At 41.8% G+C, this 144,179-nt stretch overlaps 1 protein-coding gene across 2 annotated transcripts; it reads left to right on the forward strand.

Moving 5' to 3' along the window:
* The first annotated feature begins 3,240 nt into the window (after positions 1-3,240).
* LOC140734824 (solute carrier family 13 member 4-like) lies at positions 3,241-89,067 on the forward strand. Of its 2 annotated transcripts, XM_073059398.1 has the most exons (16): positions 3,241-3,853; positions 22,587-22,718; positions 50,123-50,259; positions 52,669-52,874; positions 54,089-54,137; positions 60,274-60,328; positions 68,883-69,049; positions 71,336-71,455; positions 76,663-76,764; positions 76,867-76,968; positions 77,202-77,308; positions 77,469-77,623; positions 78,188-78,349; positions 79,372-79,509; positions 85,874-86,032; positions 88,866-89,067. In XM_073059398.1, exons 1-15 carry the CDS (start codon positions 3,755-3,757, stop codon positions 86,009-86,011), a joined length of 1,869 nt encoding a protein of 622 aa, XP_072915499.1. In that variant the 5' UTR covers positions 3,241-3,754; the 3' UTR covers positions 86,012-86,032; positions 88,866-89,067. The 2 variants fall into 2 exon arrangements, with proteins under 2 accessions (XP_072915499.1, XP_072915498.1); XM_073059397.1 differs by having other exon boundaries at positions 85,874-89,067.
* Positions 89,068-144,179: the final 55,112 nt, after the last annotated feature.

A 144,179-nucleotide genomic window follows, 5' to 3' on the forward strand; every position in this document is an offset into this window, starting at 1 on the left:
GAAATAATTTTTTAAATTTTTCCTTTTTGAATTAAAGTTTCTATTTCATTAGGTTTCGGCAGTAACATTGTTTGACCCAATTTATCTCTTAAATAAGCCTTCAATTGGAAATAACAAAAAAGAGTGTTGTTTGATATTTCCAACATTATTTTTACTAGGCGATATTGAAGGGATAAAACCGAAATCCAAACTGAATAAATATCAGAAAGAATTCATAAAAATTGCATTGGCAGTAGCCAAAAAGGCTATTGTAGTTACTTGGAAATCGGATTCATACTTAAGTACAGATCATTGGAAGAATGAAATTTTCAGCTGCATTCCACTTGAAAAAATTACTTATAATTTAAGAGATAAATATGAAATATTTCTGAAAATTTGGCGCCCTTATTTACAAAAGATAGGATTAAATATATAGGTGCTCCGAAGATAAAATTATTGGTTATTTGGGGAAAGAAATAAATATATATACTAAAGTTATTACGAACTCCGTGGAGCATGTGGGGATCTTCCGATATCCAGGCACTCTTTCTTTCTTTCTTTTTTCTTCTCTCATTTTTTTCTCTTTCTACAGGGATATGTTGGGGGAGGGGTCAAGGGGAGGGGGGAAGGGTTGATAATTTTTTTCCCCTTTTGTAACCATTTGAAAATTCAATTAAAAAAATAATCTTTAAATTTAAGCAATCTTAAACAATCTTGAAGTTCCTAATGCAGCATTGAGCACCAGACTTTGAGATGAGACGGAGATCTGGAATGACCCGGAGGTGAGAGATTTCACTATGCTCAGCAATCGAATGTGTGGGTTTGTCCTTAAGATCACAAAGAGGTCAAAGATTTCAGTGAGGTCACAGAGTGCAGCCTGAGTGGTGTCCCTTTACAAAACATGTTTTTGTTTTAAGAAATGGGGTGACTGAAGTATTGTTGTCCATTAAATAATTGTTTCTCAAAGCAGAAAATCTTAAAGCAGCAAGGATGGTGCATTAGACCACATTAGCATCATGTGGGGGAGTTTTACCAAGAAAAATAAAAAGCGCTGGTGTTAACAAAGATCAAAGATCAACCTTCTTCACCACTTACGTTCACATGTATGAGGAATTTGTTGTGGTGTGTTGGCATGACATGCATCAAAAACAACATTCAACAATGGTAAAGAATAAAGAATTATATAAAGTTTGAGGTTGAAAATGTGCATAAATCCACACTGTAAATAGCAGCATGTATTTACAATGTCAACAGCATAACAAGAGGTTTGAAGTGCAGTAACTGAGATAACAGATAGAGGGAGGTGGGGTGGGGGCTAACTGGAATGGTTGATCCATTTTCAATTTTGAACATTCAACACATCCAATTTTCAAGAGCACAGCAGCAACTTTTTCTGGAGTCGCATGAATGGGCATATTGAATTGCAGTGAAGCTCCGAAGCGTGTTGCATTTTCCAGATGTGCCTCCTCCACCCCGTCCATATTTGCTCCATCCTCCTTTGAAACTTTTATCTGCATCTGTGCTTCCTTTTGCTACCAGTGTGCTATATGATTTAGCTCAAAGTAGGCACCTTCCTCAGTAGATATCAGCAAGGTGTCAGCCTTGGCACAGTGGATAGGGTGTTGGTTGACGTGAAGGAGGCTGCTGGCCTCCCATCTGATAATGTTTCAGAGACAAGTACAGAACATTGGGTGGAGGCACAAGAGGCTGTCGGTACTGGCAGGTGTTGGTTGTTGCAGGAAATCTAAGCAGATACCCTAGTGCAGTACTAACTGGGTGCTTTCATGCAAATGTGCAGAATTCTAGATGTGATATTAAACCAAAGCTTACCATTACTCATTTAGTCATAAAAATAATCATAATATTCTTTCAAAACACAACAGGAGAGCTAGCTCTGGTGTCCTCATCAATTTAATCATCATTACTAAATAGATTAACTATCATTATTAAAGCACACACAAAAGACTGGAGGAACTCAGCAGAGCAGACAGCTTCTGTGAAGGGAAATGAACAGGAGGCTATTTATTCCCCTCCATAGATGCTGTCCAACCCGCTCCAGGATTCCATTTGTTGCTCAAGATCTTCAGCCTTTGCAGAATCTCTTGTGTCTATCATTATTTCAATGCTATTTGTGTGATCTTGCTGTACAGAAATGGACACCATGTTTCCCATATTACAGCAGAAGCTCACATGAACAGTTTAATCCTTAGCCATTAAGTGTCTTGGGATGTTAAGAATGGGATACAAAACGTGTTCTTTAAACCAAGACTTTATTTTTCTTTCAAGAATCATTTTCACCAAGGTCCTTGTGCTGTCCTCCATACTGAGCATGGAGGGGAACTGTGTGCATTAGAAACAATTTTATTCCTTTTCCTGAAAGGCGCTGACAGCGGGAGCGGGCTGAATGTTGAATGGGCAGACAATGAGCTTCACGCTTCAACTTCTGAAGCTTTCTTGGCTGCCGGTGAACATCCTTTTAAGCAATATCCAATGGCCTTGTTAAGCAAGATACAAACAGAAACTCTACATGTTTTTGTAAAGAAATTGGGAAGATTGATCTGACATATGTTCTCCGTAGCTCACCTGAAAAGAGGAGCCCCGACTTTAAATATTACGTCCTCATGTCTACATTATATGTAATTTCAGGACATATTTCCATTTTCAGATAACCCCAGTTTGTTTTTGCATGTGAAAACTGAAGTTAGTTGACTTGGACATCTATTCAGAATTCACGGTATATGATTTAATTAGTTATACCCACGGAGTTGTCGACCTTCGTAGTATGATCGCCGTTCTAGGTGGAACACCCGATGCGACATCATCCTGCCTACAAATTCCCAATAGCTTCAAGTTGTATTACTAAATACAGCAAACTTTAAGTAATATTTCCATCCATATCTGCAGAATAATTAGTTCATAAGATTTGCAGTCAATTCTTACCACTCGTTATCTCTAGTATCTCTTTAAGCTATCCAGGACAGCAAGCAAATAAACAAGCGATCCAGGTTCTCCAGCAGGTTTTGGTCTGGGCACACACTAGGGTTAAAGGGCAGGGGTATTAACTCTGCACTGTGTCTGAGCGCAAATCCCTGTGGGTCACCTGAGCAACTCGGACATTACACAAACCTTTGGGCGGAGACCTGCAAACAAGGGCCACGGTCTGATTGGAAGCAAGAGGAGTTTGTCATGCACTGATTGGCGGGGATTCCCCGCTAGTGGGCGGTGTCTTACCAAGGCTGAAATTAACTTTTGATAAAAAGAAAAGTTTGTAGAAGTTTTAAGGGTAGAGTTAGGAATAGGGTCAGGGTAAAGGACAGACAGAGGAAAAAAGAAGTTGCAGTTTCCTACTACATCACCATCTAGCTGAAGAAAGTTGCCGGCGGAATCCCAACTGATCGCAGCGAAAGAGCTACGAGAGAGAAAACCCGGTACCCGCTCTGAAACTTCACGGAGGAAACCCAAGCACTGGAGCACGTTGTTTTCGGGCTTGAGTGACACAGCGTAAACCAGGGTAAAAATCTGGCAAGAAGACATTGAGGAATTTTCCCCAGACCAGAGACACTGGGTATCTGTGGACAATTAGAGTGGAACTACTAATAACAAACATCTTTAGACGACTGAGAGAAGAATCGGATATCATCACTTTTCCTAACTCGAAGCAAACATTGTCAAGTTCAGAAGGTTCGCATCCACCTCAGGGACCAGGTTTCATCACGTGCTTCCAATGAGAAGTTCCTTCACTCAGTAAAGCCTGAAGATTTGCTACTTGAACACTATGGGGATGTTGAGGAACATCTGGAGAGCCCGGAAATTGTTGTTGGTCATCTTGATCCCTCTTCTGACATTACCTCTGCCTGTCCTCTACCCTGACAGCGTAAGTGCACCATTTCATTCAGCCTTCGGACGCAAAGCACCGCTGTTTCACGTGATTCCCGCCGTGGCTGCAAAATAGCTAACTGAGTGCAAGCACGGTGGTAATCAAGTGTTACTTAAGTATCATTTCGCGTTGTATTGCGAAAAACAAACCGCTTCATTGTTGAGGTAATATAACGGATGCATTTAGAAAATAGCGAAAATTAGATCGTTAGCTGATGGCTAATTTATAATTCCCCCGATGTTGCATTTGGTATACTGTATATTTCCTCAAGATATATGAGCTGCTCGGGTTCTGAATATCACGATACCACTTTGCTTTTCCAAAGGGTCTTTATGTGGAGTTATTCCTAAGGGAAAAGGTGGCACTAGAGCGGTCTCCAAGATGTCCTCTTCTAATGGTAACCATTCCATGGGTCTATGTAGGGTACTTTCAAGTTCAGGAAGAATGAAGTAGATGCAATCATAAAATGAGAGATTAGAGGGGTGGACAAGATGTGGGTTCAAATCCTAGATTTAGAATGAGGAGTCAGGGTGGGGTGGCAAAGGAGAGACAGCTGGATCATGGCCAGACGACTGGAGTTAGGAATGGTGAGTGGGAAAAGAGTACAGAAGAAGGTTATAAACGTATTGGAGGTTGAGGCTGAGAAGAATATAAGGGAGAGAACTTTTAGTTTGAAGAAAGTTTGGAAGAGAGTTTATAAGAAACTGAGATGCATTACTGAATGTCTTCTGCACCCTCTCTATGTATAGTGCCTAGGTGGAAGGAATTAAATATTAATTCCTTCATTTGGCTCAGGGACAGGATGAGTGAAGTTAAAGATGAAGTATTATAATCAGTAGGCTTTGGTTTTTGCCTCTAATCCAGGGAATGATGAACCATGTAAATAATATCTCTAACAGCCCACTAGTACCCTTTCATGACTTGCCCATGGTGTGTATTACAGTGTTGGCTATTCTACTCTTGATGTACCACAACTATGACCAAGTTTCTTCCCCAAACTATCTACAAACATTTCTAATCACTTTGGGAAGAAACTCTACCATCCTTGACATAAAGATTTTGTGGTGAATTGTAGTATCCTGACTGTGGACATAGAAAACGGTACAGCGATACTTCAATCAGCTTTTGTCCTTCAAAGATATCCCAAAATACTTTATGCAGAGCAGATTAATCTGATGTCTGTTTAATGCAGTTACATTATCTGGAAAATTACAATGTGATAAAAGATCTATTTTTGATGTAATAATAGAGAGAGAACATATTAAAATATATCAGGCATGGTTCCTTAAGGCCTTTAACAACACATCTGTCATAGAAACACTTTTTTGAATTAGTGGCAAAAGTACTATTTCCAAACAAGTTTTTGTTTGTTCATAATTACTGTGTGTATCTATCTACTGATTAGAAAAAAACTCAAATCATCGATTGTCTCTAATTTTGAACACTTCCAAAAGAAAAAAAAAAATTCTGACTGTGCCCTGCCTGTGTTGTCAGAGGTAGCTTCAGTCACAACTATATTTGTGTTCTGCTTCAGAAATCAGCGTGATGTTACTTGGTATGGTGAACCCATCCTGTGGTGATTTATCTTGATTCTTCCCAATCCTTTGGTGTTTAGGGAATGGCCACAACACTGTGCATTATGGCTCAGGTGTACAATTCAGTGATTTTAATCAAAGGGATATAGTGCAAAGAGCACAATAGCCATTCAGCGATTTCATTAAGAGCATGGTACCTCTCAGTAAGTTTGAAAAGACGACCAATCTTGTGGTTAAATGCAAGGTCTGATCATAAGCACCTAAGCCACAACTTTTAAATGCACTTTAGTGGCCTGAGCTTTTGTCTGGCAGGACCTATTGAAATTAAACAATTCACAAATAAATCATGATGAACTTTAGAATCAGTAAGATACAATTCCACAGAAAAAAATGTAATTAAAACCAATAAATCACATCAAGGGGACCATGTATCTGATCTTGCTACACAGTGCTAATGGGGTCATGTCTCAGTGCACCTTACATGCAGTAATCTGTATCAGGTTTTTTTCAGGATTACATTCAAAAACAAAGATAACAGGAGATAAGTTTCTTCAAGGTAGACTCCACCTCTAATAATGAGGTAAATAGGTAAATAAGATAAAGTAAAGGTTTAGAATGCAGTGAAGCAGCTCTCTGTCCATCATATCCCATACCTGTTAGAATCCCTGTATTCTGCATAAAAATAATTGAGTGGCAGAGAGCTAACAGGCAGATGAATAGTGGAAGGAATTTCTGTATTCTATGGGGGATTTTTTTTTCCAGCATCCTCTTCCAGTCTGTTGGCAGTACATTAATGATAAGTGTGATTTTTAAGAGTATGATTTGCATTGAAATTTTTTAGTATGGACATCTTGGGGAATATAAAGTGCCAGAAATTTTAAATGTGCTGGTATTATTGGGATTTAATGAAGTCCATCAGCTTCATGCAAATGAAACTACCATATTCTTCGCAGGAAGTGTCAAAATTAATTTTTGTGCATTTTGCTCTTTGCTTTTTCATATACACAGAAGTACTGTATGTCACAAGATGTGCATCCTGAAGAGCTGCTTGTGACAAGCGAGCTATGTACTTATTTATACATCTTCAAGTTGGCATTCTCCAATATTTTTGATGGGCTGAGTTGTTTGTGTTATTGCTGCTGTTTTTTCAATATTTGGAGCATAATCCGACTCCATGTTTCCCATTATAATCTTAGTGGGGGTATCTACAAAGAGCACCTATTTAAATGTTCCTAGCATCAGACCATCCAAAGGGTTTTCCCTGAACATTATTAAAGGGAGCAGATTCCAGTATTTTTTTGTCATCTGGTATGCATTGTGAGATTCCATCTGATGTGTTACTTTAGACTGAAAAAGAATATGGCACTAAAATTTAGAAAGTAAAAAAAAAACATTTTTTATTTTATTTCTGTCAGCCTACTTTCCAATTCAACCTTTAAGTTACCTACCTATTTTATATCGGAGGAGCTACAACGGCGGCCAGGATTACATGAACCAAAAAGGCAGTTAGGATCAGTATGAAGAAATGAAAGAATGTTAGCTTGGGTCAGGTCAGCTTTTTCAGATGAAGTTTCAAGTCCTAGTCAAGCATTTGTCACCATCTCTTTTGAATGTGCAGTGCCATTTGTGGAGTCCGAATCTGTTCTGATTTTCACATTGCTCTGGATAATCTGGGTGGTACGGAAGATACGCTTCAGATTTATGCAGGTGATTAAATTGATACTGGGCTGGAGTTGGCATCTATACCAGAGGTGAAAATCAACAGTAATCCTTTCTTTTTCCATCTTTTTATTATCATTATTAATAACAACAAAATAAAATTGGTACATAGATAATGGGATTACAAACGTACATATTTCAACTAACTATAAAAGATTACAAGAACAATGATTACAGTATAAATGAGTATTCCCACATCGTAAATGATACAATATACAAATAGACAAGGCAAACCTAGGTGTATCATAATATAAAATAAAAAGAAAAAAGAAAAAGGAAAAAAGAAAAAATCATTATGCAAAAAAAACTAATCTAAAAATCTAATAACTAATAGAAGAGAAAAAAAAAACAAAAAAGAGAAAAAAGAAAAAAGAGAAAAAAGGGGCTGTTTATAATATCTCACAAAAATACAAAATCATCAGTGTCGTCAACTCCGATCCTCTTGACATATATGAAATCAAAACTGGAAAATCAAATAGGCCTGGAACAGGGTCCTATTACATCATGTGAAAATATTGAATAAATGGTCTCCATATCTTTTCAAATTTAGTAGAAGTGTCAAATACACCACTTATAATTTTTTCTAAATTTAAACATAACATAGTTTGAGAAAACCAATGAAATACAGTAGGAGGATTAATTTCCTTCCAATTCAACAAAATAGATCTTTTAGCCATTAGTGTAAGAAATGCAATCATTCGACAAGCGGAAGAAGATAAATGAAGTGAGTCCATCATTAGTAAACCAAAAATTGCAGTAATAGGATGGGGTTGTAAATCAATGTTCAATACCGCAGAGATAATATCAAAAATATTTTTCCAATATTTTTTTAAAAGCGGACACGACCAGAACATATGAGTTAAAGACGCTATTTCAGATTGACATCTATCACAAATAGGATTTATATAGGAATAAAAATGAGCCAATTTATCCTTGGACATATGAGCCCTGTGTACAATCTTAAACTGTATTAATGAATGTTTAGCACATATAGATGATGTATTAACTAATTGAAGAATTTTATCCCAATTCTCAATAGGAATAATAAGGTTGAGCTCTCTTTCCCAATCATTTTTTGTCTTATAAAGGGGCTCTGAACGTATCTTCATAATTATATTATAAAGTTTTGATATAAGCCCTTTCTGAAAGGGGTTTAATTCAAACAAATTCTTCAAAATGCCTGAAGACACAAAGTTTGGAAAAGTAGGAAGTACAGTATTTAAAAAATTCCTAATCTGTAAATATCTAAAAAAATGAAATCTAGGCAAATTATATTTATTAGATAATTGCTCAAAAGACATAAAACAGTTATCCAAAAATAAATCAGAAAATCGTAGTAATCCTGTAGTCTTCCAAGCCAAATAAGCTTGGTCTATAATTGAAGGGTGGAAAAAACAATTGGATACAATAGGAATATTTAAAACAAACTGAGTCAACCCAAAAAATTTCCAAAATTGAAACCATATATGTAAAGTATGTTTAACTATCGGGTTGTCAATTCGTTTCGGCAATTTAGAAAGAGCAAAAGGGAGAGAAGTCCCCAAAATAGAACCCAGTGCAAAACCTGGTACCGATTTAATTTCCAGACTCACCCAATGAGGGCTAAAAGATCCATCCCAATCTTTCAACCAACATATCAAATATCTGATATTAACTGCCCAATAATAAAATCTAAAATTAGGCAATGCTAATCCACCTTCCTTCTTTGCCTTCTGTAAGTATATTTTACCTAACCTAGGATTTTTATTCTGCCAAATATGAGGAAATTTTTGAATCAACATTAGTAAAAAAAGATTTCGGAATAAAAATTGGTACCGCTTGAAAAATATATAAGAACTTGGGTAAAATAACCATCTTAATAGTGTTAATCCGACCTATCAGAGATAAAGATAATGGTGACCACTTAGTAAACAAGCATTTAATCTGATCAATTAAGGGTACAAAATTAACCTTAAATAAGTCTTTATGGTTTTTTGTGATTTTAATCCCTAAGTAAATAAAAGAGTCATTAACTAATTTAAAAGGTAAGTTTCCATAAATTGAGACCTGTCTATTTAAAGGAAACAATTCACTCTTATTAAGATTTAACTTATACCCAGAGAAATCACTAAATTGAGCCAACAATGATAAAACTACAGGAATGGATTTCTCAGGATTGGAAATAAATAATAATAAATCATCTGCATACAAAGATAACATGAATATCTGTCCCACAATTAATACCAAGAATATCCTGTGATTCTCTGATAGCAATTGCCAAGGGTTCTAAAGCAATATCAAATAATAGTGGACTAAGAGGACAGCCTTGTCTAGTGCCCCGAAATAAACGAAAAAAGGGAGATCTTTGATTATTAGTAAACACCGAGGCTACTGGGGTATGATAAATCAGTTTAATCCAGGAAATGAATGTCAGATCAACAGTAATCCTGATACAAATGATGCGAAGTTGGAAGCTCAACTCAGGATTTTGTAAAGACTCATTCAGTGTTGGACAGCTGCCAGAGAGATGCAGTCAGTGGTAAGGGAATAAAATTTGTGACTGGGATGGAAGACAGTGGCCCAGCCAGTACCAGGTGTTGGACAAGGAGTGCAACAATTTAGCAGTTTCAGAAGAGTCCGGGAAGATGATGATGAGGTAGAGTTGAATGTTCTAAATGTACACAGGAAAACTGCAATTGTGTTTGGTGCTGGCAAGAAACAACGTGGAGATAGGAAAATGGAAGGGGACAAGGAAAGATCTCTGATGTCCTTCCACAACTGCTGTAAACTAACCATTATAGTGTCTAATCACAACTGGATAGAAAACATGGCAAGTTAAGCAGCTGATCAGAACAAATGTCCATAAGTGCCCCCTTGAAATCACTAATCTTTTCATTACATTCTATGCCCTTCACCTAGTTCTGAGTGGGGTGGTCCGACTCCCTTGAATCAACTCCCCAGTATGGTCAGGATGTGGGGCCTCTTGGCGACAGTTGTGAAGGAACGTGGCCTTGCCTTTTTGTGATTGACCCTGGCACCTGCGCCAACTTGAAATGCTCATAGATGCTCATCCATTCACAGTTTGATTGTGGATTTGAGCAAAGTATGGTGCTATGCTCCATTGAGAGGCTTTGACCTGAGTATCTTCAGTTTCTGGGATTATCTTCTCTCCGGTGGTACCTGTGGGGTGAGGTAAAAGACGTGCACAAACTAAGCAGAATCTGCCCTAAATTATTTGGGTGGCATGTAACGCTTCTCACCTGAGCATCCCAGTGTTCAATCCATTCTCATTCCTTCCCTTCAGTTTAAGACCTACTGGTAGGCTGAGGCTGACTGAAATTCCAGGGGTTTTCAGGGATTCCAGTAGGATTGCCATAAACAAGACCCGATATGTAACTCACAAATCAGATGCCTCTGTAGCCATGTGTAGTTGGGGTGCTAATGAACTGGTTTAAATGTTATTTTTGTCACTGACTTTGGATAATGTGTAATTAATTAGTCAGTGTCAGCAAATGATAACTCATAGTTGCTCATTGTGCTGGAGAGCTCTTCATTTCAAACACTGGCTTCACTTACTTTTAGTGAAAAGTGAGGGTAAAAAGAAAAGGGATGAAGTCTTTCTGAGCAGGACCCTGTGTGGGTAGGGCACACACAATGCTGCAGGAACTCAGCAGGCCAGGAAGCATCTATGGAAAAGAGTGCAGTTGCCGTTTCGGGTCGAGACCCTTCATCTGGACTGGCAGGTCTTTTAAGATAAATTGACAGGCCTCTATGTGCTATGTAAGAGCTATGAAGTTGGATAGATGCTTTCTTCTGTAAACAGGTTGAAGAGAGATGGGCTTATTTTATATAGGGAGATGATAGTTCTTTGCACAATTGAATTAAGTGATGCCAATCATAATTCAATTTATTGTATCATGATTTGTATCTTATCCTGTCTCATCAAATGATGGATTTGACCAGCTTTAGAAAGTATTCAAAAGATCGTTAACTGCTGGTTTACATCACTGTGCAAGCAGTTAAGTGGTAGTCTGGGTGTGATTGACATGAGTTTAAGATAATAAAACTTCTACAATGACTTTAACACCATGGTGCTGCTCTGTGGAAACACTGAAAATACTGTAATCTGGAGCGGAAAAAAAAACTGCTGGAAAAAACTCAGCAGGTCAGGCAGCATCTGTAGAGGCAGAAGGATGGTTGATGCTACAGGCTGAGATCCTGTATCAAAATTGGTATAGGCTAGTATTTTATGGATCTATGTAGTAAATTTCTACAAAATTATAATAATACATGCATAAATTGTATGGCCATATATTAGAGATGATGTAAATCAAATCTTCCCATGATGTGCAAAATTTAATTAAAACTACCTTTCAATTAATATGACAACAGTGTACAAAAGTCTTCGGGGTGTGTGTGTATTTTGCACAGTACTGTATATATGTAACATTAATTCAAAATGCATGTAATGGCTTTAATATATTTCTGTAATTTCCCTTCTAGAAGTTGATTTGAAACAAATATCAATATAATATATTTTCAGCGGTCCTTTGAATATAGTAAGGAGAGTTTTTCTTTGTTTTAACTTTGTACACCACTGGATGTTGGTGCTAAGAATGAAGTACCATTTTTCTCATCAGAATCAATGTTATGGTGCAAGTTATTTGGTTTAGGTAAGATGCAGAGTAAGGGCTTCCTCCACAGAATGCCTTAGTACAACCATTATCATTTCCTTTTCATAACTTGGCCTTTATGTTCAGTTAAAGTGGCACTATGGGATCATCATCATTATGCGCCATGCCATATGACGTGGGCAATCATGGTCTTTCCATAATCATGATTGTTCTTGGCAAGTTTTTCTACAGAAATGGTTTGCTATTTCTGCCTTCTGGGCAATGTCTTTGCAAGATGCGTGACCCCAACCATAATGAGTACTCTTCGGAGATTGTCTGCCTGGCTTCAGTGGTTGCATAGCCAGAACTTGTGATATGCATCAGCTGCTCATATGGCCATCCACCACCTGCTCCCACTGCTTCACGTGAAGCGAATTGAATTGACTTTATTTCTTGGATCCTTCACATACATGAGGAGTAAAAATCTTTACATTATGTCTCTGTCTGAATGTGCAATGAGCAATCATAATTTATTATAAATAGAACAGTCAATGTAACATAGAAATACACTCAAATCAGTGTGAATTAATCAGTCTGATGGCCTGGTGGAAGAAACTGTCCCGGAACCTGTTGGTCCTGGCTTTTATGCTGCGGTACCTTTCCAGGATCAATGAATTAAACAGTGCTACACCTTGCCCAAGGGTGACCCATAGGCTAGCGGAGGGAAGGAGCACCTTACATCTTCTTTGGTAGAGATGCATCTCCACTCCACCACTATGGGGCAAGTCATAGTAAATCATTGTATTCCTTGAAGGCTGCACATGATGATGGAGCTAGAAGCTGTCAATATGGAGATGCTTAGCTGAATCCCCTCTCAACCAAACTGGTGACTGAACTGGTATAATTGAGCTATTGCACATTAGTTATTTGGAACCATCTTTTACTAGGAACATTTAGCAGGAGGCTGTGTTCACCATGGGTCTATTGGGAGAGATCCTCCTATATACACCAAGAGATGTCTGCAGGAGAGTGGAGCTTGATATCATAGTATGTAATGTATTCCATCCAGACCTGCAGGTACAAGGCAACACAGGGACTGTTTTGCCCATTCTTTAAATGCCAGATGCAACCCACTATCAGGCACTACTGAATGTGCTGTATCCCCAGTGGTCTAAAATCCTCATTTACTGGGACACATCCCAAGCATATCCTTCATAACTTTGTGTAAGGGAAGCCACAAATGATCTCAATTCCTAGATTGCTTCAGAATGCCTATAACATGGCCTGTCGTTGGGTCTTGATTTGCAGTTTAGATATCTTTGCAAAATCATCCTGAGCATCTCTGGCTCCGTGCCATCTTGGCAGGACTTCCTTCTCTTCCTGCCATAGCAGCAGACCTTTGGTAACTCCTTATGTACAGTTCCATCCTTTAGTTAATGTCCAGTGACTATCCTTCCAGTTGGCCGGTCACATTAGATTGTCTTCAGCTTTGGTCTCTTCTAGCTCTTGTTTCACTGCCTGTCCAGCTTGCGATCCTTCACGAACTGAAAAGAGAAGGCTGTAAGACTGGAGTTAATGACAGTGGGATGGAATGTAACAGTCAACTGTGTACATCCGCAGCTTGCAAATGAGAGACTGCAAAATGAAGGGGCAATAAGATGTCCGATGGAGGATTAGGGATGTGAGGATATTGTTATCTGTGAGGATATTGTTATATTGTTGAGGTATTGGTAAATAACCAACCACACAGAATGGTCTAGGGGGCCTATAGTGCACTTGCCCAAAATGGCATGCAGTGCCACTCCTCGGTTATTTAAAACTCACTCATAATAAAAAGATGCATAATGATCATCATTACTGCCAAATGAAGTGGTGAATGATTTTTTTTTACATCTCGAGAGCAGTAAGATACAGTATTTTCATGGGAAAAGTTTCACACCGACTTGGTGCCAGAACACATAATGTTGGATGAGACCTTTTGAAGTCCTCAATAGCCTGGTATACACTACATGTTAGTACTTGTTGGTAAGTGGTTACAATAACAATATTATTTTGTCATTGTTATTATTCAATTGTCTTACAAAAGATTAAGAATAATTTCTGAATATGTTTTAAAATGCTTCATTTATTTCAATCTCTGTTGTAATTTATTAATAATAAAACAGTGAAAACACATAAACAACAGGATTAATCTATTCCTTAAATATGATAAATATTGTTACTAATTCATTAATCAGTGATAATCTCTGCTCAAAATTTACTCTGGTATGCAAAAGAATTATTAGAAGATTTATGGCCAATCTAGGTGCATGCTCTCAAAAACATTTTGCCACCCTGGAGGACATTACCGAATTAGCACTTCGTCCCCTGTTTAGTCTCATCTATTTAGCAGCACAGTTAGAATTAGATGGCATAATCATGTCAATAAACTATCAGCAGAAGCCTGCCCCAGGGTGAATAGGGCTGGGCTAATTACTCATCTTGATTGCTTGCCCTTTTGCTCGTAACCTCAAAAGGTTTTGTGATATGAATTGTCATAGATTTCAGCCTAGAAATTGAAATTTGCTTCATTTTGGTGCAGTAAATGGGTGCTGTATTAGAGTTCTTGCCAAATGTCTTGATATACATAAAAAAAACAAAATTGGGCAATGAGCGAAAAAGCTCACTCCCCTGATTCATGTATGTAACATTTATGTACGTAAGACTCTGGAGAGTACGTTCTGTAGTCTAAATGGAAAAGCTTTTAAAGATGTGAAGCACACTTGAACACACGTGAAGCACACCCAAGGGAAAGACAGGAAGGGAAAACATAGTGCAGGTTGGAGTTCTATCAGAAAGCTTGAATGCACAAAGCTACCTCCGGAACATCAATATCAATGGGAGGAGGGTATGCTTCATTTGAACAAGTTCTTGGCAAGCTCCCGCTGGAGTGTTCAGCACTGTTGTGCAGGAATATTATCGGCTTTAAAGGCAGATGCCCTGTAGTTTTACCAAAATGCTGTGGATCTTAGAGGGTCGTTTCTGAGGAGAGGTTGCATGAACTTGGTTTATATTCCCTTGAGATTAGAATGTTGAAAGGCAGTTTCACTGAGGACTTCAAAATGATTTCGTAGTTGGGATAGAATTTCTACCAGTGGAAGAAATACAAAATAAAATAACTTAAAATTAAATTTGCATAATTTAAGTGTAATTATGGAGAGTTTTTAACCTAAAGGGTCACAGAAATGTGGTATGTGCTTACCATAAAGATGATCTTATATTTCCTTAGGAAACAGAAGGGGTTCATAAAACTCCTTGAATCTTTGGTAGTTCTCAGTGCAATCACATCACCACCATTTTACTAACTCTTGCGTGCTGCCAATTCTCACCTAATTCACTTATCTCCCACCTGCACAAGGAAATTAATGGGGCAATTAACCTACCAACTTGCATTTCTATTGGAATTTGTAAGGACCCAGGGCAAACCCACACAGACAGTACCCAAAGTAGGAGTGAACCCTGGCTAGTGGAGGGTTTTGGGTGTTGGATTATTTGAGATATTCAAGAATGAGGATGATCACTTTTTTATGATGTGTATCAAGACACAAGGCACAATATGGTAGTTGATTCAAATGCAGATCAGTTGTAGTCTAATTAGATGGTTGCATAGACTGAAGGGGTTCCATATACATGAGCACCTAAGAGAATAGGTGCAGCAGTAGGCTTTCAGACCCCAAACCTACCCCAGTATTCAATATCATTGTGGCTGATAATGCTCCTCAGTCGAGTTCAACATAGCCCTCAGAGACCTGTACCTTTCCCTGTTCACATGTGAAATTATTCCAAAGGCAGAATTCATATAGAAATCTTTAACACAAAGTAAATATGAGCCATCGAAGGAGATCTGAAAAGCTGGTTGTTTTGATTGCTTCCCAGATCAATATATTGCTGGTTGTGAGAGGCTGTAGGGAACAAAGTGTTGGCGCATGGCCCAGTGGTTAAGGCGTTCGTCTAGTGATCTGAAGGTTGCCAGTTGGCTGAGGCTGCGTGTGTGTCCTTGAGCAAGGCACTTAACCACACATTGCTCTGCGACGACACCAGTGCCAAGCTGTATGGGTCCTAATGCCCTTCCCTTGGACAACATCGGTGGCATGGAGAGGGGAGACTTCCAGCATGGGCAACTGCTGGTCTTCCATGCAACCTTGCCCAGGCTTGCGCCCTGGAAACTTTCCACGGCACAAATCCATCGTCTATCAAGACTAACGGAGGCCTACACACACACACACACACACACACACACACACACACACACACACACACACACACACACACACACACACACACACACACACACACACACACACACACACACACACACAACAAAATGCTAATGTGGAAAACAGCAATTGGGCCCAATGTGGCAATGAAGAGTTAAAAGATAATAGAGCTGGGCTGGTGAAAGGCAAAGTTCAATTAGCAGAGAGGTTAGCAAACAGGACAATGGTAAAATTGGAGAAGGAGCCAGAGGTTCAGACTTCTGAGATTTACATTTCAGTCTGATATCAGCACATTCCTCTTGACTTAAGATTGTAGAGACAGCGGACTTCTGTTTGGAGGTAAAAATTCTGGATCCCACAGCAAATTTTAATGGGGACATGAGAGTCCATCTTGATGGATGAACTTAGACAAGAAAATGGTTTAAATTTCTGTAATATGACAACAGGAAGGAAAACTTGAGATTAGTCAGATATTTTTGATCATTTGCATAATTTGCCAATTCATGATGGACATCATTTACAGCCCATCCATAATTATTGCAGAGTAACACAGCCGGGAAAGAGAACTTCAGCCCTCCAGCCCTGCTGACCACCAAGCTCCCAAATGCATTATTTCAACACTAATCCATTTTAAATTTCTACTTTTTTCCATTTTTTTTTCTCTTCACATTCTCATTAATTGTCCCCTGATTCTACCTCTCACCTATACACCAGGGACAATTTACAATATTTAATTAACCTCCCAGGCTGCAGGTCCTTGTGACCTGAGAAGAAGCTGGAGCACCTGGGGGAAACCTGTGTGGTTACACAGATAGCATGCAAACTCCCACGCAGTCCGCACTGGAGGTTAGGATCAAACCTGGCTTAGGCAGTACCTCAACTAGCTGTGCCACTGCAGTCTATGAGAAAGAAGAAGAGCTTTTGTTTTTCAATAGCTGCTGGTCATGCTGAAATTACTTCAAAAGTATTGGTGGGAATGAAGCTGTAGATCTTAGCCACTGACAATGAAGAATAACAACACATTTCCAAGAATAGATGGGATGTGGCCTGTAAGAAAACTTGGGAATTTTTCCCTTATTCCTACTATCCTTGTCCATTCAGTTGGGATGAGAAATGCTGTAGAGTAATTTTGGGGAGTTGGAGATTATACACAATGTGCAGATACTGCAGGGAGTGAATTCAAGCAAGCAGCTTTGTGATGGGTCGTTTGATATATATAATTATATATTTTCTTTTGCTCAAGCAGATGGGTGATATTCCATTACATTTTTGTCTTGTAGATGTTAGAAAGGCTTCAGGAAATGAAGTGGTGTCACTTGATTGCAGGAAACACAATGTCACTCAACCAACATCACCAAAACAGCTGAACCAATTATTTAGCTCACTGATGCTTGAAGGATCTTGCTTAGGGCAAATCAAATTAATACTTGCATTTCCAACTAAGCAAGTATGTGTGCTCTGTTTTTTAAAAAAAATTGGTCGTAAAGTGCTTCAAGATGTTCTGTAACCGTAAGAGACAATGAAATTTCCCTCTTTGCTTTTGAATAAACTATTCTCCAAATAAATAAAATGGAGAATAGATATTGTATCCTAGAACAAAAGTATGATTTTTTGGAGACATTTTGTCATTAATTATTCATTATTTTTGTAACTGTGGAGATATTGTGTGAGTAAGAAAAATGAAGTCATTCTATTTCACTCCGTTTTTCAAGCAGGTAATCTCACTTCCTGAGGTTTGTACTCTCATCCCTTGGCTATGCAGCTAAAGATTCTCTTATCTCTTTACTAGTGTGGAATGCAATTAGTGATCCATTCATGCTTTGCCCAGAGCTTTCAATCTATCCTCCTATCTGCCTACGGGCAGAGGTTAAAGAGCAAGACTTCAGAGATTAGGACAATAGAGCTGGCCACGGGAGGCAGAGGTTGTGGCTATGGTAATACTTTGAGTTGGACTGAACTGTGTTCAAGGACTTGTCTGAGGATCTGAATGAATACACCACAGTTGTCACAGAGTTTATAAAGTCAGTTAGAGACAAATGTGACCCCACAAAATTATTCAGGGTCTTCCTCATCCAGAAGCCCTGGATGAACCAAGAGATCTGCAGTCTGCTGAGGCTCAGATCAGTGGCATTTCGGTCCATCAACCAAGTTAATACAAGAGGTGCAGATACAACCTCTGGAATGCCAAGTCACATGTGAAGTGGCAATTCCGGACCAAGCTTGAATCACTGAGGGATGCTTAACAGCTGTGGCAGGGCTTAAATGCTATCCCTTCCTACAACGTGAAACCAAAGTGAAAGGTGACTACAAGGTTTTACTCCCAGATGAGCTCGATACTTTTAATGCGAGCTTTGGTCATCAAAGCATGAAGGTACCTTCACAAATGTTCACATGCCCCAACAACCTTGTGGTTTCGGTCTCTTTTGTGACATGAGAACATCCTTCAGGACAGTAAACCATGGAAAGCATCCAGCCCAAATGAGGTATCTCACTGAGTATTGAAACCCTGTGCTGAACAACGGGCTGGAGTGTTCACTGATATTTTTAACCTCTTGCTTCAGGAGTCTGAGGTATCCAACTGCTTCAATTATACCAGTGCCTAAGCAGAATGTGATAACCTGCCTCAATGACTATCACCCAGTAGCACTTGCATCCACTGTGATGAATTGCTTTGAGAGGTTGGTAATGAAATGTATCAGCTTACTCCAATATGCCTACTGCCACAACAGGTGAACAGCAGATACCATTTCATTGGCTCTTCACTCAACCCTGGAATATCTGGACAGTGAAGATGAATACATCAGGATGCTCTTCATTGACTACAGCTCAGCATTCAATCGTACCACCACCTCAAAACTAATCCATAAGTGCAAAGACCTTGGCCTTGATACCTCTTTGTGCAACTGGATCCTCTGTTTCCTCACTTACACACCCCAGTCAGTGCAGTTTGACTACAACATCTCCCCACAATTGCCACCAGCACAGGTGCACCACAAGGCTGTGTGCTTAGCCCCCTGCTCTACTCGCTTTACACTTGTGACTGAAAGGCTAAGCACAGCTCCAATGCCATATTTAAGATTGTCAATAACACCACTGTTTCAAATATGATGACAGAGGGAGACTGAAAATCTCGTTGAGTGGTGCCAGAACAACGTCTCATTCAGTGTCATAACAGGAGGAGGTTCATGAGCCAGTCCTCATTGGGTGATCATAGATGGAGAGGGTCATCACCTTTAAATTCCTGGGTGTTATTTCAGAGGATCTGCCCTGGGCCCAGCACATAAGTGACATTTCAAAGAAAGCATGGCAGTATCTCTACTCTTAGATGTTTCTGAAGGATCAACATGTCATCTAAAATTTTGGCAAAATTCTGTGGATGTGTGGTGGAGTGTTTATTGACTGTCTACATCATGGCCTGATATGGAAGTACCATTGCCTCTAACAGAAGAACCTACAAAATGTAGTGGATACAGCCCAGTCCATCATGGGTAAAGCCCTCCCCACCACTGAGCACATCTACATGGAGTGCTGTCACAGAAAAGCAGCATCCATCATCGAGGACCCCCACCATCTAGGTCATCTTCTCGCTGTTGTCATCAGGAAGGAGGCACAGGAAATGCAGGACCTACACCAATAGGTTCAGGAACAGTTATTACACCTCAACTATCAGGCTTCTGAACTGGGGGTAACTTCACTCACCCCAACACTGAATTGTTCCCACAACCTATGGACTCATTTTCAAGGACTCTTCATCTCATGCTCTTGATATTTATTGCTTATTTATTTATGGTTATCATTTTCTTTTTTTTGTACTTACACAGTTGTTGTTTGCATATTGGTTGTTCGTCTGTCTTTTTGTGTAGTCTTTCATTGATTCTATTGAGTTTCTTTGTACTTTCTGTGAATGCCTGCAAGAAAATGAATCTCAGGGTTGTGTCTGCCTTCATATGTACTTTGATAATAAAATTACTTTGAACGGTTGACTACATGAACAGTTGTGGGATGGAGGGACCCATCACTATTATCAACATCATCATTATTGCAGAGTTGTATGATGTGGGCGATCATGGCCTTGAGCGTGATTGTTCTTGGCTAATTATGGCCTTGGAATATAAAATAGCTCTGTGAGATTGGCATCTATCTATCCCCATAACCCACCCATGTAATAGCCTAATCACAGGACAACTTCCAGTGAACAATGAACCTACTAAACAGTGATACTTTGGACTGTGGAAGGAAGTGAAGCACCTGGAGGAAACCCAGGCCGTCACGGGGAGAACGTACAAACTCCTTACAGACGGCGCTGGATTTGAACTCTGAACTCCAGTGCCCGGAGCTGTCATAGTGTTGTGCTGACTGCTATGTTACCACTGCACCCCGAAGCTGCTGTAAACTAGAAAATGATTTGGTAGTTATGAATAACAATGCAGTAACTGTAGTTGTGTATTGTGCCAACAGGGTAGTGCACAGTGCTGTGGTTGTGTCTTGTACTACCCAAATACATTACGCTGTTGCTGTGGGAATGGGTTGTATTGCCTGAACACAGAGTGCTGTTGCTATGGTAACATGCCTATGGTGTTTTCCAGCACTTGATTTTTTTTTTGCCTTAATGCTGTATTTATTCATTGCATTATTCAGGAATTTTGTGGAGTTTCTGTTTTTTTTAAAAAAAAACTTGGATTGTTGTTCCTTTCTGAGCCTGTGGTGCATCGGGCGGCAGCCTTGCTGTTGCATTAGCATTTTTTTTGGTTTACAAGTTGCTAACTCAACACTCAACCCAGCAAGGATGAAAAGCATGCAAGGAGCTGGCCAGATTCGAACCCAGGACCACTCTCCTCAAAGTTCAGTGCGGATGCCACTTCACCGTTGGCTGGCTTTTTAACTTGGATGGCCAGGCCATAGTGTTCACCTGTTGTGATTGGCTATTGGACTGCCCAGTTAAGCGTGTGGTTGCTAAAGGGGTGTGCACTGCAGTTGCTGTGGATATTAGGCTGGGTTATCCAGGCACTGTAGTCTGATGATGAGGTTACGTTGTGGTTTTTCATTCACTGTGATTGAAATTGGATTGCCCACACTCAGTGATCAATTGTGAATAAATTGGTTTGATGTTGTGGACTCGTGGCATGTACCTGTTGTGATTAAATGAAGGGTTGTCTGGGGGAAGAGTGGGACTTTGCTGTGGTGATACATTGGACTGCATGGGACTGTGTGCGGTTTCTGTGGTGCTGTGCCAGGTTGTTGAGGCACAGTACAAGTGTTGGACTGCCTTGCAGTGGAGTACAGCCACTGTGATTATGTATTGCATCGCCCAGACACTTTGTGCCATTGCTCTTGCTAAACTTAGGGTTGCTATGGTTATTAGCTGGACTCCCTAAACAGAGCTTTTAGTAGCTGTTTGATTGCTCCACACAGTGAGCAACTGTTTTGGTTATAAGTTAGATTGCTGACACAGAAATCAGTTACATTTTACAGTACGGTATTTGAGATGAGTGCATATGGTGTGATTATGTGCAAGATTCTCAGGGCCCAGTCTGCACTTTTTCCATTTGTATATTTCATTCCCTGGGTACCATGTTGTTCCTGTGGTTTGGATTGTCTTGGCATTGTGCTGCTGCCTCTGCTGTAGTTAAATGTATGTCAAACAGTCATAGTCTGCTTTGAAAATGCTCAAATTTTCACACTGCAGCACTCACACTCACACCAATATTCCAGCTGATACACTCACTGTCTCTGATACAGGACTTTGTGATATGGTGCAACTCAAACTACCTGCGTCTCAATATCACCAAGACCAAGGAGATGGTGGTGGACTTTAGGAGATCTAGGACTCATATGGAGCCAGTGATCATTAATGGAGAATGTGTGGAGCAAGTTAGGACCTACAAGTATCTGGGAGTACAGTTAGACGAGAAGCTAGACTGGACTGCCAACACAGATGCCTTGTGCAGGAAGGCACAGAGTCGACTGTACTTCCTTAGAAGGTTGGCGTCATTCAATGTCTGTAGTGAGATGCTGAAGATGTTCTATAGGTCAGTTGTGGAGAGCACCCTCTTCTTTGTGGTGGCGTGTTGGGGAGGCAGCATTAAGAAGAGGGACGCCTCACGTCTTAATAAGCTGGTAAGGAAGGCGGGCTCTGTCGTGGGCAAAGTACTGGAGAGTATAACATCGGTAGCTGAGCGAAGGGCGCTGAGTAGGCTACGGTCAATTATGGAAAACCCTGAACATCCTCTACATAGCACCATCCAGAGACAGAGAAGCAGTTTCAGCGACAGGTTGCTATCGATGCAATGCTCCTCAGACAGGATGAAGAGGTCAATACTCCTCAATGCCATTAGGCTTTACAATTCAACCGCCAGGAGTAAGATATGTTAAAGCGCCGGGGTTGATTGTATTTAATGTATTTAAGTAAACTACTTAAGAACTTTTTAAAAGCTATTATTAATGCTTTTTGAGAGAGTGATTTAGAGGCATATCATATTTTTACTGAGTTAAGTATTGTATGAAATTAGTTTTGCTACAACAAGTGTATGGGACATTGGAAAAAATGTTGAATTTCCCCATGGGGATGAATAAAGTATCTATCTATCTATCTATCTATCTAAGTAAATGTTCTCTTTTTGTTTTCCAGCCAGAAGCTCAGTGTGCGTATGTCCTTATAGTCACCGCTGTGTATTGGGTGTCCGAGGCAGTCCCACTTGGAGCAGCAGCAATGGTTCCTGCTTTCCTCTTTCCATTGTTTGGGGTGTTAAAGGCCAGTGAAGTAAGAAAATATTCATTCCATGTTTTATGCATTTATGTGTGTGCCTGTTTGTACTGTTGTAGGAACAACTGCTCATGGAAGGGGGGAAAAAGTGTTTTGTGGAACGATTTTTCTAACGATCATCTCAGAATAGCATCTGAGTTCTGTATTGTGCTTCCAACAATTACCACAAATATATTACCCATTTAAAAAAAAATAAAACTATGCAGGACTATTTAAAGTCCTAAACTGTGATAATGGCTGGAACAAAAGAGACAACTATATGCGATAAGAGAAATGATCACTTTGCATTTGTTGTAGAATCAGAAACGTCATTGACTGAGAACCCAATGAACAAGATGCATGCAAAATTTTATGTGGTAGATTATACTTTCTAACAATGAAAACAAGGCCAGTCAGGGAATAATGCAGCATTGTGATGTGCACCAGACAGAATTATGTCGTTACTCTGTGAACTTTGACAGCAACATTTTCATTTGTATAACAAGGAGCGAGATGTGTCAGAGGGCGTTATGGCAGGATATAACAGAAAGTTTTTCAGCTAAAAACATTTCAAAAATTGTTCAAATCAACACTGGTGCTGCATTAGAAATGGCCCCAGTGAATGGAACGAGATACAGTACATGATCATTGTAGTATGCTGTTGGATATGCCAGCAATGCGATCTAATTATGATGTTAATAGAAGTGTACCTTTTGGGGATGCAGTTGAGGTTAATTAACAAATGGTGTCTCTGCTATAAGTTTATATAAATTGTATGTTATAATGATAAGCACAAAGTATTTAAGAAAATATGACTCTAGGAGATTTAGAATATAGTGGGTACTGGTACAAACCTACATTAAGGCACAAGAAATGGAAAAGAGATGTAAAGGTTGCTGAGAGTTGTCCAGTAACAATGGTTCAAAAGTGATTGATGATTCTCCTAAAATTCTCCCTTCTGGTTGAAGGTAAGGCACAGTTACTGTATGTTATTTTTCAGCTTACATTTTGCATGTTACAGAGCATATTTTTGAATAGACATTGATGCATTAGTGATCTTGAAGAAGAATGATCATAGATGATTATGACTCAGTGCACCTGAATAACAAAGGTAAAGTTACAAACCTGACTCCTTTCCAAGCAGTCAGCAGTTAAAATCGTTACTTTCAGAAGGGAAGTGACACATGATCTTTTAAATGCTGATTTTTATGAATGGCGATGCTGGTAGGAATGGATATTTCCACAAAGGCAAGATTTCAGCAAGTGGCAACGGTGGATGGAATTAATAATATTCTAGAGTGATAGGAACTGCAGAAGAAATTGATGTGTGCTCAGCTAAAGTTCAGATTAGGGATTGGGTGCAGTTTTATAGAGTTACAGACTGATCAAATTATTATTCCTGTTATTGGAAGGCATAGGACAAAAGCCCAAGCTGTAGAGTGGATTCTGGTTAATTGGGCAATCGGTCAATCGGGGGCAGCCATTTATTTGGGACACTACGCCACTTAACTGGGGCAGGAGCATGTTGCTGAACAGTTTCTAACTATCATCAGTCACGTGCGCTTGTGTGGCCATTAGGCGATAGAGCAAATAGTTATTAAATAGTCAGTTGCATTTGTCTGTGTTCAAAAAGCAGTGATTTTTGTCACTGACGGTTGGCGACAAATAAGCAGTAAAGCAATTCTGAATTGTTTTGCTTGCTGTGGTTCCATGCATTCAGGCTTGGAGATGCCAGAAACAGCCAGGCATGAAAATGCAACAATTTCACTACTACAAGTTACGAATTACGAAGATTTGAAGGTATTGACAATGTTACAATGAAATTGAAGATCTGGAGAGCGCGATCATTTAAAGCATTGTATGAATGCAGTCCATTCTCTGCACCAGGTGTCTATGCTGATTTTGTTTATTTACAGTCAATCAAAAGAACGTGACGTAGATGAATTCCTCTCTCGATAAGTACTAGGAACTAATATCCAGTCTCATAGTACAGTAGTAGTGTTCTAATTTGTTCTGTATTTCATTTAAGTACATAATTTGTTACTCAGTTAAATACTAGTTTGTTATTTTTGTTCCTTTTTAACTACTTACATGAAACTTTGGCTAATTGAGGCAACTGCTTATTATTTACCAAAACGTACTGGTCCTGGCGTGCCCTCATTAATAAGAATCCACTGTACTTGTTGTTGGGGAGCATTAAAAATTTAGTAGACTCTGTGTTGGAGATGGAACATATTATATGTGGAACCAAATGACTGACTAACCAAAATTTCTCCCACTGCAAAAACAAATAACTTCACATTTTGAAGATGGCATCAAGTAGGTTATGTTCCCTATCATGCATTCACCTCATATTGAACACCAAAGATAGTTCACTTAGAGCTTCCAATTCCACAACACGTGCTTTCTGGGAAGTATACCTTTGCTGTGATCCATTTCTATTGATCTACAATACAGTCTTGCACCTTCCTTACTCAGAAATTCTAGTGCACCATAATGCACAAGGGTAAATTGTGATGGGAATGGCATGGACAAATGTCTAGAGGATTGCAAAATAACCTGGAAATGGTCATTATCAAGTTGCAGTCCAGACAAAGTTGTTTTTTTTTTAAATGAACATTGAAAATGTTTTATTGTGCAATTGCATTCTGAAGCCACAATTGTCTACTCTATGATAGTGTGCAACTGATGGGATGTAGAATCTGATCTCTCTCTGTTTTTTTGTATTCATTTATAGAAATGCACAAGGTGACTTGGGTCTCCATAAGTTAGGGCCTCAAGTAGCTCAGCTTCCAATTTGACCAGTTTCAGAATACTAGCTTTGTCAACGTTCTCACAGTTTGCTCAATAGCTTCTGCTTTGTCACCTGAAAGCTGCATCACTCGTGCCTACATCAGATCTGCTTCTGATACTGACCACAATCTCAATGTTACCTTGGATCTGTGTGGCAGAGTAACCAACAGCAAAAGAGGGCTGATTTTACTCTCGGCTGACTGCAGTCCATCTGCCTTTGGTAAATGTGAGCTGGGAGAATGTGAATCTCTTGAACAGAAGTATTCAAAGTAAATTTATTATCAAAGTACATATGTCACCACATACAACCCTGAGATTCATTTCTTGAGGGCATACTAAATAAATTAGTAGAATAATAACCATAACCGAATTAATGAAAGACCACCCAATTTGGGTGTTCAACTAGAGTGCAGATACAAAAGGAAATTAATAATAATAAATAAACAATACATACTCTTTGTTCTTTTCAAAGCTTGTGCCCCGAGGTCTGAATCTTGTTTGACAAGGTTTGCATCTCCTTCAGATAAATGGGCCTATTTTTATCTACTCCTGCCATCAACCGTAACTGTATCAGCTATTACACTTTCTTCAAGCCCACTGACCAAGTCTCCTGGGATCGACGTGCCATTCAGATTTGTGTCTCGGGACTTTTGTTTTCTGACTGCTCCTGTGGTCACTCTTGAGCAAGTGACCAGGAACATTTGAATTCATGACATGGAATTCTCCTTCTGTCTGTGGCACAATGCCTAATCTGGACTTGTCTTATTTATATCCTTTTGTTTTTTTAACCTTCTTTGCTGTACCAAATTTTCAAGCTTCATGCATATCATTCTGCCGATGTCTCCTGCCTTGGCGTCTCCTACCCTGGCATCACCTACAATAGTGTTTCTTGATATCTTGTGGAACCATAAGCATTTCTGTCAGCTGGTTCACTTGCAATAACATTGTAGGATACCTCCAGGCAACATCTAAGATGGCTCAACATCTATGAGGGTGGAAAGAACAATATGATTGAAGTGTGGCAGATAATGCTCAGAACATCTGGATCTCAATCTACTACAACAGTCCAGATGTTGGAAACTCCTGCTCTTTTCGCAAGTAGTATTTCATGTGGATGATCACTGTCCGTTTTCCTCTTATAATAAGTAATACTAATTTATAGAGCATTTTTCATACAAATGATGTAGTTCAAAGTGCTTTGCAAAGGGATAAACAACTATCCTGAAAATAAAGGACAGAGATATGTGAGTTAAAGGCACGGTTAAATAGGTTTTGAGCTGGTGTTTAAAGGTGTCAGCTGAGTCTGCACCCCTTGTACTTTCGGGTATGGAGTCCAACAGTTTAGGAGCTGAGTTTAAAAAAATATATGCTGATCTGCCAACAATCTTTTGAGGGAACTTGTAAACAATTTAGGAGACTAGCAGGAGAAGCCCTGAGGCTCAAGCAGGATTTTAGAAAAGAGAGCAATTCTGTTATGTACTCCCATCCCACCATTTGGTGCTTTGAAAGCAGGTACGAGAACTTTTGAAATCAATTCTAAAAGATACAGGAAGCCAATTCAGAGTAGCTGGGACAGGAGTGATATGCTCCTTTATCCTGCTTTTGGTTAAAAGCCTAGCACCTGTGCTCTGAATAGGTTGAAGTTTGTCAATAGATTGCTTTGGAAGGCCAGTAAAAAGTACATAGCAGTAAGCAAGTCTATTCAATATAACGGTGATACAGTACTCAACAGTCTTTCCAATTTTAGTGATTCTGTTAAATTTTTTAAAAAAAATCAGCACCATGCAATATTGCACCCAGTAACTGGTAAACCTCTACACAATGCAAATGTTGCTGACTCCAGAAGCAGACAGCGTTATGCAATGGCACTCAGCTGTGTGGGTGGGCACACTATTTCAGTTTTGCTCCAGCATTCATACCTCATCATAATCGGGGCTAATCTGAATCTGTTAGTTACTACTTCCAAAGCAGCTTGTGGTTCTATAATGAATTATTCTCACTTCTCACTCCAACCAATTTAAATTGGTTCATTCATTCCTGATATTTATGTTGCAAGGACAAAGAAATAATTAGGTTTTTTTTGTACAATAAGCAGCTTGTGGGTTTAGAATGTTAGGAGCGTGTGTCGAAGTTGTAGTGAATTTTGTCTTAGCAGGAGTGAGACACAGATTGTGACATATGGAAAATCCATTTCATTGAGAACAACATTAAATTAGCTGTCTTTTAGAATCTGTCACACTCAGTAGTCTTCTGCAACCTGTACCACCTTCCTCCTACAAAAATATTATTGTAAAAAAAAAATTTCCTTTTTTCTTTAAATTATAATAGTAATAATAGGCATCTGTTAGTCTCATGAGACCATGGATTTGCACCTTGGTAAGTTTCCAGGGCACAGCCCTGGGCAGGGTTGTATGAGAAACCGGCAGTTGCCCAAGCTGCAGGCCTTCCCCTCTCCACACCACCGATGTTGTCCAAGGGAAGGGCACTAGGACCCAAGCAGCTTGGCACCGGTGACGTCGCAGAGCAATGTGTGGTTAAGTGCCTTGCTCAAGGACACAACACATTGCCTCAGCTGAGGCTCAAACCAGTGACCTTCAGATCACTAGACTGATGCCTTATCCACTAGGCCACGTGCCAACAACCTTTAAATCAAGGTACAATGATTCCAGAGATGAGACAGAATTACCATAAGCAGAATTGGGCAATTTGGCCCATCAAGTCTGCCCCAGTATCTCATCATACCTGATCCATTCTTCCTTTCAGCCCCAATCTTTTGCCTTTTCCCCATATCCTTTTATGCTCTAACCAATCAAGAATATACCAACCTTAAATATACATAAAGACTTGGCTTTCAGAGCTTCCTGTGGTAAAGAATTCCACAGATTCACCACTCTCTGGCTAAAGAAATTCCTCCTCATCTCCATTCTAAAAGAACACCCCTCTATTCTGAGGCTGTGTTCTCTGGTTTTAGACTCTCCCACCATAGGAAACATCCTTTCCACAACCACTCTATCAAGGTCTTTCACCATTCGATTGGTTTCAAAAGGTCACCTTTATTTTTTCTGAATTCCAGTGAAAATAGGCCTAGAACCATCAAACACTCTTTATATCATATGCTGTTCAAGCGTGGAATAATTTTTGGGAATCTCTTTTGAATTCTCTCCAGCTTCAGCACATCCTTCCTAAGATGAGGGGCCCAAAATTGCTCACAGCACTTCAAATGAGGTCTCACCAGTGCTTTATAAAGTCTCAACATAACATCCGTGCTTTTATATTCTAGTCCTCCTGAAATGAATGCTAACGTTGCATTTGTCTTCCTTACCACAGACTCTACCTGCAAATTAACCTTTAGAGAATCCTGCATAAGGTCTCCTAAGTCCCTCTGCATCTTAGATTTTTGTATTTTTCACTCAATTTAGAGAATACTCAGCCCTTTCATTTCTTCTACCAAAGTGCATGACCATACACTTCCCGACATTGTACTCCATCTATCACTTCTTTGCCCATTGTCCTCATCTGTCCAAGTCCTTCTGTATCCTTTCTACCTCCTCAACTACCTGCCCCCTGTACCTGTTTTCGTATCGTCTCCAAACTTTGCAACCAAGCCATCAGTTCCATCATCCAAATCATTGACAATAATGTAAAAAGAATTGGTCTCAACATAGACCCCTGTGGAACACCAGTCACCGGCAGCCAGACAGAATAGGCTCCCTTTATTCTCACTCTTTGCCTCCTGCCAGAATCGTTATATATGCTAGAATCTTTCTGGTAATACCATGGGCTTGTAGCTTATTAAGCAGCATCATGTGTGGCTCCTTGTCAAAGGCCTTCTGCAAATCCAAGTACACAACATCAACTGATTCTCCATTGTCTTTCCTGCTTGTTATTTCTTCAAAGAATTCCAACAGATTTATCAAGCAAGATTTTCCCTTGAGGAAACCATGATGACTATGGCCTATAGTATCTTATTATGTGCCTCCAAGTACCCCAAAACCCCATCCTTAAAAATAGACTCCACCATCTTCCCAACTACCTAGGTCAAACTAACCAGCCTATAACTTCTTCTGTCTTCTCCCTCCTTGAGGAGTGGAGCCACATTTGCAATTTTCCAGTCTTCTGGAACCATTGCAGAATCTAGTGATCCTTGAAAGGTTTTTACTAATGCCTCCACACTCTCTTCGGTCACCTCTTTAAGAACACTGGGGTGAAAGGTCCAGGCCTTTCAGTTTTCCAAGAACCTTCTCCACAGTAATGGTAACTTCACACATGTCATGACCCCTGATATGTGGAACTTCCACCATACTGCTGGTGTCTTCCACAAGGAAAATACTTATTCAGTCCTTCCGCCATTTTCTTGCCTCCAATTACTACCTCGGCAGCATAGTTTTCCAGCGGTCTGATATCCTGTCTTGTATCTCTTTTACACTTTATGTATCTGAAGAAACTTCCGGTAACCTTTTTAATATTATTGGCTAGCTTACTTTCGTTTTCCCTCTTTACCTTCTTAAAGACTTTTTAATTGCCTTCTGTTGGTATTTGAAAGTTTCCCAACCCTCCAACTTCCCACTAATTTTTTCTCTATTATGTACCCTTGCTTTGACTTCTCTTGTTGGCCACAGTTGTGCCATCTTGCCTTTTTAAAATACTACTTCCACTTTGGGATGTATGTATCCAGTGCCTTCCAAATTGCTTCCAGAAATTACCGCCATTGCTGCTTTGCCAGTGTTATTTTCCAATCAATTTCGGCCATCTTCTCTCTCATGCCCCTGCAACTTCCTTTACTCCACTATAATACTGGTACATCTGACTTTAGCTTCTCCTTCTCAAATTTCAGGGTGAATTCAATCATATTATGATCATTTTCACCCTAAGGGTACTTTTACCTTAAGCTCTCTCATCAATTTTGGTCCATTGCACGACACCCAATCCAGAATAGCTGATCCTCTAGTGGGCTCAATCATGAGCTGCTCTAAAAAGCTATCTCGTGGACATTCTAGAAATTCCCCCTCTCGGGATCCAGAACCAACTTGGATATTCTCAATCTATCTGCATATTGAAATGCCCCATGGCTATTGTAACATTGCCCTTTGGGCATCCATTTTGTATCTATATGTAATTTGTAGACCACATCCTTACTGCTATCTGTGGGTCTGTATATAATACAGTGTCTTTTTACCCTTGCAGTTCCTTAGCTGTATCCACCTATAATTCAACACCTTCTGACCCTATGTCACCTCTTCATCATGATTTGATTTCATTTTTTACCATCAGAGTAATGCCACCCCCTCTGCTTTCCTGTCTGTTCTTACAATACAATGTGTATCCTTGGACATTAAGCTCCCAGCTACAATTCTTCAGCCATGATTCAGTGATGCCTACAATCTCTTCATGCCCATCTGTAACTGTGCTACAAGTTCATTTGCCTTATTTTGTATGCTGTGCACATTCAAATATAACACCTTCAATCCTGTATTCACCCTTTTCGATTTTTGTCCACCTTTTCACATGGCAACTCGTCCTGTTGACGGCAAATTTGCCTTATCATTGGCCTCTCCTTACTAGGAGTCTCACTACATGTGGCCCCTGTTTATAAACTAACTACCTCAGCACTATCACTCCTGTTCCCATCCCCATGCCAGATTAGTTTAAACCCACCCGAACAACTCTAGCCAAATTGTCCACAAGGATAGTGAACACCCTCGGGTTCAGGTATAACCCATAACTTTTGTGCAGGTCATACCTTCCTCAGAAGAGATGCCAGTGATCCATAAATCTGAACCCCTGCACCCTACACCAGTTCCTCAGCCACGCATTTCATCTGCCAAATCACCCTCACTGGCATGTGGCACAGGCAGCAATCCAGAGATTACTTCCCTGGAGGTCCTGTTTCTTAGCTTTCTACCTAGCTCCCCAAAATCTCTCTTAAGGACCTCCTCAACCTTGTCTACCCATGTCATTGGTGCAAAGATGGGCCAAGACTTGTGGCTGCTGTTTTAAGGAGTGCCTGTTTTCATTGCGTAATGCTCTGAGTATTTTTGAAGTGCTAACCTAAGATGCTTCAAATTCATTGCTTCTGTTCAGATGACTTGTGTAATGGCAATAATGATCCACTATTTTGCACAACATGTAGGATCCCCTTTGGGTTGCATGGCTCTGCAGAGGCTCATTTTAATCTAGTGTACAGTGTTCAGAGTGTAGTTATTATGGCTGGTGGACTTTGAGTGAGGACTATGATGTAAGATTATATTTAAACAATTAAATCAATAACTTGACTTATGAAGACAGATGATATATTGCAGCTGATTAATGCGGGAGCTGGTGCTAAGTTTTGTGATTCAGAGCAACTGTGACTGCAGTATGTATATGATGAACTGGCTTCTGATGATAGTCGAGAAGGGTTGGACAATATTGCTAATACTTAAATTTTGTGAAAACTAGGAACCAATTATTTGTTGTACTTTAAAGCACATAACCAAATAGCATGATTAACTAACTAATTTGAATATAGTATTAGATCAAGGGTAAAGACTTCTGCCAAAATGATCAGCTGTCTTGTGGATTGGAAACATTTCAAAATTCATCAGAGGAGGAAAGGAAAGCTGATAAAAAGATAGTCAAGCAGAATATGAGTAATTCTGAAAGAGACTGAAAACATGCACTGTAAAGGACTGTGGCTGTGCCTATAAAAACATAAAAAGAAAATGATTAGCATGTGTTGCTAAGGGCTCTTACAGACTAAGAGAGGAGAAATAGTAATTTGGAACGGGGAATTGGCAAAGAAATTCCAGTATTTTGTGTCTGTTTTGCAGACAAGTCACAGAAAATCTCTTAGAGTATTAGAGATTAATGGGTCTGGAGTGAATGAGGAGCTGAGAAAGATTGGCATTAGAATAGACAAAGGAGACACTTAAAGGACCGGAAGGTGGTAATTCCCCAGGATCAGAAGAACTATGTTGTAAGGTTTTGAAGAGGTGAAATTGAAGGAGCCAATTTGGGGTGAATGGTATGTGGAGATCACTTGCCTTGTTAGAAAAATCAAAATAGTGAGAGATAGAGAAACATTAATGTTCAGAGGGACCTCTGTGCCCTTGTACATAAATCAGGCACAGCAAGGAGTTCAAATGGCAAATTGTCGTGTATTTAGTGTTTCAGTAATGTATTGTTTGATTAAGCATTTGTTTGCATAATTCAATATGTTCTGTGTAAGAAGCACTGTAGGTGAATGGTGTACCTCGTTATACACTACAATGTACGTGAGCGTGTCACTAAAAGAAAAACTAATCACCTGAGTATTCCAGGCTCCTGTCTTTGTCTTTCAATTAATTTTTCAGTTGCGAAACATAACAGTGATGACGAGGAAGTTTTAAAATGAACCTGAGCCAAACTATTACAGACAAAACTTGCAGAAAATGCAACACGGTAGGACACATACCAAGAGCATCTTGGGCAGACAAAAATATGAGGTCTGCACAGGGGAGAGAAAAAGATGAAAAAACAAATATCAGGTTGTAGCTTCAAAAAGAGAATTAATCTGCATGCTCTTGATAAATTTGATAATGCTGAGTATGACATAGAACTTCAGATTTATAAGGTGAAAACTAACAATACACAAGTAATATGGCTTACACCAGAAGTGAACAGTAAGTTAATTAAAATGGAACTGGACACCAGCTTGGCTGTTTCAGTCATTCCACAAAATGAGCTTGAATGATATTTCAAAGATACTGAACTAAAGCCTGGAGTACAACTAAGAGCTTGTACTGGAGAAAAGATAACTCCTGTGGGAATGATATACACAACAGTGAAATACAACAACCAACAAGCCCCAGCGAACTTGTATGTGGTAAAAACAGGAGTGCTAACATTGTGGGGCTGTAATTTGCTGGGACAATTGAAGATCCACCCACCATTTGCAGGCCACATCCCTTGCAATAGGGTCAACCAGAAGTGAATTAAGGAAGGTACTGGATGATGCTACAGATGTGGTCAAGGATGGCATTGGAAAACTCAAACATGTCAAGGGTAAAATAATGTTAAATGAAAAGGCCACTCCCAAGTTTTATAACACCCATTTGGTTCCTTATCCCATCCATGATGAAGTAGCCAGCGAGCTGATTGCATGGAGACTGAAGGAATTCTTTCCAAGGTTGAGTGGAGCCCCTGACAACGCCAGTGGTCCCAGTAGCCAAGGAAAATGGGATCTGTGATCACCACCAATCCAGAACTGAAATTAGACCAATACCCTCAGTGCAGGATAGAGGATATCTTGCAAACCCTTCTGGAGGTAGACATTTCAGCAAAGTAGACGTAGCTCAGGCCTACACATAGAGATGGAAGAAGAGTCCAAAGTGTTTCTTGCCTTAAGCATGCACACAAAGGGTTTTATGATGATAATAGGTTTATTTTTGGAGTAGCACCTGTACTGGCACTCTGCCAGAAAGCTGTGGACTAGGGGCTGCAAGGCTGCCCAGGCACCCAGGATGACAACATTGTTACTGGTAAGAATGACAAGGAACATCTCCAAAATCTCAAGACCATGTTAAAAAGATTAGAAGACTACAGGCTCAAAGCACAAAGCAACAAGTTGTAAATTCTTTAAACCAAGCATCAATTACTGTGGTCACTCTATTGATGCACAAGGATTACACAAGTGTGCTGAGAAAATTCAAGCAGTGGTGGATGTCCCAAGGCCAAAGGACTTGTCACAGTTGTTTTCCTTTTTGGAATTTGTCAATTACTATAACAGTTGCCAAACGTGGCTTCTGTGCGCCACCGTTTGAACTCATTACTACAGATTGGGAAGAAAAGGCAATGGACAAAGCAGTGTGAGGTGGCTTTCCAAAAGACAGGAGATGGTGACATCAGACAATGTACTCAAACATTATAATCCACTTTGTCCAGTGACGGTTGCCTGTAATGCCTCACCGTGTGGTCTAGGTGCTGTCATGTCACATGTTATGAGTGATGGATGTGAATGGTCCGTAGCTTCTGCATCATGTTCCCTTCCTGCTACAGAGTAAAAATATGCACAGATTAACAGGGAAGCTTTGAGTCTGGTTTGGGGTGTGACACTTATAAACCAGTACATGTATGGGAGAGACTTTCCCCTCATTACTGGTAATCAACCACTGGTGTCCATTTTCAATCCCTAGAAGGGTGTTCCATTAACAGTAACAGCATGAATGCAGAGATGTGCCCTGTACCTTGGAAGACACAATTGCAAGACGAAATTCAAGAGGACAACTGAGGCAGTGTCCTGTTTACCCTTGGAAAAGGAAATACTTGGAAAAATTTACAAAAGAGGACATTTACTCTTGATGAATTCTCTCCAATGCAAACTAGCAGTCACCCTATATGTAGAGATGATCCAAAGGGAAAGCAGCGAAGACTCCACATTCTCTCAGGTCCACATGGCTACCCGAAATGGCTGGAGTTTGCAGCACAAATTCCAATTCCACCTTTTTTTTTTACCAGTGCTGGGATGAACACTCTTTACAGGGGTTGCCTTATGTGGGGATTGAGAATTGTAACATCCAAGCTGAGAGTTGAAATGTTAGAGTAGCTACTATACATGCTAATGATCTAGGCGCGGTGAAAATGGAAGTGCTGGCTTGAAGCTTTGTCTGCTGGCCTGGGATAGGTCAGCAGAGCAAGCAGTCTGCCATGAACTCTTTGGGATGTCAACACATTCAGAAGATGTCAGGAGCAGTGCCTATCCATCCCTGGGAATAGACCGCTCTGCTCTGGCAGATGATACATGTAGATTTTGTGGGCTCAAATTTCTTGGTGGTAGTGGATGCAGCTACAAAGTGGCCAGAAGTGTTCCCAATCACATCAACTATAGCTTCGCACACTGTTGATATGTTAAGAAGCCTCTTCTTAAGGATGGGTATTCCAGAACACTTAGTTAGTGACAATGGACCACAATTTGTTTTGGAGTAATTTCAGTCATTCCTGAAAATGAATGGAATAAGACCTATTACATCTAAGGATGGTATTGTGAGCAATATCAGTAGAACACTCTACACTAGCACTGAATCAGAAGCTCACCAAGTTCCTCCTTTCATATCACAACGCACCACGTTCCACAACCAACTCACCAGGTATGCTGTTCCTGGGTCGTCCTTTGTGCTCACGCTTGGATCTCCTCAAAACCTACCTCAGAAGGAGTATGCAGGACCAACAGCTGAGACAAGTTGAGGACTCCTCAAACAAGGAAGTTCAGTGTTTCACTCCCGAGTAAGTAGTCCTGGTGAGGAGCTACAGAGGTGATCAAAAGTGGGTGCTTGGAAAGATTAAGAACAGAACTGGACCATTCTCCTATACAATGAAGCTTGTGTCCTCTCCAGATGATATCAGACACATCAGCCTGTTCAGGAGAGCAGAGTTCGTTGTTAGAGAAGAAAGGCGTCCAGGGTTGTCAGAACTACTTCCTACCGTCCCAGAATCAACTCCTGCATCCAGCGTGGAGGGGGCTCCAGAGTCAGAGATTGTTTCACAGCCACAAGTCCCATCTGATGTTACCCCACAAGAGCAAGGAATCCTCCACCACAATTGAATCTTTAGCCCTGAATAGGACAATTTAAATTTTACAGTGCTCTGGACGTCCGTATAGTAGTTATATTGTATAGTGTACTGGGTGTGTGTTGAGATGTATTCTATATTTATCTGGAGTTTATAGCTAAGCAGAGAACGTAGTCTATTTGCTATTTCAATAACATTGTAAATATATTGTTATATTGTTAAATTCTTTGTTTATAGAATTCAGTGCTATGTAAGAAGTACACGAATGGCATACGTCATTACGTCACCATGTCATATGTGAGTGACTCATTAGAAGAAGAATTAAGTACTTAAGTATCCCTGGCTCATGTTTTTCTCTCAGTTAATTTCTAGAGTTATGAAACATAACACAAATGTTATTTAGGGCTTTGTTATAAGTGGATTTGAGCACAAGAGTAAATTGAGTGATTACACTGGTTCCTGATAAACTGTATACAGGCCAGCTCTTGCTCTACCTAAGGAAGGACATTGAATGGTAGAGGAGCAGCAAAGAAGCAAATGACCTACTCCTGCATCTGTTTCTTGGTCACTCTAGAGGCCTGGGTCGCTAAAAAATGGCAAATGCATTGGTTAAATATAAAGAATAAATGAGCATTTAGTTCTGATGTATTATAGAACTACACTAATAATACGATGGAGTGCTACTTCTTGTGAAACCAAGAAGAGCCAAATGAACAATGTTAATGGATAAGTTCACACAAATCATTCTGAAGAGTACAGTCCACAGCTTCTGCCCCTTTACCCAACTTCAATATTTACATATAATTCCTATCCACTTAATTCCAATCTATTTCCACCCCAAAGCATTACACTTCCACGATGATCTAATCATTCTGTTTAACTGATAGCCACTTGTCTCCTCCCTTCCTTACATCTTCCTCTTTCTCCTCTCTATCCAGTGCCCACTTGCTCTGCAGCATGCCCCTTTTCTGATTGTATGTTGTAACACCTCCTGGCATTTAGTGCCATTCTGTCAGATACTTTGCTCCTTGTGCCCAGTCTAACCCAGCTTGCGCCAAGCACTCTGCTCATCTCCTACACTTACTATCTTTCTCTCGCCTTGCATTCTAGACTCTCATCTTCCACAAGTTCTTCACACCCCTTCCCCCCCTGGTATCCATTTGCCACTGCCAGTTCCCACTTGCCAATCCATTGGACAAGCCTTGCAGGACCCCTTCAGCTTTCACACTGCTCCATCACAGGAAGAGCCCCATGTACCTGAGAGAGCCACAGTTCTTACCTCCAATACATAAAGGCAACAACTGCAGTCATTAGTGCTGAGAATTACAAGAGAAGGAAGGGAGATGCCTGTGCAGTACATTTGCTAAGCTCTGAAGGGGGCACTTTGGGACTTTTATTGTGTTGAATTGTGACACTAAAGCTCTGTCAGAGTGAAATGTTGACTAATAGTATTTGCATGACCACCCTAAAGCTCCCCCAACCTTGGAGACGTTCTCCCTTCATCAGAGTCATCAGGATTTAGGAAGTGAGAAAATGAGACTTTAATCGCAGCTGAATCTACCTGTGCCCTGTGATGTATAGGCCAGCCCTGCCTGGTAATGTGCCTTTTTCCTGCTCCAGTTTCTTTGACTTTTTTCGTATTTGTTCCAATTCGCTGCCTGAAATGGGGAAGAGGCAATCAGCAGCATCAGCAGGAGGGCAAGATGATGACTTGACTGAGTAATTTCCAGTCTGTTTTCTTAAGCTACCAGACTGGTATTTTGTTTCTTAGAGTGTCAAATGCCTGGCAGCAAGAAGTATAATCTACATTTTAATTTGCAGTTGAATTCATAGAAATGCTAGTTGGGGGTTTGCTGTTTTGTGTTTGATCACTGAGTAGTGTACTTCCTTGCACAAAAACCAACCATCAGACCAGGCATCTCTCCACATATATTACTCCAAGATTTTATCCTGGACTGCAACTACAAATTTCCCGTAGCACTGGGATTCTATGCCCAAGTCTTTGCTTCAGCAATACCTCGAATTCAGAGGGCGATTGTAGCTTGTGAATGTTCGGCCAATGAATATTTTGTTTCTGAGCCTTTGCTAAGAAATTCAGTGGTTCCTGGTGCCCAAGGCATTGTGCTCTACTGAATAGCAATACACTTTGTAAAGCAGTTCCCTTTTATGTACTCTGTGGAGGTGAGGGGAGGGTGTGGTTGGTTACTGGGGAAATGCCTCTGGGAAGTTGGAGGCAAGTTAAAGATTGGACTATGAAATAAAAGGGCCGGGTCAAGGATTGGTTCAATGGCTGGTGAAAATGACAACCACAAGGCATTGATGGGGAGTGGGATAGAAGTAACTGGTGGGTGAGTTGTGATATCTGGGTCAGAGAGTCCAAGTCAGGACTTGGTGGAGTGGACTGATGCAATGAGGCCTGGGTACTCGTGGCTGGGGGTTCACTTGTCATTCAGGGATGGCTGGATCTGTGAGATACAAAGCAATACCTCTGTTGGGAGTCTGAAATAAAGGAGAATGCAGGGGAAGCCCAATGGGTCGGGGAGCGGCTTTTATATATAACAGGGTGTAGTCCAGGGCATCCATGCACTGTCTGAAACTGTGTGCCAAGAAAGGACACCTACTTCTCCGCAGCCACAAGCCTGCCTTTACCAGGTTGCTCATTCCTCCAGATTACACAGGTATCCATTCCCTCACTGGGAGAACATGCTAGTATTCAGCAGACGCTATATAGTTCTGTGAAAGGGAGCAGGTTCAGACAAATCTCCAAAAGTGGTCAGCTATAGTGAACAAGCTCCAGATGACCCAAACCTCATGGGCTGTTCCTCTAACACTGCCAGATGACACACATGCATCTCATATCGAACTGCTGCCCTCTAGTCAAAGACAGCAAATATATCCTCCATTCTAGGAATAAAATGGGAAAGGGTTGATTCAAAGGCAGAGGAGACTCTGCAGATGCTGGAAATCTTGAGAAATGCCCACAAGAAATGCTGGAGAAACTCAGCTGGTCAGGCAGCATCTATGGAACATAGAAACATAGAAATCTACAGCACATTACAGGCCCTTCGGCCCACAATGTTGTGCTGACCATCTAACCTACTCTAGAAACTACCGGTACTAAGAATTTCCCTACCACATAGCCCTCTATTTTCTAAGTTCCATGTACCCATCTAAGAGTCCCTATTCTATCTACCTCTACCACCGTCGCTGGCAGTGCAATCCATGCACCCAACACTTCCTGTGTGAAAGAAAACGGAAGGAAATAAAGAGTTAACATTTCAGGCCTGATGAAACATGGGCTGTTTGCTTCCCTCCATAGGTGCTGCCTGACCTGCTGAGCTCCTCCAGCATCTTGTGTGTGTTGATTCACAGGCACTTTGTAACCTGCCTAGTCGGAGTACCTCATTCACATCAATAACTGTTAAAAGCTTTTGCTGGCAGAATGCGAGGAGACTACCTCTGACTTGTAAGCTGAATGGTGTGGAGTATTTGGGGAGTACGGCACTCACAGAGGTGCCATTGTTTGAAAGAAACGATTAATTAATATGCCAGCTCTGCCCTCAGGTGGACGTAGAGGATCCCAGGAGCAGCAGAATTCCCAACATTCTGCCCAGCATTTATTCCTTAATAGCATCACCGGGAGTAAAAAGAAGATCCAGCATATGGGTTGTTATGTGCTAAGTGTTCTGTTTTGAACTTAACAACAGGTTCCACTTCACAATTGCTTCATTAGCTCTGAAGTGCATTGGGTGACCTTGGGGCAGTGTAAGGTGCAAAGTGACGGGTATCTTTCTTTAATATCTGTTATAAATCTAATAACATGTATGTCAAGATCAAGAGGTTATATGGTTGATATGATACTGTGGCAGAATTGTGATAACTTGAGACAGCAGAGTCTGGGGTCGGTTTCCCGGTCGAGCCACATTTAAACCCTGTTGGTTATGCGAGGTTTAGTACCAGGACTGTCTTCCTGCACACGATGCATCGACAGACCTGGGTGAATGTTTCTCCGACATCTTGCCAGCTCATCCAGCTGTGGAAGTGTGAAAGGAGCAGTTGCTGATACTTGGTTCTGGCAGCATGGCTGGAACTGTTCTTTACTCCTGCAACCTTGTGTTTATTTAAATTCTTGTGTTTAAGAATTAACGTGTTCTTCTACTTATCAAGAGGGAAATGGACAGCTGATGTTGTGTGTTTGGGACCCTCCTCTGGTGCCTTCATCAGTCAGCTCTCCATCTCTGTCCCCAGTGCCAGATCCGCTGATTTCCTCCAGCAGTGTGATTCTTTAGCACCCGATTCCAGTCCCTGCAGCCTCTCGTGTCTCCATTGAATTCCATGACTTTTGATGTCATTAGGTGCGTGACTGGTAGGTGTTGGACTCACTGACGTCAGCTGTATGCAGAAGTGCCTGTGCCAATTCTTCAACTGTTGCGCTTTCACACAGAAGTGATTGTTTTTATCTTTACGACATTCAGCTCCAAGTCTGAAAATACATTAATTCATATTAAAAATTATTTTCTGGAAGCATTTCCACTTATGAACCATCTGAAAGAAAACAAACTCTTCTGTCTTTCTTGACGTAGTATTTGGTAATTTTGAATTGCTATTGTCTAGTTTTGTGTTCTCGATCTTAGTTAAATAAGCCGCCAGGATGTACAGTGGACGAAACTCTCGGTGTTTTACAGACTTGAATTATGCCACCTTGTCTGAGCTTTGTAACTTACAGATGATATGTTGTTTATATCATCCATAGAATTTTTCTGCAAAATCTTTCCTTCATTCCCCATGCTCTGAGACAAATCAATGTCCATCTATTTCCCGTTTTAAAAGGACAGGCTTTGCCAATTTAAATCCAAACCCAGCAACTGGTTGGTCACACAAAGGCCTGTGAGCATGAAAATGTATACCCTGGAAGGTTGTAAATGGAATGTCTATTAAATGTTTAATCTAAAGATGGGTAATTACAGAGGTGAAAGGCAAAATATTCAACCATGCAGAAAGTTTCAGGGAACTTTCTTTAATGAGATTGGGACCTAAGCCTAAAAATTACTTAATACCATTCTATGAAAACTTGCCTATTCAGATGAAACTCAACTTAAGTTGGAGAAGGGCCTCAGATAATTCAACCCTTGATTATTTTTTTAATTGGAATTTTCATCAGCTCTGGTGCGATTTTGTTTTTCCTTTTATTTCGTAAAGCTCTCACAATGATATCAACAATTGTGCACTGCACTAAGTTCTTTCTCAGCATACTTTCCACCTGACTGATTTGAAAACCAACTCTCAGAACATTTATTTATTTCTGTTCCTCCGATAGGGTGCTATTTAAAGAGACAGTTCTCAAACTACATTCTTCACCCACACTGTGACTTCCTGCACATGTGGGCCTCGACAGCTTTGCTTGTGAACATCAAGGACGTGGACATTTTCGGCTTCTGAGGCTCCGTATCGTTCCAGGTTCTGGCAAATCTCACAGGCTATTTTCTATCGCATCAGAGAGGTCACCCAAACTCACTGCTCTGAGAGAAGACCTTCTGTACTTCCCTCTCAGCTTGTTCCGCCACTGCAGGACTTTCTAAGGAGCAAGCATTTAATGAATTCACTCATAGTACTTGCTGCTATAGAAAACTCCCCTGCAAATTCGTACCAAGAGTGCCGGTCATTAACCCTAGAGGGTCACCACTTCCACACGGGACAGGTCTCTTATAGGCAGCATACTCCATCAATGTACACATGTTCCACTGAACTCTTGGAGAACTTTGCCAGCTACTGCAGCCAATTTCACTAAAATTACCGCATCGTCCATTCATTAACTAACAGTATTTCCCTATAACTCGAAGCATGCTGATTCAGCTGTGGTTTATACCTTTAAGAGCTGCTTGCCGAGAACTACTTGGCTAATGCCAACTGCTGTGAAAAATCATACAGTTAATACAGTATTTGAGATGAAATTCACACAGCCCTGCCCTGTGCTGAACCCTGCAAATGAAAATTTCAATCTTCATAAGACCTGCACAGACAGTATTAGAATGATGCTCAATCGTGTTTTAATCCTGGTCAGTGCTCTTTTCAGTCCTGGTAAGCTGGTGAATGGTTTGTTTCCTCATTCCCATCAAAGAATTATGAATTAAAAGTGCCTGCTACTTTTTTGCCTGCTTATCCTATATTTTTAACTATTTGTAAGTTTTAATAGATTATCAGTCATCATATCTAGCTTGTTTTTCAAGTTTGAAGCTGGGCCGATTTATTCTGTCACTTTGCTCTCAGTTAACGAATAAGTCAAAATCTCTTTGCTGATTTTGCTTACACTAATCACTTAGTCGTGTAAGCGATTGGGAGAAAATGTCAGCTACTGCTGCGGGAGACTCTTTCCCCTTTGACCGTTTAACACAGTGTGTGGAACTCCACTGTTAATGTACTCAGGCAGAAATTCCATTTCTGCTCTCATCTTTCTGTATCGTGCTCAAGCAAACTCCAATCCAATTGGCTGAATGGTAACCGAGCCTCAGAATTTCAGTTCGTTTGAAGGCCTTGTATATGGATGTTAGTCTTCCATGTATCCATGCAGATAAAGTACATGAGATAGTTCTTGAGCTTAACTTTAGCCAGTTGTGTGGAACAATATGCCTCACAAAACTTCTCAGCTTCCTTCGTAGGGCTCCTTCAGAACTCTACTCAATGAGGCCTTTATGCCAACTCACCTGAAAGTCTCTTGGTGGTCTGTTATCCCATCCCAGAACCTTAAAGAAACAGTGTCACAGCTAAAAATGGCCATTTAAGCTGTTTCTGTTGTGGTGCCCGGAATGAATCATAGAGCCTTCATGAACGTTAAGGGCGTCAATATTGATGATTCGCTTTTCCCAAGGTTTGAAACTAGTATGCTACTACAGAATGCATTTGACAGAAATTAGACAGCATTTCAGAGGGAACAAAACCGTACAGCCAGTATGTAAATTGCCGGCATTACATTGCATACTCTCTTTATGTATCTTCTAGCCTTTAATCTCCAACCGCAGGTTAAACCAATAAGATTGCAGTAATTTTTCCATTTTCTGTCTGAAGCTTTCAGTTAAATGTACATGTTGACATCACACAATGATTTGCTGAGCTCTGTAACGATGAACGCCTTCACTTGTTGGAGGTGGTGGATTCAGTTTTTGTGACTGTCTAACATCAGGCAAGCAGACATGACAATCTTTGTGCCTCTGATGATCGTAGCAGGAGAAGTATTTGATTTTTTTTTGTAATTGTTAATTCAAACAGATGAACTGCAAATGTCAATTGCATTTTGGAGTGGGCCCGCAGCATATGTCGGACCAGGAATACTGGAAACATCACACAAACCCACTCTCTGTGCTACCTACCTTCTATCACCTATGCGCTGCTGAGGCCAGCATAGCATTAAAATTGAAACTGGCAGCCTTTCTGATGAAGGATCTTTGACGTAAAACAGTAACTCAGTTTCTCTTTCACTTGCTAAGTGCTTCCAGCCTATTCTATTTTATTTTCACCCCTTGACAGAATTTCATAGGACCAATGTTATTAAAACCAAGAGACCTAAGCCAGGTAAATGGATTTAGGATGCAGTTAAGCCTTAAGTGGATCAATAGCCTATTCCCATGTCCCTGTCAGGGAGGTCAATGAACAATAGAATCAGCAATACTGTAATGGGGAATAAGACTGAAGTCCCAGAAAAGGCTAGTACCAGACATGCTTCCAGTTTAACCTAATTACAGATTGTGATCGCTATAGACCGTAAGCTTAAGCTGAAAGGGAAATGGATGGCACTATATAAATACGGTCCAGCAGATGATAGCTTCTGTCTACTTTTTTGACTGCTTCTTGTGAATGAATCGTAGGAGAGGATAACTGACTTCAGAGTTGTACCCTGATCCAGAATATGTTGTTTGACTTTTATTTCCAACATATTAGCAAGTCTCTCATCCATTTGCAGCGGCTGGGTCAGCCAGCAGAAGGAAGGTCCTTACAGTAGCTGGCATGTGCAGATTTCTTGTGCGAAGTTAAGAACAATATGTCAGCACTTAGTCCCATTATTTGGATGTCATGCATGGAAAATGGAGACAGGTGAATTGTGGTAAAGAATAGACAGACCAACCTTCGATAAAAGACTGACCAACATTCTAGAACAGGGGTTCCCAACCTTTTACAGAATATGCCATGGAACTACTGTTAACAGAGGGGTCCATGAAGCCCAGGCTGGGGACCTCTGTTCTAGAAAATACTCATGTTGCTACCACAAGGAAGAACACTCAGTGATGCACCATCAATAACTCTCGGAGACGTGAGGCGAGATATAGGCTTTTATTGGCTGGAAGAAAGAACAAGCAGCAATTGACCACCACACTACATCCTGGAGACTGAGGCCGGGGCTGCGTCTCCAATCGCCTTTATACCAGGGTCCATGGGAGGAGCCACGGTCAGTGGGAGGAGCCACAGGAGCAGTCAGCGGGGGGGCGTGTCCAGACAGGTATATGTAGTTCACCACACTCAGCTTGTTGGAGATTTTGGTTTCCATGAAATAAGTTGGAGAAAAGAAAGAGATGGTGGGGTGAAAAGACATTGAAGAAAGATCCAAAGCAAGTTACAAATCTATTGCTAATGAGCCACAAAATCCTGTGAAAGAATTAATCTTGTTCACTTTAGAATCTTCAGTATTCCCGGGGATAGTGATGAGTCCAATTAGTACTTTAAGTTTATCGAGTTTCTTATGACACTGACTTCATTGAACTCTACAAAATCTAATGGCTCTTGAGGAAATAAGATATCATGGGATCTGTCTACTACCTCCAGTTTATTGCCCCGCTGACCTGGTTTATCAGCCACAGCATGACAATTGTAGTTTAGAAAGCAATACAGATATCTGAAGAATATTATCTGATTTGAAATGATTTTTGAGTTGGAGTTTCATGAATAGAAAATACCACATTAAATGTAAGAATATAAACTGTCAGTAAATTATTTAAAGAACTGAAGCAACAATGTCTTATTGAACTGAATCCCAAGGGTAACAACAGACTTGTGTGTAATAATTTGGGCCTCTGTCATGTTGTTTGTGAACACAGTGGTTAAGAGAAGTAATTACAATAATAATTATTTGTCACTTGAACGTAACAGTGTATTCATTATTATAGATTTCTCTTCTGTGAGCCTTTGCTTTACTTTGTTTTGGCCCTTCCCATGCTGCATGCGATACGTTTGGCTCATAACACAAAAACAAGATATTCCACTGGGCAGAAATCTGAAATGAAATCGGAGATGTTGCAAGTGTAGAGGTAACCTTTTAAGTCAGTGACCTTTCACACAAGTAGTTATGAGAGGAGGTCCAACCTGAAATTATTACTTAAGTTTGTGGCCAAGTTCAAGAAAAGTCATCTTTTCTCTATGCCAGTCAACAACTTTCTTCAGCAGATGTGCATGCAGATGAATGGAGAGGTTGTAATTGATGGATAACTAGATAAATGGATTAGACTTGATCACGGTGTTGATTAACGTAGGCATGAATAGACAAAAATGTGCTGAGAACCTGCCAGCTTGAGGGGAAAATGAAGAGAGGTGTTCTATTTAGCTTTGCTCAGCGACCATTGGGGGTGTAGACTTGCTACTTGGTACAAAGCTAATATGACAGAACAAGCATCTCCAAAAAAAACGCTTGATTTTAGTTCTCTTTAAATCTGTGCAGGCTAAAAGTATGAGAATTTTGGCCACTGGTGAATTTCTATCTGGACATTCAGTCCTGTAGATGCTATAAGGTTGACTTCACCTCGGAAATCATAGACGGAAGATTTATTTCTTCCTGGTGTCTCAAGCCATCAAACTTTAATATAAAACAAACTTAATAAGCCAAACTGAGTCAGTAAGTTGAGAGTAAGTTGGCACAACCATTCCGTGGAGTCATTTCTGACCCTGGCTGCTGATTCTCCTCAATCATTCTCACCTTATCTTTCACCCTGGTCTTCATTAGGTTTGGGCAGGTCATGAATTCCTGCAGGTACGGTCCTGTGATCTCCTCAAGAAATCAGTCTTTTCATTGTTTAACAAAACTAAGCCACCACATAAAATTGAGAATGTTCACAGGGATGATGAGGAAGCAATATTTAAAAGGAGAATAATGCAATCCTGAGGATCTGAAGAGTGGGAAATAATACCGCTCCATTTTTATGGCTCATGTGGTGCCTTACTACACAGCAGCAGCATATCGATTCCTGCAAACATCCCCAACCAACACCTAACAAGTGTTGCAGAAGACAATGAAGATAAAGATGGGAGAAAGGGAACAGGATGCATACAAATGACTAAGAGTGCGATTCAATTTGATTTTGTTCCTCCATGTTCTTGTGGAAATTCCCAACCTTTTGTTCAAGATTTCTTCATTAAAGTTTATCAAGAGAACCTAGAAGGATTGCAAATTGCCACTTAAAATGTTACTTTTTAAATAAAAACTAAAATGTAAGTGAAACCGCTCAAGTGATCAAGGTCACTGATTAATTATCACTGCGTCAGAGGCCAAAGTTCTCCTGTACTATGATGAAAATGATGTAACTTTAATGGGTTATCCATCAGCAAGTGTAAGTTAAGAGTTTTACTTTAAATTTCTAATTATTGGGTCCACCCAAATTAGACCTTGGTCTACTTGGTCAATGTCAATCTGAGTCAGGGATCCATGGAAAGAATGAGCCTGGCTTCAGAGACTGGGCATGGCTTCGCAACAGAGACTAAATTGGGCTCTAGGGTGCAGAACTAATCCTGCTTGGCAGAGGATTTTACTGTTGATGTGAAGATGGATGTGAGTTTCAGGGACTTCTCTCTCTACGTACCTTTGTCTATCGTACTGTACAGAATCAGGTAACCGATGCCTCTAGAAAAACTCAACATTGATCCACTCCTTGTGCATGGAGAATCCCAAACCTTGTGCTAAAAGAGTGCCACAAGTATAATGACAGAAGACATTTTGGCCCTGAGAGCAATAGCCTCAGGTTTTTTTTTTTAGCTGCTAAAATTTCACTGAAATACCCACCAAATATCCTGCCTCTCACTAAATTGCTTCGGGCCCTTTGGTAAAATGCTGCTAATGCAGCTAAAAAATTGTTTAATTTCTGTCCACAATATTAGACCACAAGCATAAAATCTCAATGCCTTTGTGACATAATGAAGACTCAATATGTTCATACTGCAGATTCCAATTGCCCTGCACCTTAGTTGTTTAAGGTGATTCACATTACTTCACATCGATATCTATATTCTGGTCATAGTGTAATGAAATTCTTAGGTATAGCAAGACTAGCATAGACTCGAGCAGAAGTTTCTGTTTTACTAAATCACAAAGCATCAGAATTTCCTGATCCTTGCTTGTTCCCATCCAAGACTGGCTTTTATGGAGACAGACTGAATCGTGTTCTTCTGTTTCAAGAGGAACTGACGACAGAAAATGCATAAATGATTTCAGATGAAGGGTTCCAGCCCAAAATATCAACTGCCTTGTCTTGAGATTCTGGCTTAAGCTTTCCGGTGGTTTTACTGCATGTCTCAGCCTGGCAGGGAGAATGACAACGACTTTGCACTGGCTTCATTAATATGTAATTGGGGTTCCTGAGCTGTCATAACTTTCAGCTGAAGCTGGCAAATGATGAAAAATGGTTGTGCTGGAAGCAGTAATTAACCTTTCTAACCCTCCGCCTCACCCCTCCATATGCGTAAAAACAGCCTTATGTTGTACGCTCAAAGTTATAGCTGCTCAGAACATCTTAATCAATAGCACTGGGTCAAATCTCATTCTTTGTACACGGCATTGAATGATAAATGCTGGCTATTCATACATTTCTTTCGCTGTTATTAGGCAAGGTCATTGGTGTAATTAACATTATGGTGCAGAGTTGCCAGCATTGATACATTGTTGTGTGGAAGGGTTCTGATACCACTTGTTTATTTATGTATGTATTAATATACAGCGTGGAATATGCCCTTCAAGCCATGCCACTCAGCAACCCTAGCCTAATCACAATGGCCGATTATCCTACTAACTGCTAGTCTTTGAACTGTGGGAGGAAACCAGAGCACCTGGAGGAAACCCACACGGTCATGGGGAGAACGAAGGAACTCTCTACCCCCATGCCGCCCCACCTTCCTGCACTTGATCCATTTCCTTCCATTCTTTATGTTCATATGCCTGTCCGAATGCCTCTTTAATGCCACTATTATGTCTATGTTCACCACCAACCCTGGGAGCATGTTCCTGGTACTTACTGCTCCCTTGTCTTTTTTTTTTAAAAAAAAAGTACCTTGCATATCTGTTTTAAGCTTTCCCCAATCCCTCCGTTACCTTAAAGCTATGTCCTCTGTTGTTAGAGTCCTTTTCCCTAGGGTAGAAATATCAATCTACCCTACTTCTGCCTCTCGTTATTTTATAAACCTCTATCATCTGCTCTGGAGAAAACAATCCAAGATTATTGTTAATTCTCCTTGTAGTTAATTATCTCTAATGCAGGCAGCATCTCATGAATCACTTCTGCACCCTCTCCAAAGCCTCCACATTCTTCCTGTAATGGGGTGACCAGAATTGCACACTACCTCACCAAAATTATACCAAGTGCCCTGATTGATGTTGGCAAGCATGTCATCTGCCCTCTTTACTACTTCTGATGCCACTTTTAGGGAGCAGTAGAGTTAGACCCCAACATCTCTCTGTACATCAAAAAAAAGTTCAAAGGTTCATTTATTATCAAAACATGTATCCATACACAACTCTGAAATTTGTCTTCTCCAGATAGCTACAAAAGAAAGAAAGAACGTGAAAGTCATTCAGAGAGAAACAACAACCCCCCCCATATGAAAAAGAATGGCATCTTGATATCAACCACCAAAACTCCTCCCTTCACGCAAAATGGACCTGGAACATCGATCCCCCCCAAAAAGCAGCCCCACCCTCCCACACAAAAAGAAACTAACAGAACATTAACCCCCTAACAACCAAACGGAAAAGGAACAGGTGATTTAAAAAAAAAACACAGATGATAAAAACCATAAGTCTGAAGAAGTCCACAGTCCAGAATGCAATAGTCCAATCCATAAATGCAGAATGACAATACCATCCACCGACATCACCGACGTTCAACGAAAGAGAGGGACACCACACAAGGCCTGCCACATATCCTTTCATCCTACTTTTGACCTCCCAAAGGGAGACACCTCATATTTACCCAGGTTAAACTCTACCCACCATTTCTCCACTGATACATGCAATTAATTTGTATCCTGCTGACTCATTGGAGCCTTCCTCAAGCTCCACAGCACCATTTTCATGTTATCCACGCACCTAGTAATCAACTATATACATTTTCATGCAAGCATTTTTCTTAAACAGAGGTCCCAGCACTGAGCCCTGCGGAACACCACTCCACTGATGACAGACCTCCAGTCACAATACCGAACCTCTCTTTTCTATGGTCAAACCAGTTTTGAATCCAATCTACCAAGTCAGTGTGGTCACATGAATCTTAATCTTCTTGATCAACTTCCCATGAGAGACCATGCAAAATGCCTTAGATAATGTACTACTTTCATCAATTGTCATTGTTACTTTTACAAAATGTTCAATCAACTTATAAGGCATGACCTTCACCATACCAAACCATCTTGACTATCCCTAATAAGCCCACACTTCAAATGTGAGTCTATCCCTTAGAATTCTCTCTAATAGCTTCCCTACCATTGACGTGAGGTTCAGTGGCCTTTAATTCCTTGGATTTTCCCTATTACTCTTCTTAAATGAAAGAACACACACCTCTCTCCAATCCTCTGCGATCATACCTGATGTGGGAGAGGGTATAAAGATCTTTGTCAAGGTCCCTTGCAATTGCCTCTTCTGTCTTTCTCAGTAGCCTGATTAAGTGTCAACAGGTCCTGGTGACTTCTGCACTTTAATGTTATTCAACAGATCCATCACCTTCTCCTTGATCCGAGCATGCCCTAGATTGTTAGGTCACCTCATATCGATTTCATTATCTTCTGCATCCTTTTCCTTGGTGAATACCAATGCAGGCATAATTTCCTTCAGTACCGGAGCTGATGTTTGTGTATTTTATAAACAGGTTGCGTCAGAGTACTTTAAGGACACAACGTTACTTTTGATTGGTGTCATCTGCCTGGCTGCTTCCATTGAAAAATGGAACTTGCACAAGAGGATTGCTCTTCGCATGGTGATGTTAGCAGGAGCCAAACCAGGAATGTGAGTATATATCGTTTTAATCTTTATGTTTCATCTCTGCTGGGAATATATAGCCTCGAGCATCACAGCGGGACTCCAATTAAATAAGCTGGGTTTATTGAAGGCAATGTCTACCAGTTCCACCCAATATCTGGGCAAGTGATAGAATCGGATTCACAATCAAGTTTATCATCACTGACGTATATCATGACACTTGTTTTTCAGCAGCTGTAAAGTGCAATTCAAATACTAAGTTACAATCAGAAATGTGTAATGCAAGATGAGAGGAAAATAGTGAGGTAGTGTTCATGGCAGAGGGGATGACCTTCACCATACCAAATCACCATACCCTAACATCAGAAAGAAGAGCTGAGCCTGGTTAAGTTGGCCCACCAGTCTTCTAATGCTGTACTGACTATTTTAACTGACACTTTGAAAAAACTCCAACTGCCTCTATTAGATCGTATAATGGAGGCCCATGACACAATTCACTAGAGTACCTGGAATCTCAGCAGAGAAGCACAAAGTAAAATTTCCTGGATGTAGGATAATTGTGCTATGGATGGTAAGGGGTTATACTGAACATGTTTAACAAGGCCCAGAAGAAGGTTTCTCCATGTCAATAATGAATTGCTTAGCAGGTTTTGTTTCTCAAGTATCCCAGGGTTCTTTTTTTGATGAAAGCCATAACAGCAGCATCGGAATTGCCCTCTCCTTCAGTTGTTCTGGAAGAAGTTGGATAGGAAAAGGCTACAGTGGTAATACCTCCACTCAAACATGTGTCGGTTGAGGTCCATCTGCCAGTAACTGAGAGGGGATGGCTACTCTGTCTTCTCATCAAGAACCACTTCACCAGAAATTTCACAAGTGTTGATCGTTCTGTTTCTATAGCTTAGTCATTGTAACAATTTTCAAAGATCAAAATAAATTTATCGCCAAAGGACACGTATATCACCCTATACAACCCTGAGCATCACACACAAGAGGTACAGAAGCCTGAAGTCACATACTCAGCAATTCAGGAACAGCTTCTTCCCACCTGCCATCTGATTTCTAGATGGATATTGAACCCACAAACACTACCTCACTACTTTTCTTATTTCTGTTTTTGCACTACTTACTTGATTTATTTAATTTATAATTAATATGTATATTAATTCAGTTTTTCTATATTTATCACACATTGCGTAGTACTGCTGCCGCAATAGCTAACAAATTTCACGACGTATGCCGGTGATATTAAACCTGATTCTGATTCTGAGTATGGAGACCTCCAGTGGCAGTAGGGGGCACTGCAGCTACATTAAAACCAAAATCTATCAATGTTAAACTTTAAAGCACTAGTTATTACAATGAGATCCATTGATAGTTAACAGGTAGGAGCAGTTCACACAGGTGACAAGAAATACAATTTTTTCTGTTTTCATATGTTGCTGTGGAATAAAGTTTGGGTATAGAGGTGGGGAGTACCCAGGTGAAATCCAAGGGAAGGGGGGAGGGTCAGAGCCTCTCGTTTTGCAATGGGTAATAGCTAGCAGTAGGGTGTGTGTCAGATGGAAAAAGGTCAGTAGACCCAATTGTAGTTTTGGGGAAGAAACGCAGTTAGATGGAGAGATCATCTACAGAGAGATTACAATCATTCAAAATCCTTCAGAGGATACATGACCCAGAAGGAGAAGATTGCCTGAACAGAGAGCTGATCTCTCTCTGGGAATTGAAGCGGTGTACAGCCTATTTCTTGCGTCACCTCCACCCGATTAAAGTTGAGTAAGATGGTGGATTTCCTGGATTACTAGCCTGTGTTGATTCAGGCATAGAGAATGCATCCTCTTCATTCTCCCAGTCTGAGACAGGATTATCATCCCTCAGAACTGTCAGAGTTTAATTCTGCTCCATTGGGCACCTAGCATTAGGGTCAGGTGGCGGGTGGAGATGCGCCTCTACTAAAGGGGATCTGAGCCGCTGCTTCCCTCCGCTAGCCTGCAGGTCGCCCTTGAGTAAGGTGTAGCATCACCCCCCCCCCCGACCCCCTATCAGGGTCACATGACACCACGGGAGAGCTGGTACATATCACAAGTCCAGGTTATGCGATTGCTGATGAGACACAGACAATCTCTGAAGAGTACTGGTAATGGCTGGGGTCACCCATCTTGTGAGAAGGTAATGGCAAACCACTTGTGTAGAAAAAAAATTGTCAAGAACAATCATTCTCGAAGACCGTATTTGCCCACATCGTACAACAGGCACATAATGATGATGTTTGTTAGGGTGGAGCCATTGGTATCTTGGCTGCTGCCACCTGGGCTGAGGTGACCTCACTGGCAAGGCCCTAACATCAGCCTCCACCGGGCCATGTCAATATGGATCACCCTCCCTCTCCTCCTAACCCCATCTACTCTGCAAGGTGTTTATGTTCGTTTCTGCTCACAGGTTGGTCCTTGGCTTCATGTGTTGCACCGTGTTCTTGTCCATGTGGCTTAGTAACACTTCCACCACTGCCATGGTGATGCCAATTGCGGAAGCTGTCCTGCAGCAGCTCATCGACACCAGCCTGGAATCTGATGTCGAGTTAGCAGAAATCACAGACACTGACAGCGTGGAGGACACCTACTCTGGCCCAGCGTCCCAAAAATACGGTGTGTATTAGCTTTCTTTGTTCTAAGTAACTCAGTACAACCATGGTGACTTGGAGTAGCTCATGATGACTTCGTTAATTCAAGTTATTCTTGCTAACTCACATTGCCTGCAGGAATTTGTATTGTCCATAGTGACACAGAATTTAGTTTGTTTATAATAACTCAAACTGACCGTATTCACTCAGTTTGCTATTCCAATATTTTTGTCCTTCGTCTCTCTGCTTTCTAATGGAGGTCATTATATGAACACGCACTTTAAAAGACTCACCATCTACACTCTTGGACCATCCTGCTTTAAGTTCTTGTCAAAATTATAATGATCACATAAAGAGCCATGACTCTCTCATTATGGTGAGTTCAGGCAAGTTAAAATCAAAACTGTTTCCTCCTCCTGGACACAGGACCTTCCATAGTAAGGCCCCAGCATGTTATCCATCCAGAAGGGGCTTTTGGCTCCTTAGCCACTGCAAACCACCAGTGGCAAATCAGTGGTGAAGCAGGTAGCAACTTGTGTTCAATTCTGACCTCAGGTGCAGTCTGTATGAATTTACAAATGTTTTCACTATGACTACTTGGATTTGACTTGAGTCCTCTGCTTTCCTCCCACATCTTAGAGGTGTACTGGTAGGTGAATTGGCAACTGAACCATTTCCCTAGGGTATCAATGAGTGTCAAAAATTGGTGGTCGGAAGGAGCTGAACAGAAAAATAACAGAAACGAGGAAATCTGCAGATGCAGGAGATCCAAAGCAGCACACAGAAAGTGCTGGAGGAAATCAGGGTCTCAGCCTGAAACATCGACTGGTTATTGTAGATGTTGAGTTCCTCGACAGGTTCCTAGCTGTAGAGGGAAATAAGCAGAGAATTGGGTCTGTTGGGATGTTTTGGGAACTAGCAACTGCTGAATAAGGAGATATAAGCTTTACAGAGAAAGGAGATATGAAAAATATAATCTGTGCTGTATCTGCGAGTCTTCTATTGAAGACTGACATGGATTGTAATCAGCAGCCGGCTTTCCTCCTGTGTGTAGAGATAATGAACCATTACTAAGGGCTTAGCTGTCAGCTGGCATTAGTAGAGACTGGAGCTCAGGCTTAGCCTGGCTGAGGACACTGTTGGCAATACCTCTAATCCCAAACCATGGAGTTGGCTTTTTCTTTTTACTTTTGTCTTTTTCATTTGCAAGTTTCATTATCTGCCCCTTATTCCTTCCAGAGCAGGAAGATGAGAAGCAGCAGCTGGAGCTTATCTTCCTTAAAGAAAAGTAAGTTTCCTTCTGTGCTTGCGATTCAAGTTATGAGAACTGGGCTCCAGGAATGGGACTGGAAAGGGGATTTACTTAGTGATTAATTTAAATTGAATTTCTAAATACTGTTTTCAGTGATTGTTCACGTTATATTTGCTGGAGACAAAAGATATGAAATTAATTCTGGATGACCCTGAAACATAACTCAATGCTGCTCACTTACCTGTTGTGATCCTCACCGGCTGTGAATCTACCGAGATGAACACACTGGTACTTAAGCTCATTTAGATCTTTCAACAAAAGCGATCCTTTGAGGAAATTTAAAGGCCTTCAAATGCCACTGCGTTACTCGATACTGTGGGACTTGTGAATAAGAGTTGGTGCATTATTTGGAGAATTCATCTATACGTTGAACACATAATCAGCAGTGTAACCTGAGGTCATTGGGTGTCTCGGGTCTGTCAACATCAGATATCATCACCCAGGCAACCCAGCCGTGGTTGACCAAGCCACAGCTTGTGTTCAGGTAGCAGGTGCTGCAGGTCCCCGTGGACTTGCTCACTTCACCCAGAGCCACGTTGAGGCTTTCTCTGGTGATGACATTCTGCCTCCTCATACCGGTGATCCCCAGTGTGCTGAGGGCTCTGTGAGGAGACAATCCAACGAAGCTGCAGCAGCCCACCTCATCAGATAGGTCCCAGATTAGAGGGAATTAGAACATTCAAATGATGTAAGGTGAGTTGAGTAAGTTTGAGTACATAGGACAGAAGAAGTTTGGATTGGAATTGAAATAGGTCACCCTTCCTGCTGTTAAATTATTTGTTAATGCTCGGAACAGATAAAGTTTTCCTCTTATCTGCATCGCATGCTCCAAGTGTTACACATGGGCAGTGAAGGATGTGACAGGGACCCAAGGCGGCTGACGCTTCTGTCTTGGCCAAGAAAGCTAAATTTAAACTACCACTGCTTTTGGACTTTGAGATGCTTAACTGACCCATAAAGTTGGTTAACGCATTTAAGTTTTCCCCAGGGTTTTAGAAGTCTCTTTTGATGTCTGAAACGTATTGAAAAGTTGCATTAAAACATATATGTGCATGAAAATGTGATTATGCAAAGATAAGGGGAGAGAAAGAACTTGTATCGCATCTTAATAGGACATCACAACAAGCATCAGAACCATCAGTCCTAAAGTGCAGTTACTGGCTTGTAGGCAAATAACTTCCAGCATTTCTTAAACAACAAAGTCATAAGTGAGTCATAATTATCTTTTGGTAGTTACTGATCACACAACATTGGTTAGTACAGCATTGGAAATTACTATATTATTTGGGAATCTTCCATGGGATCTTTTCCAACAAGTATGAACGTGTAGCAAGAAGATAAACTGCCTCCCTATTAAAATATCTTCAGCAAAGTAGCTCCTCACTTTCAGATAAGATTCCGTGTCAGTGTCCATGGCCTGGAAGTGAACTGGAACACTCAACTTTCAGACTTGAAGATGTAGAAATCATTAACTGTATGCTGATATTTGAAGAGTATCTGTGGAGGTGGGGGGGACAGCTCTGGTTGCTCTCAGTAAATCTGGGTGTGGGGGAGACTGTAAAAGTGGCCGTCAACTGACAGCAACTCTCCTCTCAATGTAGGCTGACAATTTCCCTCCATAGACGCTGCCTGACCTGCAGAGTTCCTCCACTAGTTTGTGTGTTGCTGTACTACATTAGAACTTGAGGACTGGCAGAGAGCCAGAGGCAGCACTGGCCACTGGGAAAGGGCATGGCCATCTGTGTCAGGTTAAAGTTAACCAAATCTATACAAGTAACAATGAGGAGCCAAACTTTCACACTGCCGCTGCAGCTCAGTCTCAAATGAACCTTCTAGGCCAGCCACCAACGTTTCCAAATACCAGAGAAACACAGATTAAAAACTGCTGAGACTGGCTGTAAGCCATCTTTTAGTTTGTTTGCATTTGTTGTGTTAAACTGAGTGTGTACTTTTCTAACAGATTTTTATGACTCAGGTATTTTATGATTGAGTGAGTCTTGGGTTAGAACACTTATTGCAAATTCAAAATTGGGGAATGTTGTGAGAGACAAAAGGAACAGAAAGTTATAAAATGTAAATGCTTTGGGCTGGATCATTTGCGGATGGTACCCTCTCTGGTCAGAGGAGGCTGATCAATGGGTTTCTTGGGTGAGTGACTGCAGGAACACTGACTTCCAAGCTGCCCGCTCATTTGTGAATCTCTCAAAGCTGGACCCTCCTAGCATCTGTGACATGGGCAACTTTGTGTACTGGTGACGAAGGCTCCGCTGAGAATTTTCTGGATTATTGATCCCTGAGTGGTAGGAGGCCGCTGTGTGGAGGAACTGTCCCTGACTTGTTAAAATGAAACTGCTCCAGTCTTAACACTTGCAGGCGGTGTTGACAATACATGAGCCCTGAAAGGTAAATTAAAAGCTGTGTCCCTTGCAAGAGCAAATTAACAATGCAATCCTGCCCACTCCTGCTTATTTCCATCCTGTTATCTCTTGGGAGCAGCAAATAAATGCAACGGTTCATTTGGAAAAATTGCTGAGAAATTTCTCTCTGACTTCTTAAGGCAATCAGGCAAAGCTGAGGTTGTCTAAGACTAATAATCACACTAACCAGCAGGTAACCCCTATAATTACAGATTACTTCTTCTGTAAGCAAAATGTCACTTTCCTTTTCAAGGAAGGGAGAGGGGGGCACCTCCAACCTGATGGCATGAACATTGATTTCTTGAACTAATGGTAATGCACCCTTCTCTCCCCCACCCCCCCCCCACCAGCCTCTCCTTCACCAGTCCCCATCCCCTTTTCCCTCTTCTTACCTGCTCATCGCCTCCGTCTGCTGCTCCTCCCTCCTTTCTGCCACGGTTTCCTGTTCTCTCCTGCCGGACCCCCCCAACCCCAATTTTCCAACCCTGTATCTCTTTCACCAGTCAACATCCCAGCTCTTTACTTCATCCCTCCCCCTCCTGGTTTCACCTAGCACCATGCGTTTCTCTCTCCCCTCCTCCACCTTTTAAATCTGCTCCTCATCCTTTTTCTCCAGTCCTGTCGAAGAGCCTCAGTCTAAAATGTTGACTGCACTTTTTTCCACAGTTGCTGCCTGGCCTGCTGAGTTCATCCAGCATTTTGTGTGTGTCCCTTTACAAGGGCTCTTTGCTCGCTTGCTAAATTGAAAGAAGGATAACGTGATCCTAAAATGTATACTTCTCAGCGTCTGTCTAACTATGCACAAGTAAACTTCTAAACGCTTACTATCTCTTTGAAATTTCCTATCTGACTGGCCACAGAGAAAGGAGCCTGTACTGAGGAAAGAGCTGAAAGCATAAATTGTCAGATGCAGGGCTAGGAACTGAGGAAGCCGAGGCCTAACAATTCTATCAGCCTTATCCCCTGCAGGCATGAAAGTTGTCGAAGCGGGTAAGCCTGCTCCCATCATCCAAAGCTCAAAAATTTGCCCTTTTCATGTCTGCACCTTCTACAGAGCCAAAGTAACTTTAATCCGAAAATAGAACTTCATGATACAAGGGTGGGCATTGTAGTACCACTCAAAGGCTAAATACAATTAGCACTTTCTCGTACCCGCATTTAAGATATTCTGTTTTTTAAAATTTTTAACTATGGTTAATCCTACTAGGTTTGCTATAGGTGTTTCATAATGTTCCTACTACCTATTCAGAATGAGCAATTGTAGGATTCCTTCCTGATTTCTTACCATTAATGGCTACTGCTACTTGATATAAAATTCCCTGAATTTCCCTAGCTCGTTTGTTGTTATCAATCAAATACTGGCACATTCTAAATCACCCTGAGTCTATTGATTTTGTGAAAATTACTGGGCTGAAGGTAACATTTTCTAAATTAAAGAAACGTTCCAGTTCATTGTGAATGAAAATTTCATGCAAAATTTAGCCCAGTACTGTACCCTGCAGAAATCATCCTTCAGTGGAGCTGTTATTTCACTCCAGAAAATATACGCAGCGTGCATAAACCCACTAACCAACACCAATAAGATATGCAAAGAAGGACTTCCCTGCTGTCACTAACAGTGTGCTCAGCTCCAAATCAAGAATCCATTCCCCTGCTGTAATTGTTTTATTTCTCACTGACTTGTCTCTGTAAACTGTCTAAATGAGGTTAGTTTAAACAAATAGTGACATTAACAGGAAAAGATGATTTAATATTTGTTCAGATGCAATCCAATTACCAATATTTTGAAGACAATTAATTAATATTAATAACTTTGATTCAATATTTACATGCAGCCTTCCGATAAGTTGCAATGCAGGCTTTAGAGAAGTGGGTAGCTTTTAAATTTATCACCACAGAGTAAGAGGGATGGTCACTTGACCTCCTGCGTGTGCAGATGATTGGCCAGTGGGACAGTCCATTATAGGTCAGCCTATGAACTTAGCGATGACTGATGAGCCTGATGTAGGCCCAAATGAGTGAGTCAAATGAGGCTGTAACCAGCCAATGGAGGGTGAGCCAACACAAGGTTGGATATCCTTGCTCATTTTGTGTTTAACCAAACCATAGCAGATAATGATGTAGGATGGATAAAGACAAAGTGGTTTTTTTTACTGAATGTCGTTGAGGGATTAATATTGCTCTGAACACTGGGGATATCTCGACTGATTTTCTTCCAATCTGAGGACCAATGGGTCTTGGTTTGACACCTCACCTAAGAGGAGACATCTCCAACTGTGAAGTCATTCCTTGAATGCTGCTTTGAAGAATTTCTCTAAATTTTGCACTCAAGTCTTTGAACTGGTCTTGAACCCATAGTGGGAGACTCAGAGAGTAGAGTACTGATATTTTTAGAAAAGTAGAAATTGTAGGTACTGGAATTTAAAAAAATAAGAGATGGTATAAATAATCAATGCATAAGACAGCACTTTTGGAGACTGGAACTGTTATCATTTCAAGTCCAAGATCTGGCATCCAAACGGATTTTAAGCCGCAGGTTCAGCATCTTATTGAAAGGCACTAAGGAAATTTAATATTTAAATATATGAAGACATTGAATCTTCAGATTAATCTTTGCAAAATTGTCCATTGTAAATTAGGAGTGCATTTTTGGTTTGGAATTGGACCGGTAAGGCTTGTAATGGAGTGAGCGGGTTAATTTTAGCTCTTGCTACTGTTCTCAGATGCCACTCTTCTGCAGGCATGACACAACAAGGAAAGGAAATCATCATGGAGATGGGGCTTCTTTGATTCATTTTAGAATTCAGTTCTTATGAAGTATTCAGACTGAGTCTATTAATGCCCGGCTCTGAGGTGTGTGTATGGTATATTTGGAACAATGAGTCACAGACAGTTCTGGGCTTACTTCTTGTGCAAGTCTGTTAAATGCATCGATCAGAGTTCCATAGGCAGTGGGATACACAACCAAATAATTACAAAATGTCCATAATCTATATCAACTTGTAAAGTGAACTATTGGTAAATGTTGGGATGAACAATCTGCATAGACTAATACCGGCTATATACCAATTTCTGAAGGAATGAGTTGTGAATCACAGGGCTAATAACAATGCCAGGAGAGGGAATTCACGTCAGTATCCATCAGCTCGAGCTCATTTGTGGCGCTGGCAATTTATTTGCTCGTCTTTCCATTAAGACCATTCTGAATCCAAAAAGATCATTTAATGAGAATCGATCAGTACATTACCTGGGCCGTCCAAACTAGACGAGCTCCTTTTATTAGCTGCATGCACCATGCTTCAGATCCAATATGGACAATATATCCTTGAAATTAATACACTCCAGCTGTGTGCACTCTGTTTAAGGTTCAAACAGATGCTCCATCACTGCTTGACTTACCTGATCATCTAGTCATTATAATTTGTTTTTTTTTTTGTCCCCCACTCGTGGTCAATCAGGAAATAGGCAGTGGACCGTAAGAATTATCAGTTGAATTTCTGATAAGGCAACACTTTTCGTTTACTTCAGTAACTGAGAACATGGCACTGTTTGCAATCTCCAGAAGCTCCTTCAGTTAGCTCTTGTGAATGACAATCAGAGATTCTTTGAAATAGCAAGTGTTCTTTTGGGCAACGTGATTCTGGAAAATACTGGTGATTTACTGGAGTTATTTAACATTTTGTTTATTTTTCTAGTGGAATGAAGAAGAACCAATCTGACAAGGAGATGCTGACTAAGTCGGACAGACAGGTTTGCAACCTTATCAAATTCATGGTCACTGATACGACTTAGTATTCTGTTTCTTCCTGTTTTATGACCCTGCTGTCCTCTCTCAGTAGCCTGATTATGATGTTTTATGATTACGTTGTTGTTTGGGATAAAGCTTAAGATTAGGAAACCATTTGTATTCTGCAACATTCACTTAAAAATTCGTGTAGCTTGCAACTGTTTACAAATCTCTTCCTTCAAAAGGTGAGGTCACTCAAGCTATATAGCAACAAGTGGACACACAGTTTATGTTAATAGGTTGGATTTTCCTGAGCTAGGCCTATAACCAGTGCCTGTGATCCTGTGTATTTGCACTTAACAGGACTGGTTGTGCAGGCCTGATCTTCCTTGATTCAGGCTGCAGTGCATAGGCCCTGTCCCTGAAGGCCTTCTGATAACGCCATCAGAGATATTCCCATCTCCCCTGTTAATTTGGGAACACCTATAAGCTATCAACACTGATTAAACCTATAAAAACCCAGGGATATGATTGGAAATAATAAAGTAAGATATTAAAATGATTCCCTTCTCCTTAGCCTTCTGACCCATAGGCCTAGAATCTCCATTGAAGTCAGTGGTGTCTGGTATCCTGTGAAAGCTCTGAACCAGTGCAGGATGGGAGAGTGCAATGCCCAGCCATCCCTTCACATCTGGGCTCCGCTGCAGCACATCTGTAAGTCAGTAAGTGCCAGGCTCACGGCACCCGGGCGCTGTTCTAGTTTACTTAGTGCTCAAGCAGTTGAATGGCAGCGGCTCCCCTTGAAACCAGCGAGCTGTCCTTCAGCTCCAACAGCGAAGCTTTAGTGTTCTGACTATCCGTGGTGCCCTGATCCTGCAGCGGCAGCGAAGGGAGGGGAATGGGATGGGCATTCTTTGTTAGGTTAGCAGTGTAAAACAGGCTTATCGCCCTCTACCCAAGAGAGGCTGCTTGAGGCTGGGATGGCATTACTACTGACTCAATTAAGGTACGGATGTACCTACCACATTCCGCTGTGCTTTACGTTTCCAGTCAGATTGTTGGGAAGGGACACAAGCTAAAATTAAATCAACCTTCTTTTAGTACCGTGACTTGGATATCTGAGGCCAGCTCTGTTGTTGCAACCAGAAGGGAGTTGTACTGACTTCCCACCAGGCCAAACCTGTGGGATTGTGGTGAACTAGATATACCTGTCTGACTGCTCCTGTGGCTCCTCCCAAGACCCTGCTGACTACCCCTGTGGCTCCTCCCACAGACCCCTGTATAAAGGCGACTGTGGCCTGCTGCTCTCCCTCATTTTCCCCAGGATGTAGTGTTGTCCTTCAGTCAATAAAAGCCGATAATCTCACTTCCTAAGTCTCGGCGTGAGTTATTGATGGTGCATCAATTTTATTGACTGAAAGTTACAACATGGAAACCGCTTTACGCCCAGAACGCCTAGACTTGGACCCCCGAGACCCGGGAGCAGCTCTTGCCTTTGAACACTGGCTGGTGTGCTTCCAATCGTACTTAGAGGAGGTTCGTGCCACCGATTCGGCTGTTCGGCACAAACTTCTCTTCTCGAGGGTCGCCCCAAAAGTTTATTCGTTCATCAGGGACATATCCACCTACGAGGAGGCGCTTGCCGCCCTCCAAAGACAGTACCTGCGGCCAGTAAATCCAGTTTATGCACGGCACCGCTTGGCCACGCGAAAACAGCGGCCTACGGAGTCGACTGCTGAATTCCTCAGCGAACTACAGATACTCGCGCGAGACTGTGGCTGCAAAGCGCTCTCAGCGGAACAGCATAAGGAACTCTTGGTCCGAGACGCTTTTGTGACTGGGGTTCGGTCAGTGTGTATCCGCCAGCGGCTGCTGGAAAAAGCTGATCTTACCTTACGCTCTGCGATAGAGACGGCCAGTTCGACAGAGGCTGCGCAACTGTACGCCGAAGAAGTCCAACCGAGCCATTCCCCGGTTCCGAGCGAATTCGCCAACGCCGCAGCCAGTCGCGGTATCTCAAACCCCACGAATTCGCCAGGTATGAGACTCTGTTACTTTTGTGGGCTTCGGAAACATGCACGAGAACTCTGTCCGGCGCGCGAAGCGACTTGTTCCCACTGTGGGAAGAAGGGCCATTTCGCCAAGGTCTGTAAATCTAAACCGCGCCCGGGGTCGAGCAGCGCCGCGTCTGAGACCTGGGGGCCGCCATTTTGCATGACCGGATGTGGACAACCATCTTTGCCGGCGTCACCTGGCCCCGCCCCTACCTACCCGTGTGCGACCTGGGAGCCGCCCTCTTGCATGCCCGGATGTGAGCGGCCATCTTTGCCGGCGTCACCAGGCCCCGCCCCCGCCTCGCCATCTTGCATGCCCGGATGTGAGCGGCCATCTTTGCCGGCGTCACCAGGCCCCGCCCTCGACACGCCCAGTTCAACGCTGGCTTCCGTGACCCTCGACCAAAGCGCCCCGCACCAGCTCGCAAGGTCGATGATGGACATCCTGGTGGAGGGGCACAGGACTCGCTGCCTGTTTGACACGGGCAGCACTGAGAGTTTTATTGACCCGGCCACAGTGAAACGCTGCGGACTCGTGACACGGCCGGTCCGTCAGAAGATCACCTTGGCTTCAGGGTCGCATTCCACAGACATCCGGGTGGGTTGTGTAGCGACATTGGTGGTGCAGGGCACAGAATATCGGAACTTTGCGTTCCTGGTCATGCCTCGGCTGTGCGCACCTGTGCTATTGGGGCTGGACTTCCAGAGCCACCTCGAAAGTGTGACTATGGCATATGACGGGCCCCTCCCACCACTCACTGTCAGGAATCCTCAGTTTGGTGGGACTTCGCCATATACTCCGTTACCACACGCACATACACCCCGAACCCCACATCCCGCCCAGCACCATGCCGATAGCTGTGCTGCTGACACTATTTGCAACCTCTCCACCCTCAAGATCCCTCCCCCATCGCTGTTCACCAACCTGACCCCCGACTGTAAACCTGTGGCAACTAAAAGCAGGAGGTACAGTGCGGGGGACAGGGCCTTTATTCATTCAGAGGTGCAGCGGCTGCTCAGGGAGGGGATCATTGAGCCAAGCACAAGCCCATGGCGGTCCCAGGTGGTCGTTGTTCGGACTGGGCAGAAAAATAGGATGGTTGTGGACTACAGCCAGACCATCAATAGATTCACGCAGCTTGACGCGTACCCCCTACCCCGCATCGCGGATATGGTCAACCAGATAGCTCAGTACAAGGTGTACTCGACAATTGATCTGAAATCCGCTTATCACCAGCTCCCCATCCGCCCAGAGGACCGCCCCTACACCGCCTTCGAGGCGGGTGGCAGGCTCTATCACTTTCTGCGCGTCCCATTTGGTGTCACAAATGGGGTCTCAGTCTTCCAGAGGGAGATGGACCGGATGGTGGACCAGTACAAACTGACGGCCACATTTCCCTATCTAGATAACATCACCATCTGTGGTCGCGACTGGTCGGACCATGACGCCAACCTCCAGCGTTTTTTCCAGGTGGCCGATGCTTTGAACCTCACTTATAACAAGGACAAGTGTGTGTTCAGAACCACACGGCTCGCTATCCTTGGGTATGTCGTGGAGAACGGGGTCATTGGCCCTGACCCCGACCGTATGCGCCCCCTGTTAGAACTCCCTCTTCCCACTACTCTCAAGGCCCTCCGGCGGTGCCTGGGGTTTTTTTCCTATTACGCCCAATGGGTTCCCCATTACGCAGACAAGGCCCGCCCCCTGGTCAAGTCTACCACCTTTCCCCTCTCTGCCGAGGCCCGAGCGGCCTTCAGCTGCATTAAAGGGGACATTGCCAAAGCAACGATGCATGCGGTAGACGAGACCATTCCCTTCCAAGTAGAGAGTGACGCCTCTGACGTCGCGCTGGCTGCTACCCTCAATCAAGAAGGCAGGCCAGTGGCGTTTTTTTCTCGTACCCTTCAAGGCTCTGAACTTCGGCACTCCACGGTGGAGAAAGAAGCCCAAGCCATAGTGGAAGCTATTCGGCACTGGAGGCACTATCTCGCCGGCAGAAGGTTCACCTTGCTGACCGACCAGCGCTCGGTTGCGTTCATGTTCAGCAGCCAACAGCGGGGCAAAATCAAAAATGATAAAATTTTGCGATGGAGAATGGAACTCTCCACCTATACTTACGATATCCTGTACCGGCCTGGCAGGCTCAATGAACCGTCTGATGCCCTATCCCGGGGACCGTGTGCTAGTGCCCAGCTCGACCAGCTGTATGCCCTTCATGCCCAACTTTGCCACCCGGGGGTCACCCGGTTTTATCACTTCATTAAAGCCCGGAACCTGCCGTACTCCCTGGAGGACATCAGGACGATGACCAGGGACTGCCAGATCTGCGCTGAGTGCAAACCGCACTTCTACCGTCCTGACACTGCGCAGCTTGTCAAGGCCACCCGCCCTTTTGAGCGACTGAGTATTGACTTTAAGGGCCCCCTTCCCTCCACCGACCGCAATGTCTACTTTCTTAGTATTATTGACGAGTACTCGCGATTCCCCTTTGCCGTTCCCTGCCCCGACACTACTACCACGTCGGTCATCAAAGTCCTGCGCCAGCTCTTCACACTGTTCGGATATCCCTGCTATGTCCACAGTGATAGAGGGTCCTCCTTTATGAGTGACGAGTTGCGCCGGTTCCTGCTTGCTAGGGGCATAGCTACTAGTCGCACCACGAGTTATAATCCCCGGGGGAATGGCCAGGTGGAGAGGGAGAATGCCACAGTGTGGAAGGCCATACTTTTAGCCCTTAAGTCACAAGGGTTGCCGGTCTCCCGATGGCAGGAGGTCCTCCCTGAGGCACTCCACTCTATCCGCTCCCTGTTGTGTACGTCCACTAATGCCACCCCTCACGAACGCTTATTCTCTTTTCCCAGGAAGTCTGTCACTGGGACCACCCTGCCAATTTGGCTGACGTCCCCGGGGCCAGTGCTGCTGCGTAAACATGCGAGGAGTAATAAGTACTCACCGCTGGTCGAGAAGGTTCACCTCCTGCATGCTAATCCCCAGTATGCCTACGTGGTCTTGCCTGATGGGCGGGAGGACACGGTCTCTGTCCGCGACCTGGCGCCCGCCGGAGCAGCAGACCACTACCCCGAGCACTCCACGGTAACTATGCACCCTGTACCCGAGGTGACTCCGCACGCCCCGTGCCCCACACAGACTCCGTATGCGTCTGTTCCAGGGCCCTCGCTCACACGCGAGGGGTCCCTGACACCTCCTGTTGGGACAGAATTAACCCACTCTCCGCCTTCGGAGCACACACCACCTCCGGCACCTGTGCCGTCATCACCTCCGGCTCCTGTGCAATTGCAGCCGGAGCTACGTAGATCGCAGCGAACGATTCGACCACCTGATCGACTTAACCTGTAAATATGCTTGGGAATTTTTTTAAACAAAGGGGGGGTGAATGTGGTGAACTAGATATACCTGTCTGACTGCTCCTGTGGCTCCTCCCAAGACCCTGCTGACTACCCCTGTGGCTCCTCCCACAGACCCCTGTATAAAGGCGACTGTGGCCTGCTGCTCTCCCTCATTTTCCCCAGGATGTAGTGTTGTCCTTCAGTCAATAAAAGCCGATAATCTCACTTCCTAAGTCTCGGCGTGAGTTATTGATGGTGCATCAGGGATCAGCACTTATTGGAAGCGTGGCTATTCCTCATGGGAATTCTCATCAGAGGTGACAAACGACTGCTTCTACCCTGTTATTGAGCTGGGTTTCAAGGATATACGTTTTGTCCTAACCGGACATAATACTAAACAAGGGTTGTTGTGGTAAGTGGTAGCTTCTGATGAAACTGACAAGAAAAGAAAGTCATTTTAAAACAGAATGGAGATTGTAGGTAGATATAAATCTGGCCTTAATCACAATGTATTAAACACTGGAAGAGAATGAGGTGTGGAATTGGCACAATCAGCCGTTTGAGTGGTGTTGTATCAATAACTTTGTACACAATGTCTGTAAGAGCATGGAATTGATTGTAGACTTCAGGAAGGGGAAGTCGAGGAAACACACAGCAGTCCTCGTTGAGGAGTCAACAGTGGAAAGGATGACAGTGTCAAGGTCCCAGGCATCAGCATTTCAGAGGTTCTATCCTGGGCCCAACGTGCTGATGCAGACATCAAGAAGGCACACCAGCAGCTATACATCATTAAGAGTTTGAGGAGAGAGGGTATGTCACCAAAAGCTCCATAAGGTTTCTACAGGTGTACCACGGGGAGCATTCTGACAGATTCCATCACTATCTGATACAGAGGTGCCACTGCACAGGATGGGGAAGGAGCAGCAGAGGGTGGTAAATTGGACCAGCTCCATCATGGGCACTGGAATCCCCACCATTCAAAAGGCAGTACCTCAAGAAGGGGCATCCACCAATAAGGACCCTCACCCACCAGGTTATGCCATCTTCTCATTCCACACATCAGGGAAGAGGGGACACACTCAATGTTTCAGGAATGGCTTCTTTCCCTCTGTCATCAAATTTGTGAATGGACAATGAATCCATAAACACTACCTCACCATTTTGCCCTCTTTTAGCAGTATTTTTCTATCTATTATTGCAAGCGATAGTGATGTTTTAGATATTACACTGTACTGCTGCAGCAAAAAAGCAGATTTCACAACATACAGTATGTGAGTGGTAATAAAGCTGATTCTGAGGCTGAGCATGATCAGCATTGTGAAGACATATCAGGGCTGCGCAGACCAGTGAACAGAACGGTGAAATCTGCTGCTGAGTCAATAGGGAATATGTCCAAGCTTTCATTCTAAGCCTTGCCGTGCTCTAGTCAGAAACATATGTATGGGGGGAAGCATCTTGCCATAAAAGAGGGACCAAAGTGTTGATCCCTCGAATCAGAGTAGGGGATCGATTGGAAACGAGCGGTTACCCTCCCGCAAGGAGGGCTGCTGACATCGAGCTGGCCAAAGTGGACTGATTAGCAGGAGACCAAGCTGCATCATCTGTGTGACGTGGCGTGGAGTAGATTTATCTGGGCCATGCCACTTGGCTGTCTGCAGAGAGCTTGTGTGAAGCATTTAGTCAAACTTTGGCTCATGGATACAGAAATATTCCTCATCCTGCCTTTGGCTGAAAATAGACAAGTAAACAAGCTGCGAGGCTATTGATCATTTTGCTATCAGTTGTTTACTTGAGTCAGGGCCCTCGTCAGGCTGCATAATCTGCTCAAAAATTCCCAATTATTCAAAATCAAATACTTGAACAGATCCAAAAGGTCGAGGCCCCGGTTAATATGTTTGTTCGCCAACAGATAATCTGGACAGAGCAAATATCCACCGAGGCTGCCTTCCAGCTTAGTTCCGGCAGTGGCATTTCACAGAGCGTTATCAGTTGTGGTCTGGCTCTTTTTAGAGTGGCCAGGTGTTGAAATGGGTCAAACGTCCACCAGGCTGGCTTCGCTGCTTACTGAGTCTGCAGTCTGTTCAACTCCCCAACACCAATACTTAACAGAAAATAGAATGGTGTGTGACACTTGCTGAGTGTAGGATAGGGAGGTGTATAGAACAAGACCTAGAAACAGGAGATGCACGTTGCTGCTTTGCTAACCTGTTTGCATGTGTTACCCATTATTAAGTGTGTGTTGTTATTGTCCACTATTTGCACATACACTTAGCGATCTCTTTATTAGGTCCTTTCTAAACATGCTCTGCTCCACACTTTTGTTGTAATACTTGGCTATTTGAGTTGCTCACTGTGGTGAACTACATATACCTGTCTGGACATGCCCCCTGATGACTGCTCCTGTGGCTCCTCCCACAGACCCCTGTATAAAGGCGATGGAGGCCTGAGCCCGGCCTCTCAGTCTCCAGGATGTAGTATGGTGGTCACTCACTGCTCGTTCCTTCTTCCAGTCAATAAAAGCCGATATCTCGCTTTTACGTCTCAGAGTGAGTTATTGATGGTGCATCACTCACACCTTCCTGACAGCTTGAACCAGTCTGGACGTTCTCCTCTCTCATTAGCAAGGCGTTTTCACCCACGGAGCTGCCGCACACCGGATTTTTTTTGTTTCTCACACTATTTTCTGTAAACTCTTGGGTAAAAATCACAGGACATCAGCGGTCTCTGAGATACACAAACCGCTGTGCCTCGCACCAGCAACCATTCCACTGTCCAAGTCTCTTGGATCACATTTCTTCCCCATTCCGATGTTTGGTCTGAATCTCCTGACTGTGTCTGCGTGCTTTTATGCACTGAGTTTCTGCCACATGATTGGCTGGTTAGATATTTGCATTAATGAGTAGATGTACCTAATGAAGTGTCCAGTTCCAGTGCATTTGCAATGATCGGCAGACATCCAACAGCTATCTCGTATTGGCAAGTTTCACATTTGTTTTGTTTGGAGTTGCACGTGAAATGTTGCTTTACTGACCGCACGCTGAATAACTGGTTTAGCTGCTGAACATCGACCCATAGCAGGCAGGGTGCTCACTGAGAAGAGGGGAGGAGACCGAGAGGAGGAAGGAGATGGATCAATGTTACACTTAGTTTATTTGCTGCTGCTGTTTCCCAACAGGACCAAAGTCAACCCAGAAAGGAGTACAGCAGTAAATACAAGACCAAGCGCGATCACATGATCTGCAAGTGCCTTTCTCTAAGCATCACCTACGCTGCTACCATTGGAGGCCTCATGACAATTACGGGAACCTCAACCAACCTCATCTTCGCTGAGCAGTTCAATACGTAAGATTCTCATTCCTCAGATAACGACCCTGTTAATCAGCCTGGTCTGCCACTTCTGGAACAGACTTCCCTCTGTGCCTGTTTTGTTCCTGTCACTGCCTGTAAGGAGTTTGTACCTTCTCCCCGTGACTGCGTGGGTTTCCTCCGGGTGCTCTGGTTTCCTCTCAGAGTCCAAAAGTGTAATGGTTGGTAGCTAACTGGTCATTGTAAATTGCCCCATGATTAGGTTAGGATTAAATTGTGGGACTGCTGGGTGGCACAGCTGGAAGGACTGGAAGGGCCTATTTCACACTGTACCTCAAGAAATAAGTATTTTCCTACTGTAGGTTTATCCCTGGTAAAAGCAGTAATTAGCTTCCACCACAAAATGCTGCTAAGGATATGGTGCTGAACTGCCATGCTACAAGGACATGCCTCACAGTTACAGTTACAGGCTTTGACCTTGGAAAAACTAAGTTCAGATTGTATAGTTGCTTTATAGAACACCTCCATTCAGCCCTTAAAGGCAGACCTGAGCACTCGGTTGCCTGTCATTTGATTCTGCACCCATTCTCACTCCGATCTCTCTGAATTTGTCCCCCAGCTTTGCACTAATCATGCCCACTGCAACTGCAGAGAACAGCGCTTTCTCTTCCACTCAGTGCATTGTAATTCTCAGGACTTGGTACTGAATTTAACTATTTCAATTCATAATTCTGTTCTTTTTCATAGTTGTGGCTGTAATTTCCCATTTTAACTTGTTCTGATTTTTTCTTTCTCTCTCCTCTATCTTTACTTGCCAGTTTTTACAGTAATTGTTACCTTGTCAACTTGAATCTGACCCTTTCTGTTCCTCTCTATAATTTTTTTCTCACTCTGCAACATTTCAGTTCAGATGAAAGGCCTTTCATCTGAACCATTGACTATTATTTCCCAAGGAAGTAATTTCCTCATTTTCTGTTTTTGGTTTGCTTGTGGCTGTGTGGCCCAAAGGGAGGACCTGCAACAATGGCGGCTCTGGTTATCAGGAATTTAAGCTATGAATAAAGGGTGTGGGTTGCTCAAAATGCAACCTCCAGTGTCTGGCCATCATACTCAAATAAGTGCCAAGCTTGCACAGAGCTCCTGTTAAGTCGGTGATGTGCAGAGTGCTGCTGAAGTCCAATTTTGGAGCCTGGTTGTCCTGGGATTCTTCAGGATACCATGGAGAATCTGCCTCGTGGAGCAGTCAGCCCTTTAATATCAATGGGGATTCCCAGTCTAGAGTTCAAGTGGAAGAGGGCAAGTTATTTATTTTGTTTAAATTATTTCTTAGCAAAATAATATAGTTTGTTTTCTATATTTATAACTTTGTAAAAGTCTTAAAATTGTAATTATTTACAGCAGTATTAAATCGGCAACATTTTTAAAAAAAGTCCTGAAGTTTTGATTGGAGCTGAGGGTCAACACACAGCTGGGATTCCTGTATGTCCAAGGCTGTTTGAGATGTTACAAGGGCAGGGCTTCAGCACTGTTCCTTCTTAAGGCCAGGCCTCACTGAGGCCTCACTACCACCTTGCCCCCGATCCCTTGGCAGAGGGTCAGCTCAGTTGTTGCCATGGATATGGCCCAGGCAGCTGTGGGTAGGCCTGGATCAGGTGCCATCAATTGGCTGCTGTCCAAGGATTCCGTGAACTGGAATATGGCTACAAGTCTGCAAAGGAGAGGTATGGAGGAAGCCAGGTGGGGCATCACCACTGAGGTCATTTCCATTACTCCTTGTATTCTGTCTGGGTAGTCTCCAACCTGAGAAAAGTTCCATTTCTCAAACTTTCAGTAATTGCCCCCCTCCCCCCTTTCACCATTCTTGTTTCCCTCTCTCACCTTATCTCCTCATCTGTCCATCACCTCTCTCCGGTGCTCCTCCTCCCTCCTTTTCTTCCATGGTCTTCTCTCCTCTCCTACTGGATTGTCCCTTTTCCAGCCCTTTATCTCTTTCGCCAGTCAGCTTCCCAGCCCTTTACTTCAACCCTTCTCCCTCTCCCAGTTTCACCTATTGCCTATCTCCTTGTACTTCTTCCTCCCCTCCCTCCCCACCTTCTTACTCTGACCTCTCCTCTGCCTTTCCAGTCCTGACAAAGGGTCTCGGCCCAAAACCTTGTTTACTCTTTTCCACAGATGCTGCCTGGCCTGCTGAGTTCCTCCGCCATTTTGTCAGCGCTCCTTCCCCTTTTAGTTTCTGGTGAAATTTGCGTTGGTGCATGTTTGATCTTGACCGGCCTGTCTATTGTCGGCAGTTCTGACAGCCTGCTGTTTTTTATTTCGCAGTCGCTACCCGGAATCGAGATCTATCAACTTTGGCACCTGGTTTGTTTTCAGCTTTCCTATTGCCATCATCATGCTGGTTTTGACCTGGATCTGGATGCACTGGCTTTTCCTGGGATGCAAGTAAGCAACAAATAAACCACATCTCCCGCAAATACTGCAGCTGTTGAGTAACTTTCTGAGTAACTGCCAGGGTAGGGTGCCTCATGGTCCCCTCCACCCCACTGTAGGATTTTATCCTTTGGCCATACTGCATGCAACTTCATGCCGTGTGATAACTTAGAAGATGTGCTCTCTTTTGTGTTTCTTTGGTTGTTTTTGCACATTGGGTGTTTGACGACCGTTTTTTTTAATGGGTTCTATCGGGTTTCTTTCTGTTTCTCGGCTGATGAATCTCTAGGTTGTATATATACTTAGATAATAAATGTACTTTGAACTTTGCAGTATTTACTGTCAACAGCAGAGTTTTGCCCCTGTATTGTGTTATTTGCTAAAACACTCTTTGCAATGATCTATTTACAATCTGTAGTCGGGAAAACGCTTGAAGCTGTCATTAAGGAAGAAATAGCGAAACATTTAGAAAGGAGTGGTTCTATTAGACAGACGCAGCATGGATTCAGAAAGGGCAGGTCCTGTTTGACAAACTTACTGGAGTTCTTTGAGGACATAATGAGTGTAGTGGATAGAGGGGAACAGGTGGATGTCATACTTGGATTTCCAGAAGGCGTTGGATAAGGTGTTGCACAAGAGACTTATAAATAAGGTTTGGATGCATGGAGTCGGAGGAAGTGTATTGGCATGGATAGTGGATTGGTTAACCAATAGAAGGCAGAGAGTTGGTATAAATGGGTGTTTCTCCGGTTGACAGTCAGTGGTGAGTGGGGTGCCGCAGGGGTCGGTGCTGGGCTCGCAGCTGTTTACCATTTACATTGATGATTTGGAAGAGGGGACTGAGTGTAGCGAAGCAAAATTTGCTGATGACACTAAACTGAGTGGAAACGCAAATTGTACAGACGATGTGGAGAGTCTGCAGAGGGATATAAATAGGTTAAGTGAGTGGGCCAAGGTCTGGCAGATGGAATACAATGTTGGTAAATGTGAGATCATCCACTTTGGAAGGAATAATAGAAGAGCAGATTATTATTTAAATGGTGAAAGATAGCAGCATGCCGTTGTGCAGAGGGACTTGGGAGTACTTGTGCATAAATTTCAAATAGTTGGCTTGCAGGTACAACAGGTTATTAAGAAGACAAACGGAATGTTGGCCTTCATTGGTAGAGGGATTGAATTCAAGAGCAGGGAGGTCATGCTGGAACTATACAGGGTACTGGTGAGGCCGCACCTGGAGTACTGTGTGCAGTTCTGGTCTCCATACTTGAGGAAGGATATACTGGCTTTGGAGGCAGTGCAGAGGAGGTTCACCAGGTTGATTCCAGAGATGAAGGGGTTAACCTATGAGGAGGGATTATGTCGCCTGGGACTATACTCTGGAATTCAGAAGAATGAGAAGGGATCTTACAGAAACATCCAAAATTTTGAAAGGGATAGATAAGATAGAAGCAGGAAAGATGTTTCCATGGATAGGTGAGACTAGAACTAGGGGCCATTGCCTCAAGATTCAGGGGAAAAGATTTAGGACGGAGATGAGGAGAAACTGTTTTTCCCCAGAGAGTGCTGAAGCTGTGGAATTCTCTGCCCAGGAAAGCAGTTGAGGTTTCCTCACTAAATATATTTAAGATACAGTTAGATAGATTTTTACATAGTAGTGGAATTAAGGGTTATGAGGAAAAGGCAGGTAGATGGAGCTGAGTTTACAAACAGATCAGTATGATCTTATTGAATGGTGGGGCAGGCTCAATGGGCCAAATGGCCTACTCCTGCTCCTATTTCTTATGTTCTTATGTACAATGATGGAGAATTTGGAACAAGGTTCTGCTCGCCACTAAACACTACCTACTGAGAAATTACATTAAGGAACAATATCACAATATGCTTTGTACTCCATTTTAATACAGATTTGTAAACATTTGTGTCTGTGTATTACTTGGGCTGTTATCTCAAGTACCATGTTTACTGCCTGCTTCTTAAACCAGGATAAACAGGAAGCAGCAGTCACAGTCCATTCTTTGCATTTGGCTCTTTGATAGTGCAACTTTCCAATCTAGAAAACTAGCAAAGGTCAGTCAACTTCTTTTTTAAAAAAAGCTGATATAATCCAAAATTGTCTGGCAGAACACTACAGATAAACACGTGATTTGTGAAAACAAGTAGTCAGAGCCATTGCAGAATCCTGACTTCAGCAATAGATATAACTATATTTTTCACTTTAAAATTGCATTGGCACAGATTTTATTCTGAAGTCTGAGTATTATTTCAAAGATTTGAAACAATGGACAAAATAAAAAAATCTCTTAGAAGTGATTATCGCAAAACTGTTACAAAGAGTCCAAAAGTTTTGTTGTCTTCCCCCAGCCCGGCTGGGAGCCCAACAGACATTAATGTAAATGTAATGACATATTTTGTCAATATCTTCTCCAAGGTACCACACCGCTATGGAGATGGCAAAGTATTCCTGATATAGATGCTGCATTTTCTACACTGCCCCTAAAGTTTCAAGACAAATAGTTTCTTGTCATATGCATGATTACATAAATGTACATGTGCAATTCAAAACTTACTTTCAGCTGCTATACAGGTACATAGCATTAGAAACGTAACATTCACAAGAAAAACAAAAATGAAATTTTAATGATACAATTAAAAGAAAAGAACACAACTAGAGCAAAAAAATCCAATGTAATGCAAACTTTTCAAAGTAAATTTATTTTCAAAGTACAAATATGTCACCATATACAATCCTGAGATACATTTTCATGTTGGCATACTCAATAAATTTGCAGAATAATAACCACAGCAGAATCAATGAAAGGTTCCCCAACTTGCCAGAGTGTAGAAGACAACAATCTGTGTAAATAAAAAAAATAATAAGAAGAATAATTGAGCAATGAATATTAACAGCATGAGCTGAAGATTCCTTGAAAATGAGTCCATTGGTTGTGGGAACATTTTAATGATGGGTTAGTGAAGTTATCCACTTTGGTCAGAGCCTGATGGTTGAGGGCTAGTAATTGTTCCTGAAGCTGGTGGTGTGAGTCCTGAGGCTCCTGTATCTCCTTCCTGATGGCAGCAGTGAGAACAGGGCATGTCATGAATGGTGGGTGTCCTTGATGATGGATGCTGCTTTCCTGCAAAAGTGTTTCATTTAAATCTGCTCAGTGGCCGGGAGGGCTTTACCTGTGATGGACCGGACTAAACTAAATCACTACTTTTTGTTGGATTTCCTGTTCAATGGCATTGGTGTTTCCATACCAGGCTGTGATGCAGCCAGACAATATACTCTCCACTACACACCTATAGAAGTTTGTCATCATTTTAGATGTTGTGCTAAATCTCCACTAACTCCTAAGGAAGTAGAGGTGCTGCTGTGCTTTCTTCATACTTGCAGTATAATTGAAACCTGCTTGAAGTAGGTGGGTATCTCAGTCTCATGAAGTGAGAGGTTAAAGATCTTGGTGAACACTCCAACCAGTTGACCAGCACAGGTCTTTGGTACTTGGCCAAGTATCCCATCTGGGCTGATGCTTTTTGTGGGTTCATCTCCTGAAGACTGCTTGCATGTTGGCCTCAGAGACTGATTTCACGGGATCATCAAGGGATGTGGAGTTGGTGATGGTTCTTCCATGTTTTGTCAGTCCAAGTGATCATTGAGCGTTGAGCTCCTCTGGAAGCAAAGCCCCACTGTTGCTTGATTTAACTTTATAAGTGATGATAGTATTCAAGCCTTGCCATAAATGTTAGTTTTTCAACACTGAGGTAGTGACTAAGGTTGTTCTGGTTGGTTCAAGATCCAAATGTTTGAAGGGAGGTAGCTGTTCTTGAACCTGGTGGTGTGAGAGTTCAGGCCTTTGTGCCTTCAGCCTGATGGTAGGTGTGAGAAGATGCCATAGCCAAATGGTGGGGATCTTTGATGATAGATGTTATTCTCTTGTTGCACCACATGTAGATACTTCTGGTGTTGGGGTGGGATGTGCCCATGATGTGTTGGACTGAGTCCATGACTGTCTGCAACATCTGACATTCCTGCACAAATGATTCATCATACCATACCGCGATGGAACCAGTCAGGAAACGATCATCAGTACTTTCAACATATGCAAAGTTACACTTTTGCTGCACTTTGCCTATCCATTGATTTAGTATTTCAGAAGAGCAATCAGAAGTTTTGATGCTATTTTCATTTGGCTCCATTCAATGTACCTGTTTGCATGGGAGACAGATTTCCCAATCTAAGATTATTATTATGCCATGAAGATGAAAAGATACAGAGCAGCTGCACACACCTAGAGTCAGAGCTCAAAAAGGAGTTCCTCCTCATGTGCTGAATTCCACTCACCGGGCTTGAGGAGCCTAGAAAATGTTCCATAGAATGTTCTGCTCATCAGCATCATATCAGCCGATGTTCCCCCTGTGATTTTTGGAGAAATATGTAAATGGACACATAGAACCCACTTTCATTAGGAAGACAGTGTTTACACCAGCCCCAGTCATTGCCGTCAGAATGCAGCACTTAAGTACTTTTACCATTTTGGACTCAGCCAGGGGTTTCTATATCTGAGTCCTACAGAATCCAATCTAATCCTAAATGAGTTTGTTTATAGGAAATACAAGTAACACGACAGTTTTGCAAGAAGACTGATTTGCTATGATGCATCCTCTGTTTACAATTAGCAAACTTTTTTTTTAGAAGTACAATCATAATAAAAGAACTAGTAGGTCATATTGAGGAAAGTATTATCATTGAATGGAATGCAGCCAAAAGCCGATCTGTTGTTTTGGGCACAGACTGCTCACTTTATGGTGCGAACTACCAACGTGCTGAAAATCTTTGAGAACTTCGTTTAATTTTACTAATATTTTTCTGTATAGCATAAACAAACTAGTGCCATCACCTATCATCAATTATATACCTTCCTCAGATTTTCTGTCCATTAAAATTCATCCAAGAATCTTTGGTAAGTCTTCGCTCTGGAGAAGATCTCTGTATGAATGGATATTTAGAAATCTAAGGCTCTATATTCTACTCGGTTTAATATCACCTCAGATACCAAGATAAATACTAGTCTCTAAAGGAATCAGTGATTTAATATCACAAATGGCATTGTTCTACACACATTGACTCTACATAAAGGAGGAAAATGTCTTCCATCAGATAGAACAGATGACAATTCACTTAACTTCATTACATCACTTGTATAAATCTTTTGTGACAGCTTTAAGGAAACTTGTTCTCTGAGCAAGAAGAGAAAGACGAAACGTGAGGAGATGTCTGAAAGGAGAATTCAAGAAGAATATGAGAAATTGGGGCCATTCAGGTAAGGGGGAAATTGTTGCTGACTTTTAGAGCATGGAGCCAATATTTGGCATTTAAGTTTCTCAAAATAGAATTACATCCATTCAACTTTAATGTTTTTCAGCTATCCTGAGATGGTGACAGGGATTTTCTTTGTATTGTTGACATTGTTGTGGTTTACTCGGGAACCTGGGTTTGTTCCAGGATGGACATCACTCTTTGAGAGGTAAGGATGAGGTTCAATGAATAACAAAAGCTTTTCAATATCAGCTTTGACTTGATTATCTGCCTCTGCTTTTGCACCAAGTCCACTGTCAAATGCATCCAGTGCCCAGATCTACAATCGTAGCACATGACAAGTGACCTTTTTTTTTGAATGGTTGTAATAGCTACTTTGTGTAGACTATCAATGAATCATTTCTCTCAGTGTTGTCTGAATATTGATTCCTTTCCTTCTAGAAAAGGCTATAGGACAGATGCCACTGTCTCCATTTTCCTGGGCTTTCTTCTCTTCTTGATTCCTGCTCAGAAACCATCTTTCTCCTGTTTTGGTGAGGAGCACAATGGTGAGTTCTGATGACTGAATTGCTAGCCTCTTCACAGTCTGGCACCAGCTTCCCCATGCCATGTAATTGATTGAAGTAATGACACTGGAAACGTGACTGATGGAGAGTGAGTGGGGAGGCACTGAGATAGATTTAAACTTGATAATTTGTCTTTTTCCAGATGAGGAAAGTGCAAGGGACTTAAAGAAACTGAAACAATCAAAGGAACACAATCCCCTAGCACCACTGATAAACTGGAAAGACTTTCAGAAACACATGCCCTGGGAGATTGTCATCCTTGTTGGAGGTGGATATGCCTTAGCTGCAGGCTGCAAGGTAAAGAGACAATAAGTGTTTCATGTTCTTCAAAACGGGGCTCGTTATGGATGGGCATGAGGAATCTCAGAGGCTAACCTGCAAGCAAAAGGAAAATGAGCTTGGACTGGCATGGATCGTTGTTGCTTTGCACCACTGAAAGTGATGAGATAATAGAAAGGTCTTTTCGTCCTATCAAACTACCCAACAAGCCTGTAAGATGCTTTCATAAACCACAACTAAACTGATGAAATAGCTCGATGTCCACTGTAAGGGAGGTAAAATGAAACGTATATCTTCATATAATATTGGGCGTCCTGCTGGCTAAACCTATGGATAGGAAGAAATATTTGGGGAATGGATTATCCTGATGAGATGAAGTATTCCTTAATCCAAGAGGGTACATAGAGGAAGCTGTTACCCAGTCTACCAGCTAACTATTTGAACTGTCAGTTGTGTTGTATAATTATGATTTAAGTGTTTTATACCATCATATGGTCTTTGTGTTTCCTGAATAAGGGTTTGTTTTTCACAATCTCCATTGCAAATACAACTCCTTATTGAAGTTTGGCTTTTTCTCCTCAGGTGTCTGGCCTATCAGATTGGATTGGACGTCAAATGGAACCAATGAGCAATCTCCCTCCATGGGCTGTTACGTTAATTGCATGCCTCTTGGTGTCTGTCGTCACTGAATTTGCGAGTAATCCAGCTACCATCACAGTCTTCCTGCCTATTCTCTCCACTTTGGTGAGCCTATACTATGCGGTGGCCACGTATACTCTAATTATCCTGTAAGATATTGAACTACGATGCTCACGTTGCCACTTTTTGCAAATATGGGAACACTGAGTCGATCATTCATCCCTTCGACCTTGTTCCACCATTTGATTAGATCATGATTGAGCCACAGCCTAATGCCATCTCCTTGCTTTTGCCCCAGCTGTTAATATGTTTGCTTAAAACAAATTACCAATTTCATTTTTGATGTGTTCGGATTGGCTGAGCCTTGGTAACTCTTTCAATAGAGGATTGCAGGCCTATCCAGATTCAGATCTTGATGTGCAATGGGGTAAACTAAATAATGCCAACATAGCTCTTTCACCTTGAGTTCACATGAAAATAAAATGTAAACCGTATTGCACTCTTGGGAGTTGGCACTCAGAAAAGTACTAACAATATTTAAGAAAAAGTTAATAGGTGCTCCTGTTTGTGTCTGAGGTTCCTGTCATGTTTTGCAGTGAAACCTGCTCTAAACTAAAATAATTTTCTCACTGAGGAACTGAAGTGGAGTGTACCTTTGTGAGATGTACATGCATAGGTTTAAATTTGACAGCTGAGAATATTAGGGTTGTGTGCACCCACAGTTAAAGCAAGGAGCTTGCTATTGCATCAATGGAGAGAATCTATGGGAGAGAATGTTCTGCACGAGAAGATGCTGTTGTGTGTGGAAAAAGTTGTCAAAGCTCTCTCCCACAGTGTGGTGGTCTCCTTTTAAAGAATTCCATTTCATTGTGTAACATGTCACCAAGGCTAGAGATGGTTTTCTTCATTGCTGTGGCTTTGAAATCTTTTAAAGTAAAAGAAGAGTTGGGAAGTTTCTGCTCCATTGCACTAACCAGCGATTTCTGAGCCAGAAGTTATATTATCTTGCTCCCTCGCAGACTCTGAAAGCAAATTTTAGTTTTTTTATTATTCTTTACAGAAGCAATAAGTTACTCCTGAAACATTATTACTTTGTCCTTAATACTTGCTTTCTGCTTTCTTTGTAGTCTGAGACGCTGCAGATAAATCCATTGTACACATTGATACCAGCCACAATGTGTGTGTCATTTGCTGTGATGCTACCTGTTGGTAATCCACCAAATGCCATTGTCTTCAGCTATGGGCACTGCCAAATTCAAGACATGGTAAGGCACATCTGGCCTGAATTTCACTCTTGGTGATACGATGTACTATCAATCATACATTGTACTCTGCTTCCAATATGTTGAGTATTTACCAACTTCTGCTTCACAAGCAGAGGAGGAGGAAAGGGAATGAGTGGTTAAGACCTTACTTTCTCAGGGTGGAATGATGGAAAAGTGGTTATTACTTTAAAGCTAAGGCGATAAACTTCAACTTGAAATTATTTAGAACATAGAACCTGGTACTGCATGGTTCAGGCCCTTTGGCCCATAATGTCATGCTGACCTTCTTAACCTATTCCAAGATCAATCTAACCCTTCCCTCCCTCATAGGCATCGAATTAAATGTGATTTTGAAATTATATTTTATATCTTAGAGGAGGCTTCCATATTGCCAAAATTATAAGTAACTTCAATATAGATTGGGCTAGTAGCAATACTTTGGAGAAAGAATTCCTGAAGGATGGAACAATAATAGTGCTTGTTTTCAGCCTATCCTGAGCATAGCTACTTGTATAGTGGATCAGGAAGCAAGCCACTAGATTAAATATTGAAATGGTTTGTATCACATGTTAGTGTACTGGTGTTTTTGTTGTTATTCTATTTGATGCAGTTTGTCTGTAGCTCCAATTCATCCAGTGTATACCTTCACACAGGGGGAGAACTCAGAACCAATCCCAACAGTGAGGACCTCAACCAACAGAATGGGTTGCAGGTGGCAGTAAAGAAAACAATTTGCAGACTTAGAATTATTTTCATTGAAACTTTCTGACAAGACTGGACAAACTAGATGCAGGAAAGATGTTGCCATTGATGGGGAGGGCTGCAGACAGTGATCACTGTCCAAGTATTTGGGGTAGATCACCTGGGAAATGTTGAAGAGGCGAAATGTCTTCACCCGAAGAATGGAGAACTTTGGAATTCTCCACTATAGAAGGTAGTTGAGGCAAAGACATCAACTGTGCTTTTTAAAAGTTATATATAGTACAGATGGTTAAACAAGTTCAAGGGATGTTGAGAAAAAGAACAAGAACAACTTGGATGATCAGCCATGCTCATAATGAATAGCAGAACAGACTCAGTGGTTGAATGCCTATTTCTGCTCCTAATTTGTATGTTTCTCTGTTAATCTCTTACCCTGACACTGATATTTCTCACTGTCATCTGCCATTCCCTTATTTTTCATGACTGATACAGTGGTGGAGTGCCGAAGTCAAATTTATTAAAGTATGTATAGGTTACCATGAACAAACATGATAATTATCTTGCAAGCATTTAAAGAAAAATAAATACAATAGAATTTACAAAAAACTGTAGAGTCATAGAGGAGTACAGCATGGAAACAGGCCATTTGGCCCATCTAGTCCATGCTGAACCATTTAAACTGCCTACTCCCATCAGCCTGCACCAGGATCGTAGCCCTCCATACCCCTATCTATGTACCTATTCAAACTTCTCTTAAACATTGAAATTAGGCTTCTATGGACCACTTGTGTTGGCAGCTCATTCCACACTCAACTTTGAGTGAAGATGTTTCCCCTCACGTTCCCCTTGAACTTCTCACCCTTCACCCTTAACCCATGACCTCTGGTTGTGGTCTCATCCAACCTCAGTGGAAGCCTGCTTGCGTTTATCCTATCTATACCCCTCATAGTTTTGTATACCTCTATAAAATCAAGTCTCAATCATTTACATTCTAGGGAATAAAGTCCTAACCTATTCAACCTGTCCCTGTAACTCAAGTCCTCAAATCCCAGCAACATCCTTGTAAATTCTCTCTACCTTTTCAATCTTATTTACTTCTTTCCTGTAGGTAGGTGCCAGGCCTCACCAATGTCTTATACAATTTTAATATAACATCCCAACTCCTCTACTCAGGTGCTTCGATTTATGAAGGCCAATTGCAAAAAGCTTTCTTTAAGACTCGATCTACCTGTGACTCCACTTTCAAGGAAATATGGATCTGTACTCCCAGATCCATCTCTTCTACCACATTCCTCGGTGCCCTACCGCTCACCGTGCAAGACTTACCCAAGTTGTTGCACCTCACACTTGTCTGCATTAAATTCCATCTGCTGATTTTCCAGCCTATTTTTCCACGTGGTCCAGATCCTGCTGCAAGGTTTGATAGTCTTCCTCATTGTCTACTATGCCCCCAATTTTGATGTTATCTGCAAATTTGATGATCCAGTTTACCATATTATCACCGCCTATCTTTGTATCATCCACAAACTTGGCCACAGAGCCATCAATTCCTTCACCCCAAATCATTGATAAATAAGATGGAAAGAAGTGGTCCCAACACCAACCCCTGCAGCACATCACAAGTCACCAGCAGCCAACCAGAAAAGGCCTTTATTCCCACTCTTTGCTCCTGCCAATCAGGTAATCTTTTATCCATGCTAGTACATTTCTTGTAATACCATGGGCTCTTATCTTGTTAAGCAGCCTCATGTATTGAACCTTGTCAAATGCATTCTGAAAATCCAAATAAACAACATCCACTGACTTTGTCTATCCTGCCTGATATTTCCTTAAAGAATTCCAACAGATTTGTCATGCAAGTTTTCCCCTTTTGAAGACCATGCTGATTATGACCTATTTTATCATGTTCTCCAAGTACTCTGAAACTTCATCCTTAATAATAAGCTCCAATGTTCTTCCAATCATTGAAGTCAGGCCTCCCTCCCCTCTTATAGAGTGGAACAATATTTGCAATTTTCCATTCCTCAGGAACCATTCTAATGATTGTTGAAAGAGCATTACTAATGCCTCCACTGTCTCTGCAGATGCTTCTTTCAGAACAATGGCACGTAGTCCATCTAGTCCAGGTGAATTATCTACCTTCAGACCTTTCAGCTTCCCTAGCACCTTCTCCTTAGTAGTACAATGACACTCACTTTTGCCCCCTGACATTCACATTTCTGGCATTTTGCTAGTGTCCTCCACAGTGAAGACTGATGCAAAATACTTATTCAGTTTGTCCATCAGTACTTTGTCTGCCATTTCTTTGTCCCCCATTACAACCTTTCGAATGTCATCTCCCTTTTACTGTTTATGTATCTGAAGATACTACTTTGTATCCTCTTTTATATATTGGCTTCCTTCATTTTCATCTTTTCTCTTATGGTTTTTTTAGTTGCCTTCTACTGGTTTTAAAAAGCTTCCCAATCATCTGCCTTCCTACTAATTTTTGCTATATTATATGCCCTGTCTTTAGCTTTTATGATGTCTTGACTTCCCTTGTCAGCCATAGCTGCCTCATCCTCCTGTTAGGATACTTATCTTTGGGATGTATCTTTCCTGCGTCTTCTGAATTTCCATCATAAAAACCATAAGACCATAAGACGTAGGAGCAGAATTAGGCCATCTGGCCAGTCAAGTCTGCTCTGCCATTCAATCATGGCTGATCCTTTTTTCTATCTCCTCCTCAACTCCAGTTCCCAGCCTTCTCCCCTGTCTGACATCATCCCTGGTAGCATCCCCTTCCAATCAATTTTGGCTAGCTCCTCTTCCATGCCTTTGATCTGCTGTAACAATGCAATTAAATCAGATTCTGATGCTGATGCATCAGATTTTAGCTGCACTGTCTCAAACTGTAGGGTAAATTCTATCACGAAAAGTTTTCCTAAGTGTTCCTTACCTTAAGATCCCTAATCTAATCTGGGTCATTACATAACACCCAATCTAGAATTGCCCTTCCCCTAGTGCGCTCAACCACAAGCTGCTCTTAAAAAGCCATCTCATAGAAATTGTACAAATTCCCTCTCTTGGCATCCAGCACCAACCCAATTTTCCCCCATGATTATCGCAACATTCCCCTCTTTACATGCCCCTTTCTATCTCCCATTGTACTTTGTAGCCCACATCCTGGCTACTGTTTGGAGGCCAGTATATAACCGCCATCAGGGCCTTTTTACCCTTGCAGTTTCTTAACTCTCCCACAAGGATTCTACTTCTGATCCTATATCACCTCTTTCTAAGGATTTAATTTCTTTCTTTTTTTAAAACCACCTCACCCTCTGCCTACCTGTCTTTCCAAAAATGTGTATTATTGGATATTGAGCTCCCAACAATGATCTTCTTTCAGCCACAACTCAGAGATGCCCACAACAACTTACATGCCAATCTCCAACTGAGCTGCAGGGTCATCTACCTTATTCTGTATATTGCGTGCATTCAATTATTACACTTTCAATCCTTGTTTTGATACTGGCCCCCCGTTACATTTTAACTCATCCCACTGAATGCAATTATGCCCTATCATTTTCCTGTCATTCCTCAGTGTCATTACACACTGTATCTGGTTGTACAGCATACCAACTGCCCCATCCTTAGCCCCATCTCTCCGGTTCCCATCGCCGTGCAAAATGGGTTTGAACTCTTCCCAGCAACACTAGCAAAGCTGCCCGCAAGGATATGTGTCCCCGTCCAGTTCAGGTGTAACCCATCCTTTTTTGTATAGGTCATACTTTCCCCAGAAGGGATTCCAGTGATCCAGAAATCTGTAGCTCTCCCCCCTTCATCAATACCACACACTCATCTGTCTAATCATCCTATTCTTACTCAGTGGCACAGGCAACAATACATAGATTAGTACCCTGGAGATCCTACTTTTCAGTTCTCTGCCTAACTCTCTATATATTTTTTCTTCAGGACCCCCTCCCTTTTCCTATCTATGTCATTGGTATCAATACACACCACGACTTCTGGCTGTTTACCCTTCCCTTTTAGGATACCATTGACCCGATCTGAGACATCCCTGACTCCGGCGCCTCGGAGGCAGACTGGTGTCTCAATCACGTCCACAGTATCTCCTGTATTTAATCTAACTAAGGAATCCCCCGTCAATATTCAGTGCCGGAGACCTAGTCGCTATGGTATTCCCATGGTACGGCATTCTCACCTCAGCAATATCCAAAGCGGTATATGTGTAATTGAGGGGAATGGCCACAGGGGTACTCTGCACTGCTTGCCTATTCCCTTTTCCCCTCTTGACAGTCACCCAGGTACCTGCCTCCTGCAGTTTAGGGGTGGCTACCTCCCTGTAACTCCTACCTATCACCTCCTTATTTCCCCATATGTGCCAAAGGCCAATCGGCTGAAGCTCCAGTTTCTGTCTCCAAGGAGCTGCAGTGCGGTGCACTTCATACAGATGTCATCAGGGAGATTTGGAGATCTCCCAGAGTTCCCACATCTCACAAAGAACATGCCACTATCGCCAGACCCATTCTCAGCACGCTAGCTATGTACTAACAGAGAAAAAAAACTTAGAAACTCCTTAGGACCTCCATCTGCCTAAGCCTTTCGAGCCAAAGCTGGACCACTCTGACATTGCCCCACTCCAACGTGGCCACTCTGCTCACACCTCCTTTCTTTTTATTGGTTCTGTATTGACTGCAGCCTGCCGAACAAGAGTCAAAAAGTATCCAAGCTCTTTTTAAATCTTGCACTGCATAACCAACAAACCACCTCTTGCACTGACTGCAGCCTGCCGAAAAACACCAAAATGCATAAACAAAGTGCAAATAAAAAAAGTGCTAAAATAACAAGTTGTAGAGTCCTTGAAAGTGATTTTATAGATTTTGGAATCAGTTCAGGGGGTTCAGACCTATGGCTTCTATACCTCTTGCCTGATAGTAATAGTGGTGAGAGAAGAGCATGAACTTGTACTCAGGTCCATTGTAATCCTTTGCTTCAACAAGTCAGCTTGCCATCTGTACCAACAGCAAGAAGCTGTAGCAATGTAAAAAGCTGGAGGAACTCAGCAAGTGGACAGTTGAAGTTTCTGGCCAAGACCCTTAAATGGAATTTGCATGCCCAAATTTGTATTCTAGATCTTGTGCTCAGGGCCTTTGGCTGGGACATGCGGAAAGCCAACAGTCCACTATTGATTCAAAGGGCTGATGTGCTAGCAATAATTACCCTGAGTAATGAGAGTTTTTCCAGTAGGAACAGCCCCAATGTGTGCAAGTTATATGCCTGTGTTCTAACAGGATGTGAACAGTGCACACAACTACATTTGCATGTAATTGCTTTTGGCTATTCTGAACACAGCTTCTTGTGTAATGGCTCAACCAGCAGGCCCCTAGGTTAAATGGTGAATGGCTTTTAGCCCCATGTCTGTGTACTGTTGTTTCTGTTACCTCTGATTTCACACTGCTTGTTCATTCAGTGTACAGTATGTACACACAGAGGGAGAACTCAGAACTGATCTCACTAGTGACGATACTTGTTGCAAGTGTGGGTTGCAAGCTGGATCTACTCTGATTCAGAATCTGGTGACTTTTGACTTGGAGATCTGAGTAGTGAATTAAATGTTTTCCCAGGATGGAGCCTATACTAAAGTCCCTCTTCTGTGTTGCAGGTGAAAGCTGGCTTTGGAGTGAACGTGATCGGGGTGTTTGCTGTGATGTTGGCCATCAGCACCTGGGGATTTCCTCTCTTCCAGCTGGATCAGTTCCCAAAATGGATCCCAGCCAGCAACACAACAAGGGGCCTTTAGTCATGAGATGTGGAACCAGAGGTACAAGGAGAGTGCAAAGCAGACTGGGAAACATTTGATTATTGGTGGCCAGCTAAAGAAGGGATCCAATGCAGCAAGAATCATTACCCCAGAATACATGATTCAGGAGTGCAAGGTGGAACCCATTCTGACTTGGCAGCTTTCAAATCAGGAGCATTTGTTTTAGCTGTTTGAGGATTTTTCAGGGTTTGTTTTTATTCTGTCTTTGGGAAATATTCTTTTGGGCATGGAATTTTAAAGTTTATTTCAAAAAAAATATTTTTTTTTGCTATTTCTTCCAAAGGCTATTGTTCCCACAAAAATTTTATCCTATTGCCTTTAGCAATTCCTAGGCAGCAGGCAGATCAATCATCATGTAAGATCAAGGCAAATGAGTGGCCAATTTAGCCTTTCAAGCCATACTGGATCACAGTCTTCCAACAAGGTTTGCTTAATGACAATTAGGAGCACGAACCTTGGTGATTTTTCACTTTCAAACCTCAGAAAATAAGTTGATCATTATTTTTACCACCACTAAAATCAGTCTCGAACTGCAACGGCTATATCTGGTTCTGTACCACACTTTGCTGCCACTTTTGATTTGTTATCTTTTACTGATGGAGCAAATGGCTTTTATTTGCAATGGATGAAAGTGCTAATTATTCCCTATTGAAGAGTTTGTCACCGTGAGTCCAGATCCCTGAAATGATTTGTATAGTGTGTGTGGGTCAGCCTAACATGCATGCATTATAGAAGTTTTCATAACATTTCAGAGAATGTTGGCAAGGACATTGGCTATGAGAGAGAGAAGCCACCCTTTCTCACAGTGCTACTGTCTCCCTGTTGAAGGTGGTTTTGCAGTGCACACACTGGACTGTCATAAGATCCAGAGCTGACAAACTGTTTCAGATTTGGTCATTGTATCAATAGATGATGTCTGATGACAAATTTTGTCAGAGCATAACTTCTCTCAAAGTCCTTCTGTGCAACAACAAGGCCGTGCCACTGCACATCCCTTATATATGCAGATCCAAGATTGCAGTATTTCTCAAAAACAAATCAATAATTGTCTTTGCTTTTTTAAAAAAAAATGTAGACTAAAGTAAAGAATAAACGTGTAGTACAAACTGCAGTTGCCATTTCAATCATAAGTGTTGGGACAATTTTATTAATGTACCTCAGTTCATAATGGTTATAGCATAATTTTAATTTATGGATAATGGAAGACTAGCTAATGAAATGCAAATGATTCATATCTTCAATGTGAAGGTCAATTTTCTGTATCAGTTTTAATGCAAAATGAGTCTTAAATTTTTCTCCATTTGGACAGAGCACAAAATGGCCTCATCTTACACTCAAAGTACATTTGGAGCAGTAATTTCATAGAACTGGCTTGTACACCGATTTGGAAGATGGGTTATTGGTCCAGTAGAGTTGGCCTTTCGAAGTTGTGCCTGAGGCGAAGTGTTGAGAGTAAAGCAAAGGCTTAAGTATTGGGGGAGCACATCTAACTCAGTTCCTTAAAATACAGAGTCTTTTCATTCTTTAGTACTAATATGTTTCCATCATTCTAATGTATTTAAGATTTACTTATGAAATATGAGAGTTTTGGGCTCCTAATCACCGAGAAGCAGCTGTGCACTTAGCTGTTAAGGTGTACTCAGGAAACAAGGGAACATGTCCTCTCCAGTTTAATCTTTCTACAAACTTTTGTTGGACAAAAATTTGAGAAGGAAATTTTACTTAAAGATATCCTATCCCACCAAGAAAAAGTAGTTCCATTGCTCTCCCAATTCCATCAAATGGCAGCATGGACATCTCTTTGCCAAAAGGACAGCTTCAATAAACTGAATTATTAATCAGCAAATATATATTGGTGACTTATTAGTCAGCACCTGTATATTGGAGAAATAAGCAACAAATAATAAGCAAGCAAGTTGACTGGACACCATTGTTACAGAGTCAAATTATTGTGTCAAAGTTATCTGGGCTGCTGCAGGTCACCATGTACTAAATGAGCTCCAGTGAGTGTTCTATTTACGTAACACCCTACAGGTTAGCTACAAGCATTGCTTGTGAAGCTCCTGCTACGTCCAATTCTAGCCTACTCTCTGCCAGCATTGTTAATTAAAGGCAGGAACAGATTATTTCACAATGTTCTAAGTAGTTGAGGTGGCTGCCAATAGTTTTAGTTCACCCCTCAAGTCTAATTCCCGACTCATCAGAAAGGATAAAAGGTTTTATTTGCTGTTAGTTCCCCAGAAGTAAACCTCTCCATGAGCTCACTGCTTCAGATCTGCACATAGTATCACGAGTGTGTTACTGTGATATTAAATCTGCCTTGATTGCCAAAGAGGATCTTGAGTGTGACAATGAAGTCCATTATCCCAAAAGATCTGTGTCTGCAGTATCTTTAGTGAAAGTTAAAGGACTCATTGTACTCCTGGGCCACAGTGGATATTGTTCATTCTGCAGAGTTGATCTTTTCATTTTTATAGCCTTGAATACAAGGTCCCTCACTGCTGCACTGAAACGTTGGTTCTATAGAGCAGCTTGCCACACTTCGCCATAGATTCAGCAGAAGAACCAGAGGAGCCACCTTTATTCCTTCCATTCTTGTGCTCTTTCCATCCCTTCAAACTCCCTAGACTGCATAATTAAAAAAAAGAAAATAATCATCTTTGGCCACTAAGTGCTAAATGTCAATGGGTATTTCAGCCACTGGTTGCGTAGACCTTTCCCATAATCTGTCCTTTGAGTTATGTGGAACTAAATACTGGGAATGGGATAATGAGACCAGTGTTTTCACATCAAATTAGTGCTACTGACCATAGGGAGATCTCTCTCTCCACAGATTCCACAGTTCTTCCTTACATCAAAAAAAAAGCGTCTCCTGGAAATTCAAAATTTGCTTTTTCTCCTGAATACACGATTCTGCCGTAGGAATGTAAATTGAAACTGGAATAAAGGAGCCAAAGCGCCCTGCTCTCTTTGAAATTTGCACATGATTTCTTTATTTTTTTGGAAGCTCAATAAAGATCTGTAATTGCAAACTATCCTTCAGTTTGGACATTCGTTGATCTACAACCATCACATGAATGTTCTTGGTGTGATTGGATGTGTGAATGTACAGATTGTTTGACTGATGCTCCTCACCTCACCTTTAGGGTATTACTGCTGATTAAGCTCTTTGTTCCAGTATGCACACTATATTAAGCTTAAAGGTGGTTGTTTCCTATTTGATTTTGTGTAAGGTAATGAGAAGACTCATGTTTAAGTTTTGAAGACTTCATAAAGAATGAATGCATGAATCAATAAAATGAACATTCAATATTCTGTCATTAAATATTTGCATGAAAATAGAGTGTCAGACATTGATGATTAAATGTCAAACATCACAGGTATCCTTTATGTCTGGATTTCTGTGGTGAATTTTATCAATGAACCTGACAATAGGGATTCTAATTCACTGCTGTAGAGTAATTGCACTCAGATTGCTTCTGAAATGTTGGTTGGCTGCTGTTCAGATTGCCCTGAAAACATTTGCATAACCGTGTATAAAATCTACCATAACCCAGTGCACTCAAACAAAGAAAAAGAACTTATTTTCTTTCTGCAAGAAGTAAATTATAATGATTTTACAATGGTGATCTAGAGTTGTGTGTTTTTTTGTAAATACTTCTGAAAATAGGTTTATAAATAAAAGTACATTTTAATTCTCCACCTGTGAGTGACAGTCTAAAATCACAAGTGGCTACATTATTTATCAAAACTGCATTGAAGCATTTAATAATTCCATCACTATTGACTATTAAGTTAGTTAATATTTTATTTTTTTCGACATTGAAAAGCTTCAAAACATACCCACATATGCTTGGAAATGAACATTTGCAAAGGCTTTGAATTGAAGACCTTCGGTGGAATCACATGATTTTGACTGAGGATACCATTACTTTATGGACTGAATTTACTCCAGACGCCTACAAAGGATTTATTTGTACATGAACATTACTGAAGATGGAGTTGCAAGAGATCTTGCATAACTTGTTTAAAATTCCCCTACTTTCTGCACTGATAGAATCTTCATTTTCTGATAGATAATCTTGAGTTTCAGGAAATGAGGTTAGAGAGTGAACACCAAATATTCAACCTCAGCAGTCTTTTCTACCTTTAAACACTGTAGAACGAGCTAAGCCTAGTAGAATGATTTAGCCCCTTTGCTAAATTTACAACTCGAGCACTGAACATGCTGGGTTTTAGAAAGCACTCCACCTGACAACATGTGGAAAGCAGAGAAAATCAGGGATGACAGTGTCACATTTCTGAGACAGAGCCAAGAGGTGACATGGCAAAATAAAGAGGCTGTGTTTATCACCACCATTAATGCAGCCCACCCTCTGTAAAACAGGTTAACAGGGTGCTGCTGGGATCTTTGCTGATGGCATTATGACATTCTGGCTTTTTTCCTCTTGGAACATGAAACATATTTTTGAAATCCCATTTATCCTCAGATTCCTTCTAAGACACTGCTGCAAGGTGAGCCCAATAAGTGAATCTGATGTCAGGTTCATTGGAAACTGCAATAAGTGCAAAGATAATGTACAAAACCAAGTAAATGCACAGTATTTGTGAATTAAAGCGAGGTTATTTTGAATACCATATATTTCTGCTGGTGAAAACAGTATAACAATATAAAGACAGAGTGGGTGACAATGGTAATCTAGGGAAAATGCAGAATCATACTTTTCAATGCTCCATATTCACCCATCGCCATCAGTAAGAATGTTTTGGCCCTCTGAACTCAGCACTGCCATAGCACAATGAAAGATTCTGGGCATCGGAAAAATAAACTTCAATCATGGCAAAGTAACACTCACCATGAAATGCTGGAGGCAGTCAGCAGTCTATGGGAAACAATCACACACCATTGTGTCCTGGATACATATCACCATTCTTTTCTATGGATGCTGCCGGGCCTGCTGAGCTCCTCCAGCATTTTGTGTGTGTTGCTTTGGATCTCCAGCATCTACAGAATTTCTCGTGTTTATGATTTGCTACTCCTACCCTTGTTGCAATTTTGTACCTTCCTGTGTCCTTAAGCCCCTGTAACCAGAGGGCATCTTCATGGGTCAGGCTCTTGATAAGCTCATGCTACAAAAGAGCTCAGGGAGACAGAAATGGCTGAGGCAGAAAAGCTCCTAAGGAGCCAGGATTTTCAAAGTAATTTTTAATGAAGCCCTTAAACAAAATCAATTACTTCAGTACCTACATTTCACGGATTATTATGGAGAGTGAGTGGCCTTCTTCCTTTGTATAGCGGCCTAGGGGCCTTTCCAACTGTATCCCAGAATCTACCACTGCCTTTCATTTAGGAATCCCTGGGAGGGACAGGTACGATGATGACAGAAGGGGATTGCACATTATATGTTACAGGCAATAACTAGTCAATTAAGGAACTTTACAGAAGCAAGGGGACAAAAGGTGAACTCTTGAGTAGAGTTATAATTGCTCTCAACCCATTTTCCATCATTATTCCAAGCAACATGGTGTGAGGAAACCCCAGCTCATGGTCTCCACTTGGAAACATTTAAACAGAAATATTCTTCTAATGTATTCAGATATACAAGATTTACTGTTCTGTTAATATAGAAATTCATTTTAAGTGAATTTATATTGCAGGATGTCATTACTTTATTGACGGAGATAATTTTCATTTTAAGGTGTTCCTTATTAAATCTGATAACAGCAAGTTAGGAACTGAGTACCATAGGGAAACACAAGTTTAATTAAAAGGGCTTTCAGTCATTTGATATACGACTCTCCTTTCCTATCAGATTTCTTCCTCTCCAACCCTTTATCTTTCCTACCCACTTGGCTTCACCCACCACTTTCTGGCTATCCTCCTTCCCCTCCCTCCATCTTTCTATTCTGGCGTCTTCTCCCCTCCTTTCCAGTCCTGAAGGGTCTCGGCCCTAAACATCGACTGTTTATTCCCGTCCATAGATGCTGCCTGACCTGTTGAGTTCCTCCAGCATTTTGTGTTTCCCCTTGGATTCCCAGCATGTGCGGACTCTCTCCTGTTCATGATTTCAAATATTAGACAATTTGCCCAGAGTGTCATTATTAACCAAAGTGGATTGCTTGCTCTGTCAGGGAAAAACCTAGGCACTCAAATAATGGTAAATATCACTTCCATGACATAATTAACAATGAGTATATCTGTAGATAACTTCCACTTGTTTATTATTAAATGCCTTGTGGCTACTACTTCAACTATCTGTGAAATTTTGTTTAAAGTTCAAAATAAATTTATTACCAAAGTACACATTATACAACCCGAGGCTGGTTTCTTGCAGCATACACAGTAAATCCAAGACCCGCACTCAACGGGACAGACAAACAACCAATGTGCGAACCGTGCCAATGTAAAAAGAAAAATATATAAATAATTAAGCAATAAGTATAAGGAACTTGAGATGGAAAGACCTTGAAAGTGAGTCCATAGGTCAAGTAAATGGTTTGGTGATGGGGCAAGTGAAGTTGAGTGAATTTGTCCCCTCTGGGTCAGGAGCCTGAAACTTGAGTAACAGCTGTTCCAGACCCTGGTGGTGTGGGTCCTGAGGCTTTTCCTCCTCAGGGCAGCAGCAAGGAGTGAGCACGGCCTGGCTGGTGGGGGTCCTTGATGAAGGATGCTGCTTTCCTGGGACAGCACTCCATGTGGATGTGCTCATTGGTGGGGAGGGCTTTACCCCGGATGGACTGGGCTATATCTGCTATCTTTTTGTAGGATTTTCTGTTCAAGGGCAGTACAAAATTAGCAGAAAAGCTAAAAGGAGATACGAGGTTGCTTTGGCAAGCAAGGTGAAAATAAATCCGAAGGGTTTCTACAGTTATATTAATAGCAAAAGGATAGTGAGGGATAAAATTGGTCCCTTAGAGAATCAGAGTGGACAGCTATGTGTGGACCCAAAAGAGATGGGGGAGATTTTGAACAATTTCTTTTCTTCAGTATTCACTAAGGAGAAGGATATTGAATTGTGCAAGGTAAGGGAAACAAGTAGGGTACCGTAGATTCCGGACTACAGAGCGCACCTGATTTTAAGCCGCTGGCTCTAATTTTAGAAATAAAATCATTTTTTTAAATGTAAAGGCCGCACCGGATTTTAGGCCGCACCGGATTTTCGGCCGCAGGTGTCCCACGTTGTAATATGAGATATTTACACAGAAAGATATTACACGTGAGGATTTTTTTAACTTTTAATTAAATCCATATGGTAACAAAAACAAATACATATTGCAAATGCTTTTTTTCGAACCGTGCCCGTACGCGGCTACTTTTAAATATACGTTGCGTATACTTCTTTACTGAACAACATTCCAATATCTCCTAACGACTGGTAAAAAATATATATACTGCAGCCTACCAGGAAAAGTTATTGATACCTTTAACTTAAAAGCAGAGTTCGCTCAGATCCAAAGCCGCTTGCGTAATGCGCTCCCCCCTCCTTTCCGTTTCATCGCAAACGGCATTTAAAAGCAGAGTTCGCTCGGATCCAAAGCCGCTCGCGTAATGCGCTCCCCCCTCCTTTCCGTTTTATCGCAAACCGGCATTTTCCCACAAGACACCGCGAAACCGGGTGTGTCGTCATAGCATCCCGCGATGTAGTACAGAAAACAAATATAGTTTAAACTAAGTAGGGTAGGTAGCACAATGCTTCGAGTGTTTTCCATGTTGATGAGGGTGAGTACAAATGACTGATTTACAATAATTTAATTGTGAAAGTGCGCTTGATTTATCGTACAATTTCATTGGACCTCTGTGAACTACTCATCAATTTTATTGGTCTACTGTTACGAGGCAAAATGGTTACGAGGCGGCATGAAAAAAACCTTGCATTAGCCGCTTCGGATTATTGGCCGCAAAGTTCAAAGCTGTTCAAAATGTGGGAAAAAAGTAGCGGCTTAAAATCCGGAATCTACGGTAGTTACGGAAACTATGATGATTAAAGAAGAGGAAGTACTGGCACTTTTAAAGAATATAAAAGTGGACAAGTCTCCAGGTCCTGACAGGATATTCCCTAGGACCTTGAGGGAGGTTAGTGTAGAAATAGCAGGGGCTCTGACAAAAATATTTCAAATGTCATTAGAAACAGGGATGGTGCCAGAGGATTAGTGTATTGCTCATGTGGTTCCATTGTTTAAAAAGGGTTCTAAGAGTAAACCTAGCAAATATCGGCCTGTCAGTTTGATGTCGGTGGTGGGTAAATTATTGGAAAGTATTCTTAGAGATGGTATATACAATTATCTGGATAGACAGGGTCTGATTAGGAACAGTCAACATGGATTTGTGCGTGGAAGGTCATGTTTGACAAATCTTATTGAATTTTTTGAAGAGGTTGCTAGGACAGTTGACGAGGGTAAAGCAATGGATGTTGCCTATATGGACTTCAGTAAGGCCTTTGACAAGGTTCCACACAGAAGGTTAGTTAGGAAGGTTCAATCGTTAGGCATTAATATTGCAGTAGTAAAATGGATTCAACAGTGGCTGGATGGGAGATGCCAGAGAGTAGTGGTGGATAACTGTTTGTCAGGTTGGAGGCCGGTGACTAGTGGTGTGCTGGGTCCAATGTTGTTTGTCATATACATTAATGAGTTGGATGATGGGGTGGTAAATTGGATTAGTAAGTATGCAGATGGTACTAAGATAGATGGTGCTGTGGATAATGAAATAGGTTTTCAAAGCTTGCAGAGAGATATTAGCCAGTTTGAAGAGTGGGTTGAAAGATGGCAGATGGAGTTTAATGCTGATAAGTGTGAGGTGCTACATTTTGGTAGGAATAATCCAAATAGGACATACATGGTAAATGGTAGGGCATTGAGGAATGCAGTAGAACAGTGATCTAGGAATAATGGTGCATTGTTCCCTGAAGGTGGAATCTCATGTGGATAGGGTGGTGAAGAAAGCTTTTGGTATGCTGGCCTTTATAAATCAGAGCATTGAGTATAGGAGTTGGGATGCAATGTTAAAATTGCACAATGCATTGGTGAGGCCAAATTTGGAGTATTGTGTACAGTTCTGGTCACCAAATTATAGAAAAGATGTCAACAAAATAGAGAGAGTACAGAGGAGATTTACTAGAATGTTACCTGGGTTTCAGCACCTAAGTTACAGGGAAAGGTTGAACAAGTTAGGTCTTTATTCTTTGGAGTGTAGAAGGTTGAGTGGGGACTTCATAGAGGTATTTAAAATTATGAGGGGGATAGACAGAGTTGACGTGGATAGGCTTTTTCCATTGAGTGTAGGGGAGATTCAAACAAGAGGACATGAGTTGAGAGCTAGGGGGCAAAAGTTTAAAGTAACACGAGGGGGAACTTCTTTACTCAGAGAGTGGTAGCTGTATGGAACAAGTTTCCAGTAGAAGTGGTAGAGGCAGGTTCGATATTGTCATTTTAAAAAATTGGATAGGTATATGGACAGGAAAGGAATGGAGGGTTATGAGCTAAGTGCAGATCAGTGGGACTTGGTGATAGTAAGCATTCAGCACAGACTAGAAGGGCTGAGATAGCCTGTTTGTGCTGTAATTGTTATATGGTCATATTAGATGCTAATGGCCCTGGTGTTTTACATGGAGTAAATCTGCTAGGTTTACAATGTAAATTGACTAATGCATGAGTGATTTTTTTTTTCAGGGTATGGAATTGTTGGTGGATTTCTGTCTTCATGATGAGGTGCTCAATGCCTTAAGTAGGACATAAAAGCTCATCTGTGAATGGCATTAATCAAATCACAGACACCAGTTCAGTAAAGTCAGTCTGAAGGGATGGTTTATCCTTCTCTGCAGTTTCTGTTTTAACCACTTCCACAAAATTCAACGGGGCACCCCTAGGAGCCTATAGGACCTCTGAGATCAGCCTTTACAATGCACTCACTGAAACACATCCTGACTCTGACCATCAATAAATAAACAGGTTTATGGTAGTTTTAGTTAAAGGGTGTTGGCAAAATTTAAGAGCATTTTTCACAAATTTGCACTGAAGGAGATATGTATTATGGGAATCCATTAACTTCCACCAGCCGTGATGCAAAGTTGAATGTACTGTACATAATTTGCCATCCCATAATTGGAGTAATGTTAGCACATCTTTCTTTCCATGGGAGTATGGAGACTACTCTATTCCATCTCTGCCTCCAGCCAACAACCACTGTCCCCCCAGATCCAGATCGTGGACTTCGAGTTTAGAAGATACAACCACAAACTGACACTTACACACACCACCTACCACTCAGCTCCAGGTGATGGGCGTTACTTGGTTCATTTTCAAGTATTTGAGTTGTTTTCCTCACACAGCCGTATACACACATTCTTCCTAGTGTGTATATTTCATGTGAGGGTACATACACACTAAACTGAATAAACTACTACAATGGTGATACATCTTCTCCATTGTAATTCTAAACAAAGTCAATCACAAGTCTTTTATCTCCAGGAACAAACTGTTCAACCTTATGTTACCGTACCTACATACAATACTGTTAAATCATCTGACTGAAAGCAGAATGATTGGCAAATCAGACATGAATTATCAAGGTGTCATATTTAGACAGATATTTTAGTCTCACTTGAATCACGCTCAGGAAGAGAATGGAAAACATTCCATACCCAATAATCGGGTAGGCGGTTTTGGCAGTCAGTAAGTAAAATTGAACTGGGCTCATTTTTATCTACATCATGTTCCTCTCTTATTGAAACATCACCAGCACATTTCCAGGATCTCATAAAAATGAAATTTCCCCCAGCAAATCTGAAATTACTGTACCCTGAAAGTACAAGACTTTAAATGGCTCCTGATCACCCAGTTTCCCGTTATAACGGAAAACATCCAGCAGTTGGGTGGCAGTGACAAGGATGCATCATGTGAAGATCAGCAATTATATTCTTTTCATGGAGTTGATTGAGGGCCAAGTAATGATCACTGGAAAAACCTTTCTCCTCACCTTAGTATTTTTTGCACTTGAAGTTGAAGGGTAGGTGGAGTTTATTTAATAATTCATCTGATCAATTGCCTATCATCAGTGCACTGCACCTGATCTTTGCCCTCATTCCCCATCAATGCACAGTTCAAATTTATGGGTGCAAGACACAGTTAAGGACATGTCAATATCGATAATAAGAAATAAAGGAAACAGCAGGAGTAGACCATCTGCCCTTGAATCTGTCCTGTTAACCTGATCCTGAGCTTGACTGTTTTCCTCTGTGCCGTTAACATATGTTATTTGAACACTCAGGCAGGTGGGCCCACCTAGGAGAAGGAAAACTCTGATTTTAAACCTCCGCTGCCTTGCGGCCATACCCACCCACGGGAAAGGCTTTGGGAGTAAACCCCGAGGAAGAAATCCGGAGCCGGGGTCCCTAAGGCAGTTTGATGTTGTTTACAACTTCACTCTGGCAACCTCTGCGACGACACTGGTGCCAAGCTGTATCAGCGCTTGCCCTTCCCTTGGACTACATCAGTGGCGTGGAGAGGGGGAACCCATTGCGTGGGCAACAGCCTGTTCTTCAAATCATACCACCCAGGCTTGCACCCTGGGAAGGACACAGTCCACCAGAGGTGCAAACTCATGATCCCCTGGGATCGACTACTACTGTACACTATTTGTAAAGAGCAAGTCAGTTGAATATCTTGAAAACAATTAAAGTAGCACTCTTGAGAACTTCTTTGGAAGTGCTTTATTTATACAGGCTTCCCCCAGGATCCCATGACCCCAAATCCTCAGGACCTGCTGAACTGCATCCCAAGGTTTGAAAGAGACATTGATGGAGAAATGCATGATCTGCTGTTTTCCAAAACACAACCATAACTGGCATAGTTCACACAGATTATAAAGCAGCAAGTGCATCCACGTTGTAAGAAACAAGAGAGAGAAGGCAGGGAAATGCAGACTTTTTATACCAGGAGTAGGTAAAGTGTTAGTATCTGTTATTATGGAAGTGATAAGAGAACACTTAGAAAATAATTGGACTGGGCAATGGAGGACATGGAAAGTTTGTAACTAGAGAATGAATTTCCCAATTTAGTTAATGCCATTTAGTTGGACTTTGAAAAGCTGCAACACAAGTGCCAACTAAACTAGACTGAAGTAATGGGAATTGGAATCATACACCAGCATGAACTGAAGACTAACTAACAAATGGAGTTCATTAACCCAGAGCAGAACAGCCAAAGTAAACCCATTGTCATAAGGTGGGCACCAGGAGCAGACCGAAATGCAAGACACAGACACTGACGTACTGGGAACTGGACTTGAGTAGAGTTAGGGACAGGACAGAACACAGACTTGGGCTAGTCCTGGGCTAGGACATTGGCTAGAGAGCAGGACCAGGATGAGGATCTGGGAACTAGGAACCTGGGCTTGGACTCCAGGCCAGGCACTGGACAAGGACTCAGAACCTGGGTCTTGACTCAGGCTCAGATCCCAGAACTAGGCGAGGGCATAACATGGCTACAGGACTGGACATGGCTTGGGTTCTTCAAGGCTTGGCTGCCAGACTAGACATAGAACTCCTGCACAGGACAAGGCACACAGACAGGACCAAAACCCAAAGCCTTGACTTGATCTTGGGACACCTGAACACAGAGCCTTGGTCTGAAGAAAACAAGAACACAGAGCCTTGGTCTCAAGAGAGGCAGGAATACAGGGACATGGAACACAGAGCCAGGACCCTTCCTTAGGAACAGGATTTGGGGCCAGGACTCTACAGAGTCAGGGCCCCTCCTAGGGAGTAGGGCATAGGGCCAGGACTCATACACAGAGAGACAATTCTCAACACAAGGTAGCAGCAAACAGCCAGACTTACCTGGCACAGACACAGTTCCAAACAACTTGCCAGCAATACAGACAGGTGAAGGAAGGTGAAGACAAATCCAGCAAATGAAGCTGAACCCAGAAGCTATTTATGTACCCAGCCCAGAGTAAGAATCAAGTGCCTCAATTATAGCACCCAGCAGATCAAGGGAAAACCAGTAAACCTGGAATAAGGAACAATTGGACTGGACTGTAACCAGAATGCGGACTTCACGGACTGGACCATGACACCCATAGCCTGAGCCCATTGAAGAAATTGGGATTTGAGATCATACACCAGCATGGACCAAAGATTAGCTAACAAATAGAAAAGGAAGAGTAGGAAAAACTGTGAAATTTTTGAGCTCAGGAAGCTGTGATCACAATGGTGCCATAAAGATCAGTGCTGGTGTCCCAGTTTTTCAGAATCTATGTCAATAATTTAAATGAGGCCATCAAGGGTATTATAACCTCCCAGTTTCTCTTTTCATCTCCTTCCCCACCTACCCACCTTTCCTCTCACCTGAATTCACCTGTCACCTACCAGTTTGTACCCCTACACCCCCCAACATGCGGTGGATAAAAGCAGGTTCTGCTAATGGCAGATGGATCAGAATGTAAACACCTAAATCCAGCCAGGCATGAGAAGGTGTCACTCCTACACAGAACAGGGACACCAAGGTAGATGATCAGCCATGATCTGATAACTGATGAGGCAGGTACAAGCGATTGAAAGAATTACTTCTCCTTTTGCTTATATTCTTATATCCTTAGAATGTCACACTTCTAAACCTGCCTTTGACTAAAATGTAGACCATATAGTAGCTAATGCACCCAGAAGCATAACGCTGCATGCATAGATTCACAAGTGAAGAAAAAGAAGTAAATGTTGGAGCTGACTTTCAGTCCAGGCAAATGTAAAGTCAACTAATTAGAATTCATAAAAGACAGAATGGAATATTTTCTAAAGGGTGAAATATTAGGAATATATCTAGGGAAACTTAGGGATCGATAGATTATAACCTTTTTCACGGGTGAAACTTAAAAGAAAATAACTGGAGAGGCAAAAGGAATGCTGGTTTTTAGACACGAATATAAACCTTTGGGAATTATACTATAGTGATGCGACATCTGGAGTACTCACCAGAACCCAGGATGGTAGTGGCCATGTTGGCTTGGGGGCAAAGTGGAAATGAAATTTATCAGAATGATATCTGTTCACCCAAAGTTCAATTATGAGGAAACATTACACACTTTAATAAAATCACTCTTTAAGATTCTAATCTTCAGGCTATATTCCTAGAAATTAGAAGCTTAAAGACTGATTTTATTAAAGTAATTTTGTATGTTAAGGGGAACTGCTGGATGTAGTGGTGCTAAGTTAGTTTATTACATATATTTTCATACTTTCTTAAGACAGGAGTCCATAAAGCTAACGCTAGTTCTCCGTGCAATTATATCAACCACGCTATTATCCAATAAGATATTCTTTCAGATATTCAAATTAACAGCTCTCTGATTCTCCCATCAGCCACCTATAGTAGCAGCAATTTATAGTAACGAATTAATCTAGCAGCTTTATTTCCTAGAGCATAGGAGAATGAAGTGAGATTTGATAGAGGCATACAAAACTATGAAGGATAAAGGCAAGCAGTTTTTTTCATTAAAGTGAGACTAGGACAAAAGGTCATTGGTTAAGGTCGAAAGGAGAAATGTTTAAGAGGAACATGAGGGCAAGCTGCTTCACTCAGAGGGTGGTCAAAGGGTGGAGTGAGCTATCAGAGGAAATGGTGTATGTTGATTCAATTCCAACATTTAAGAGAAATTTGGATAGGTATGTAAATGGGTGGGGTACAGAGGGCTATGGTCTGAGTGCAGGTAGATGGGACTAGGCAGATTAATAGTTTGGCACTAGCTAGATGGGCTGAAGGGCCTTTTTCTGTGTTGTAGTGTTCGCTGACTCCATGATTCTATGATCAGCACATCCTTGGGAGGTGAGAGGAAATCAGAGCACCTGGAGGAAATCCACACTCTTACAGCAAACTCCACACAGACAGCACCCAAGGTCAAAACCAACACTGTGCTGTTGGAGCTGTGAGACAGTTGAGCTACCTGCCCTACCAACTGGTCAGTGTAACAATAGACAGCAATTCTCCAAGTTGAAAACATTGCGTTCCCCCCCCCCCCTTTAAAATACACCAGTGTCCATTTTATTAGGTACACCTGTACACTTGCTCATCAATGCAAATATCGAACCACACAATTATCTGGCAGCAACTCAATGCACAAAAGCATGCAGGCACGGTCAAGAGGTTGGGCTGTTGTCCAAACCAAACATCAGAGTGGATGGGGAAGAAGTACGATCTAAGTGACTTTGGCCGTCGGATGTTCATGTGAGTTTGAGAGGATTGAGTATCTCTGAATTCTAATCTCCTGGGATCTTCATGCACAACAGTCTCTAGAGTTTACAGAGCATGGTCAAAAAACAAGAAAAACATCTCATGAGCAGCAGTTCTGTGAGCAAAAAATGCCTCGTTAATGAGAGAGATCAGGCGAGAATGGTTTAAACTGACAGGAAGGCAATAGTAACTCAAGTAACCACTCGTTACACCAGTGGTGTGCAGAAGAGCATCCCTGAATGCACAAGATGAACACACACTCTGTGGCTATTTTATTAGGTATAACAACAAATTATACCAACCAATTAATCTGCCAACCAGCATATCCTTGGGAGGTGGGAGGAAATCAGAGCACCAGGGGAAAATTCCACACTGTCACACAGAGAACACGTGGAAACTCCACACGGTCAGCAACCAAAGTCAAAACTAACACCATGTTGTTGGAGCTGCGAGACAGTTGCACTACCTGCTGTGCCACTTGGTCAATGTAATAATGTATTGGCACATCTCCATTTTAACAACACTGTGCATTTTCCATTCAAAACACATCTGAGCATGCCCGATGTTCCAGAATGGACAATAAGGAAAGAAAAGCAATCACGAGGAAATCTGCAGATACTGGAAATTCAGGCAACACACACAAAATGCTGGTGGAACGCAGCAGGGGTCAGGCAGCATCTATAGGGAGAAGCACTGTCAACGTTTTGGGCCAAGACCCTTCGTCAGGAAAGAAACGATGTTTACATTGAGCAGAGCAGGTGGTTTACATAATTAATTATAGATAGCAGAATCAGAATCAGGTTTATCATCGCCACCGTGTGTCGACTTGCAGAGTCAATCTGTTGTTATTTTTATTGATTTATGGACAAGGACCTGTGAGTGCAGTCGCTGTTAGTTTAAAAACATCCTGTTTATTGTGGGTGCTATCCAAAATGATACTGTTGGCTCCAGTATATGGGCTTTCTTGCAGTAAATGCTTGTGAATTGGCTGCTGCTTAAGCCTGCAGCGGTGAAGAATTCAAAAAATTTCTTGTGCATAATCTTCCTAATCAAAATCAGTTGATATTAATCAATGTCAAAAAGACACATGTACTCTAACTAAAAAGCAAGTAACCCGCATTCTGTGCACTGTCACTGAATTTTCACAATGTTAGGTTGATAAAGGCCGATCCTCGTCTCACAGTGAGCTGCCTGTTTGAAAAGGCAATGACAGGGTTTGGAGTTAGAGATGATGTAAGAGAAAAAGCACCACTGTTACATTACAGCAGTGAAGGATTATAGGCCACTTGTGACAAATTATGTCCTACAACTAATAATTACATAGAAACTGCACCGACTGCATATTTTACTTCAGAGTTTGGACTGTCAGAAGAAATCTGAGCACTCTGCAGATAAAAAGCCTACGAACTCTACACAGACAGCCATGGCTGAGGTTGGCACTGAAACCACCCTGCAAGAATTTATATTGTCACAGGGAAAATGTTCAGACTCTCCACAGACAGCAGCCAAGTTTAGGGTGAAAGCCAGCTTCCTGAATCTGACTGATGCATCATTATTCTGCTCTGGCTGCAGAGAAACTAAAGAGGGAGTGCATTTGGGCTTTGCAACAAAGGGTAGGATATTCTAAGTTTTGCTGATCTGACTGTGCTGTGATCAGCAGGGACTGTGAGTTTTCCCATAGGGGGAGATTGTACAAAAATCACTGAAGATGTTTTAATTACTCTGCCTGACAGGAACTGATAGAATGGAATCAGCCCTTTCTGTACTAACTCAACAGGACTATATGATAGAGTAATGGATGAAAGTTCTAGTGCCTAGGGTCTTTAGTGTTGCTGCTGACTACAGCAAATAGCACAGTGAAAACCACAGAGAAACTATCCTTTATTGGAAGCAGTCAACTTTTAACTACCGGTAACCACAATGGCTAGCTAACATACAATTTGCAAATGGTACTGTTAGCTCGTAAGGTGAATAAACTCAGAGACATTGCAAAAGAAGTTTGATACAATTCTTCAGAGTTGATCTGTTAACAAATCAATATTTGTGATATTAATGGGACTTTGGCAGCTCAGATATGAAAGTAGATAACAGAATCAGACAGTAATGTTGAATGTCTGGAAGGAAGGGCACAGCTGTGTTCCTTTATGGTCATTAATAGGCTGTGGCATAAAGTATTGACTTGTAATTTTTGATCTTGCAGGTAATTTGTAACTTGGAGAGGGGTTTGGGGGGTATTACAGTGGATTCTAACAGAACACATTCTAATGTAAATCAAGCTTCGACAAAACTTCACAAAGGCAATGAGGTCGGTGGCATCCACTTACACAACTGTCCACACCCTCTGGAGTTACATCAATGAGAATGTTCACAGGCAGCAGGCAGACACAATATGATTTAAAACTAACAGAATGCTCAATATGTATCTGCAGAAAAGGCCTTTGAGCAAACAAAGTGTGTAGGGTGTATATTCTGCAAAACCTTGCGTTCAATAGAATTTTGCATAGTTTAGGGCTTTGAGCAAAGCTTAAATATGCTTTCCACACACTGTCAACATTTCAGATGACAAACAGAATTCAAAGAGAGAATACTGAAAATGGAAAAGAGTTGTAAAGAATGGACTGACAGCACAAGAGGGAATCTTAATTTAGAAAATCAAGTAAAAGGCCAGATTCTAACTCCATTTCCCAGATGATACAACTATAATGGGCTGTATCTCAAATAATAATTTTTTCTTATTTTGGCCATTACACCACTGGAGTTTAGGGCAGCAATGAAGGTCCCCCATCTCTGGCGGTGTTCACAGCTTCCTTCATTGTGTCAGTAGCTTCCTCTTGGTTTACTGTCAGTCATACAAGTCCTGGGTGGAGATTCAGAAATACCATCGCACACAGATGTAGAAGGATTCTTCGTTGCTGTTTCCATAACAATTTTGTTTTAGCAGTAAGGGTTGTTAGCTCTGAGCCAAGTCCCCAATCCTAGAGGATTGGTGGACCACTCCTAGTCTGGCCTCTACTCTTTGACCTGTTTGGCACGGGTGACCCTACCAAGAGCTAAAGAATAAAGCCCTGACTCCAGCTAGTCACACAAGCCCTCCAATCATGATAAGATTGTGATGGTCTTGGAGGTCAAATAATGATGTTTCAAAGTAAAGGAAGGAGATAGAGAGTCCAGTGATATGGTGTCAGCAGAGATAGAGAGTCCAGTATCATGCAAAAATCTTTCCCTTAATGTCAGCAAAACCGAAGAGCTGGTCATTGACTTAACAAAGGCCCAGTGCACATGATCCTGTTGACAACAACAGTGTTGAGGCTGAGACTTCAAGTTCCTGGGAGTGAACATCACCAAAAGCCTTTCTGGTCCAACCACATTGACACCAAGTCGAAGAAATCTCACCAGTGCCTCTATTTCCTCAGGAGGTTAGAGAAATTTGGCATGGCCTCTTTGAAACTCACCAACTTTTATTGACTCACCGTAGGAAAGATCCTATCCAGATGCATCAGGGCAACTGCTCTGCCCATGATGGCAAACAAATGTAAAGACTTGTGGACACAGTTTAGCACATCGTGGAAACCTACCTCCCCTCCATGGAGAATCCAGCATAATCAAAGACCTCTCCCACCACGAACATTCTTTTTTCTCCCCCTCAACCCCCCTCCCATCAGGAAGAAGATATAAAGGCCTACAAGCAGATACCACCAGGCTCAAGGACATCATCTGCCCACTATTTGTGAGTACAAAAAGATAGACTCCTGATCTCACAATCTACTTCATTGTGACCTTGCACCTGCTATCTGCTTGCACTGCACTTTCTCTGTAACTGTAATACTTTATTCTCCACTCTGTTATTGTTTTGCCTTGTATTGTTTCAATGCACTATTGTAATAAATTGATCTTTGTTAATAATATGCAAGACAAATTTTTCACTGTACCTTGGTACATATGACAATAATACATCAACTTACCAATTTAAAATCAACTTGGGATGAGCTGAGAAACTTAAAGGGCAGAAAGCGTTGATGAATATCTTTGCAGGTGGTGGATGGTCGTATGAGCATATCACAAGTTCTGGTTATGTGACCACTGATGCCAGGCTGACAATCTCTGAAGAGTAGTGATAACGGCTGGGGTCACCCGAGCTCTAAGTACACTGCCCAGAAGAAGGCAATGGCAAATCACTTCTGGAGAAAAATTTGCCAAGAACAATCGTGGCCATATGAAGACCATGATCACCAACATCATGTGACATGGCACATAAGCATCAAACGGACAATTAGAAAAAAGGAAAAGGCTATAAATCTGAAATAAGAATAGCAAGCCTGAGGATTGGGGAAACTTCATAATTCAGGAATTGAGGACGTTGTTGAAGAAAGAATATCAAGGTCCTAATAGCTAGTAAACAGGGATGTGGATTGTGCTAATGTGATAACAGAAAATCACAGACAAAGCCTAAAAGTAGATTCATGGAATGCAGCCGTGACGAAACCCAAGTGTCAGGAACTTCATTAGTTATATTATAGCATCCATTGCTGTAATAGAAAACAGGATTCATTGCTAACTGAGTTAGGCTTGTAGAACATCATTTTATTCTATAATCAAGATCTTGTTTGCTACATGATTAAGTCTTTCTGTATCCACTATTCTGTTATCCAAACCTGGTTTTACTGGTCATCAAATTTCCGTGTAATTGCAAACACAAAAGATCCTGCAGCTGCTGGAAATCCAGAGCAACACACGCAAAATGTCGGAGGAACTCAGATCAGTCAGCAACCATGGAAACAGTTGACGTTTCGAGCCAAAACCCTTCATCAGGACTGGAAAGGAAGGGGGAAGATAGTAGAGGGAGGGAGAAGGAGGATAACCTCAAAGGTGATAGGTGAAGACAGGTGGGTGAGGAGAGTGGATGAAGTAAGAAGCTGGAAGGCGATAGTTGAAAAAGGCAAAGGGCTAGAGAAGGAGGAATTCAAAAGGTGGGAGAAAGGGAAGGAGGAGGAACATCAGGGGGCCATGGTAGGCAGGCAAGGAGAAGAGATAAAAGAACAGAGTGAGGAAATGAAGAAGAAGGAAGGAGGAGGAGAAAAAACTTACCGGAAGTTGGAGATATCGATGCTCATGACATCAGGTTGGAGGCTACCTAGATGGAATATGAGGCGCTGCTCCTCCAACCTCAGTGTGGCCTCATCGTGGCAGAAGAGGGGGACATGGACTAACACATTGGAATAGGAGTGGTGATAAGAATTAAAATGGATGGCCATCAGAAAGTTCCACTTTTTGTGGACGGAGTGGAGGTTGTCAGCTGTACCAATTTCACACTCAGGCAGATCAGCTTTGACTCGTCTCCCAGTATGTATCAGCTTTAATAAATCACCCGTTATTTTGAACACCAACTCTGTGTGGTCGTTCTGTTTGCTGCTACGTAGGACCAATAATTTGAGTGAGCATAGAATACAACAGTAACCTAGGCATCAACACTTAAAAGCTGTGAAAGTTTCAGTGAAAATGTGAAAGGGAAAATTAGTAACAAGACTTTATGTAGATCTGCTGCGGACTGACACGAAAAGGTAATATTGGAGAATCAGGAAATGACAAGAAATTGATTTGTTTTTTATCCTCATAGACGTATTCTCCCCACTATTCTCCTCACTATTCTCCTCTGTTAATGCTTCATCTCCCCCTCCTGTCTGCCATTTGATGAACCTGACCAAGTCAGGCATGACTACAGGACGAGACCATGAACAGTCCAGGATTTTACTTTGAAGCTTGTTGGATATTATTAACTCCATTGTAAAATATGTCCAGTCCCTTACTCAGAGCACATATCAGCTCATATAATGTATTGTGGGTTCTTCTGAACCGGTCTTTGGAAATGAGTTACACAGTTTTACACCATATGTCATATTCCTAAAATTACAGTAATATATAAATACTGCCACTCTTTTACTCGTTTAGGCACAGAGTATTAAGCAAACACCACCTTTTGTTTGGGATAGTTGGCTTTCAATTGAATTGCAAATATTGTGCAAGATGATGACAAGAGATAACCACATGATGTTTCTGGGAAGGCAGTCCGTCTAAGAGAGGGAAAACTCTAATTTCAAACCCCTGCTGCCTTGCGGCCATACACACTCATGGGTAGGGCTTCAGGAGTAAACCCTGGGGACAAATCCGGAGCTGGAGTCCCTAAGGCAGTCCGACGTTGCCTTCAACCTCGTTCTGGCAACTCCTGCGACGTCATTGGTGCCAAGCTGTATCGGCCCTTGCCCTTCCCTTGGACAACATCGGTGGCGTGGAGAGGGGAGACTTGCTGCTTGGGCAACTGCTGGTCTTCCATACAACCTTGCCCAGGCCTGCACCCTGGAGACTGAAGCAAGACTTTCCGGGCGCAGATCCATGGTCTCGCGAGACTAACGGATTCCATCAATCTTACAGCAATTTGTCAAAAATATATAGTTCTGTGGTACAAAATATTTGATGAAATTGGAGTGGATGGGGGCATTGGCAAGCATGTGGACATGCTTACAACAAGAAGCCACGAGCAGGGATGTCTGGGCGCAGTCTGATCAGAGATCAACTTGAACCGTCAGTTCATTTTGTCTCTGTGTAAGTATTGCCTAACCCACAGAGCATTTCCAGCCTCAATTCCCTTTGCTTCAATGAAGTTGGTGCCTGTTTAAGATTCCTCTTCGTCTAACCCTAATGTTTTTAAGCAGTATTGAAGCAGAGAGAAAAAAGCCAGTGCTGTCTCTGCTCGGTCTCTCTGCTGTTGCATTCTGGGGGTTTAACTTGGAAGTTGTCTTTCAGAGGACGTTTCGTTCTCTGCTCATAATTGATTCACTCTGCTGTTCTCAAAGCACAATCGAGGGAATTTTTGCCTGTTAGCTCTACAGGGTTTGAGAGCTAGAGAACATACCCTGAATAAAATTCAAGATTTGGTGATTTACTCCCATAGCTTTCAGCATCACCACGGAAGCGTTGTGATGTTCAAATGTCTTAAATAAAACAACTAATGTAACCTTTTCCTAATGAGGGCTTCTACTAAGCCTCGCAATAACTTGCCGTCTGTCACGAAGCTGCAAATTGTCCACATGTTGCTTACTAAAGCTTGTGTTTTTTCTGTTTATACAGCAATGTTTAAAAGTAAACAAAATACTTCGAATAACAACCTGCAGAACACACATATCCTCCAAATTTGTGATGCAGGAGACTCTTCGGTCCATCGAGCACATTCCACCCAAAAATTTTCCTCAGTTTAATTCCACTTCCTTATTTTTGCTAGGCTAATGTCTTACCACACTTGAAACACATGCCCAAACACTTGCCAAATTGTAAATGTCAATTTAAGGTTAAGCAAACTAAATGAAAATCACTAGCAGCACAATGCTCCCTCTCTAATATCCCTTCCAGTTGCTAATGTCAAACTAAGTCTAGAGTGGCCTCTCCCTTTTTGAACTTCTTTGCATTTAAGAAATTTGCATTACCTCTCTCTATTTATATATTTTTACAGATTTTCCTCCTGTTAATATCTAGTATATAATCATGACTAGTTAACAGCAGAGCTATAGTATCAAGCAGCATGGAAAGAGGCCCTTTGGCCCAACTGCTCCATGCTGACTGAGAATCCATCTAATCTAGTCCCATTTGTCCCTGTTTGACCCATATCACTCTGAACTTAACCTATCCATGCACACATCCCAGTACACTTCCAATGTTGTTAATGGATTTGCCTTCCATCAGCAGCTCTTTTCAAATTCCGTGGGTGAACGAGATACCCCTCAGGTTCCTACTAAATCTCTTCTCCTTGCAATCATGGGAGTAACCGTTTTTACAAAACTTGGCAGTTTCAAAAATATACTTTCCCTTGAAAGATAACGCGATAAGTGATTGACTGATCAGTGACCTCAGAATCGTCATTGCAGTTTTTGAAATCAGGCTTGATAATCGATACTGGTCTTGCTAGTGACTTCTCAATCTCATAGACAAACAAATAAATAAAGTTGTGTCCAGGTGAAATAACCGACATAACTCCCCTTTCACCTGTGCATTTCTCAGAAACTTGACCAAATATTCAGCGCATTGCTTCATTTTGACTGAAGTTTTCGGGACTGCCCCGGTAGTGTAACTGATCCTTTCAAATCATAAAGCTCGAATCCTCACTGCTGTAGGGTGTGGATTCAAAAGGAATGTTGCAACCTGCCACCCTATTATTTGTGAAAGCATGGAGTAAAATTTACTGACTCTCTTGAGTCCATGCATTCTCATCACTGAACTCTCTAAATGTATCATTTTCTTCCAAGTTAAAAATAAGCAATTATATTTAGTTCTACTAATTGAATGTTAGTTCTAATTGTCTAACTAGTACAGCTCTTTACCTTACATCCTTAGGTGTCTCACTACTTAATGTTGACTGTCTCTGTTACAATATTTATTATTCTCTTTGGGTGTCGTCCTTCCATTCTGCAGTGATTCTGAGGTCACTATTTTATTTTCTGATTCTGCTTTCTGCTGCTCTTGGCTCTTGTTCCTCTGCTCTGAACATCCACCTGGAGCCACTGTCTGCAGCTGTTCTCACTGCCAAACCTACTCAGCAACCACCCCTCAACGGGGCACTCCTCCGCAGCCACACTTCACTGCTACTGCTGGCCACACCTGGTTCTCACTCCTTTTCTGAGCATTCACCTGGAGCCACTTTATACAGCCAGTCTCATTCATCTCATCAGCTTTCATAAAATCATCCGTGTGAAGCTACATATACTGTAACTGTGTGGTATTAAAAGGAGAATTACTCATTCAGGAAAAGAGTGTACCATCCTTTCTTGACTGATCTACATGTGATGCCAGGACACACAGCCCACTCTTACTAATTGGGGTGGCTTGTAACTTTGTGTTATTTATAAATAGTGGCAAACAATGTTATTTTTTATAGGAATAAATGCCCTCTAAAATTACAAATAACCCCAACTGGTTTCTTTTTAACCCTGACTGTAAACCCCTACCCCACAATCACAAAAAGATTCAAAATTCATGCATCTCAAACAATTCTTTCTAGTAACTCCTGCGACACTTTTGTGTTAGGATCTGCCAAAGGCAGATCACCGGGGAGAGATGGATAATTTGGCATTATGTTGTCTAAATCTCCAGCTGTAAGCCTTCAGTTTGAAGAAGTTACAGTATATGGGGCCGAGCCACCTCCTTTATACTTTAAGGTTTGTATGATTCCAGGATTCTACTGCTAATAAATTATTGTCCTATCAAGTCTGGTTTGAAAGGCAGACACTAATACGACTCTGTTAAGGGAAATCATGTTGTGGAAAAGGCATCAAAATTGATAAAGTTGAGTAGAACAGGATCTCTGTCCTGTTCAGGGTTTAACGTGCTCTCCAACTGATCAACGTGGCCTCAATGATTTTTACATGAAGGCGGGGAGGGTGGTCTGGAATGCAGATAAAAGCAGACATGGTTTGGTATTCTGGCATGTGCCGTCCCGAAGGGTTTGTACACATATGTAGTAATATTCCAGGTCGGAGCTGAAGCTACCAGAGGGGTTGTGGGCTTTGCTGTGCTTGAGCAACACTTTCTCTAAGCCATTCCTGGGTACTGAGGATAACTTGTTTGGTGATTCTGCTTCTAGGAAGTCGGTGTTAGAAGTTGAACAGTTTTTGCTGAAGAAGAATATCTTAACATGAGTGCACACTTCTGTGGTCGGAATCTCACAGGGTCCACACAGAGCTGATGCCCACTGAAACCATTGAGAGTTCGCAGATCTTGTCAGATCAGCAAAAACAATTTAATGCTTCAGCCAATGCCTTATCTTAACCTTTGACAATTAAAGCTGCTTTTAAATTACCCAACCATCTCTGCTTAAAGGAACTTCCCGGCTGTTTTGGAATGTGCTGAAGAAAGGGGGCAGCTAACCCTATCAGAAACCCCAGGGCCAGCCTAGTAAAAAAAATCTTCTCTTATAAAGAAGCAGTGTTGTCAGGATAGAGGTTATCTCAGTTGGAGGAGAAGTGGGGAAGCCACTTGAAACAGCGTAAGCTCTTTTGACTAAGGCAAATGTGGTCAGGGGCTGCTATAAGATGAGGAATACTTTACAGTATCAATCCAAACATAGTTCCTTCACAGTGAAGTGTTTCTCAATGATGATAACTGAATCAAAGAGTCAAATGATTCCCCGACATAAAACTGGCATTCTCCTTAACAGCATGATGTGGCTTCGTGTTCCTTATTCCAATCAGAGACAGCACTCATGTCAAGTAACTCACATCCTCTAATACACTCTGCCACTGTGAACCATTAGCCCTTCCTGTCTCCTAAAAGCAATGTATATTCCTTAATATAAATCTGTCAAAGGAATCTTGGTGGCATAACAGCCAGTTACACAATTCCTCCTATGGGAGCTGACAGCGCAAAATATCAGAAATTTGCAGACCAATCTGGGATGAGCACCAGCCTGTGCCCATAATTTATTATTGCCTGAAGAGAAAGCAATGTGGCTTCAGTCCAGAACTGGGAGCTGAAGTACTCTACATCCAGGTAGCTCATTATGGGCATGTGTACATAATGCATCCCATTTTAGCATTGTTTTAGTTCACAAAATACACAATAATCCAGATGTCAAACGGAACAGAATGTGCACAATACTCAGCCACGGCGGCAGTGACCGGTGTTGGACCATGGTCTGTTTGTCCCATTCTCATCAGGGAGGAGTCTACATAGCATCCACGCCAGGACCACCAGGCTCAAAAACAGTCACTTTCCCCAAGAATTAAAACTGATCAACATCTCCACCCACTAACCCAGCCCTCCACACCCCACACCACCTTTACTTTATCACTTCATGTCAATCACCTTATATACAGACATATACAGCGTCACTTTATGGACACACAGTCAGTATACTGTATATAAGCTATCGTATGTATTTTGATTTTTTAAATTATTGTATGAGGGGTGATTGACATGTTCGTGGCCTAAGGTAGAAGGAGTCGATTTTAGAAAACCTAGCACAGTTATTTTTCAACATAGTCCCCTCCTACATTTACACAATTAGTCCAGCGGTCATGGAGCATACAGATCTTGGACCTCCAGAAAGTGTCCACAGACGGGTGATTGATAAGTTTGTGGCCTAAGGTAGGAGATGAGTTATACAGCTCTCGTTACATGCATATGCATGCATCTTTGAGTGATTATATTTGAAGTTAATAACTCATCTCCTTCTACCTTAGGCCACAAACGTCAATCACCCTGATGATTTATTAACTTCAAACGTAATCACCCAAAGAGTTGACCTGCATGTGCATATAACGAGAGCTGTATAACTCATCTCCTTCTACCTTAGGCCACAAACTTATCAATCACCCCTGCTGTGGACAGGGGTGATTGATAAGTCCAAGATCCATATACTCCATGACCGCTGGACTGTGTGTGTAAATGTAGGATGGGATGATGTTGAAAAATAAATGTACTAGGTTTTCTAAAATGGACTCCTTTTACCTTAGGCCACAAACTTATCAATCACCCTTCATCTTCTTTATCTTATTTGTGTTTTTTTATGCTGCATCTGAACCAGAGCAACATTTATTTTTTTCTCCTTTACACCTGCGTACTAGATATGCCATTAAACAATCTTGAACCTTCAAGCTCAAGATGAGTTCATTGTTGTTCAACCGTACACATGTATATCATAAAACGAAACAACAGTCCCCTCTGGACCAAGTTGTACAACACAGCACATATAACTCACACATAAAGTATTATTACCACAAATAAATTAACAAAACTGTAAGGTGCATATACGGCTCAAGTTAAAAACCAAACTAGAGCTTCATACGTGATGAGACCTGGGTGGTGGCAGCGAGTTCGGTCATCTTACATCCTGAGGGAAGAAACTGATTTCCATCCTAACAGTCCTTGTCCTAATGCTATGGTACCTCCTGCCTGATGGCTGGGAGTTGAAGAGATGGTTGGACGGATTGGAGGGATCATTGACAATGCTGAGGGCAGTGTATGCAGCATTCCTGATCAATCTCTCCGATGGGTGGAAGAGAGACTCTGATGATCCTCTCGGCAGTCCTCAAAATCTTTTGTAGGGTCTCGCAGTCAGATGCCTTACAATGCACCTGGTCAAGACACTCGCTCGCCTCAATCTCCTCAGGAAGTGGGGATGCTGCTGTCTTTTCTTAACCAAAGAGGTGGAGTTGGGGGACCAGGTGAGACGGTCCCAGAGAATGTGCACTCCCAGTGACCTGGTGCTCCCAATTCTCTCCAAGGAGCAGCTGCGTATGTGTGGTGAGGAGTGGACAGTCTGCACCTTCCTAAGGTCCACAGTCATCTCCTTAGTCCTGCCTGCACTGAAAGTCAAGTTGTTACACTCACAGTGTTCCACAAGCCACTTTATTTGCTCGCTGTATGCCTTCTTGTCAGTGTTGTTGATGGGGCCTACCACTGTTGTGTCATCAGCGAACTTGATGATTCAGTTTGAACAGTGCAGTCATGCATCATCAGTGTGAACAGCAGCGGGTTGAGCACGTGGACCTGTCAAGAAGTCCAGGATCCAATTACAGAGAGAAGTGTTGAGAACCAAGGAGAACAGCTTACCCACTGAGGGATGATCATATTCAATGCTGAGCTGATGTCAATAAACAGCTTCCCGGCATACGAGCCACCATTTTCCAGGTGGGACAGGACGAAGTGGAGCACAGAGCCTATGGCATCATCAGTGGACCAACTTGAGTGAAAACTACATCCAATGCAGCATGAAGATGGGATTTAGTGTGATCCATAACCAGCCACTCAAAGCACTTCATTATTGTGGAGGTCAGTACCACTGGATGGTAGTGGCAGAGGCAGGTTACTGTTACCCTCTGGAGCCCCAGGATGATACTGGCCACCTTGAAGTCTGAGGGGACAGTGGACTGTTCCAAAGAGATGTTGAAGATTCTGTTAGAACCTCTGTTGACTGGGCTGCTCCATCCCTCAGCACCCGACCAGTTACGTTCTGAGGCCCCACAGCCTCAGTGGATTGATAGAGTGCCTGGTCCTTGGGGGGCAGAGTGGGGCCTTCCTCGCTGGCATATCTCGAATAATATCTTACAATCTTGAATTCTATATCTATATATAAGCTATAAAGTAAGATATAATTTATATCTCATAATCTTGAAATACAAATAACACTCACACTGCCAGAGAGCTTCACTCCCTCGCTGACACAGGTAATCCAAATCCAAAAGCAGGATTTAATGCTCAGTGCTAACACTGAGTGAAAACACATGAAACAGAAACTCATCTGTCCATAATTTAGCAATGTTAGATGATCACATGCTCCTTTTGTTAAATCTATTTCTAAAATAGTTTATTTTTATAAAGTATAAAATCTGAGGTTTAACCAGGCGCATTGAGGTATAGAAAGGTCTATCTGTTAATTCATACACAGTATATATACATTTACCTTCTAATACATTTTATTAATGTTTTATCCTTCCTTTGAAAGTTAGTAAGAAAATGATTGCAACTGTTTTTTCCTCTCTCTTGCAGCTCCCACTTTATGTAAAGCTTTCAACTTCGAGAGCAACATGCAGTGTTAAGACAGATACGCTTAGGGGGAGACATCAGCTGATGATGGCTGCATATGTGGCAGTTATTTCAGTTTCTTTCAGAAATCCCTTATTCAAAAATTGAGGCTGTCCTTACCATCCATCACCAAGGAAAGCATAAGTGATGCAGCAAGAAATCTTGACAGTAAAAGGTGAAAGAAAATTAAAACAAAATTAAGAATAAGAATATTAACACAACTAACCTGCTACAGAGTGAAAACTTTGGTAGTGCTGTCTGACCATGCACAGAATTGGCCTAATTCTCTCCCACCTGTAGGAATGAGAATTATTGGTATTTACCTGAGAATTGCTGACCCAACTGCACTCAGAACCACACAGGAACTCCAATCCCTTCCGATAACAATCCGGTCCCTTTATAGTTTGCACATCAGTTCTATTTTACCTCTTTTTCTGAGCTGTCGCAACCAAAACGATACCTTCTCCTTGTGTCTCATTGTTAACTGAAGAACACATTGAAAGCCCGGTACAGTCTTCTGTTACAATCAACCTTTAAGAAAATCTGAGAATATCAAGCCAAGGGTATTTGATTTCTGGAGATCAGAATGCCGAGCTTCTCCTTCAGATGATCACTCAGTGCTGAATGAAATACCCTTCACTGCAGGAGATTCAGAGCTGGTTCTCCGAGTGGTGACATTTTGTTGTAGGAGTTATGGGCATGCTTGTTCTCCCTGCTGAGTATTGTCATCAGATCAGACCAGAGCCAGCATTTGTTGCCAGACAACTGACCCTTGACCCTATTGCACCATGATTTCCACTGTGATTAGACACAGGCCAGCTACAGATGGATACAGCTAGGCATGATTTTAATCTTGGCTCACCAGTAGTGCCTTTAGCTCTGACTCCACACTAACAGTGATCCGCTGGGTATTTAAATATTTCACAATGCAGCACCGAAAGGAACGGATTAGATCAAGACTGTGTCTTGACTCTAAATTGGACATAAATGATCCAATGGAAGTGGAGTTCTTAGAGTCATAGGGTCATAGAGGAGTACAGCATGGAAACGGGCCCTTTGGCCGATCTAGTCAATTCTGAACCATTTAAAGTACCTGCTCTTATCAGCCTGCACCAGGACCACAGCTCTCCATATCCTTACCCATTCAAGCTTCTCTTAAAGGTTGAAATGGAACTCACATGCACTACATGCACTGACAATTCATTCCACACTCTCAAAATTTTCTGAGTGAATAAGTTTCCCCTTAAGTACTCCTTAAACATTTCACCTTTCACCCTCCGGTTGCAATCCCACCGAACCTCAGTGGAAAAAGCCTGTTTGTATTTACCCTATCTATACCACTCATAATTTTGTACAGCGCTGTCAAATCTCCTCTCAATCTCTTACATTCTGAGGAATAAAGTCCTAACCTATTCAATCTTTTCTTATTACACAGGTCCTCCAAGCCTCGCAACATTTCTGTAAATTTTCACTGCACTCTTTCAACCTTATTTACATTGTTGCTGTAAGTAGATGACCAAAATTGCACACGATACTTAAAATTAGATTTCACCATTGCTTCCTACAACTTCAACATAACATCCCATCTCCTGAACTCAATACTTTGATTTATGAATGCCAATGTGCCAAAAGCTTTCTTTATGACCCTGTCTACCTGTGACGCCACTTTCAATGGATTATGGTCCTGTATTCCCGGATCCCTTTGTTCTACCTCCCTCCTCAGTGCCCCACCGTTCACTGTGTAAGACCTACCCTGGTTGGTCCTACCAAAGTGCAACACGTTTCACTTCCCTGCATTAGATTCCAACTGGCATTTTTCAGCCTATTTTTCCAGCTGATGCACATCCCTTTGCAAGCCATGATAGTCTTCCCTGCTGGTTACTACACCCACAGTCCGGTTAACTACATTATCATTCAGATCGTTGATACAGATGACAAACAACAACGGACCCAGCACTGATTCCTGCGTCACACTACTCGCCACAGGATTCCAGTCAGAGATGCAAGCCTCTACTACCACTCTCTTGCTTCTCCCACAAAGACCATGCCTAATCCAATTTACCACCTCATCCCGAATACCCAGCGACTGAACCTTCTTGACCAACCTCCCAAAGTGGGACCTTGTCGAGTGCCTTGCTGAAATCCATATAGAGAACATCCACTGCCTTGTCTTTATCTTCTTTCCTATTAACTTTCTCAAAAACCTCTATAAGATTGGTAGACATGACCTACCGTACCATGCACAAAGCCATGCTGATTATCCTTAATCTGTCCATGTCTATCCAAAAGCGTATACATTTGTTCCCTTAGAATACCTTTGAATAAGATTCCCACAACTGATGTCAGACTCACTGGCCTACAGTTCCCTGGTTTACATGTAGAGTCTTTCTTAAACAGCAGAGCAACATTGGCTATCCTCCAATCCTCTGATACTTCTCCTATTGCTAAGATGATTTAAATATCTCTGCTAGAGACCCGGCAGCTTCTGCACTTGCCTCCCGTAGGGTCTGAGGGAACACCCTGGGGATTTATCCTCCCTGATTTGCATCAGGACAGCAATACCTTCTCCTCTCTAATCTGTACAGGGTTAGTTGGTGCAACTTTGCCTCACTCTGTAGACTCTGTATCTGTCTCCCGAGAAAATGCAGATGTAAAATAATTATTTAAGATCACCCCCATCTGTTTGGCTCCACACATGGATTACCATTCTGATCTTCCAGAGGACTAATTTTGTCCCTTGCAATCCTTTTGATCTTAGTATATCTGTGGAATTCCTTCGGATTCTCCTTCACCTTGTCTGCTAGGGCAACTTCATGCCTTCCTTTAGCCCTCCTGATTTATTTCTTAAGTGTTCTTCCTGGTTTTAGATTATCTGCCTATTCTCTCATTGCTTGTTGGTGGGAATTAGTCACAATACATCCTGAGTTACACCAGCAAAGGTGCTTCAAAAGTACTTTCAAACTACTTGGGTCATCTGAGGTGGTGAAAAGCTTTATAACTGAATATTTGGCTTCTCACATATCCTTGGTGAGGTTAATCATTTTAGATTTCAGTGGGTATATGAATTATAATTTGTCTATCTATCTACAGTAGCAGTGTTTATATCTTTGATGAACTGTCTATATGTGCTTGGTTTTCTAGAGAACTATGCACTACAATATGTGTTTAGCTGGATTTATCATTGGGAGAATGCTGGCCCAGCAAGGAAGGCTTTCCAGACCAGGAGAAATGGGAGGGAACCTCCACGTGTGCAGGGTTCCTGAGTGGGAGGTGCCTCTACCCTCACTATGACTGTGGTCACAGATCTCTTTCACCACTGGTTATTTCCGATCAGTGGATGAATTGTGGTTGCAAAGGCAATGCGGGTCTTTTAGTGCCACAGGGTCAGATCAGAATGCCATCACTGACAGTAGTTTAACTGTGCAGCTGGGAGTTCACTGCAGGGTGAGGACAATCTATTCTCTGCTCCATAAGATTTAAAGAGAGTTCTACTGGTTTGTGACCACCTCTTGCTTCTTTCAAATCATTTCCTGACTATAATGATGATGCCCTTATCCATCACTGGTCCTCCTCCACACGGATCTTTAGTTGGTGAGTGAGACTGTCAGGGGACAACTAGTTTATGGATCTCACTGGAAGCCAAACATTGACATGGAGGGAAACTTCAGGCAAAACCACATTTTCACCAGACTTGAGATACCACCATTTTCTAATCCGGTCTCGACAAATCTACATTAACACCCTACAAGGGTCTTCATGCATAACTACATCTTGCAATTACATAGGTTTGAACTACCTACATGACTGGAATGAGTGAATAGGAATATAACACATAAGATTTAGGGCCAGTAATATAGAGCCTTAGGCCAAAGTCTGAGAATGTAAAATCAAATTCCGCCAGACCATTTTGAGACATTCCCATAGGCTGAAAATAAAATCTGCACATTAATAAAATACTAATATTAATAAAAAGGATTAGTAGCCATTTGGATTATTGTGCAAATCTAACTGGTTCACTGATGCTTTTGGAAAAGTAATCCTTTATTCATAATTGCTTTTCTTAAATATAATTTAAACCCCAAACCAAAATGTTGAGCTGGACTCTCTGAAGTGATCTAGAAGGCAGCTTGTGCCAAACAGCCTGAATGAACAGCACACTGACTGCTCCCATGCGCCTCCCTGGATGATCAATGCTGGCCTTGCTGTGATAGTCACCTCACCAGAATCCATTTAAAAGTAGATTTAATAGCAGAACAAAGAGTTCAGTGCTGTCATCTTTCGCACTCTTGTCTGCGGTGCCCGGGGGGCTGTTCTGCAGTGAAGCAATTGAAGAGGAAGAAAGTGCTCCAGGTCAGGAAGAGATTGTAATAAATTACCAAGTACAGATCGATGGATGTGTTCTGTAGTCTGCACCTGGCATAGTGAAATGGGAAGGTGAGAACACTGCAAAGAAATCTCTTACTACGTGATCCTAATTTAATAAAATAGTTATCAGTTTGGGATGGATTCCAATCCGCTTCAAATAATTGGTATCAACCTGACACCACACCACACGTAAGGAAGAACCATGTAAGCATACTGGTTCCCTTCCTCAAATACAGCTCGCCCCCGAATTTCATCTCATGCGTGCTTGTTCCCTGTGATCACAAAAGAAATATTCTTCATAAAAACAAGGCTGAAAACTTTTCTTAATCTTTATTGCTGTAAGAAATCTTCTTTGTTGTTCAGAAGACTAACATTTCTTCAAAACACATAAGATCCTAATGAAGCACGACAGAGGATAATGCAGTGCCTCCGCCTATAGGAAATCTTGACCAAGGAGGGCATGATTACAAGAGAATGGACTGGTCACTTACAATAGAAGCACATTGGAAAATCTTACAGAGGGTGTCAAATATTGGCAATTCTCTACTCCAACATGTTGTAGCAACTGGATCACAGGAGGCACCTAAAAAAGGGAGACAGCTACAATTTTGAAAGATCAGGGTCTTGAGAGCTCTGTATAACTCGTACATAAGAGGCCTTGAGGCTTGTGCAGATCGGCCATGATCATCTCAATGTGAGGGCACATTCTGCTCCGATTCCCTTGCGTATTCAGTGCTACATCTCACTCCAATAAATGTCACGCAGTGGTGGATGGAATCTTCGGAGCTGAAGGGGAAGCGTTCAATCCATAGCAACTGTATTCCAGAACTAAAGTTATTCACACCTCAGTAACTGAGCAGTAGTATGCAGATCAGGATTGTACTTACACTCACTCAGAGGCCTCATTGCAAGTCTTTGTTGACTCATTCACTGAAACATACAACTATATGGACCTTACACTCAATATCCACAAGACCAACACCTCTACCAACCTATCCCCATTACATCTCCTAGATTACCCAATCACTCTCCTATCAACCACCAACCCCACTCCACCATCTTGTGCAGGGGTCTGCCATTGCCATGTTGAAGTCCTAGGCCAGCTGATAACCCACCAAACTGGAGTTCCTCTCTATCCTGAAGGACGACCTAATATAGGGAACAAAAAAATATATATTCTTAGAGTTACAGATACAGCAAGAAAGCTGATAATGGACATTGATGGTTTCCTATGCACAATTTAGAATATAAATTGTAATTAAAAAAAAACTAAATTAAAATGTTGTACACATATCACATAAAGAAATCTTCTGGCATTGAAAATCACCATTTGTCCTCTAGGATTTTCCTTGCATGGAACATGGGATTTGCCTTGAATTAAGTGACACAAACTTATTAAAACTCCTGGGGAAAAGATCTTTTTCAAAGCTCCTTGCTTAGAATAATAATTAACCCAAATTTGCTTCCCTGCAATATTCTGTTTAATTGATTCAGTTGAATCATGTTGTTGCTACTTTACAACTTAGATAGTTGCAAATTTATGTATCACTTGTGAAATTACAATGCGTAAATGCACAGTGCATCAGTAGGTATCTTGAAAAGAGAGTAGAGGGTACTTTTTCAAGTTTTATAAATAGATGATATGTCTTTGTAAGAATGAATGAAAGAACCGGAGAGGGGAAAAGCAGATAAATATCAAACATCACTAAGGCTTTCTTCTGTCACAAAGAATAGTCAGTGTCCCTAAGTGTCCAGCAAATATGTCTTTATGTCCAGGAGTCTTTTAGATAACTGAATGTAGTGAATATTGTGCCACAATCACTAGTGTGAGATAGTTGGAACTTGTGTGAGAATTACAGATAGCGTTCAAGATCAATGTAACTTCCAGTTGGGGAGTAATTATAATGAGGAATGTGGCTGAGATATTCAGTGAATCTTTTGTATCCATCTGCAGTGCAGAAAGGAGACCAAGCAAATAAATTCTGGGGGAAGAAAAAGTTATTTAAGAGTAAAAGCATGAACGAATTAACATTAGTAAAGCGTAAGTAATGGATAGATTAAAAGGATTAAAAACTGTCAAGCTCCCTGGACTTAATAGCATGAATACTAGTGTTTTATAATGAATGGTTGAGGATATAATGGATGCATTAGTGATCTCTAATTCCCTTGATGGTGGAGCTTGGAAGGTTGGAAATGTAACTTCATGTTTAGAGAAAGGAGCAAGAGGAAAAAAAATCAAAAACTATGGACCAATTAGTCCGACATCACTGCTGAGAAAACATGGGAATACATTGTCAGGGTTGTTGTAACAGAGCAATTAGAATGTGATTAGGCAGAGTCAACATGGTTTAGTAAAAGGGAACTCACACTTGACTAATCTAATTGGAATTGTTGCGGATGCACTTAGCAGGATCAATGAGGGAAAAGAGTGGATGTGATATAACTAGATTTTCATAAGATTGTTGGATGACATAATGACTCACTGATTTGTTAGGGAATGGGGGAATGTTGCCTGAATTGTGTACACTTCCCAGAATCTCTGTCCACACTTCTCAGGCCCAGATGTATAACTGAAATCATGCTGAGCTGCAGAAGGCATAGCAAAAGTGCAGCAGTGACAAGGAAGACTTTCTGAAGTCCTGTTCCTGTCTTTGACAAAAAGTAAAGATGACAGTACCATTCTATTTTCTAATGGAGACACTTATAAGCTATTAATGTTGATGTAAATAATTGAAAAGAAAAACTATTTAGTAATTTATTCAAAAAAATTAAAGCTATGCTCATTAAAGCACATAGAATTGCACATAAATGATTCAAATCATTAAAATAAAATAATATGTATTAATATCTGCATTCTCCATTCAGATACAACTAAGATCTGAATGTCAATTCCCCACAGTGATGCATTCAAGACTGTAACTTTGCATGAAGTCCAGCGATGGAAAGGAGACAAGAGACAGTAACATCTGTCACTTTGGACTTATCCCATTTCCGTAGCCGTTTAGTGTAAAATTGAGTGCCAATAACTCTCTTTGGAATTCCCAAACACACTGAGCATGATTTGACTTCACTTATTCATAAGACCATAAGACATAGGAGCAGAATGAGGTAATTTGGCCCATCGGGTCTTCTCCGCCATTCAATCATGGCTGATCCTTATTCTGGATCTGTTCATGACAGGAACTTGGAAGATAAGTATAAATGCCTTGTTATCATTTACTAGTGTGCCGCAGTGCTGAGTGTCGAGTTCTCTGTTGTCGATATTCTATTTCAGTCCTCTAAGTTAAAGCACAAAATGTACCGTGTCTATGATCATTGTGATACAAAGCTAGGTGTGAAAGTGACCTGTGAAGTCAATGCAAGGTACCGACAGGGGAACACTGACAAATGAATGGGAAAGAACCGCTCAGCCTCTTCCTCCGATGTCTTGTTTCATGAGAATAAAAATGGTGTTAATATTGCCTCCTGCCTTGGCATGGCTGTATTCTGCTCAGAAGTAAATAATGATGGTGAATGACCTTCAATGTCACCGCTGTAAACGACAGTACCAGTGGATTCCAGCAGCCACATGTGCTGGGTCAATGGCAGCAATCTTAATCAAAAGCTTCTTCAAATGGATCAAATACCGTGACATTGCTGCATTTACCTCACCGATACAGAGCAAATGTGTCGGAAAATGGAAGATGTTATTTATTGTAAATTGTGATAAACATCGTCCCGTCACAGGACATCAATTTTAACAAATATTATTTCTTATGTTTCCAATTTTTTGATTATTTTTGCCTGTTTAATCTTATTCTGCATGTTTTAACAAATAACAAGTGGGAAGCTTTTAAGAGTGAGATGTTGAGAGTCCAGGGCAACATGTTCTTGTTCGGGTAATGTAATGTTGGATCAGCTTCATGGGTCTGGCAAGTGAGACAGAAAACACTGACTAAGAATAAGTATATTAATCATTTGTTTATAAACAGCAAAAATCCAACCAAACATTCACGTTCCCCAGGTTACAGAAACTACAAAGTTGAATATTCAACAGACATAAAAGCACGTGAAGAGCGTACCTTCCCAATGGTGAGGTGCTCCGCTTGCCTTAAACAAATGGAAGAGAGAGCAGGCTTCCTCCACGTGTTATTTTACACCCAGGATATTAGAAACTGGTTGCCAGGCAGCTAACTAATAGGAAAAGCAGCTGCAGTTTCTGAAACTGACCAATCATGACTGAAGTGACTTTCAGCAATCAAAATAAGCCACGCCTCCCCCCCCCCACCCCCCACCACTCCACAGGACAAGGAAAGGAAAAACCTGGCAAGTAGTTTAGGGTAAAATTCCAAGAGGTTCTTGAGATATATTAAAAGGGTAGTTGGGGAGAAAGTTCAAGTTTTTGATTCTTATTTCTTGAGTGGATTCCCAAGTATCTTATTTTTATACACATCTGCCAGGTCTTCTTTGGACTCTGACACTCCATGGAATAATCCTAGCCTGCCAGACCTCATCCTACAATTTAGGCCCTTAAGTCCTTTGCAACATTCTTGTAAATCTTCTTTGCACTCCAATCCTCCCTGGTGTGCGGTCTCATCATTGTCTTATATAACTGCAACATAAGGTCTCTACTCCCGTACTCAGTGTCCTGTCTGATGAAGACCAGCTTGCCACACGTCATCCTGTCTCAGGTAACTATGTCCTATTATCCTCTGTGTCCATTTGTTCGACAACCCTCCCCAATGTCCTTTTGGCCGGACACACTTGCATATGATAATAATTTTAGTTTGTGTCAAGAAACGCTGCAAGACCATTATTTTATTTGCCCCAAAATTTCTGTCTAAAACCCAATCTCTAAATTAGAAAAACTCTAAATTTAAAAGATCTCTAAACAGAAAGTGCCAGTGATGTGGAAGGATGTGCAATGTAAATCTTTTTTTATTAATTTCTTAATGCATTTCTACAAACCAACTACAAACAAAAAAAACAACAGCGAAGTGAAGATTAATACAGTGCAAAATAAACATATCAATTGTATAATTCATAACAATAAGGAAACAGCGCCCAGAATACAATCATATAAAGTTAGTATCCTCCATAAATTTTGACATCAATTGTACAACATTCAAGGGCTATGGACAGATTGGGCTACTCAGTGTGAAAGTGGCCTCACTGCCAATGCCTTTTAGCTTCAAGCTCACATGTTCACTGTATCATTTGCTGGACCCCAGTCCGATCACATCTCCAACCCTTTCCATCTCCTGGTTTGTGCCTAACTGCCCAGCTGGGCAACAGCCAAACATGCAGTTGTGACTGTAATACCCACCTATGTCATCTAGTTAAACACTCAAGTCTTCCTCAATTCCAAACCTGGGAATACTCCCCTCCCTCATCTCCTCCCAAAATCCGGTGGTGTCCCAACACTCATATCACTATCTGACTGCAAGTCCAGTGTTGTTCCTGATCCCCTTTCCCTAAAGCTGCCTCACCCAATGGCTCATACACCTAGTTCAATCCCTCTACATCACAACAAGCCCTCTACATTCCCACTTCAGCCCATTCTCCATTTTATCATCAACCTGTGAGCTGTGGCCTACTTTATATCCTCCACCAGCCGTGCCATAGTGATAGTCATGGAGGTAAAGCTGTGTGTGTGTTTAAGTATACAATGCCTGTCCTTTTATACACAAAACCTAGAGTAGCAGGAAGCTTACACAACATTGCTAAGGGCTGTTGCATCCTACACAGCTCTAGCAAGCCTTCTGAGTGCACAAACTGTTCTGGGCTCCTTTTGTCTTGGTATAAAAATCTGTTGGAATATATTAATGTGAATAATAATAAGATTCTGGAAACAGCCCATGAACCAATCGAAATGGCGTACGTTAATACTCATCATCAAATGGGATGAAACATGCATAATTCAGAAATCTGCCTGCGGAGCTCCAAATATTGTGTTGAAGAAACCTTAAATGTACCAACTGACTGAATGACAAAGTCTTCAAGTGATCTGTGTACATTAAAAAGCCAGATAAGGGAACTCGTTGTGGGAAGAAGATAACGTTAGTGACGTACTCTATCCTTCAGTTGTGACAGGAAGCCTCCAGAAAGATGATTGCAGCATAATGCTAAATATTACTGCTCTCCTCAATACAATCTCCTCAAAGCAGCCGCCTCTGAGGGAAGTGCCTCCATTCTTCCTTCTGATGGACTGGGATTTAGTCATTTTAAAGGAGATGGAATAAGCATTTCAGAAAGTGCAGTATGAAATTAACTTAAAAAATGGAGTTTGACTAGATAACTTCAACTATAAAGACAGCATGAGCGTGGATTAGCCTCCTTCTTCCAGAAAGAGGAAATTAGAACTTTCACTGAGGCCGTCTGGCGGCCATTATTTTCTTCTACAGCTGAGCACTCTCGAAAGCCTCGTGAATGTGTGTACATCGGGCTTCAAACCTTTGAGCTGGGAGAAGAGCCCTCTTCACACATGCAGTTCAGTGAAGGGTGCAGGGCAGAAACTGAAATGGACCAGGAACAGCAGAATTGTTCCTTCAGGTGCACCGTGAAAGAGAGGGAGTCACTGCCATCTTGGGAAACGACCCCTGTCCTCAAACAAAATCATAATCAGATTTATTATCACTGAATTATGTTGTGCAATTTGTTATTTTGTAGTGGCTATACAGTGCAAGGCCTAAAAACTTACTGTATGATATGATGAAAAAAGCAATTAACAAACAGCGCCAAAGAGGAATAGTGAGGTTGTGTTCATGGGTTCATGGATCATTGAGAAATCTGATGGTAGAGGGAAAGAAGAAGATTCCAAAGCATTGAGTGTGGGTCTTCAGGCTCCTGTACTTCCTCCCTAATGGTAGTAATGGAAAAAAGCATCAAGATTCTCTGAGTGCTTCTATCGTGCCCAGCACTCACCGAGCGTTCATTTCAGTGAGATGTTATTCCAATCACTCTTAATGAAGCTGATTGACTAAAATGGACTGGGATTTCTACAGCCTCGCAGCACAAAGATTCCCATCTACTTGTCAGTGCATTGACACATTGATTTGAAGCATTAGTCTTTACAGCAGAAATTTTGAATCTGCTGAATCTCAGCCCTGCAGTTTGTGCAGGCAACATTTGTTGGGAGCATCTTGGGCTCCTTCCAGTCAGCCTTCAACACCCCAGCAAATTACAAATCTGCACATTGCGGCAGGGGGAGCCTGCTTTCTGTTCATTCTGTTGCACAGGAAGACCACACGAGAAAGATCATTGTACAGTGCTTTTATAGTTCTAGGACACTGCAAATTAATTAATCAATTAGGAAATACAGGTACAGTCGCTAGAGTTGCTATCTCATAGTTACAACTGATCCTGGCTCCAGTGCCCTCTGTGGGGTGTATGCACATTTACCCATGAAGGTGTGTGTTTCATTCCAAAGATATAGAAACGTAGAAACATAGAAAACCTACAACACAATACAGGCCCTTCGGCCCACGAAGTCGTGCCGAACATGTCCCTACGTTAGAAATTACCTAGGGTCACCCATAACCCTCTATTTTTCTAAGCTCCATGTACCTATTCAAAAGTCTCTTAAAAGACCCTATCGTATCCACCTCCACCACCGTTGCCGGCTGCCCATTCCATGCACTCACCACTCTCTGCGTAAAAAACTTACTCCTGACATCTCCTCTGTACCTACTCCCAGCACCTTATACCTGTGCCCTCTTGTGGCAACCATTTCAGCCCTGGGAAAAAGCCTCTGACTATCCACACGATCAATGCGTCTCATCATCTTATACACCTCTATCAGGTCACCTCTCATCCTCATCGCTCCAAGGAGAAAAGGCTGAGTTCACTCAACCTGTTTTCATAAGGCATGCTCCCCAATCCAAGCAACATCCTTGTAAATCTCTTCTGCGCCCTTTCTATGGCTTCCACATCCTTCCTGTAGTGAGGCGAACAGAATTGAGCACAGTACTCCAAGTGGGGTCTGACCAGGGTCCTATATAGCTGCAACATTACCTCTCAGCTCCTAAATTCAATTCCACAATTGACGAAGGCCAATACACCATACGCCTTCTTAACCACAGAGTCAACCTGCACAGCTGCTTTGAGTGTCCTATGGACTCAGACCTCAAGATCCCTCTGATCTTCCACACTGCCAAGAATCTTATCATTAATATTATATTCTGCCATCATATTTGACCTACCAAAATGAACCACTTCACACTTATCTGGGTTGAACTCCATCTGCTACTTCTCAGCCCAGGTTTGCATCCTATCAATGTCCCGCTGTAACCTCTGACAGCCCGCCACAATATCCACAACACCTCCAACCTTTGTGTCATCAGCAAACTTACTAACCTATCCCTCCACCTCCTCATCCAGATCATTTATAAAAATCACGAAGAGTGAGGTCCCAGAATAGATCCCTGAGGCACACCACTGATCACCGACCTCCATGCACAATATGACCCGTCTACAACCACTCTTTGCCTTCTGTGGGCAAGCCAGTTCTGGATCCACAAAGCAATGTCCCCTTGGATCCCATGCCTCCTTACTTTCTCAATAAGCCTTGCATGGGGTACCTTATCAAATGCCTTGCTGAAATCCATATACACTACATCTACTGCTCTTCCTTCATCAATGTGTTTAGTCACATCCTCAAAAAATTCAGTCAGGCTCATAAGGCACAGCCTGCCCTTGAAAAGCCATGCTGATTATTCCCAATCATATTATACCTCTGCAAATGTTCATAAATCCTGCCTCTCAGGATCTTCTCCATCAACTTACCAACCACTGAAGTAAGACTCACTGGTCTATAATTTCCTGGGCTATCCCTACTCCCTTTCTTGAATAAGGAAACAACATCTGCAACCCTCCAATCCCTCAGAACCTGTCCAGTCCTCATTGATGATGCAAAGATCATCACCAGAGGCTCAGCAATCTCCTCCCTCGCCTCGCACAGTAGCTTGGGGTACATCTCATTCAGTCCAGGCAACTTATCCAACTTGATGCTTTCCAAAGGCTCCAGCACATCCTCTTTCTTAAAATCTACATGCTTAAACTTTTCAGTCTGCTGCAAGTCATCACGACAATCACCAAAACCCTTTTCCATACTGAATACTGAAGTAAAGTATTCATTAAGTACCTTTGCTGTTTCGGCCGGTTCCATACACACTTTCCTATTCTTTCACGTCTTATCTTCTTGCTCTTCACATACTTGTAGAATGCCTTTGGGTTTTCCTTAATCCTCCCCGCCAAGGCCTTCTCAAAGCCCCTTCTGGCTCTCCTAATTTCCTTCTTAAGCTCCTTCCTGTTAGTCTTATAATCTTCTAGCTCTCTGAACCTTTTGTAAGCATATGCTGGTAGACTAGTTGACTGTAAGTTATCCCTAATGCAGGGAATGGCGGGACACAACAGACTGCATATGATGCAATCTGGAGTTCAAGAAAAACAAACCACTGGAGGGATTCCGTGGGTCAGGCAGCATCGAGCAGGTAAAGAGATCGTCAATGTCTTGGGTCTATTTCAGGGTTACTTTTGTCCCCAGTTGTTCCTGTCTCTTTTCTTCTCCATTGATATTCATTGATCCATTGATGCCTCCTGCCCTGCGGAGTTCAACCAGAGGGAAGATTGTTAGCATGCAAGAGAACAAGCTACAAAGATATGAGTGGGAGGATGGAGAATAATGGAATGGTCCAGGAGCTGGCATAGACTTACCAGGCCAAATGGCCTCCCTCAGTGTTGCAAGGAATTACAAAAATATGAAGTGGCTCCAGAGTTACTTTCTGCTCTATTATTTTTCTGATATTTGATGGATAAATGCCGGCCATGATGTCAAGAAACAAGGATTATTTCTATGGCTCTGAGGCATGAGCTGAGATGATGATCTGGGTCTCAATTTAATGGCTCCTTTGAAGGACTGCAGCAGCAGACACTGCTTCACTAACATGATTGCGCACATTAGTCTCCGGAATTGAGCTTAGCCCATCCTAACTCTGAGAGATCATGCTGTGGTATTCCTCTCCATAATAAACTCATAATAATTAAAGATGGAACTTTAATCTAAATGAACAGGGAAAAGAATAAGGTACCACCTTAAGAGATGTAATTTAAAGTTGACAATTTAATACAGAAAGAACTAAGCTGGAGTAAAGGAGGATTAAGAAGTTGAATTAAAGAGTATGAATGCATGAATTTAGTGTTTAATGGAAACATCTAAACATGGAAAGACAGGATGACGAAAGAGAGAGGAAAAAAGATAACTAGTTCCAAAAGAAATCCTGAATTTATATCAGTTTACTTCTTCCGGATAAAATATAAGTTTCAACACTCACTCACAGATTTCTGGCCTAGAACGTTCAATAGCTAGCAATCTATCAAGATCTCCAGTTGTGACCTTCTCTTGTGTCATAACGGCATTTGAAAGGAGCGGGAAATAGTGAGGATTGTGTTTTTAAAAGCACTAGAAATGTTGCATTTAAAAATACAGAGGAATGATCGCCTAGAAATTCATACCCAGCTCCTGGCACTCTGCCACCAACATTCAATCCATGGGAGTTCAGAGCTACTCAAGATGAATTTCTAAGCAGATGTTGTTTCTTGCAGCAGATGAAATTTCAAGAAATCTCACCCAAACAAAGGCTGTGGGAGGATGTTTGATTTGAGGCCTGTGGGCTTGGCCACGTTTGTTAGTAGAGATTTGCTCAGATGGAAGGTTCGAAGTCTAGAAGCAAAAGACTGAGGAAACTGAGATTTATTGCAGTTACATATAAATTGCTTCAGCTCAGAATTCTGGGATCTTCGAAGTCATGTAATTTGTCTGTGGATAAATCTGGGAACAAATGTGGAAGGAACTGGTATCAACAGTTTAAGTGTCATATACATATAATCAAGATACATATAAGGTATCAACACCATGTTAATTTTTGCATTAAAATGCACCTGATTAATAACACACTGAGGAAAGGAAGAAGGAAATAATTTTGCAACAAAAATCATCAGCTTAACGATGACAAACCAAACAGGCAGTCTATGTGAATCAAACAGTAAATTTGTCTGTCTGGGTACTTAAAGCATAATTTAGTTCAAAGCATTCAGTCACTGCTTTGTGCGATGTTTCTTGCCTATGCTGGAGGACTTGAGCCATTGATTAGCTTGGTTGTTTCATATTATCTTCCCTCTGTGCAGCAATCAATGGAGAAATGAAGCATCACATTCCTGTAATCCATTGCAGGCTGTCAGTCACTTACTAATCACTGTTACTCACTCAGTCTTTTATACCTGCACAAGAGTAAGAAAATGTTTAATATTGCTCATAGAGGAAGGCACACACTGAAGTCTGCCTTCCGAAGCCTGGAGTAGCATCTCCACATTTTTTCACAGATCTGATTAAGAAGGTGTTGCATTTGACTATTTTGAATGAGAGAGGATGGCTTTCAAAAACATAGCTCATTAGTAGATACCTGAAAGGCAGTTTAATACATGAAGTGGAACTAGTTATAAGATCCGCATGGGTAGGATAAGGTCTCTTGGTGCTTAGGAATATCAGGAAGATAAGTTTCAGAAGTTGGGAATCAATGTACACACCATGCTGCAGGAATCTTCCTGTGCCTTCATCTATCAGGAAGTCTCCAACAGACAGATGATGATGATGAGAGGGCACCTGCAGTTTCCTCATTCAGAATAGAAGGCTCCACACCAGGGACACACATTCTGTGTTACTCAAGACAAAGGGGATAAGTTAAGTCTACACGTAAAAAAAAGATACCATAGTACATATTTCACCAACATCTTCCTTGAAAATATTGGGAAGAGTACCAGGGTAAAAGTGTTAATTTCAACTCTCACAGTCCTCCCCATCAATAGCAACATGGCAGGATCCTTCTCATATTTCAAATGGATGCTATTAGTACTGTTGTTTACCAGAACACACACTTAAACACAGAGGAACATTGCTGCTGAATGAATGGATGCTGAAAGAATGGAAGATTGTAGGAGAGTATTTGCAGGGCGATGAGAAACCTGACAAACCTTGTCTTTAGGTGACTGGGGTCCAAGATCCTAGCCTAGTGCCTTTTGTCAGAAGACACTTGGAAGCTCTCTCCAAGGCTATGAATGCCTGCCCGTAGCTAGAGGTCACCGTACTCCTGTCGGCTGAAGGAGAAGTGTGCAAAGATGTCTCTCTGTGATTATGCAGTTTGCGCAACCTCAGTACGACGGCAGTGTGTAGCAAACTCTTGCACATGTCAGAGTCCAACAGGAGCAGCTTGAAAAGATCCCAGATCTAGGAAGCTGAGAGGGCTCACGGACAACAAAGGCAAAGCACATAATGTAAAGCAGCAGGAGAGGACCAATCTTATCAAGAACAAAGACTGCAGCTTGATAGATGAACTCAGTTTCAGGGAAGGTCCAGTTAGTATCATGTGGACCAGCTTGCACATCCAGCCATTGTCTCATAGAAGGCCAGTAACCTAATGTCCTTGGGAAAACATTCCTCAATTGCTTCAGCCATTAAGGCCATAAGACCATAAGACATAGGATCAGAATTAGACCATCTGGCCCATCGAGTCTGCTCTGCCATTCAATCATGGCTGATCCTTTTTTTTATCTCCTCCTCAACCCCAGTTCCCGGCCTTCTCCCTGTAACCTCTGATGCTAGGCCCAATCACTGCTTTAAGTATACCCAATGACCTGGCCTCCACAGCTGCATGTAGCAACAAATTCCACAAATTCACCACCCTTTGGCTAAAGAAATTTCTCCGCATCTCTGTTTTGAAAGGGCGCCCCTCTATCCTGAGGCCGTGCCCTCTTGTCCTAGACTCTCCCAGCATGGGAAACGTCATTTCCACGTTTACTCTGTCCAGGCCTTTCAACATTTGAAAGATTTCAATGAGATCACCCCTCATCTTTCTGAATTCCAGCAAGTACCGACCCAGAGCCATCAAACTATCATCGGTATGATAAGCCTTTCATTCCTGGAATCATCCTTGTGAACCTCCTCCGGACCCTCTCCAATGCCAGCACATCTTTTCTAAGATGAGGGGCCCAAAACTGTTCACAATACTCAAGGCGCCTTATAAAACCTCAGCATCACATCCTTGCTCTTGTATTCTAGACCTCTTGAAATAAATGCTAACATGGCATTTGCCTTCCTCACCACCGACTCAACCTGTAAGTTAACCTTCAGGGAGTTCTGCAAAAGGACTCCCAAATCACTCTGCATCTCAGATTCCTGGATTTTTTCCCTATTTAGAAAATAGTCCACACATTTATTTCTACTACCAAAGTGCATGACCATGCATTTTCCAACATTTCATTTCATTTGCCACTTTTTTGCCCATTCTCCTAATCTGTCTGAGTCCTTCTGCATCCAATCTGTTTCCTCAACACTACCTGCCCCTCCACCAATCTTCGTATCATCTGCAAACTTGGCAACAAGGCCATCTATTCCATCACCTAAATCATTTATATACAGCATAAAAAAAGTGGTCCCAACACCGACCCCTGCGGAACACCACTGGTCATTGGCAGCCAACCAGAAAAGGATCCTTTTATTCCCACTTGCTGTCTCCTACTGATCAGCCAGTGCTCTAACCATGTTAGTAACTTTCCTGTAATACCATGGGCTCTTAACTTGGTAAGCAGCCTCATGTGTGGCACCTTGTCAAAGGCCTTTTGTAAGTCCAGATATACAACATCCACTACATCCCCTTTATCTATCCTACTTGTAATCTCCTCCAAGAATTCCAACAGTTTCATCAGGCTGGATTTTCCCTGAAGGAAACTGTGCTGACTTTTTACTATCTTGTCCTGTGTCACCAAGTACTCCATCATCTCATCCTTAGCGATTGACTCTAACATCTTCCCAACCACTGAGGTCAGGCTAACTGGTCTATAATTTCCTTTCTGCTGCTTTCCACCTTTCTTAAAGAGTAGAGTAGCATTTGCAATTTTCCAGTCCTCTGGCACCATGCCAGAGTCCAATGATTTTTGAAAGATCATTTCTAATGCCTCCACAATCTCTAACACTACCTCTTTCAGAACCCTAGGGTGCAGTTGCCCTGGTCCAGGTGACTTATGTACCTTCAGGTCTTTCAGCTTTTTGAGCATCTTCTCTCTTGTAACAGTAACTGCACCCACTTCTCTTCCTTCACACACTACATCAGACATACTGCTAGTGTCTTCCACAGTGAAGACTGATGCAAAATAGTTCATCAGCCATCTCCTTGTCCCCCGTTATTATTTCTCCTGCCTCATTTTCTAGTCGTCCTATATCCACTCTCATTTCTCTTTTATTTTTAACATACTTGAAAAAGCTTTTACTATCCATTTTCTTCCTTTCATATTTCATCTTTTCTAATGATTTTTTTAGTTGCTCTCTGTAGGTTTTTACCACTAATTTTTGCTTTGTTGTATGCCCTTTCTTTTGTTTTTGCAGTAGCTTTGACTTCCCTTGTCAGTCATGGTTGAACTATTTCACCATTTGAGTATTTCTTCATTTTTGGAATACATACCGTAGATTCCGGATTTTAAGCCGCTACTTTTTTCCCACATTTTGAACAGCTTTGAACTTTGCGGCCTTTAATCCGGAGCGGCTAATACATGATTTTTTTCATGCCGCCTCGTAAACATTTTGCCTCATAACAGTAGACCAATAAAATTGATGAGTAGTTCACAGAGGTCCAATGAAATTGTACGATAAATCAAGCGCACTTTCACAATTAAATTATTGTAAATCAGTCATTTGTACTCACCCTCATCAACATGGAAAACACTCGAAGCATTGTGCTGCCTTATGGCAGTTACTTAGTTTATAATATTTTCGCTTAGTAATTCATTTTCTAGTTAAAGTTAGAAGAGTTTTAACTATATTTGTTTTCTGTACTACATCGCGGGATGCTATGACGTCACACCCGGTTTCGCGGTGTCTTGTGGGAAAATGCCGGTTTGCGATGAAACGGGACGGAGGGAGGGAGCGCATTACGCGAGCGGCTTTGGATCTGAGCGAACGCTGCTTTTAAGTTAAAGGTGATCAATAACTTTTCCTGGTAGGCTGCAGTATATATATTTTTTACCAGTCGTTAGGAGATATTGGAATGTTGTTCAGTAAAGAAGTATACGCAACGTATATTTAAAAGTAGCCGCGTTACGGGCACGGTTCGAAAAAAAGCATTTGCAATATGTATTTGTTTTTGTTACCATATGGATTTAATTAAAAGTTAAAAAATCCTCACGTGTAATATCTTTCTGTGTAAATATCTCATATTACAACGTGGGACACCTGCGGCCGAAAATCCGGTGCGGCCTTTACAATTAAAAAATTAATTTTATTTCTAAAATTAGAGCCAGCGGCTTTTAATCAGGTGCGCTCTGTAGTCCGGAATCTACGGTATGTCCTTCACCTTCCTCATTTTTCCCAGAAACACACGCCATTGCTGCTCTGCTGACATCCCTGCCAGCATCACCTTCCAATTTACTTTGGCCAACTCCTCTCTCATACCACTGTAATATCCCTTACTCCACTGAATGACTGCTACATCAGACTTTACTTTCTCCCTATCACATTTCAAGTTGAATACAATTATATTGTGATCACTGGTTCCTAAGGATTCTTTTACCTTAAGTTCCCGAATCGCCTCTGGTTCAATACATAACATCCAATCCAATATAGCTGATCCCCTAGTAGGCTCAATGACAAACTGCTCTAAAAAGCCATCTCTTAGGCATTCAACAAACTCATTCTCTTGAGATCCAATATCAACCAGATTTTCCAATCGACCTGCATTTAAAATTTCCCATGACTATCATAACATTGCCCCTTTGACTCACCTTTTCTATTTCATAGAAACAGAGAAAACCTACAGCACAATACAGGCTCTTCGGCTCAGAAAGCTGTGCCGAACATGTCCTTAACTTAGAAATTACCTAGGGTTACCCATAGCCCTCTATTTTTCTAAGTTCCATGTACTTATCCAGGACCCTATCGTTTCTGCCTCCACCACCACTGCTGACAGCCCATTCCATGCACTCACTCACCACTCTCTGCATAAAAAACTTAACCCTGATATTTCCTCTGTACCTGCTTCCAAGCACCTTAAAACTGTGCCCTCTCGTGCTAGCCATGTCAGCCCTGGGAAAAAGCCTCTGACTAACCACACGATCAATGCCTCTCATCATCTTATACACCTCTATCAGGTCACCTCTCATCCTCCTTTGCTCCGAAGAGAAAAGTCCGAGTTCACTCAACCTATTCTCATAAGGCATGCTCCCCAATCCAGGCAACATCCTTGTAAATCTCCTCTGCACCCTTTCAATCTTTTCCACATCCTTCCTGTAGTGTGGTGACCAGAACTGAGCACAGTACTCCAAGTGGGGTCTGACCAGAGTCCTATATAGCTGCAACATTACCTCTCAGCTCTTAAACTCAATCCCACGATTGATGAAGGCCAATGCACTGTATGCCTTCTTAACCACAGAGTCAACCTGCGCAGCAGCTTTGACTGTCCTATGGACTCAGACCCCAAGATCTCTCTAATGCTACACAATGCCAAGAGTCTTACCATTAATGCTATCTTCTGTCATCATATTTGACCTACCAAAATTAACCACTTCACATTTATCTGGGTTGAACTCCATCTGCCACTTCTCAGTCCATTTTTGTATCCTATCAATGTCCCGCTGTAACCTTTGACAGCCCTCCGCACTATCCACAAAACCCCCAACCTTTGTGTCATCAGCAAATTTACTAACCCATCCCTCCACTTCCTCATCCAGGTCATTTATAAAAATCACAAAGAGTAGGGGTCCCAGAACAGATCTCTGAGGCACATCACTGGTCACCAACCTCCATGCAGAATATTACCTGTCTACAACCACTCTTTGCCTTCTGTGGGTAAGCCAGTTCTAGATCCACAAAACAATGTCCCCTTGGATCCCATGCCTCCTTACTATCTCAATAAGCCTTGCATAGGGTACTTATCAAATGCTTTGCTGAAATCCATATACACTACATCTACTGCTCTTCCTTCATCAATGTGTTTAGTCACATCCTCAAAAAATTCTATCAGTCTTGTAAGGCACTGATTTCCTGTTGTAACGCGTGGTCCACCTCCCAACCACTGTTGGGTGGCCTTTATATAACTGCCATCAAGGTTCTTTTACCAATGCAGTTCCGTAACTCAACCCACGAGGATTCAACATCTTCCAATCTTATGTCACATCTTTCTTCTGTTTTGATGTCCATATCTACACACAGCCTTCTGCAACCTCCACCTTGAGGCTCACAAACATTGTTTCAGACTGTTCTTCTCTTTCATTTCTTGTAGCATTGCTCTTTTCTTCCTCCCTTTGTTCAGTCTCTTCACACTTAATTCCATAACACCACCACTGACAGCTTTGAGCTTTGTGGTCCCAGCCAGCTTATCCACTCTTACTCCACTATAGTCATCACTTGGGGGAAAGGAGAAGGAACATCCAAGCAAAGCATGTGATAACGTTCCTATTGGGAACTTAAAGTATCCAGGGATATGAGCAGGCTTGATCTACTCCAGGTTAACACAATTTTCAACAGCAGAACATTACTTCTCTTGAAGTTGAATTAACATATTTGTATCCCAAGATGCCAAGCTAGTTCTTTGGTCTCACCTAAATTTGGAGATACAAAAGATTAGGAAGGGTCTCAGCCCACAATATCAACCATTCACTTCTGTCCATAGATGCTGCCTGAGCTGCTGACTCCCTCCAGCACTTTGTGTCTGTTGCTCTTGCATCAAGTTTGCGTGTTTTGTGACCAAAGAGTCAATGTATGCAGTTTGAGACCAAAGAGCCAAGGTATGCGGTTTGTTCCCTTAAGCGATGCAGATCTGTGGGCCTGTGAGGAGAGTTACTTTAGAAAGTGCCTGGATTTATTTGCTTTTGCATCTTTGTAAGTAGGTAAAGTTGACCAATTATTTTTATGCTTCAAATTTAGCTGATACCTGGACATACAATTATACAAAATACGGGCAAAGTCAGCCAGTTGGGCCAATCAAGTCAACATTCAAACACGGCTGATACTTTAACTCTACCTCATTCTCCTGCCTGGATGCATAGAGGGCTGTACTGTCTCCAGACGCACAGAGGGCTGTACTGTCTCCAGACACACAGAGGGCTAGACTGTCTTCAGACGAAAGCCTGAACCCACTCAGTGCTGCAGTTGTCAATAGTCTGATTGGCAACTGAATGTCCAGGAATCTGGAAATTCTGAGTCTGTGTTCCCCACTCTCACTTGTTTAGCTTGAGGGCCATGGGTTCCACAGATTCTCCCTTCAATAGGGCCAGAATAAACCATGTGGGCTGGAAGAGCTGCTGGAGTTGCAGTGGGTTTATCAAGTCCAGGGTCCACTGTAGAATGGATACTAAGTTAATTTATTGCTCTTCAATTACTGTAGTGACACACTGAGTATTTTGTAGAAATTTAAATGTATTGCTTAATTTATAACATCACACAATGCATTTCAGAGGGTCCGGAGGAGGCTCACAAGGATAATTCGAGGAATGAATGGGTTATCATATGAGGAACATTTGATGGCTCTGGGTCAGTACTCACTGGAATTCAGAAGAACGGGGGGGGGGGGGGGGGGAAATCATTGAAATCTTTTGAATGTTAAAAGGCCTAGACAGAGTAGATGTGGAAAGGATGTTTCCCATGGTGGGAGGATCTAGGACAGGGGTGGCCAACGTTTTACATTCCATGCGTCAATTTTTTTACGCACAAGTTCAGATGTGCCATACAACTCTTGTACCCCCATTCAATTCTTGTAAAATTATGTTAACATAGACATATTTAGCATTTTACATGATATATTGATAATGATTTTTTTTGTTTTTCAAGATGGCGGTGCGACGCAGTTTGCAGCAGCCTCTCTGGAGTTGATATCTGCTATTTGTCAAGCAGGATGACGTGCACAATCCTAATCTGATGAAAAACGGACGTGGGAGCACGGCGGAACATCTGGAAATCTCCAGGAAGGCCTTCTTCATTGCTGCTGCTGTTGTGAGGTCCGGGTCTCTGCTGGGAAGAATAGGCCCCCAGTCTTCGGGGTCGCGTTGTCGGTGGCCGGTGGCGGGGGCGTCGTAGTGCGCTCAGCAGAGGATGGTGCTCAGAGAGGCTGTGCCGGAGGAGATGGTCGGAGGCTCGGAGGTTCGATGGACTCCGAGTCCACTGCGGTCGGGGCACTTACACTGTGTGCTGTGTCTGCGAGGCTGGGTCCGACGGAGCTTTCACTGTGTGCTGTGTCTGCGAGGCTGGGTCCGACGGAGCTTTCATTGTGTGCTGCGTCTGCGAGGCTGAGTCCAGTGGCACCGTGGAAGTCCATAGCGGGGGCATTCCCTTCTGCCGCCTGCATGGGATGACGAGTCTATCGGGACCCTGAAGACTTGTGGAAACTGTGTGGTGGTTTCTTTCAAACTTGTAGTCTTTTAACATCTTTGGACTAATTTTACTGTGCCCATGGTCTGTTTTTTTTTAATCAATTATGGTATTGTTTGCACTGTTGTAACTATGTGGTTTTGTGTAGGTCTTGTAGCTTTAGTTTTTGGTTTGTTGGGTAGTAGAGTTGGTCTCCTGACTTGGTGTGTCTGGGCAGTCTTGTGTTGTCTGGTGGGTTTGGAGCTCCTGTCCAGGGAACGCGCTAAGATGGTAACGCAATATTAATACACAGTAGCCTCTCTGGACTCTGGATTTGGGGATTGCCAAATGTTATGTGGATTTTCTGGTGTAGTCTGTTTTGTCGTGTGCTTTTGTGATATCATTCTGGAGGAACATTGTTTCATTTTTTAACTGCATTGCAGTTGTGGTTTCTAAATAACAATAAACCGAAATTCAATTCAATTCAATAATATAAAACAAGATAAACATTACTTACCTTAATAAGACTTTTAACAAACATATTTTGTCTTCTTTTGATCTCTTCCTTTTTCTTAATCACATATTCTTTTCATAATTCAGACCCAAGCACTAGCTTCAGTTTTCCTTCTATTTCAGTCTGATGTTGTGTTTTATAGTGTCTATTAAGATCATGTCTTCTATTATGTGAGAAAGTGTTTTCACAAACAATGCACAAAGGTTTTCCTGACGGACCCGCTATAAATAAGAACTCATTTTCCCACCGTTCATTGAATTCACACTTACTATCACTTTCTGCTTTTCTTTTGCTGATTTTCTTTTGCACTGTGATGGGTAACTGAATGTAAAAACAAGGCTTAATTTTTGAAAAAGTACAAAACTGCAAATGTTCACAAAGGACGAACAAAGCACAACTCCATAGCACACGAGTGTCAATTGTAAACTGACTGGCAAAAACCTGCGACGCACCGCTGGTGCAGACACCTGGCACCTCAGGATCAAACAAGTATCAAACGTGTATTGAACGGTTATGGAGCCACTGCAGAACAAAAGTCCTTCTTTCCTAGTTTGACTTATTGAACATTTTAAAAAATTGAAAACAGGTTAATGAGAAAGAAGGTAACATTCATCAAAGATGTGCATGAAATAATAAAATCGCTAAAAATAATTGCTAAGTTTTAGATTTATTCTCAGTAAGACCCATTTCTAGCTCTGAGCTACTTGAATTCCTGTTATAGATCTTTTTTCTACAAATCAGTTTTTGGTTAATACTTTTTGCATGAGTAGGCTTACTTTTTTATTATTACCACTGGGGTGCAATGCACCACTTCTGGGACATGCACCATAGGTTGGCCATCCCTGGTCTAGGACAAGCAGGCACAGCCTCAGCATAGAAAGGCGCCCTTTCAAATGAGAGATGCAGAGAAATTGTTTTAGCCAAAAGGTGGTGAATTTGTGGAATTTGTTGCCACTTGCAGCTGTGGAGGCCAGGTTGTTGGGTGTATTTAAGGCCAAGATTGAGAGCTTCTTGACTGGACATGGCATCAAAGGTTACGGGGAGAAGGCCGGGAACTGGGGCTGAGGAGGCGATAAAGAAAAGGATTAGCCATGATTGAATTGCAGAGCAGATTTGATGGGTCAGATGGCCTAATTCTGTTCCTATATTTTATGGTCTTATGGTCTCTATAAAGCAACTTCATTTCATGCAGGACACATGAATGTATATGAACACAAGAGACATACGGGATATTTTCTACATTGAGAAAACCACATGATTAGGTCAACTTACACTAAGCTTCCAGTTACCTCTCACTATAGTTCTCCTTCCTTATCTCTCCCTCTCTTTCTGATCTCTCTACTTATAGTCTCCTTCACTGTTCTAAAACCCTCACTTAAGCTCGAGAAACAACATCTTATCTTCATCTAGACACTTTGCAGTTTTCCAGACTCCACAGCTCATCAGATAATCAGACCTTCAAGCCTTGCATCTCTCATTGCCGGTATACAGAGACACAGGTGACTCTGCAGATGCTGAAAATCTTGAGCAACACACACAAAATGCTGGAGAAACTTGGCAGGTCAGGCTGCATCTATGGAGGGAAATGAACAGATGACAACTTGGGCTAATACTGCCTACCCTGCTCAGTCCCTCCAGCATTTTGTGGGTGTTGTCAATTTGCAATCATTTTCCTTTTTTTCTGATAATTGCAGATTTTCTTCACCTGCTCCATTTTGCATGCCCTCAGACAACCTTTCAGTATTCTCCTTCAACTGGAATCAGCAGCAATTGTGTCATTCAATCTCACTGAGTCTCTGCGTTATCTAAGAACTTGATTTCATTCTCTCCGCCCTTCTTGTCCATCCTCAGAAGTTAAACCTTGTTTTGTCTCAAACCTTTTCCATCTCTGATTAGGTGTTTTTGATCTGAACTGCAGCTGTTTTACTCTCCATTGACGTTTCCAGCATTTTCTGTTTTCAATACGTGAGATTTCTTGAGTCTCTTACCCATTCAGTAAACCATGGCTACACCTCTATTTTCAGCTGCAGTTTGTGTGAACCTCCAGTTCATTATAGCACAGGATCACCAGTTTATCCATTTCCTCTCTCAGGGAACTGACTGTCAATTTGCTAAACTTAGAAGGTATATAATCAAACAAGGATGGTAAATACAAAATCAAAATCCTTTGCTGCTGTTATCACAGGAAAAAAAAACAGCAACTAATGACTTCTGCAACTAGAATATTTCCTTGTTCACTCCTTCCGAGGTTTTCTTACTTTGTGCCCAGTGCTCCTGCCTCGTTTTGGACACCCTCATTTTGCTAAAAAAAGACTTATTTCTTCCATATTTCTCCCTCAGGCTCTCCTTTATCCTTCACAGTGATGAGTGTAAAATTACTTGCTTTTCAAACCGGCAAATATTGCTTGCCCACACACTTTCAAATATACATGAGAAAGGATGGTGTTTATATTGCTCTATGTGCGCAATCTGGCATGCTCTGTTTGATACGTTATGGAATATTAAAGTCAAACTGTTTACATGCTACTTTGTATCGCAAAAGTCATGGAAATTTGTGTAATTAAATTATTTTGTAACAACCTAAAGTGATGATAAAGTACATTTTGTGACAATTGCATATTTCATTGGAGCAGCATAAAAAGTAGAGTTTCAAACTCAGTCAAACTACTTACTTTTGAACTGATGAATAAAGGTTGATATAGATACTTACCACCTGACTCCATCAGAGGTGCTTGGCACTGATTAATTGCACACATGTACAATACACAGACAGCAATAAAGCTGGAAGTAAGATACTTGTCCATATTAGCATCGTTGCAACAGAAATGGCCATTTAAGACTGCTCCCACCACGAGCACATGGACTCTTTAAACAAGCTAAGCTTTCTAGTGCAAAAATCTTTTGCTCAACGTTGAGTTCTTGAAGGATGAATCATTAATTCCTCTCAGAAATGGCAGCTGTCCTGCACCAGCTATCTCTATGTTTTGAATCATCTTGTGGTAAATTACCCGGGATAATTGAAGGAAATGGAAAAGCAGTATCAAAGGGGAATTATGAGACTATTCTGAGGAAGATTTGAGTCATGTTCCCCTGACATTACAGAGTAAAGATAAAAGAAACAAAGGGAATTCGCAATTGCTGTCTTAAGTGGTCAAACTTTCCAAAGTAAATTGGTGTTGCTGACCGCTAACAAGCTCAGTCTAACTATTCAATAACCTGCCAAATGGAGCTAATATTATGCTCTAGTGCACAGAAGGAAAACCATTTCACAGCCCATGCCTTGTATTTGTGATAGTGCTAGTCTCATTGGGGGTTAGGTGACACTCACTGCTCCACTACTGAATCCTCATTAATTCATTTGACCATGGATGTGTGATGGATTTGCCTGCATCCCTTGAACTGTGACATACTTACAGAACCTTGAGAAAAATAATCATAAGTTATAATAATTGTGCAGAGTCGGCAATCATGCATGAAAAGAAAAATGGTGTTTCAATTTTTGGGGCTGTAGCTGGCAGTGTAGATAAGGGGCAATGCAAATTTCAATGAAGACTTTTTTACAGAAGGTCACGATGCAGGATTGGAGGGGTTTATTGTTATAGATTGTTGGTCAGTACACGAAAATAGAGTATGAACAACAGACTTATCAGGATAACTGTTGTCCCGCTCAGCACTGCAAGGATCAGCGTTTGCAGCTTGGCTATTTATTATTTGTATCAATGACCTTGATGAGGTAATAGTGTGAATTAACTCCAGCTTCACGGAAGATACAGGGTAGACAGGTAAACTATGAGGAGGATGCAAAATGCTGCAGAGAGATGGAGAGCTGTTAAATGATTGGATAAGAAAGCATCTGACGGAGTACTATTGATGAACTGTTATGTACCTTGGTGAGGAGGATGGAGAGCAAACTATTTTAAAATTGTTTTCAATTAATTAACCATAGAACCATAGAACACTACAGCACAGTACAGGCCCTTCAGCCCTCCATGTTGTGCCGACCCATATAATCCTTAAAAAACGTACTAAACCCACACTACCCCATAACCCTCCATTTTTCTTTTATCCATGTGCCTGTCCAAGCGGTTCTTAAATATCCCTAATGTTTTAGCCTCCACCACCATCCCTGGCAAGTCATTCCAGGCACTCACAACCCTCTGTGTAAAAAACTTACCCCTGATGTCTCCCCTAAACTTCCCTCCCTTAATTTTGTACATATGCCCTCTTGTGTTTGCTATTGGTGCCCTGGGAAACAGGTACTGACTATCCACCCTATCTATGCCTCTTATAATCTTGTAGTCGATTTTCAGATAGACCTGTGTTTTTGGACATGTTACATAATATTAGTGTGCAGATAGAGCAAGCGATTAAAAACGTGGATTTGCCTTGGTTTCCGAGGTTTGCAAATTGCAGGAAGTTGCAGATTGTGTAAATCTTTGATGAGGTCATGCATGCAGTGACATATGCAGGCTTAGTCTTTTAGCCAAGGAGGATATGCTCACCTTCCGAGCATCAATGAAATGTTTTCACAGATGGGAGGCTGTGCAGACAACCTCCATGCTCTGGAGTTTAGAAAGATCAATAGTGTTCTTATTGGAATATTTAAAATTCTTGAAGTTTTCACTGGATGGAGGCCAAGATGCTGATCCTATACTCAGTTAGAATTAGAAGTCATGGGTCTGGGATAACATATCAGCCATTTAATAATGAGATAGAGATATTTCAATTCTAAATCTTTGCATTTATGTCCTTTGCAAGTTATGGACTCCCATTTGGTGAGTATATTCAGAAATGGAACAGCACCCATAAAATCAAGGAGTTTAGGAGTAGGATGAGAAAGTCAAGTTGTGGCAGAGTATCAGTCTACTGAATGGGCTTTGGAGGTTTACAGGTGCTGTCCTTACTTGTGGCTTTGTGTCCCATCGTGAACACTGCAGGCACGAGTTGTTTCCTAAGATTGCCTAAAGTTATGCCAAATGCTAATCTGAAATTTGGTGGCGAGAGCTTACTTGCTGTCATCTGGTTTCAATATATTAATATAAGAACATAACGAGTAAGAGCAAACACGAGGAAATCTGCAGATGCTGGAAATTCAAACAACACACACAAAATGCTGG

The sequence above is a fragment of the Hemitrygon akajei genome, chromosome 10, assembly GCF_048418815.1.
Source record: "Hemitrygon akajei chromosome 10, sHemAka1.3, whole genome shotgun sequence".
NCBI classification, from domain to species: domain Eukaryota; kingdom Metazoa; phylum Chordata; class Chondrichthyes; order Myliobatiformes; family Dasyatidae; genus Hemitrygon; species Hemitrygon akajei.

Excerpts from the sequence above, each read along its gene's own strand:
- LOC140734824 (XM_073059397.1), top strand. The coding sequence starts at position 3,755 with ATGGGGATGTTGAGGAACATCTGGAGAGCCCGGAAATTGTTGTTGGTC. Across the intron at positions 54,138-60,273 it reads CTTATCTTCCTTAAAGAAAA|TGGAATGAAGAAGAACCAAT; the intron begins GTAAGTTTCCTT and ends TTATTTTTCTAG. Across the intron at positions 76,969-77,201 it reads TGGACATCACTCTTTGAGAG|AAAAGGCTATAGGACAGATG; the intron begins GTAAGGATGAGG and ends CTTTCCTTCTAG.